The sequence below is a fragment of the Prosopis cineraria genome, unplaced genomic scaffold (assembly GCF_029017545.1).
Source record: "Prosopis cineraria cultivar Desert tree isolate PC_DT_omini unplaced genomic scaffold, ASM2901754v1 PC2, whole genome shotgun sequence".
Taxonomy (NCBI): domain Eukaryota; kingdom Viridiplantae; phylum Streptophyta; class Magnoliopsida; order Fabales; family Fabaceae; genus Prosopis; species Prosopis cineraria.
This window is the reverse complement of record NW_026555333.1, coordinates 12,748,521-12,853,366: the sequence shown is the minus strand read 5'-3', so window position 1 is coordinate 12,853,366 and position 104,846 is coordinate 12,748,521. Positions and strand designations below refer to the sequence as shown.

General features: G+C 33.1%; 10 protein-coding genes across 20 annotated transcripts; 6 read left to right on the top strand and 4 right to left on the bottom strand.

Annotated features, from left to right (window-relative positions):
• Nucleotides 1–6,495: 6,495 nt before the first annotated feature.
• On the top strand, nucleotides 6,496–8,733 carry LOC129300235 (adenine/guanine permease AZG1). Its single transcript, XM_054938784.1, has one exon. The coding sequence runs from the start codon at nucleotides 6,730–6,732 to the stop codon at nucleotides 8,497–8,499; it is 1,770 nt and encodes a 589-aa protein (XP_054794759.1). The 5' UTR covers nucleotides 6,496–6,729; the 3' UTR covers nucleotides 8,500–8,733.
• Nucleotides 8,734–17,431: 8,698 nt separating this feature from the next.
• Nucleotides 17,432–23,895, bottom strand: LOC129303021 (uncharacterized). Of its 2 annotated transcripts, XM_054942012.1 has the most exons (14): nucleotides 23,671–23,866; nucleotides 23,405–23,569; nucleotides 21,730–21,828; nucleotides 21,493–21,624; nucleotides 21,303–21,371; nucleotides 21,138–21,234; nucleotides 20,948–21,050; nucleotides 20,300–20,507; nucleotides 20,015–20,128; nucleotides 19,722–19,853; nucleotides 19,446–19,526; nucleotides 19,078–19,194; nucleotides 18,097–18,193; nucleotides 17,432–17,946 (listed from the first exon to the last, which is right to left on the bottom strand). In XM_054942012.1, exons 1-13 carry the CDS (start codon nucleotides 23,767–23,769, stop codon nucleotides 18,107–18,109), a joined length of 1,503 nt encoding a protein of 500 aa, XP_054797987.1. In that variant the 5' UTR covers nucleotides 23,770–23,866; the 3' UTR covers nucleotides 17,432–17,946; nucleotides 18,097–18,106. The 2 variants fall into 2 exon arrangements, 1 of the variants encoding a protein (XP_054797987.1); XR_008591385.1 differs by lacking the exons at nucleotides 17,432–17,946; nucleotides 18,097–18,193 and having other exon boundaries at nucleotides 19,136–19,194; nucleotides 19,722–19,858; nucleotides 20,010–20,128; nucleotides 23,671–23,895.
• A 144-nt stretch (nucleotides 23,896–24,039) lies between these two features.
• Nucleotides 24,040–26,495, top strand: LOC129303022 (uncharacterized). The gene is made up of 7 exons (XM_054942013.1): nucleotides 24,040–24,399; nucleotides 24,614–24,662; nucleotides 24,783–24,885; nucleotides 24,986–25,081; nucleotides 25,214–25,288; nucleotides 25,563–25,632; nucleotides 25,972–26,495. Exons 1-7 carry the CDS (start codon nucleotides 24,082–24,084, stop codon nucleotides 26,044–26,046), a joined length of 786 nt encoding a protein of 261 aa, XP_054797988.1. The 5' UTR covers nucleotides 24,040–24,081; the 3' UTR covers nucleotides 26,047–26,495.
• Nucleotides 26,496–28,646: 2,151 nt separating this feature from the next.
• Nucleotides 28,647–32,308, bottom strand: LOC129302078 (reticulon-like protein B16). Of its 4 annotated transcripts, none has more exons than XM_054940753.1 (5): nucleotides 32,028–32,308; nucleotides 30,738–30,918; nucleotides 30,500–30,644; nucleotides 29,609–29,678; nucleotides 28,647–29,099 (listed from the first exon to the last, which is right to left on the bottom strand). In XM_054940753.1, the coding sequence occupies exons 1-5, from the start codon at nucleotides 32,119–32,121 to the stop codon at nucleotides 28,909–28,911; spliced, it is 681 nt and encodes a 226-aa protein (XP_054796728.1). In that variant the 5' UTR covers nucleotides 32,122–32,308; the 3' UTR covers nucleotides 28,647–28,908. The 4 variants fall into 4 exon arrangements, with proteins under 4 accessions (XP_054796728.1, XP_054796730.1, XP_054796729.1 ...); XM_054940755.1 differs by having other exon boundaries at nucleotides 28,647–29,075; nucleotides 32,028–32,307; XM_054940754.1 differs by having other exon boundaries at nucleotides 30,500–30,641; nucleotides 32,028–32,307.
• Nucleotides 32,309–34,020: 1,712 nt separating this feature from the next.
• On the top strand, nucleotides 34,021–38,913 carry LOC129304125 (UDP-xylose transporter 3-like). Of its 3 annotated transcripts, XM_054943780.1 has the most exons (9): nucleotides 34,021–34,323; nucleotides 34,424–34,480; nucleotides 34,682–34,822; nucleotides 36,141–36,325; nucleotides 36,423–36,490; nucleotides 36,765–36,897; nucleotides 37,309–37,470; nucleotides 37,557–37,829; nucleotides 38,420–38,913. In XM_054943780.1, the coding sequence occupies exons 3-9, from the start codon at nucleotides 34,702–34,704 to the stop codon at nucleotides 38,522–38,524; spliced, it is 1,047 nt and encodes a 348-aa protein (XP_054799755.1). In that variant the 5' UTR covers nucleotides 34,021–34,323; nucleotides 34,424–34,480; nucleotides 34,682–34,701; the 3' UTR covers nucleotides 38,525–38,913. The 3 variants fall into 3 exon arrangements, with proteins under 3 accessions (XP_054799755.1, XP_054799754.1, XP_054799753.1); XM_054943779.1 differs by lacking the exon at nucleotides 34,424–34,480; XM_054943778.1 differs by having other exon boundaries at nucleotides 34,021–34,480.
• Nucleotides 38,914–48,612: 9,699 nt separating this feature from the next.
• Nucleotides 48,613–52,171, top strand: LOC129304196 (superoxide dismutase [Mn], mitochondrial-like). The gene is made up of 6 exons (XM_054943883.1): nucleotides 48,613–49,059; nucleotides 49,885–49,931; nucleotides 50,022–50,147; nucleotides 50,273–50,329; nucleotides 51,086–51,163; nucleotides 51,847–52,171. The coding sequence occupies exons 1-6, from the start codon at nucleotides 48,741–48,743 to the stop codon at nucleotides 51,937–51,939; spliced, it is 720 nt and encodes a 239-aa protein (XP_054799858.1). The 5' UTR covers nucleotides 48,613–48,740; the 3' UTR covers nucleotides 51,940–52,171.
• A 1,401-nt stretch (nucleotides 52,172–53,572) lies between these two features.
• On the top strand, nucleotides 53,573–55,616 carry LOC129303330 (40S ribosomal protein S26-1). The gene is made up of 5 exons (XM_054942583.1): nucleotides 53,573–53,726; nucleotides 53,810–53,902; nucleotides 54,190–54,274; nucleotides 54,360–54,493; nucleotides 55,322–55,616. Exons 1-5 carry the CDS (start codon nucleotides 53,724–53,726, stop codon nucleotides 55,391–55,393), a joined length of 387 nt encoding a protein of 128 aa, XP_054798558.1. The 5' UTR covers nucleotides 53,573–53,723; the 3' UTR covers nucleotides 55,394–55,616.
• Nucleotides 55,617–57,917: 2,301 nt separating this feature from the next.
• On the bottom strand, nucleotides 57,918–61,918 carry LOC129302068 (tRNA (guanine(26)-N(2))-dimethyltransferase). Of its 2 annotated transcripts, XM_054940740.1 has the most exons (6): nucleotides 61,272–61,918; nucleotides 60,737–60,937; nucleotides 60,551–60,650; nucleotides 59,726–59,920; nucleotides 59,549–59,611; nucleotides 57,918–58,412 (listed from the first exon to the last, which is right to left on the bottom strand). In XM_054940740.1, exons 1-6 carry the CDS (start codon nucleotides 61,880–61,882, stop codon nucleotides 58,296–58,298), a joined length of 1,287 nt encoding a protein of 428 aa, XP_054796715.1. In that variant the 5' UTR covers nucleotides 61,883–61,918; the 3' UTR covers nucleotides 57,918–58,295. The 2 variants fall into 2 exon arrangements, with proteins under 2 accessions (XP_054796715.1, XP_054796716.1); XM_054940741.1 differs by lacking the exon at nucleotides 60,737–60,937.
• A 9,740-nt stretch (nucleotides 61,919–71,658) lies between these two features.
• On the top strand, nucleotides 71,659–79,910 carry LOC129302336 (uncharacterized). 3 transcript variants are annotated; one of them, XM_054941136.1, is made up of 11 exons: nucleotides 71,738–71,752; nucleotides 71,858–71,965; nucleotides 72,828–72,904; nucleotides 75,022–75,297; nucleotides 75,673–75,849; nucleotides 76,546–76,638; nucleotides 77,117–77,299; nucleotides 77,406–77,508; nucleotides 77,602–77,784; nucleotides 78,420–78,952; nucleotides 79,096–79,910. In XM_054941136.1, the coding sequence occupies exons 4-11, from the start codon at nucleotides 75,064–75,066 to the stop codon at nucleotides 79,531–79,533; spliced, it is 1,944 nt and encodes a 647-aa protein (XP_054797111.1). In that variant the 5' UTR covers nucleotides 71,738–71,752; nucleotides 71,858–71,965; nucleotides 72,828–72,904; nucleotides 75,022–75,063; the 3' UTR covers nucleotides 79,534–79,910. The 3 variants fall into 3 exon arrangements, with proteins under 3 accessions (XP_054797113.1, XP_054797112.1, XP_054797111.1); XM_054941138.1 differs by having other exon boundaries at nucleotides 71,659–71,965; nucleotides 79,146–79,286; XM_054941137.1 differs by lacking the exon at nucleotides 72,828–72,904 and having other exon boundaries at nucleotides 71,737–71,752.
• A 1,041-nt stretch (nucleotides 79,911–80,951) lies between these two features.
• On the bottom strand, nucleotides 80,952–90,046 carry LOC129303137 (alpha-galactosidase 3). Of its 2 annotated transcripts, none has more exons than XM_054942230.1 (15): nucleotides 89,729–90,046; nucleotides 89,267–89,325; nucleotides 88,047–88,103; nucleotides 87,940–87,974; nucleotides 86,934–87,037; nucleotides 86,727–86,799; nucleotides 86,192–86,250; nucleotides 86,041–86,106; nucleotides 85,875–85,958; nucleotides 83,131–83,195; nucleotides 82,955–83,037; nucleotides 82,473–82,605; nucleotides 82,308–82,366; nucleotides 81,764–81,904; nucleotides 80,952–81,366 (listed from the first exon to the last, which is right to left on the bottom strand). In XM_054942230.1, exons 1-15 carry the CDS (start codon nucleotides 89,944–89,946, stop codon nucleotides 81,256–81,258), a joined length of 1,347 nt encoding a protein of 448 aa, XP_054798205.1. In that variant the 5' UTR covers nucleotides 89,947–90,046; the 3' UTR covers nucleotides 80,952–81,255. The 2 variants fall into 2 exon arrangements, with proteins under 2 accessions (XP_054798205.1, XP_054798207.1); XM_054942232.1 differs by having other exon boundaries at nucleotides 82,515–82,605; nucleotides 89,729–90,045.
• Between the last annotated feature and the right edge of the window lie 14,800 nt (nucleotides 90,047–104,846).

Sequence of the window (104,846 nt, the reverse complement as noted above, 5' to 3'; positions counted from 1 at the left end):
ATTAGGCGTTAGTCTTAGTAAAAAAAAATGTCTAATTTAACTATAGGGTATCAAGTTTGTGTGAATACAAAAAACATCTTCAAAAAATATTGCGGGAGATTAGAAGAAATTATTTGAATCAAAATAATCTCCAGTGCATTGCACAGAGAATATTTAAATCATTTTAAGAATAATAAACAAATAATCTTTTAATCGTGTGATACATTGACATGATATTCTATTAATGAACATGAATTGAAAGGTAAGGGAGCAGTACTTAGCCATTATGCTGATAAAATAAAATAAAGTGATAATGTTTAAGAAAACAGAGGAAGTAATGATGAGCCCACATGTCCTAAAAATGATGAGAAATACCTGGAGAATAATAAATAAATAAATGAATAAAGAAAATGTTCTCTTGTATATGCCCCCATTGAAAGAAAAATTAGAGGCAGAGAAGGAGAGATGTGATCCTTAATGGTATGATTGTATGCCACTAACCCCAGAAGCATCATGAACCGTTGGATCCATCCTCACTTGCTGAGGCTTTGAAATGACAAAGACATATCCCTTCTTCCTCCTTTTGATTTTCCAACTTGTCCCCTTTTTCCTTGGTGCTCCTTCTGTTTCCACATATATAAATGTACACTTCAACCAATAAAACCACACGTCTAAAGCAGCAAATCCATTAGTCTTGTCTTTCCCACTTGTCAATCGCCTGACTTAGACTCTGCTTTTAGTGGGAGCCGGTTTTATCGTCTCCCATTTTTTATTAATAATTAATTGACCATTTTTGCTCAAAAAAAAAATTAATTGATCATTTAAACAGATTTTTCTTGTCATGTTTTTATTATAAACATTTAAATTGAAAGGATTTTTGTCAATATAACTCATGTTATAAAATTAAATTAAATAAATAATTTAATATTTATTATATTTTATATTGTGATTAGTTTACTAGATTACTTGTGAATAATATATAATTATATATCAATGATAAAATTTTTATAAATTTTTAACGATAAACTCTTTATTTATTAATATAAATCAATTAAGCTCCCGAATTTTTTTGATATTTTTTGCATACAAGATTTTTTTTAGGCTTATAGGCCAATTTATCTTAAATTAAACCATCCTCTCAAATAAACTGCACTATTTTCATTTCAAGTATTAACATTAATTTGTGTAAATACAAAAGATATTTTTTAAAAGAGTTATCCACATTCCGGCTAAAGAATGTTAAATATGATCATAATATGATATTAATATACATTGCACTTATCTCCCCTCTAATAAAAACTTACTTAAATTAGAAATAAAATAAAGATTAAATATCCCTTGACATGAATGTGGGTTAACTGGCAAAAGATCTAAAAGTTCAAACTCGATGGGTCAAAAGGGAAGTTTTTCTATTATATTATAATCAATATATCATGCAAAATAGTTGAAGGGAAATTAAAGAAGTGAACTTTATGAAGCTTGTGTGTGATCCCTTGCCGTATTCCCTTATTGTAGGAAACAGCTCTCATTATCTTGACATTTGATAGTAACTAACTGAGTGGGGAAGAAGACAAATCAAGATGAAGAACACTACTGGCACAGCTTCATCACTGTGATAAAATCTGGGATTTTGTTTTCACACAATTGGCTACTAGCAGCCATCCATGGAATTCTAGGTGTGATATAAAGCACTCACAGGTACAAATCTAACCACTCCAAGGACAATGACCCTAAAGTCATCTCCAACTTCACATGATACACCAATTCATGTTACGTCCTGAAAGAAAGTAAGTTTGGATTTTTCAGATGGACACACACGCACACAATAGATGGATTTATAGGAGTTCAAGCCAACCTGTACTTTCAGGCCACCATCACCTTTCGCAAAGTAAAGCCAGAAATATTAGTGCCACCCAAGGCTGCTATAAAGCTTCCGTCTGATGCATGCTTTCTAAAGACGCGTGTTTGGATTTCGTTGATAAATAATTTATAAATCAGTGTCTTTATAAATATCTTCTTTGATTTGTGAAATTTGATTTTGCATGTCGTGAATTTTCTGCAACTCAATTTTTCTGAACTTTTACTTTAAAAAGTGAAGGCCAGAAAAAAAATAATTCCTTACACACTCGTTGGAAGTTTAAAATGGGATTTATTCTACCTATATTGTAACGAGTATTCTGGCCCATATTGCAAGGGTAGGAATATAACATGTGGTTTTTTTGAAATGGAAAGCTTGCGGACTCACACTTAAAAATCTAGGAAATTGATAAGTTATATAATTAAACTAAAACCTATGTAAAAGTCCCACATATATAATAAAATTGACTTTAATAATTAATATATAATAAAGAAAAGAGACTTGTGAATTTGAGTATTGGAGTTTTGGGTTAAAATATATCATTCTTCCACTGTTCTCATCCATTTGTTCTTTTTCCCCTTTCCAAGTGATGGCTCCCCACTCTTAATAGGTAGGAAACAAGACAGGAGGGAATTAAATTAGCCTCTTTTTTTTCTTGCTTCTAATCCCTTGTGGTGCTTGGATCTGCTTGAGGACCATTCAAACACGCACAACAGAAAGAAAGTGGGACACACTCATCAGAATAAACTATCATTTTTCTTGCATATTGGATTTTGATTTGAAGTGCGATCTTTTTGCTTTGTCTAAAGTTGTTGGTAGGATTCAGTGAAACTCCTCATGATTTTAGGAATAAGAAGTGTCTCGAGAAATTAAAGATCCCACTTAATCATGCTCGAATCTTTGTTTACTAATAACTATTCTTCAACAAATCTCATGGTGAATTTTCTAGGGTTATAAAATAAACGAATTATTAAAAGAGAGATGGGAAAAGAGAAAAGAAAGAAAGAAGAGATCCCACTTGATCATGCATTAAAAGCAGTCAAGTAAAGAGGGAGAAATGAATGATTAAGTTCTTAGAAAACATATGAGAAGCATGTTTACGTCCTTAAAGACATGATTATGAACTAGTATTGGCAAGAGCTAATCATTTCTCCAATTCCTGATTTTTTGTTTAATTTCCTAAAACCTTCCTTGATTCCAATACCGTTGCTTTCCAGAGATATTCAAATTCAAGTCCCAATTGTAGGTTACCGTCTTTCATATTATATTATATATATAGTCTCTAATATTTTTCAAGCGCAGGCAAATTAATGAAACCTACCATTGGAGATTATATAGCTATATAAATCATAATATGAACTCCTCATTCTAATTACAAAGAGCTTAAACTAAATGACAATTGATGATTAATTCACTTGATCCATCTTCTTAAATAAAAGTTCGGATTAGCATCAATATCTTTACATCAATTTTTTGCAGGATTGACTGATTGAAGTATAATAAATCTAATGACAATAATATTATAAATAAGTTAAATAATATATGTTTCCGCGTCTTGTTCATAAGGAACTGAAGTTATAGTCAAGCCAGAATTATATCTATATATATAGCGTTAATTAGTTGCCTAAAATAACTTATTTCTACTTTATCCCATTCAGTGACCCAAGAATGCAATTCAACAAACGTGAAAAGAAAATATAGTATCGTGCACTAGCGTATTTGAAAAACTGTGAGATTAGTTAAAAATAAATGATTTTACTTTTTGGTGAATCCCTCTATATACTGTGCCTTGTGGGTGTCATCATGATGACGGGAAGGAAAGATTTGGAGTGTTAGGGAGCTATTCATTAGGATTTGAACCATAATTAATTGGTATGATTATACGTAATATTTTGCCATAATTTGTACCCATATTGATATAATATCTGCTGCTATCAGTAAGTAATGATAGGGAAGCCAACAAACTGCCTGTGGACGACAGAAATATAATTGGATGGCTGCAACTTGAAAGTTCCAAACAAACATAAACAAACCGAGTGAGTTTTACTTTAACAACAACAACAACAATAATATATACCATTGCCTCTGCCCCAAAAAATGTTATCTACTCGTGTCCATGCGACACTTGTGATTGGCATACATCTCTTTTTCTTCCTATTGTCCAAATTAACCTTATGATGATGACTCAACTATTTTAATTTCATGACTTCTTATTATTGGAAAGAATAAGATGCATGGGCGGCAATTGTCAAAAGTAAAATTTCACTTTCTCTTTATTATTTTCTTTCACCCTTCTTTATCCAAAAGTGAAGAATGAAATTAATCATGTAATATAATTATCCAATATCCAACACTATTAAACTAGACACAGACATTATTAGACCCAATTAATAGTAAGTTTTTTTAAAATATTTAAGGTTCAAATCCTTGGCTTTATCGATCTAAAGGAAATCAAGTTCCTTGCCGTCAGTCCAACCACCGTGAATAAACCTTATATTAGATAAAAAGAAATCGTTAGACACAAAACTACGCATAGGCTTTTTCAAGTGTCTTCCTTTTCCGTGAATTAATTTTTATCAAGTCATTTTACAATAAGTTGGTACAAAAAGTTGATATAAAAATTCCTCAACCTAGGGGTAAAAAGCCTCATGGATCTAGCAGCTCAACAGCATTGTACATGGCCTGCACTACTAGGTTTTGCTCATTTATTAGGGTTGGGATCCAATGCTTCTCAGCATTTATTATGTTGGCATTCTTCTTGCTGCCGCTGCTAAGTTGATAATCTTACTTGTGCCAAATAATGATCTTAATTAGATTGATTAAACTTGATCTCCACAATTCAAGATTTATTTTAATTTGAATATAATCACTTTAATTTTTTTTTCATACGTCACTTCTAACATATTTTATTGTTATTAAAAAAAATTAAAACTCATTAGTCCTCTTTAAAAATTTGACAAATAGTTATATATGTATATATATTAATAATATGCTTTTTTTATTACATACGGGTGTCTTTCTATAGAAATAATTTTATTTTAAAATATAGTTAAGCGTTAAATATAAGCATTTTTTTATAAAATTCAAATATCAATTCATTACATTTTAAGGCACCCATCAATTTCATTAGAACCAATCATCAGTGGTTTGTAATATTTATTGGGGAGTAAAAGAGAAAACTTATCATGTCTCATAAATAGGATAAAAAAATTATTATCTCCTGAATTACAAGCAGTGACAATTGAATAGAAGAGATCAGATAACTGAATGTTGCACACTTGCATGATTTGTCCAATCTTGTTGTGTAGAGATTGTGACACATATTAGGCTAAGCCATCAAAGGAATGGATGTGTGAGGAGCATTACACAAGAAAAGCAAACAAATGGGCAGGCCAATTCTCAGGCAATGTACAAAAGTAGCTGCAGAGATTCAATTCTGAAAACTACAATGCCTGCCTCCATGGGGCACTGGTAGTTCCATCTCAATTATTGTCTCTCTCTTCATCATAAATACCCTCTCCGCCAGATAAGATCACCACCCACGCCACATACCATCTGGATTTTTTTTTTAATTTCTATTTTTCCTAAAAATAAACCAAACAAATATCTCTCCAACCCCATATGCTATGTACGGCTGCTTGCTTTCTCACGCACTATTGCTTCAATTTAAAGTTGTGCATATAGTTCATCACGTCATTCACATATTCCTCATAAACAGATCATGGGACGGTGAGAACACGGTTTCCTTTGGATTAAACAAAACTTTTCAACATGTGCTTCAGGCTTTGACCTGACAGAGGGAAATAAATAATAGTTATCATGTTTGATTAATCACGTAATGACAGAAAAGTGCCTCCTATTTTTTAATAATACCATCATTCATTCCCACCACACTCGAAACAGAAGCAGAAGCAGAAACAGAAACAGGAAGCCCTTTTTCTAGACCTTGAATTTCATGAATCTCGGATCTGTCGTCATACATGGAATACTATGCACATCGCTAGCAGCGAATCAGAACAAAGTTTGTGTGTGCATCAGCCAAAACCCACGACCAACAAATATATGTATTGAAGAAACAAAACAAAGTCAACTCGACACGTTGCTCTGAATTGTCCCCATCCCTCTCTCTCAGAACCCCCTTACAGACATAGCCAATGTGCATGGATTGTCCACGTTTTCGTCCTTTGAAGTTTACACCCGAAACAAAACATTGTATTATTATCGTTCCCATTAATTTTTCTTCACATAGAAAATTAAAATAAAAATATGAATGAATGAATAACACGCGAGAAAAGGAAATTCAAAGTCAAAATGCATGAAACCTAACCCAACCCAACAAGGAAGTAGGAAGCAAGCCACAGCCCGGCTGGTATAAACAGTATCTCCACTGTGGTCCACTCTTGAACCATCGCACTATTCATCCAACGGTTAATAATAGATAATGCAAAAACCAAAACAACGAGGATAAAGAAGAATAAAAAAATCGATACGTCAAATTCAGGAACGTCCATCTCTGTTCACACACGTAGCTGAGTGATGCGTGTGTATATATGTATATCGTTCTAAATTGAAAAAAAAAAAAAACAATCAGATAATTAAGAAACGGAATAAAATAAAAACTATAGGACTCTTTGCTTGAGAAGATACCTCTCCATATTGAAAAAGATCCCCTTGCCCCGGAATCTATCCCCCCTAAAGAAAAATAATTTCACAGTCCAAAACTTGCCATTTCTCTCTGTCTCTGCAAATCCACTCTGTTTCTTAGTTTATAGTAATCCCACTATCCATGATCCAATATAATCACAAACTTTCGTGAAATATATATATATATATATATATAAATACAAAGCCTGGAAAATCAATTCGTGCTCCAGGATTTGGATTTCACAGAGATGGAGGCGTCACCACCACTCCCAGTGGACTCTCGTCCCAAGCCTGTGTCTCGCCTCAACTCTTACGTGGCGAATAGCAGAATAGGCAAACGGTTCAGGCTCTCCGAGCGCAACACCACCTTCACCACTGAGCTGCGGGCCGGCACCGCCACCTTCCTTACCATGGCTTACATCTTAGCCGTCAACGCTTCCATCCTTACCGACTCTGGCGGTACTTGCTCTGTTTCCGATTGCGTCCCTCTCTGTTCGGACCCCACCATCTCTGTTTCGAACTGCACTGGGTCGTCTCTCCGCGTCATTCAGCCTGATAGTTCCTGTAAATTTGACCCGGTGAATCCGGGTTACGCCGCCTGCCTTGAGAAAACTCGCAAAGACTTGATCGTCGCCACCGCCGCTTCCTCCTTCATTGGCTGCATCATAATGGGTGCTTTCGCTAACCTTCCTTTGGGTCTCGCACCAGGTATGGGCACCAACGCTTATTTCGCATATACCGTGGTTGGCTTTCACGGGTCGGGTAATATCTCCTACCAGAGTGCCCTCGCCGCCGTCTTCATCGAAGGCTTGATCTTCTTGCTCATCTCCGCAGTCGGGTTGCGTGCCAGACTCGCTAAACTCGTGCCCAAACCCGTCCGGATCAGCTCCTCCGCCGGAATCGGACTCTTCCTCGCATTCATCGGGTTTCAGAACAATCAAGGAATCGGCTTAATCGGGTACAGCCCGTCTACCCTTCTCACCCTCGGTGGCTGCCCCGATTCCTCCCGGGCTTCCCTCGCACCGGTCATAACCGCCGGTAATGGCACCATTAGCTTGCTCCCGGGTGGGACCGTCTCTGGCGATATCCTATGCCTGCGAGATAGAATGGAAAGCCCGACATTATGGCTCGGTGTGGTGGGCTTCATTATCATCGCTTACTGTCTGGTGAAAAACATCAAGGGCGCAATGATCTACGGCATCTTGTTCGTCACCGCCGTGTCGTGGTTCCGCAACACAAAAGTCACGGCGTTCCCGAACACTGTCTCCGGCAACTCGGCCCACGAGTATTTCAAGAAAGTGGTGGACGTGCACACTATAAAGAGCACAGCCGGTGCGTTGAGCTTCAAGGATATAGGCAAAGGGTATTTCTGGGAAGCTCTAGTGACCTTCCTCTACGTAGATATTCTCGACACGACGGGCACGCTGTATTCCATGGCCCGATTCGCCGGCTTCTCGGACGAGAAAGGGGGCTTCGAGGGTCAGTACTTCGCCTTCATGTCGGACGCCACGTCGATCGTGGTGGGGTCCCTGCTGGGCACGTCACCAGTAACGGCGTTCATAGAGTCGTCAACGGGGATACGCGAAGGAGGCAGGACGGGGATAACAGCCCTGACAGTGGCGGCGTATTTCTTCATGGCCCTGTTCTTCACACCGTTGCTAGCGTCGATACCGGCGTGGGCGGTGGGGCCGCCGCTGATCCTGGTGGGGGTGCTGATGATGAGGTCGGTGGTGGAGATCAAATGGGACGACATGAAGCAGGCGATACCAGCGTTCATGACGTTGATTCTGATGCCGCTGACGTATTCAATAGCCTATGGACTGATCGGAGGGATTGGGACGTTCATGGTGCTGAACCTGTGGGACTGGGGAGAAGAAGTTTTGAGGAAGATGGGCGTCCTGAAAAGTAGGGAAGCCTCCTCTGCTTCTGGGGTCGTAGCCACCAATGGGCTTCATCAACATAGTCATCATCTTCCTCATAATGATGCTGTCCCAAAGGCATTACAGGTACAGGTTTAGGGCAGTGCCCTACGACGACGACGACAACATTGTGTACCTTTTTCTTTCTTTGTTTCTTAAATTGTTGGCTCATGCATAAATTTCACCCACATTTTATTTTGATTTTCTTTTTCTTTTTCTTTTTCTTGCCCCCTTTGGTTAGGAGTGTAAGTAAATATGGATACTTCTTTTTTTGGGCCAAAAACTGTTCATCAAGTTCTAGCTGGCAAAAGATGGGGAAAATTAATATATACATTTCAAACTCTATAGAAGTCAAAATTACGTTGTTTTTTTCATATGATTAGGCCTTGCTGTTTGAATTATCTATTCATAACTACTTACTACACCAACTTTGAATAGAAAATTACCTTAGGAAACTAGGTAGTAGGTAGGGTTTAGGCCAGATTGACATTACTTTTTTTTTAATTTACTTTCCGCTCCCCATTTTAATGATTAGATCATATTTTGAATGGTAAAAATTTAATGTCTTAGAAATTATTATTAAAATATACAATTGTGAAAATAAATAATTTTAAGCTACTAAAACTGGATACGAACAACTCAAAACTAGGGTGGAAAAAGTTTTTAAAAAATTATCATGTAAAAGATTATATTTAGATTATATATTCAAGATTTGTTCTAATGGCTGTAATATATACAATGAAAAGTAAGCGGAGGGATGCCAACACGCACGTAGCTTAACTAGCTAGTAAGGATTTGCATTAGCTTAACCAGTAATTTTAAGTACTAATATGATCCTACTGTCCATAAATAATAAATAATTGTATAAAAAAAATAAGTGGAGGGACTTGTATGGAAAGAACCTGACTTCAATTTTTTTTTTTTTAATAAAAACCTGACTCCAAAATTTTACTTGTGGAAGACCTTCGCAATCTTCCTTCTTACTTTGTAAAGTAGTTGTTTTCTTACTTTCTTCGTTTATTAAAAAAGGATAGAATTCAACAAAATAGCTATGCTATTTCATCCGAGCGGTACGGTTGTCTATAGATTTGATATTTGGTATTGATATGATTCAATCTTTATATTCAATCAGATTTTAAATATATAAATTATACATTTTACGAAGTATATTATTACCATAAAAAATTATATAGCTTTTTCAAAAATCTAAATTAGAAAAGTCGGATGGCTACAAATAAATTTGTGATATCAGTAGTTCAGATCTAGAACATTCAAAATTTTAAAAGTTGTACCTCAAGGCATATATTCTTTCTTAAAATATTTTTTTAAAAAAATTTACATTTTAAGGCTCGTTTATATTTAAATAATTTCAGAAGTAATTTTTTTAATAAAAATTCCCTTGAAATCTATTAATAACTTTAACTCTGAAAATAATTATAAATGTTAATATTTTTTTAATCTAGGTTTTCTAAAATTTTGACATGTTAGATAATTTTATGCTTTGAATTTGCATGGAAGCCTTGCGTCAAGGACTCACCTAAATTACTTCATAAGTATGCTTATATTCAAAGTTGTCGCCATCATCATATTGGCTTAGAAAATGTGCCAACTTGTTCACAAGTTTTGAGCCTCCATCATCGTTTTCCATAAATTACTCAAAACAACTTATTGGGATATTTATTTGGAGTTGGTTTCTTTCCTCTTATTTTATACATTTGATCAACTTCTGCGGCATCATTGCCTCTCAAGATCATAAAATCCGGATTTATAAATTAAATAAAAATTCTAGTGTCCATCGCTTCAGAAGAGAAACACAAGGACCTATAACTTTTAAATGCCTCAGGTCAGGAAAAATATTATTAAATGAAGGGATTAAGGTCATTTTTATCTTTAAATTATACATAAAAGGTCATAAATGCTTACAAATTCAATTGTAAGTCAATTTTATTTCTTAATTTTAAAGCTTTCGTTTTTTATTACCTTGCTATTTTCTCACTGTTAACTAACTATTAGTGAGCTCTACATTATAATTTTTAATATAAAATATTTGAGTTGGGAGGCAACAATAACCATTAACCTAATAAAAAAATATTAAAAAATAGTCTGACTCACTTATGATTAATGAATGTTAAGTGTTTTTAATGTTAGGGTGATGACAAAAAAAATAAAATAAAATTAAGAGACAGAATAGATCCATGATCGAGTTTATGAGCATTTATGATTTTTCATGTGCAGTTAAAAAATAAAAATAACTCTTAACGTAGATGTAATAGTTAATAATTTCTCAACTTCTATCAAAGCCTTGGAATTCTCCGAAGATGACATCAAAGGAAAATGACATTTAGAAGCAATTAATTATTCAAAGCCCTCCATTTTTCTTCAATTATTTTGACGTCGATCGCGACATGCATAGGGATGGTTATGTTAACGCCAAAAAACAAGAAGAAGAAGGAGAATGGTTATATCCCGACGTTATTTGAATCTCGCAACTAATGCAATTTCCAACATGACGTGTGAATCAATCTTAATCACACTAAAACAAACAAACACGCGTGTTGGTGTGTGTCCACATTTTATCATATAGCTAAGCAGATGAGAACATTACTAGGAATTATCGGAATAATTATTATTCATAATAGTCTAATTTGATAGAATTTGTATATTAATATTCTATATTAATTTTTTAAAATTATATATATGGCTGGTATTTATATGATGTATGAATAAATATAGGATAAATGGGCAAATATTTGGCTAGCATATATTTGACAAGGGTCAGATAGTACTGTTTTTAAAAATTAAAAAAATAACTTGTATAATAAATTAGTTTAAAGTTTATAGTGTCACTAAACTTAAAGAAGGTAATTTGCTCATTTACTTATAAATATAAAGACCTTTAAATTTACCAGAATTATAGCCTTCACTTTGACGTAATTTTTAACTTTCGTTGAATATTCTATTAAAGATTTTATAATTTCTTTTATTAATAAAACTTTACATTAAAATAATTTAACATTCCAAAATCCTTAAAAACACATCCTTAACAAGTTTTTTTTTAAACAATGCGAGCAAATAATTTATAGCTAAGAGGCTATACTAGTTTAACTAATAATCTTAGTTTAAAACACTGGCTTCAGTATAATTTTTCGGATATATAATGACTAATAGCTCGCGCATAACAAAAGAAAATTTCAAAAAAGTAAACCTCAACCTTAAGGAGGGATTAATCACAAGTAATAATATTAATTATTCACATGTTAATAAATGTAATATCGATTCACTTTATTTGGCCAAAATAAAAGAAATATACTCCATCCGTTCAAAAATATAAAGCATTATTTGAAGAGTTAGATGTTCAAAAATATAAGGTATTTTTAGTCTTTCAAGGTGTAATCATTCCCTTCTTTTAATAGTGCCTTATTGACAATGACCTTATATTTATTGTAAAGTATTTAATAGAGGTGAATATAAAAAACTAATACTAGTTTGAAAGTAGATAACTACTTTATTAGAGGGTGAGATTCGATTAAAAATGCCTTACATTTTTTAACGGAGGGAATATTATTTTTTCCTCATTTTATTATTTTATATAAAATATAAAATTTTATTTCTTTTATAAAAAAACAAACTTTGCATGAATTTACAGATATCAATTTTAGAGAATTTAAATTCATATTTTTTTATATATGCAAATATTTTTGTGGAGGTGGGAGACTAGATGGAAGGGAAAAAGTTATAGTTCAGTTTATTTTAACCGTGGAGACGATTGGGTAAAAATTAAACGAATAACTCACTCAGACCAAGCTAGTGAGATCAAATGTAATGATAGACTGTTAGATTAAAATTAATGATTTAAATTGAATAATTTTTAAAGATACAGATTAGGTTGCAATGTAAAAACTCTACCCAAACAGTAAATTATTATAGTAAAAGTGATGAAAAGTAACAGAGGGCAAACAAACCGAAGCCCTTCTCTGTCAGTCCACTAAAATTCTGTGTGTCGTCATTCAAGTGAAGCTGCCTGCTGCTTCTTTTCCGGAGGTAAAACCATGACTTCATTTAGAAAGCCTTCAAATTGATTGAAATACTAATCTTATCAAGATTAATTTATATACTGATTTTATGAAAGCTCTCTCTTTTGTTCAACATAACTTTTCCAAAAGCCATCTTCTAATAGCAACTATCAAGAAAATAAGGGAGCTTACTATGAGAAATTAGACGGTTATTTTTTATCATATTTTCAAATAGGCAAACAAATGTGTTGATTTGCTCGCACAAGAAACTTCGCATGATAAATATGATCTTTCTATTTATAACGTTTGCCTATGAGATGTAGGAACATATTGAACTCTGATGTGTCTTGACTTTTGTAACCCTAACACGGTCTTGACCATGTCTTTTCATTCAAAAAAAAAAAACCATGACTTACCGAAAAACTCATTTACAATAAAGTTTATATAAATTTCAAGCTTCTAAACTTAAATGTAGAAAATAGTTAAAGCCCTTGTTTTAATTTGGTCTTACATGTAGGACTTCAGTTTTTCCCATTCTTCCAAATTTATACTCTTTTTGCTGAGTATCATAACTCATAAAACATTTTTTAAAAGTATCATATTCAAAATTTAGGTATTCTAATTATATGTAATTAATAATTTTTTTGCAAAATTACTCATCTAATCTTATTTGTAAGTTACTTTCAACATGTTTCATCAGAAAAAAAATTTAAAACTTAGTAATTTTATCTTAAAATTTAATAAAATCTCATTTTTACTCCTATTAAATATGCATACTTTAACAATAAATTTATTCTCTCCAACATTCAATGGAGAGTAAAAGAGAAAACTTGTGTTGAAAATTTAATAAGGTGCCCTATAAATGGAACTAAAAAATTTTTCTCACTTTATCCTATAAATAGGACTAGAGGGAGTATTCATTAATCAGAGAGCATAATTAATAAGGTTTTTCAATTGACTAATTTTTTGAAAGCATAATTTGATAAGAAAAAATGTCTGATAATATTGAACAGAGTAATTTTTTCTCAATGATTTTTCTTGATTGCACATATTAAAATGAGGATTTCATGAGAGGAGTAGCTTTCAAAGTTAATGATGAACATTTTAGTAAAACTAACGCACTCAACTCAAATCCAATCAAATTAGACTATACTCTTCCTCCTCTCTGTGTGTGTGTGTAAATTTTTAAATGTATATATGGTATATAAGATTCAAGTCAAAATGGGAGAATCACACTTTGGAATATTAAGGATATTAATATGGAAATGGCTGACTTTCATACGGCAAAAACCAAAACTTCAACTAAATTCAATCGAAAACGATGCTTCATTGTAACCAGTCTCCTTGCAAATTTTCTTGTCCAAAAAGAAAAATCCCCTTACAAATTTTCAATTATAATTCTCCCAATCAAAGAAGAAAGGCGTTTTTGCCCCTTCCTAACATCAATATACCACTATTATAAACCATATCTAATTATCTCACTGTAATTAATAAAAGATGATTAAGTCATTAATTTTGTCTGAAAATAAAAAAATATTTCACATGTATTTAAATGAAAATTTTGATATTTACATTCCATTATTTTCCATAGTTAATAACTTTAAATAAAGATAATATTAAAAAATTTAATTAATATCTCATCAAGTAACTTATAAATTATAATAAGGATTATAAAATAGATAAAAAATTATACTTTTCACAAAACATATTGTAATATAATTGCATCAATTATTATTATTTTTTTGTTGAAACGGATCTATTATTACTATCATTTTTATTATATTCTAACCTTGTAAATTGTCGATTCTCAAAGTTTGCTCTTTAGATGACAAATTCTATGTGGTTACTTTATATTGTTCATGTATTCAATAATATATGTTGTTTACATATTTTTCAATTTTTACTATACCAATTTGATATTTGTAAATATCTTGGAAACTAAAAAGTTAAGCATTATTAGATGGTTTTATTTATCTTCTAAATGTTAGAACATATAAATATGAAGTGATATATAAGCTCAACATTCTGCCATATCATTCGAGTATTGCATATTTTTACATGCATGTTTATCATCAGCCCTGAAATCAAAAAATTTATTTTCTATAAGAAGAAATTTAAATTTTAGTAATTATGGGATCTCTGGTTGAATTGGGTAACTAACACCTCAGCTTTAGGTGAACTACGCATATCATGATTAAAACTAATACCAGAAGTCAGAGAGTCCACATGACCACTCTCATCTCATGAAATGAGAATTGACATTTTTGGCATCATAATATCTTCAATTTAAACCACTTAATTATAGCAAATCTGAACTTCATTTCAAAGATGTGACTAGCTAAATTTTAGCTCACTTGATGATTAATTAAGATAATGACGGTGTGAAGGGTAGACTATCATAATCCACGATCGATTAACTTGTGGCCCCTATAAATTAATTCTAGGACAATAATGAAAATTAAAAATATTATGATTATGATTATTATTAATTAATTCATGGAGAATGATATATATATCTTTTCCAATTATGCGGGGGGACCCTGGGAAGTCAGAGCTTGTCAAGTTCCTTCTCTATCAAATGACACTCAGGAGCACCCTTACAAGTGGAAGAAAACGAAAATGTGAACAGAATGTGGAATATATAAAAAAATATCTAGACTTAACTAGAAACCAAAAATGACAACATAAACGAATAAACAATGATGGGATATTTGACTCAATAATAAAAATAAAAACTTGTTAAATTATAACAGAATCATAACAAATATTATTATATAAACTGGATTCATTTATTAGGTTGAACGGAATGAATTTGATTTTCCTACTATATTTTCTTCTTGTTTTTTTAGTCTGAGTGTTTAAACCAATTCTAATAATCTATATTTATTTATTTTAAATTTTAACAAATCAATAACATATTTATAAAGCATTAATATCTAAATCATCACACATATATACACATATGAGTTTGTGAAGACTGAAAGAGGAGAGGAAACCAAAGCACTTGGAGGGAAAATGAAGGCGTGCACTAGAAACTCACAAAATGAAGGCGTGCAGCATGAGAAGCAATTCTTTTGGACCAAATAATTGGGCACTGATATAACGCCGATATCTTTGCCTTCCCCTGAAAACATTCACATGATAACTCTCGTGCAGTGTGACGCCGGTTAAAAAAAAAAAAAAGATGAAAAGACAGACTTTAGTGGGGGCCAATAAATTAATTTAAGCACAAAAAAAAAAAAAAGAGCTAAGCAATAAAGACCATCCATGCAGGTGAGGTGAATGGGATTCTGTGACCAAAGAAAAACACAAAGAGGCTTGACATTAGGCAACACAAATGATAAGAAAGAAAGAAAGAAAGAAAAGGGTGAGAGCATAATTCTCGTTGTCATGAGGCTGATTATTGATGTTTTGGAACTGATTTAGTGTTTTAGGCTCATCAAATTGTCGCTCACTGTCTGTGTGTGACTGACATTAGCAGAGCCTGAACGCAGAAGGAAAGGAAATTAACAATTAAAATCATAAAAAGGGAGGAATTTGGAGGGAACATATTCGACGTTGGTTAGTTGGTGATGTCAAATGCAAATGAGGGATTTGCATGAGGAGTATGTGTGTGCACGCGTCGCTTCCTCATTCAACCACGAAAGCCCCACTTTGTACGCACAGTTGGGTGTTTTAGGGGATGGCTTCTTTGTTGCTTTGAGCGACACCTCCTGCGATTCTTTATCTGAAATGACACCACCACTTCTTACACACGCCATGCTTCTTATTATTTACAACACAACATGTTGGGATCATAAGTAACACGGACTGATTTAGTAAAAGAGATCATTTTCTTACAACATAATGAATCAATGTTTAAATTTCAGTTGGGCCGGCTATATCTCGAATTGAATTATATCCAATAAACTGACACCTGAACAGGATTTTTTTTTTTTAAAAAAAAAACATGCTAGATCATGTCACTTTTTAAATTTGACAATAATCCTTTTTCTTCTCAGCAAGTCTTTCTAGCTTAGGGACAATAACATTATATTAGTAATACATTTCAAATGTTAAACACGACTAGAGTGAAAATAGGAGTTAGAAGCAGCAGAAATGTGGGTTTCTTTTCATATCTTTTGCTACATGAACTTCCATGTCAGTGTTATCTAGTAGGTGATAACGATAAAGAAAGTAGCTTCAGAGTCACTTTAAAATGTGGCAATTCTTTCTGCTGAGTGCTTCGACGTAGACCTTCTTCTTCAAGTGCTATGCATAATTGCTCTTTCCTTTTCTCTTTCCCTCGCCTTTTTTAATGGATAAACTATCATTCGCCCGGTAACAAGTAAGATTGAAAAGGATGTTTAGTAACAAATATGATGACGACCTGAGGAAGAACAGAGGCATTACCGCTGGCACCAAGTAGCCCGCGCCTTTTAGTAGCACAATGGTACAAATTTCAATTCAAGAGTGGGGCAAGGTACAAAGCTTTTCGAGGCTCTTAATGCTTGCTTACCTGTCACTATATCCATGAGAGAGACAGACAGTGGGATTAGGAATCCTATCCCCCTCCATATACATTACACACGTTCATATCATGGATTCCTCTGTTTGCTTTCATTCCTCACAAATATCTTACTCAAACAGTAGGAGATAGTTTATTCATTCAGCTCTTGGGTGCCAACACAAACTAACTACAGATAAAGAAAGAATTGTTGTAATGTAGTCTTGACAGTCCCCAGAAAGAAGGACCTGCTTGACAAAACAAAGTCTACTTGTTCTTGGGGAAAAAATTTATCTTAATAATGTTCCGCTGTAACCTAAACGACATTATAGAGAACACTCTAGCTTAGAATGCTCTCAACTCCCAATTTCTTTTTTTTACCAGAAGGTCTATAGTAAACTAAAGGGACAAAAAGCCATAGCTTGATCTATCAGCACAAATTATATCAGTGTCACTAAAAGTTTTGATAATAATTTGCTTTTTTATGCCAAATCAATAATAACAATGTGATTCAATAATTGCCATGCTGCAATTGTAGGATCTTCGCTAATCATTAATCAGTTAAAATTGTACATGATTGACAAGCTACAGGCTTCTCTATATGTCAAGAGTCAATGACAGAATAGCAGGGAGATTCTTTGATCAAGTTCCGAAGCCAATATCAATTTTTGACGTATGAATAAAAAATCGGAAATATATTAGATTTCTTTTGTCCATTACTCCTCATACTTCTGGACTCCTTCGGATACCAACACCTGGCCTGCAGTGAGATGCCTTGAAGCTGAAGTGCTTTTATTAATTAATAGGACATTCGAAAATATATCCGCCTTGGAAAGGATGTTAAATCAATAATTATATTTACGGTACACTCAATCTAACCCAAAATCTGCCCTGGTTTCCTGGTGGAGATCCTTCTCAATTGAAAAGGCAAAAACTCAAAAGTGCGTACATGAAAAAGCCAATCTTAATCACATGGAGGGCGAGATACTTGCAGGGATACCAAGCACTTCCTTTTGCAGCCATAGTCAACTTTCACATTTTATACATCTGTAACAATCAAGGATCAAAGAGTATGCACAAATTAACTTTGATAGCAAGACTTTTCAACTATCTAAACAATCATCACATGCATCATGATTAAAGTATTGCACATAGAATTCAATGGTTATGAATATAGCAGCAACTGTAGATGTAAACCTCAAGAATTCTATGAAGTGGAGGAAATCTGGGGCTTTGCAAGCTGTTCTTGCCGACGACCCAGATAAAATGCTGTGACTATCCACAATGAACACAACTGGAGACCAAGTGAGGAAAAAGAGAATCAGGAATAAGCTATTGAAAATTAAAAAGTCATGGGTGTTTACAACTTGAGAGCATTCACATAACAAAGAAAGCCAAATCAATCAGGAAACCTGAAAATCAAGTTAATTATCGCTATAAAAAATAATCAAAAAGAAAGGAAGTCTTACGTTGTGTTGATCCACACAATCCCAGGTAAGTAGATCAAGTTAAACAAATGTAAACAAGTTAGAGCAAAGCCAAAATCCGATGTTATCAACCTTGGCTCATTTGACAAACAAGTTGTTTTGAGCTTGGATTGGGAAATTAAACAAGCTAAAAAATGTGATCAAGTTAGGCTAGCTCTGTCAAATGAGAACTCAGACTTGACTCCCATAAGCATGCTTAAAGATTATACATAAATGAACCGTATGAACTTGTACATTTTCATGATACTTTAAAAAAATTTATATTTATGATTTATAAAACATAGAATATTTATGACATATATAAATATATAATATTGGAATTATTATATTATTTTATTTTTAACCAACTATATGTGAAATAAATGATCCATGCATCAAAATTTCAAGCTCAAACTATTTAATTTGACAAGCTTAATATTGTGCTCAATTTCATTCATTTAATAAAAGAACTTCACTGAAACACAATTTTTGTACAAGCCGAGCCTGAACAATTCACGTATAGCTCAATTCATTTTTAGCTCTACGTCAAGCCTAGATGTAAACATGTCAAGAACGAGTTTCAGCGGCATATTTAAATGTCTCTCCATTGACGTGATCTATTTTTTTCCCACTTTTTTTGGCAGACCAATTCTATCTATAATCATGTCAAGTATTAGAGAGAAGGCATACAGAAGGATAAGATTACACATACAGGCAGGGCATAAAGGGAAATGGCCGATGTTTTCCCTTCAACAGTTCCAAGAATCAGCTTGTATATTCCAGCTGCTGCAGCATCTCCAAGTCTTTGAACAACCACATCTATGCATACCTGCACCAGCGTGTACTCATTGAAGTGCTTCCTTGACAAACTTGGCCATTGAATTCTTCATTCATGCCACATAAATTTAAGCATGCAATGGAAAAAAAAATTGTCCCAGCAATAGCCATTTTTTGGCTTTTAAAAGAATTAAAATATAATAAATAACAGGTCCTACAAGCTGAGAACATGTCCACCCAAGATACCCACTTTATACTGCTGTGGGAGGGAAAACAAGATGGAAAGAGAAGAGAAAGTTATACTTTTGCTTTGTATTTCTCATCCTGTGAAACTACAGTAAATAGAAGTTCTCTAGCAGGCCTCGTCACAACATATGAAACAACCTGCAAAATTATAGATACATGAATATTTAACCAGATAAACACAAGTTGGACAGATGATCAGTTTATCTAACGAATGGCCAGTTTCCAACACGTAATATTAGTCACTAAATATCCTGAAGATGAATGAAATGTGTAACACATCACAATATCATCAACAAACATAAAAAAATGGAAAGAAGAAATGTCCGGCAGTACCTTTCTAAGTGTCTCACAAATAGCAACAATTACCCAAGTTGGCCAGACAACTAGAGCAACCAGGTTTAAAAAACCGACAGAAGGAGCAGAACAAATAGCTATAGTCACCCCAGCAACAGTTAGAATGCGTCCCTGTACTAGATAAAGGGAAACATACATAGAGTCAAGTAAGAAATGATTAATGAAGCAAATAAAAATGCAACAATTCTTTCTGTTTGAAAAATGGTAAGATCTGAACTCCACTCTAAAAGGATATTTGACGCCAAGCAAAAGTCATTTTCAGAATACCTTACCGTTAATGTTAATTGTCCAACAAGGATAAAAACAGCAATAAAGCTATTTATTTGGGCAAACAATCTTCTTCTCCCAATAGAGGTGGTAACTGTTGCAGCAATCACTGTCACTTTCTGTAATTGCAGAGAAGGGAAAAGTTCAGCAGAGACGTGATATGAAGCGTGTGTGGCCTAATAAAAAACTCAATGGCAGTCCACAAAATACATTTGCTCTTCTATCATACAGCTTAACCCAAATGAGGATCATGAAAACCAAAGCTGAGATAACATGGCAGACTATCTTACCTGAAAATAGAAAAATGAAGAGATAACTGCACTCAGCCAGAGGAATAAAGACACATGCAACAGATAAGTTGATGACAGTATAAGCCAGAGGCCATCCAAGAGGGCCCAAATTTGTAGCTTCACTACAGAAGTAGATGACTTAGGGGAACTTCTGGTTGCATGTTCACTCTTCTCATGAGCCTCATTTTTCTGGTCAGGATCAGCTTCTCTAAATCAAAATAATTATTAAATTACAATCACAATCCTATAGTTTTGATACATTATATTTGTGATAAAATGACATTATGCCTTAGAATTAAATCTAAATATGTTAAGTGGCATAAACAATCAATTACATTTGGAAATAGAATTCTCTTGGAAGAACATAAAAAAATATTAGCAGCCAAATAATATGTAACAAAAGCTTACAATTTGATAGGTTTACAATTGACCAAGACACTGCATAGTTCCAGTAAAAGTAATTTCCAAACTTCACTCCATTTTGATTGTTAGAAACCCAGAGAAATTATTATACAGGAAAACTTCTCATTCAGATTCAGATAGTAACCAGCTCAGGATATAGTTATATAATATACCAGAGGAACCCCAAAACTTGAATATTATGTCCGGTATTCAATAGAGCAGAACATAAAAAGATTTTATAATGACCTGATGGGAGTTACTTCTTCCTGGAGATGGAACATGTGCAGATTTATCCCTTTCGATGACTGTGCCGCAAATTCCATTAACAAAGCAGCAAACAAAAGCAGAACTGCAGTAGACAAATTCTTAATTTAAAGCCTACAAGGGGCACTGGATAAAAGCAGAAGACAGTCCATATAGGGAAATGCAAACCTACATGGGCCCAACCAAGCCATTCCTGTAGCAAACAATGACCCAAAAAGTTGGCCAAGTGTGGCACCAGCACCAATAAACCCAAATAATCTTGAACCTGACTGAACACAAAACAAGGTAAAATGGGAACCTAAAAACCGCATACAATATCAAATGGTGTTGTACAAACCTCACTGTCCATCACATCAATTACCCTAGCCCATGTTGAAGAAATTGTAATTAGATTAAGCAATGCAACCTTCATAAAAGCAGAAAACTGCATCAACGAAATGTCTTTACAAGTATTTAGCAACAGGGTGTAGGAAAACTATAAGTTAAAACTAAAAACTCGAAAATAATAAAATATTACACATCATTACCCAAAGGAACAATCCTATTCGAACAGTAATATAGAACCATCCATGGTTTCCCCAGCCTATTGAAGATGAAAGGGTGCCTTGGTCATCAACCTTCTCTTCAGGCTTTGAGGATGAAGTCAAAGTTGTGGACTCCTGGTGACAGAAAGAGAAACTTAACAACGGACCAAACGGTCAATCAATCTTGCATGAGCAATAAAAAATATAATAAATTATCTTTCAGAGAGATTCTTGACCTACCATCAATTTGGATGCTGAAGATCCAGCTGATGAGGATCGCCATAGGAAAAAAAACAGTACAAGTGATACACCAAAAAACCTGTGTATCATAACCAAAGCCTGGAATTTCGACAAGCACGGCTTCTTAGAACATGGCATGTGAATGACAGAAACTAAAAGACCTATATATTTCTATTCTTTTTCAGAAAATGCTTCTTCATTGACAAACTGCTACAGAAACAACTTAATATGAAATGCATGCTACAAAATGTCAATAATTTTCCATTATATTATGGGCCCTTTTGTTTTAGCTTATTTCATGAAAAAATCACTTATCCTTTGAAAAAAAAAATATTTTTTGAGTTTTTATGATATCTGTTTAAATATTTGAAAATAATCAGAATCCAAAAAAAAGTAAATTTCTGATTATTTTAAGAAATTACTTTGAGTAGCTTTTGAAAATAATTTAATGCAATGGATGAGAGATTGTGTTTTAAAGAGGCAAGATACGTAAAGATATCATAAAATTTAAAAATAATATAATAATAAATCATTTTAATAAAACAAAAATCAATGAAGATATCATAAAATTTAAAAATAACTAACTAATAATCACTTTTTTATTATTATAACAAAACATAAAATAATGTCTGCTTTTTATAAAATCTCTATAAAATAAATCACTTTATAAAATCTTCAAACTACATAAAAATCACTTATTTTTTAATCTTACACAAACGGGCCCTATATTTTGTTACTTTCTGTTGCACTTTTCCAGTAGACATTTCTTGAGTTGACAACTTGTAGTGATGCTCTTCAAGTCTTCATTTTCCAGAGGCAAACGAGTTATGACATAACAATCACTAGCTTAGCCTATCAAACATAGCTTATGAAGTGACTCATCTTCATTGACCTTTCGTCCTGATACAAATTTATAATTTTCCCCCCACTCAATCACAAACTCCTTCATGATAGCACTTAGCATACCGTGTTAACTTATTTGATTAAGTTTTTACCACTTTAATGACTCATTATTCATACCATAACATAAATGATGCTATATTTTTCTTCACCAGTCTACAGCTAGTTTCAAATAATTGGTCTCGTTTATTCTGATCTTCCTCAGGACACACAGCCAATTTATCCTGACGTTTCAGGAGTTTCCACTCCAAGATTAGTCTCTCAAGTGCTTTTGTCTGCTCATTGGCCTCTGGCCCCTTTCACTAACCCAAAAAAAAAAAAAAAAGAAAGAAAGAATGGCGTACAAACACCTCTAAATAAGACTCACTATCCGTTTACTACAAATATGTCCTCTACTGTGTTTCTTAGGCAGTGATTTTTGTTTCTTCCTATTGTATGCCTCTGTGTGTGTGTGTGCGTAACTCCGTGGCATTTGGTAGCAGCAAGACTATAACACTATTAAGCATTTATAAAGGGTCCCGAATAGATAACAAGAAGCCCTCCATCATCGTTTTTAATAAAGGGTCCCTACACAATTTGTTTCAATTTAAATCGACAGCCAGCCTATGATAAACTTGCTCTCCACATAATGTAACACCGTTTCTCCTCTATTTAGTTTCTGTTTCAGTCATCACTGTAAGAAAAATGCTTTGAATTGCTCAAAAAAATAAGCGGAGATAAGTTCACTTCAATCTATATAAGCGGCAACGAGGAATCATCTTAAGTATGTTCATACCTTGTTTCTGGAAAGATTGGGTAGGGAAAATATGAGGGTTGAAACAGGTGCCGCTGTCAGAGTGAGCAGTAAAGACCCCACAAATAGACCAGGCAAATTCGATAGCCCCAGAGAGATGGCCCCCTCATCCCGCAACGGAAGAACTACAAAATAGGCGCTCAAAATCTGCAGTTAAAATCAACAATTGTGAAACAATGAGAAAAATACAAATACAGATTAAGAACGAGAAAAATTCTCATTGAAAAAGAAACCGAGGCAAGGCTCACAAAGAAGAAGCAGAAGAAGGAGTGAAGCAGAGCCGACGTCTCGTGCGGGTGCACCGTAACGAACACGGTGATGAGCGCATCTAATCGAGATCGTCCCATTTTCGTTACCCTGAAAGAGGATTATTGGAAGGGAAGGTCTCAGTTCTTACTACCGTAGTCGGAACTGCGAAGAGGAATTTGTGGTCAAAGTCTTCACTCCACGTGGCATTATATTAGTGGATAACATTTGTCACAACCAAATGTCCCCGCATGGTATCTCCCCAACTCTTCAACGAAATCAACAAATCGCATCTCTCCACGTAGAGATCGCATGCTACTCCGTCACACCGTAATATTCTCACTCGCCATGCTCCCCCGGAACACTGCTACACGTCTAGACCTCGCACTACAAAAGGAGCCCAGCCAAGCCAAATGGCGACCATTTCCTGTAGAGCACTCCGTGTTGGGGCAGCTCTAGGTTCTAGACTTCTTGAAAATAACCGAACTTATTCAAATAGAAACGCTAGCCCGAGAAATTTCCGGACCCATTTTGGATTTTCACGCAACCCATTATCTCTATCGAAATCGTCGTCGACTGTACTCAATAGAATGGACGATACAGCTAGGGTTTCCACTCTGTCCAGTGGAGGGGACGATGTCCTTCGCTTCCCGTTGTCTCCATCGAATGCTTTGGTCATTCAGAAAGGAGACATCACAAAGTGGTCCATCAATGGCTCCTCCGACGCAATAGTATATTTTCCCCCTGTACTCTAACTTGGCGAATATGATAAATTATAGTGGCGCTATATGAGCTTTAGGATCTGTTTGATTAGTAAGAAATTTGTGTCTATTATGTATGCTTTGATATCTAATTATCTAATAAGTTAAGTGGTGGTCCGAAGTATTTGTTATTGTGCGAATTGAATTAGTTAAAATAAATCGGAAAAACGTTGTATCTGTGTAGGTGAATCCAGCAAATGAGAGAATGCTTGGAGGTGGTGGTGCAGATGGAGGTGATTAATTTATAAATGCTTCATTTTGTATAGTAGTTTTTCAAGGAAAAACAGAAACTAGAAAGGCAAATTAATATGAAACCGAACTGAAATAATTAACACTCTTCACCCTTCCTTCAGCCATACACAGAGCTGCTGGGCCAGATCTTCGTCAAGCGTGCTTCAACGTTCCAGAAGTCAGACCTGGAATTCGCTGTCCAACAGGGGAAGCTAGGATCACCCGTAAGTTCTTTTATATTTACAAAATTTCTAAGTTGATATAACATCTAACGTTCCGTCACTTTCTGTCTGCCTCACATAGACCCCTGCTTATTAATATGCAGAGGTTTTAGGCTGCCTGCTTCTCATGTTATTCATACCGTTGGACCAATCTATAATTCAGATATTAATCCTGCTGCATCTCTTGCAAGTGCTTACAGGTAGCTCTATAAAGTTCGTGCAGAGTGCAGTTCTTTTCTCAAGTCAACTCTTAGTTACGTTATCAACAGTAGTTTATTTTAGTTCATATATGGTTAATGGTTAATATGTTTCATCTTCAAATTGATTTACAGGAATAGCTTGAAGGTCGCAAAAGAGAACAATATTCAGTATATAGCATTTCCTGCTATATCTTGCGGCGTCTATGGGTAAGTTCACATAAATGAATCTCTTGGCATGCCTGATTATCATCAATGATCACACTGCAGGACCGATAGGGAAGTATATAACTATATACAGTATCAGTAAGTTGGTGGCTCGGGTTGAGCTTTAATTTCATAGTCTTTCATGAGTGAATCTAAATGCATTTGGAGAGTCAAAACTTTGGAAATAAGTTTGCATTTGGAGAGTCAAAACTTTGGAAATAAGTTTTGTGGCATGTTCACAACTCCTTTAGACTCATAGACTGTTGCTTAATTTCAGATATCCTTATGATGAAGCTGCCACTGTGGCAATATCCACCATCAGAGAGTTTCGAGATGACTTTAAGGAGGTAGAATATTATATTCAATTTGCTCCATTTCTTTATCTGTGTCTCACTCTTGCGTGTGCTTGGTTTTGCAAATGTAGAACTCCTCATTCCCCAAATCCTGTATTTTTAATTGGATTGGAGGCTTTTCAAGTATCTCTATTTACAATTGAATAGGAGTACTAAGTATCCATAACTCCCATTCATGATCCACCATCTGCACCGGATTTTCAATTTTTAAAAAAATATTGGAATTCTAAACAAAATTTATATCATTATTAAAGAAATAAATCAATAATCACATCAATAAATAATTAGTAGTAAATATCTAAATGAGTCGGTATATTGATACATTGGTTTCAGGTCCACTTCGTTCTGTTCTCGCCTGATATCTATCACGTTTGGATAAACAAAGCGAGCGAGTTGCTGAAAGAGTAGCTTGATTCATCAACTATCGAGTGCCTGAATAATATGGAGGAGACCTGCAAGTTCCATTGCCAGATTTCAAAAGCTACTATTCTAGAAAATGAAATAGAAGCTTGAGGATCTTATAATTGAGAATTTGGTCTTTTTCTTTTCCGGTGACAGAATGGAGTCTTTAATTGGAGATTATTAGTTTCATGCTGGTCAGCTGTTACTTTTTTGTGCTATGGTCTGTGGTATTGTGAAGAAGTCCTGCTGGAGCCTCCCTGAACTCCTGTGTTCATGATGCTGTTATGTAAAAATTCAGCGACTTAGCATCAGTTTTCTATTTCGCGAAAATTCATGCTATTTTGTAAACTCTACATGGTTTTCTTAGTGTTTGTCATATCAATAGAAAATTTATGTCTGCTGCTAGAGAAGTAAATGGATGTTTTATTTGGGAAATGGAATGAAATGTTAAGGAATAGTGTGAAAAAGGTGATTTTTTTTTTTTTTTAATGTGGAATGCCGTTGATGTCTCTAAATAAAAAATTTAACTAGAAAATGGATGTTATTGTTTAGCGATTGTATATAATTCACGCCTCAGTTTGTGTGAAGGGATTGCCTTTTGGGAGAATGATTTCCAACGATCCTTGAAGAACATTATTTACAATTAAAGGTCTTGAAATTTTAAAATTCCAAAAATGACCATGATATTTAATTGAAATTAAAAAACTTGAGTTAATTTTGTCGGTACTCATCTTTTACATTTCTAGTACTTATTTTTAACATTTTTAATGCCTCAGTTTTTCAGTAGTTGCTTTAAACGTTTTCAATTCTCATTTTTGATATTTTCAATTGTGGAAAACGTATATAATTTACATTTAATTCTTTTAAATATTGAAATCATAAAAGATAAGTATCAAGAAATCTGAAGTGACTACCCAAAAAAAATAGCAAACTGATTATTGAAAATGTCAAAGGTTCTTCTATAAAATATGAAAGATGAGTATTGAAAAAAATTCAATTAAAATTTTTTTAATTTCAATTAAGAATCATAATCTTTTTTGAGAATTCATAATTTTAAGATTTTTTAGTTGTAATTAATATTCTTATATAGTCCTTGAATATCATTTTCCATTTTCTTTTAGTGTTAATCGAGAGTGCCCTAACCCTTAATCTTTAAACTTATGGAATGGGCTGAAGTCTTGTTGGTTTAGTGGCATCAACCTCACCCTAATAGTGACTAATAGAGGATTCAATCTCGTTGCTCTCTCGTGAGCGCTAGCGAGCCACTTAAAAAGAAAGAAAATGTAGACTTACAAAATGGAATTTTTTTTTTTAGGGGCCAGAGAAATGGATTTAAAAGTACATTTCTTTTGACCTTACTCATAGTAAAGTTATTGAAAGAGTAAACTCTATTTCTTCTTCTAGCTGTCACATCCTTCAAAAAGAACATTACAGCTTAATGGATGTTTAAGTAGGATGAAGAATTCTACCCCAAAAATTAATTGTTGAGGTAAGAGAACTAATTCACATTGAATATTCTATACTATTCAAAATGAAATTTAATATCTCATACTATTAAGTCTCTATCGATTGGCTTTCACTAAAAGCTAACATCCTAGCAGTTGTACTATGTGACTCTCAACTTGGCCTCCTTCCAAAAGAACCTTCTATGATTAGTTTTTTATAAAATTGTTGATAACCTCATTCTCATTCTGATACTAATTGATGAGAAATTTTATGCCAAAAGCTAGTTTTTTAGACTAAAAAGACAACTCACTCATTTATTTTATTAAGCATCCCATACTACTTGCCTCCTATACAAGTACAACCAAGTCTCCATTACAACCACAATAAAACAACCAACAAATACATCGTTTGTTTCATACAGCGAATAATGGAGTGAAGCCTGGAAGTGGATCGCCTGACTGCTAAACAAGTGTAGCTCGATCGAGTGCTCAATTCTCCATCATCCAGTGGCTTTCAAAAAAGCTGCCATGTTACTTTAAAATGGCGAGTCAACCCAAGGAACTGCATACGTGTCTCGATTCAAAGAACAGTCCTAGAAAACAACTAGAAGACTAGGAGTAATGAGATTCAACACTTGCTCCGGAAAATCGAACACGTGATGGATACATTAAGCTTTTTATATGAAAATCAATCATCAGTCATCAATATATACAGGGGACGGTAAGTAGACTAATGGAAGAATGGGACGACTACTTGGATATCAAACCAAGAACAAGCAGTGGGATTGAGGGTACACAGTCTGATTCTAATCTCAAATGGTAAAAACAAAGGCCAAGTAAATGCAATGCCCTCCTTTTAGTTCGACTAACAAAATGACACATTTTGAAAAGTTGGATCGTAATTCATAACGGTGTAAATTTGAGCAATTTGCCCAACTGCACCATTCAGGCTATTGAGGCGATCCACTTCGTGAAAGATCTTGGCAGCGTACCAATGAAAAGTACTGCTATTTTCGGCTCCTTATCATATTGTCACTTCATATGGGAGGACCAGCTCAGAGGCTGTATGCATTTCAAGAAAAATCTTTCTTCCCGTCTCCCACTTTTGATAGCCTACTAATTGTCTTCCGTTACCCAAAAATAGCCAAAAATAAATAAATAAATAAATAAATAAATAAAGACAAAATCTGCCCATAAACTTCTCAAGCTATGTATTATACAAGCCTATGTACATTCTGGTTCAGTCGTGGGTCCCGACAAATGAAAGCACCCCGCCTACAGGTGAATCCAGAGCTGCAGGATAGCATCTAACTACAAAAAATGATTCCTACATGTGAGGAAGAAGGTAAGAAATTGAACACCCTTAACAATATGGAGAAATAGCTAATTTCCTAACAACGAACACACAAGTAGGTGAATTGAATCATGAATCTTTTTCTCTAGGTGCATTCCGCGGGAGTCTGTTGAAGAGACTCTCATCTACTATTCTGTAATGTCTTGAAAATTGTTTGTGGATCATTCCGCAGCATTCATCTACATAGCCACCATACTTGCCGTACAATACAGGAACAGTAATTGTTGCCAGTGTTCCTACCACCATTAAAAAAGGGATAACTGTGAATAAGACGGTTAAGATAGTTTAAACAGCTTGTACATCCCTTCCTCCGCATCAAGGCACGAAAGACATACAACATAAATGCTACTCAAGAAAATCATTAAAGCAAATGACTCTCCCCAATCTTTCATATAAAATAGACCCACTAACAAATCATGATTAGTCAACTGTGACCCATAAATGCTTATGGGTGTCGAAACATCCGTTCAGCTCAATGGAAAACCATGGAAAAGGAGCAAGAGATTGAAAAAGTCTTGCATTTACTATTCCACAGCTGACCACCATCATCCCCCCTCAAAAACCAAGCAATAAGGAATTTTTTTGTTTTTTTGGTTTTTTTTTGGGGGGGGGGGGGACCTCTCGAGAGTACAAGACATCTATTTGCATTGCATTGTATGAAATTTGTAAGACATAAAAAGAAAACAGGAAAACCTATAAAATATAAAGAACTCTCAGTCAAAGACATCAGAAGCTGCCTTTAATCAACAGATTTACAGAGAAAGCATACCGATATATGCCAGGGTGAAAAACGAAACGGTGCTGCCAATGACAGACAAGAGCCACAGAAAGACCACCACCTGTCCAATGTCACGTAGAAAACAGCTCATTAATTTACCTTTGTTGATTTTTTATTTATTTGTGTCTTAAACACTAGTGATGATTACTATGATTTCATGTTTAAAAACAAAATTGCAATTATCTAAGTCACAAGATATGCAAAAACGAGACTTATCCCACTAGGCAGAGATAGGTTACATGGATCGTACAACATGCTTTATCAATAACCAAATATTTGGATATATTATTTACTAAAAGGCCTCATTCAATAATTTCATTGAATATTTTCTTTGGTCTTTCTCTACCCCTATTCACAGGATTCAAAACTACATGTTCCATCCTCATTACCGGCACCTCCAATGGCCCTCTTTGTGCATGTTTGAACCTCCAAATTTCTTGATTTTCTTTTCCTATTCTTTGCAATCTTGTAAATCTTTCATTCCACATTCTTTGTCCCTAACACTTTGTAAAACTCCTCAAACACTTTACAACGTCCTACACTCAGGATTATATAAAATGACTAATGTAGGCACGTAGCATAATTGTGCCCCGACACCGTTGAGAAGAAAATGGAAAATTAACACAACCCACTTCATCAGTGGAGGCTCTGGGAAAGTAATCACAGCTCAGATGTCCCATGACAGTGACAAAAAATATTATTTATTGTTCTCGAAGGGGACTTGGGCATTATCACACTCAACCTAGCTTTCTTATCTATGAAAACAAAAATGCATCTTTAGAAAAAGAACCACTAATTGCCTAGACCACATTATCCAGGTCATAATGCCTAAAATATAGAACTCTAAGCTTTCCAGCATGCTGAAAGGATTAAAAAACTAACCTTGAAAAATACTCTAAAATCTTTGCCCAAAGTGATGTCATGAGCCATAAGGAGCACATTGTTGATTTTAACCCGAAGGGAAGCTGCTGCATTGTTAACCATCTCCTCTGATACTACTAACTCAGGTAATGCCGGTGGTTGTCTGCTAGATAAGGAAAAAGGTGCCCATTAACATTGTTAACGCCAACAATCATAACCAAGAAACATATATAACTCCTTAAAGGGAATTTGGCCATACTTGTTTCTAAGGGCAGCATAGTTTGCGTGGAGAAACAATAGTACGATCAAAATCAGCAAGACATCTGAACAAATTGTTAAAAATGGTAAACCGGTCCACTCAAGTAGGACCCATGCAACTGTTGCAATGACAATGACACCAAAGGAAATGTGCCACCTCTTCCACAATAGAATATCAGCAACTAGAGATTAAAAAAGAAAAGAGAAAGCATGAGTCAAATTTTCATATCCCCATTGAATTGCAAGCAAACAAGAATGCTCTTCCAACAAAATTTTCCAAGTTTGATTAGATAACTTATTTCTTTTATAAGGGGAGAAAAGGAATAAATGTTTGATCCAATACTGTGTGAGCAAATTAAATCCTTAACTCAATATTTCAAATCCAAAATCCTGGCCAGAGATTAGAGCATAAAATGCAACATATACATATGAAAAGAAAGAAAGATAAATTAAACATGAATGACTATAGCTAGATAACGAAGCAGGGAGATCATTTTAACTAGAATTGCGGAAGATTCAAAATCAACCACTTGTAAAGTACATTAACATGAACGACTGCCTCTGCAATGTTAGCATTAACAACGTAGCATAAACGAGGGTGGTTGATGCGTGTGAATAAGCATAGAAACAAGCATTAACAATTATAAGCTAAATTTTCATTTTCCCGTGCCCTTTCTTCCTGTTTTTAAAATGGATGAAAATTATGCATAGAAATTTTCTGGCTTCTTCATTTTTTACGTTACAAAAAATGCTTATCACGTCCCTACAAAAATGCTCATTCAATCTGCTTCGCTTGCTACATGTGACTACAAATATCACAATTACTGCATCTTACCTTCTCGTCACTTGCTTTCTTAGTTTCATCTTTTGCTTCACTTTCAAATTCAAACTATGAATCTGTAGTATTGGCATAGTAAATTGGGTCTCCCTACATAGAATTTGTCTTAGAAAGCAAAGTGAGCGGGCTAAACAGATTAGCAGCCCACTAGGACAGTTGAAAGACGGACCTAAATCAAACGTAACCTGCCTTGGCCAGTTAAGAAGGTTTGGTTCATTTGTCACTGACAGCTGGAGAAGTGTTAGATATGACAGCATGGGGAAATTCTTTCAAAGAAAAGAAAGCCATCAACTTTGGAATCTTTAACGAAGAAACAGTAAAGAATTGAACTACAACCTTGGAACGTCAAACCCAAACAGAATTCAATAATGAAGAGACCCAGTAGGAAATCAATTAAACTAATTTGACATAAAAATGGGCAAATAAAAGCTAGGTCAACAGATAGCAGCTTACCTGATCCCGCGGAGCTGCAAGGCAATGAAGTTGCGGAGGACTTCCTTCCGTCCCCATCGCCCTCGATGTTGTTCAAGTCTTGTGAGCTCTCCATGAATCGTAGCACAAGCGCAAGAGCAATTGTTGGTGTTGCCCTCGCTATTTCAGAATGATTTCAGAGTTGTGATCAACAATTCGCCAGAAAAAATGTTGAAATAGAAGAAACTGTCACAAGAGTCCTCGCTCTTCGTCTTCGAGGTACCCCCGGATGCAACAAAACTTTGCAATACGACGACGGCATCGAATAACATAGGATTTTCAACATGAGAAGGGCCCAGAGAAAACGACAACTATAAACGTGATTCGTTAGGCACCCACTATTTTAATTAAGGCAAAGATTAATTGACCACCTTTTTTAATAATTTTTAATTTTTAATTTTTAATACAGCTGTATAAAATATTAAAATGTATTATCTTTTTTTTTGGGATAAACAAAATGTATTATCTTTTATCATTTAGTTTTTTTACATAGAGATCAAATTCCATCATAAAGATCAAAGGGGCACATATAAAAGTCCAACTAACGATAACTAATGTTAAGTGGGCAAAAAAAAACAACGCGTCCGCAATCGGCACCGCGTGGTCATTACGGCTAGAAATAATATTGACCCTCTAATTCTACACGGCAATGATGAAATAGTCATGCATTCTTGTCCTTGGGCAAAAGAAAAAATTACTATTAAAAAAGAGAAAAATAATCTGTTGATGTTTATAATTTTAATTGGATTATAATTTAGTTTTTAAATTTTAACTCAATATAATTCAATTTTTATAGTTTTGAATCAGTACATCTTAATTTTTAAAATTAAACTCATTGTCAATTCCTTATAATTTTTGCTAAAATATTATTCCTTAAATTTTAAAAAATAATGTTAGTCAATCAATAAGATTTGGATCTAATGAAAGGGGTCATTTTATCATGATGAATCAAAAATTGAATTACTGCTAAATTAAGTATTTATATTTAATATTCGACCGTAATTGAATATGTTTATCTCTAATATGATATGATGATGCCTGTGCACGATAAAAAAATGAATAACACCAATTCTCATATTTTATTTTTAAAATACATGAATTAATATTTTAAATGGTCAAAAAGATAGAGACTAATTTATAATCAAAATTAAAATTTTGAAAATTTAGTTACAACAATTTAAAATTCAAGAATTGAGTTTTAAATAAGTCAAAATTATTATAAAATATTCAGATACCACCCATTCAAATCATTGTACCAAAAAAAAAATGATAAAATCAAAAGATATGAAAAATATCAATATTGGATACCATAAAATAATCAATTCTGAAGATAGAAATCCCGTTCTTGTGAAAAATATATCAAAGCATATCTATTATATGTTAAAATCAACTATAAATCTGAAATCATGATTTTGTTTATGAGTATCCAAACATTCTTATTATATTCTAAAATCAATCATCAACATAAAAAAATAGGTTTTGTGAAAAAAATTCAAACATATCCATATATATAATAAAATTAATGATGAACTCAAAATCATGATTTATAAAATAAAATTTACATGTTTTTTTGGATAAAATTTTGGGGCAATACAATTGAAAAAATAAATTGGAAAACAAGCAATATCAATTTATGACAAAACCATGATTTTAAATTTAAAATTAAGTTTGACATGTATAGATAAGTTGATATAATTCCATTGCCAGTTAAATAAAGTGTCTGGTGTTGCACAAGTAGAGTTTTTACTTGAGAGGATTTTTTAGGTCTTGTTAAAGTTTTTTTTTTTAAGGAGGACCTGAAAGAGGCTTATGGTGCGTACTTGAGAAAAAAGCTGGTTCGGAATTTACCTTGGTGCGTGCTTTCTTTTTCCCCCGGAGGTGGTAAAAAGGCTAAAGGCTATTTCATGACGGAGATACAAGGTTTCGATATTTATTATGATGGCTTTAATTTGTACCTATGCTTTGCTTCCACTTTCCAGTCTCTACTTTTGTCGCTTCCCTCTGTAAGGGCGTGCCCAAATGATTTGCATTGATAATATGCCTCAATTTATTATGATATACTAAATTTCGCCTGAAAACGAAAAACAAAACCCACTCTTCCAAACGCGTTCCCGGAATTTGGAGCAAGACAAGAAGAAAACGCAATCACCGCCAGCTTCCTCCAATTTCCCTTTTCCGATAAATCGTTAGGTTCAGCTTCAATTTCCACGAACCCTGTTTGGTCTCAGCTTCTCTGGTTGGCACAGTGATCAGTGACAACCTTCCTACCTAAACTCATGTAACCCAAAACTATAGATCACCCATCGTTTCATTCAAGCCAATGATCATTTTTTCTCTATAATTCTTGGATCTTATCTTACGGGTTTTATTGCTGCTAGTGTGATAAATATTACGTCAAGCCCCCTTTTAGTATCGCTGCTTAACATATCTCGTCTGTAAGTTTAGCTATCTGCGTTATGGATAAAGTCGTCGTTTTGTTTTCTGGGGTTGGCTGATTCTGCCACTGCTGACCGACATCTTTATGTTGTTTGCTTGACTTTCTTGTTCTTTTAATTTGTCTGGTTATCTGTTTTTTTTTTTTTTAACATGTTGAACTAGGAGTTTTATTCGGGCTCCTTTTTTATCTTTTGTATCAGTTATTGGAACAAAGTCGAAGATGGTGGAAGGAGAGAAATTTCAGCTGGGGACTATCGGGGCGTTAACTCTATCTGTGGTGTCGTCGGTATCGATTGTAATTTGCAATAAAGCACTAATGAGCACGTTGCATTTTATTTTCGGTAAGTTCACACTGTGACACTGATATGATTGTTTAATTATTTTCACTTCGTCGCTCTTAGCGTATTTCTCCTTCATGATTATAGTCTATTTGCTGAAATGATTTGTGTTCCTTCCATATATAACTTCTAATTTACCTTAACGAGAGTTAACAAGGGTCAATTCACCTAATTAGTAACTGTAGAAGCAGTTAACAGTCTATCAAACATCTGAGTTGTTGCCAATGCAAGTTGGCGTAAGTGGTTGCAAGGATCCGGATAAGACTTCCACCTCTCTTCAGGTGTATCATCGAATCCCTCTATAGCTACTCAAGTCTTGTATCGGTAGCAACTTTACTTGTCGCTCAAGGGCTGTTGCGTCTTTGAGTGACTCGGGCACATCTTGTACCTTTTGCATAGGTGTCAAGTCCTTTGTGGCAGTCTATATGGTGGGGTGGATTCCCCGTCTTTGGCATTGCCAGTGGTATGGGAGTGCCGTCCCTAATTGATAATTTTCTCATCAGGAACAAAGTAAATCAGAGTTGTTAGATTGGACATCAACTTTGTGTTTTGATTTTAGTTGACTAGAAACTAGAAGGGAGAATGACAAAGAGGTTTCAAATTAGGTCTCAAATGCCAAGCTCTAGGAATTTGTAAGTTTCGACTCTCAATTTTGCAATTTCATTATGATGAATTTGCTACTTGTATTATAAATTTTAATAGGGAAAACAAATTTATTTATTCTTGAATTATGTTAAAATTTGAAAGATAAGTTGCAAATTCCTTACAACAAAGTTGCAAAATTGAGAAACGAATTTGTAAATTCCTCAAGTTTGGCACTTGAGATCTAATTTGAATTAATTGGTCTCAACATCTGTCAATCTCCCAAACTAGAAGTCAGCCTTAAGAATGTGAGACAGCCTGTCACTAGCCTCCACTTGTTGTAAATTGAAGATGGAGAAAATGGCCCTTCAATAGTATAGGTAAAAATTACATTTCCTCCCTAGTTAAGGATTTTAGCTGCTTGTTTCCTCGGTGGCTTGCTGGTATGGAGAAATTTTATCAGCCGTAATCTTACCTGTTTGGGACACAGCACCTGAGACAGGGTTAAGGATTTTATCTTCCGAAGAAACATCAATTCCAAAATCTATTAGGATATGAATACATGTGAGCCTCCAACTAATAACTCATACCAATAGACATTTTACTAAATTTTTTTATCAATTTTCTGCAATGAAGGAAAAATTATCACCTCACAGATGATGTGCCTAATAGTATTGATTACTTTTCATTATATGAAATTTTGAACTGGGCTTTTACATGCCCTTTGATATGCATGCAGCTACTACCTTGACAAGTTGGCATCTTCTTGTCACATTCTGTTCTCTTCACGTGGCATTGAAATTGAAATTCTTTGAGCACAAACCTTTTGAGCAGAAAGCTGTAATGGGATTTGGGATTCTAAATGGAATCTCAATCGGGCTTTTAAATTTGAGTTTGGGCTTCAATTCTGTTGGCTTCTATCAGGTACAATTTTGTGTTGTTTCTGTCTTTATTGTGCACTAGCGGCTTTTATTTAGGCGGGTTCTTTAGCCTGTTCTGAGCTACTTATATTTGCTTACAGATGACTAAGCTGGCTATCATTCCATGTACTGTTTTGTTGGAGACCCTTTTTCTGGGAAAGAAATTCAGGTGCAACTTTCCCCCTCTGTCTCCTTCTATTGTTCCTCTTAAATGGTTAAATCTGCTTTGTGACATCTCACGGAGTTCTCAAGTTCTCATGATATTGTTCTATATGTTAGATCTGTAACATCCTTTGGTCTTTGGCACGTTGTTTGGACCCAAAGATCGTTTTCAAATGATTCATATCCTGCATATTTTGTCCGCCTCATTGAAATATCCTTCAATTTTATTTTCATCAATTTTGTAGACTGTATTAACTGTTTTCTTTTCTCTGTCATTGCAGTAAAAGCATCCAACTTTCCCTTACTATCCTCCTTGTGGGTGTTGGGATAGCGACAGTCACTGATTTACAGCTCAACGCTTTGGGTTCTTTCTTATCTCTTCTTGCAGTTATCACAACATGTGTCGCTCAGATTGTATCCTCAAGGAATTTTTCCGTTAAATTTTACCAATAGTGTGATATATTTGTTCATATTTTCCCTACTTATGTTATGGTGTTGTATTTGCACTATTTTTAACCTTAAAAACTGTTTCTCTCAATAATTTTGCTGCTTTCTAAAAGGGAAAGATACGTCATGTAATGTTCTTAGGTTTTCTTATATAGAATGTGCAAGTCTTTACTTGCATGCTCTACATAAAGGCCGGAAGCATCTATCTTTCTCTCTATTTGCTTGCCTTATCCTCGTATTAGTCTCTCCCTGTCTGGGCAAGAACCTATCATTCATGTCCTTCGAAAATGTTAGGAGTTAATATTATTCAGTCACACATAAGTAGACCTTTTCTCTGCATATGCATGTCTTGTTAAGATCTTAACCAGCCCATTTCAGATGACAAATACTATTCAGAAGAAGTTTAAGGTTTCTTCCACTCAGCTTCTGTACCAGTCATGCCCTTACCAAGCGGGAACCTTGTTAATCTCTGGTCCATTTCTGGATAAACTCTTGACCAACAATAATGTATTTTCTTTCAATTATACAACACTGGTGGTGGTAAGATAAGACTTAATGAACTTAGATTGGCACGGTAACTCTTTTCTTTTTAAATGTATTCTCAATCGTTACTTTCTGTGTTACAGGCGTTCATTGTTCTTTCTTGCCTTATCTCAATATCTGTAAACTTTAGTACATTTCTTGTCATTGGAAAGACATCTCCCGTCACCTATCAGGTCCTTGGACACCTGAAGACATGCCTTGTACTAGCATTTGGTTATGTTTTACTCCATGATCCATTCAGCTGGAGGAACATCATGGGGATTTTGATGGCCCTGATTGGGATGATTCTGTATTCTTACTTTTGCACTGTGGAGAATCAACAAAAGGCTTCTGAAGCAACAGCATTAGCATCTCAGGTTTGTCTTACATGCGTGTTGCAAGTCTCATGGTAATAAGAATTGGGTCGAACTGTTCTGTTTAATTGAAAATTGGTGAATCTGTGTCTAGTTTTAATTTGTTCAGTTTGACGGCTAGTAATTTATTCTAAAAGCTTAGAAACTTTAAAGGCTAGTAATTTTATATTCACTTGATTGTTTTATGGTGTGTTTGCGATGGCGTTAGCCAACCCAAAAACTATTTTTCACCATGCGAAAATGTGGATTTTGGGGTCGTGCTGCACTCTTTGGCATTATTTGTTTCTGCATTTTTAACTAAAACTACAAAATGACCTTTAAAATTGTTTTTCATATTTGTCAATATATTTTTATTATATAAGGTTTCTCTCACATGCACACATCTTTTTTTTTTTTTGGGATAACAAACACACTCGCATCTTTAATTACCAACAGCATGACTAGATCAGATTAATGAAACTATCAATCAGTTTTTCCGACCAGATGACCTATTCCATTTTACAAACTTTGGCACGTCTTGAGTTTTCCTGTTGAGTTTGACTCTTGAGTTTGCTCTGTGATCTGATTCCCTTTTTTCTCCTAAACCTCTACAGTCAAAAGAAAGTGCAGCTGAGCCTCTGGTTAATGTGGAAAATAGAGGAGCATTGGCTGAAACTGTTGGACAGAAAATTCCTGTGTGGATCAAGGAGAAAGACTAGTATGTATGCTTGATGAACCTATAGGTAGGCCTTATAGAGGATTAATAATATCGTTATTCTCACACTTTATAATATTTAGTTTACAAGTATGAATTGCGTCTCTGGGTAGTATACTATTGAGTTTAGCACTATATGAGTTGATAGCTAGCCAGCAGCATTACCGAGGAAAAGTCTCAATTCTAGGGGCTAACAAATATGACTTATTTACGCGAAGTGGCCAACCTTTCCTGGGGTAGTTTTCAGGGTATTCTCTGTGTGTGTGTGTGTGTGCACATGCAAATTTTGTTTCTTCCTTCAATAGCATATGGACGTTTTTCTTTTTGTTTGATTTTCTGTTTATGATTTTGATGTATATTAATTTTATTCCCATTTGAAGAGGTTGCTTTTGAGTTTTGGGCAAATTGCTTTATTATTTGTTTCCTTTGGTAAACAATTACTCGATAATATCCTCCTAGTTGAACCGGTCGACATTTGAAACTCATATGGGAGCTTTATGACTTGTAGCATTAATTAGAAGGCTATCATGGTCTACAAAGCCACATAAATGTGGCTCCCTTTTTTTTAATTGTTTTTTCGTTCATAATCACAATTGTGAACCGTTGGATTGAATTTAATAATTTAAATCTGATAGTATTTTAAAAAATAAATTAATTTGTACTGTTAATATATGATGAGAACAGAACATTGAAAGTGTCAAGAGGAAGAGGATTATTAAAATATTGCCACTATTACTCGTGATTGAGTAAAATATTAAAATTCAACTAATGAAAATGTCTAAGCTGACAAATAATATTTGAAAACGGTTGGAATTATAACCATAATTATTGGTTTGAGGATAACTGTCAAGGAAATGGTTGTTTAGTGAAGTATTATATTATAATTATCGTCATTTTATAACAAGAGGTTGAACACAAAATTGACCTATCAGTCAAGATGTGATGTTTAAAATGAGTATAATCAACGGACATACTGTGTAAAAATTGAAATGCAATGGTGTTATTTTAATTGAGCGTGTTTTTTTATTTTTATTTAAGGGACCTGATGGCTGAATTCAATTGATTTGTCCTTCAAGGAAATCCCATGAGATTGTAAGGAGGGATTTTTTTTTTTTTTTTTTTTTTTGGGGGGGGGGGGGTTGCCAAAAGCTGACTTCATGTGCTTGAAGACGTAGTTGGATGTTTGCTGATAAAATGTTTGAAAGATGTAAAATATATAAATATAATTCTAGAAAGAAAAAGGGACACTTGAAATTAAATTGTGATGATTTAGCCTATGATCTACAAGTCATAAGCTTATAGGTTCAAATTCTACTATCATTGTAATGATTTTGTTGGTAAGCAACTTATAAGTACATGTATGTATGTGCCTTTTGATTTGAAAAATTATTCAATATGTTAATTCTTAATAGATCCCGTTGTTACTTGAAATTAAATTATGATGATTTGGTCTATAATGCATATTTTGTAAGATTGTAAGTTCAAATCTCATTGATATTGTGACAACCATGTTAGCAATTTGTAAATACATACATGTGCTCAAGTTTGGAGATATGTCTAATGTGTTAATTTTTAATGGATCTTATTATTTAGAATTAAACTGAGGATTTTGCCTATACAAGCCATAAAGTCGTAAGTTTAAATTTACTATTGTTATGACTATTTTGTCAATGAATGATTTATAAATATTTGTAAATGCTTTTTAGATGTGGGAATATGCTGCCCTGTTAATTCTTAAAAGGGAAAATTGCTAAAAAAAAAAACTCTACTAAAAATCTAATTGCTAAGAAGGATTTGGGAATATTTTGAAAATAAGGTATTTTGATAATTGATGAAGGTTAAATAACATGAATGCCTTAAAAGATTAAGGAATTTAGCAAGGTCATTCGCTTACCTTGCTATCATAATCAAACAAATCTCTTACTTGAACAAAAAAGCTTTTAAAATAATCAAGCAAATTTTCTACCTAGCACCTAATATAGTTATATCAAAAGTCCCTATATATATATATAATCTTTCACTTAAACTACAAAATACTCTGAGTATGTATAAGCTTCTGAGTAAAACATAAAGACCATATATTTTAATCAATCAAAAGTGAAATTACAAGCTGAATCACCCATTGCAACTTTTTTCCATTGATTTATTTTTTTTTTTTACATAACTTAACTAGATAAGCAAAAAGTATGCATTCAAATACCACATAAAACTCAAATTCAACTCTATTAAGTCATATACTTGATAAAAATCAATATAATCATAAAATAAAAATTAATTACCGGGATGTTTGTAATCCTTCAAAGAACTTTTAGAAACCATATCAAGGCACAAACTCAAACAAAAGCCATAGTCCTATAGATCTCAGGGCTCGAAAAAGTATGGGTAATATAAGAACATTATGGAAGCAACCTTGAAGAAGGATGGTATGGGTAGTGATGGAGTTTGATCGCAAGTGTCTTTCTTCACTAAATATGCAATTGCAAGGTTAGTGATCATGATAGAGTTTGATCACTTTGCTGCTCTTTTGCTGTTTAATAGTTTTCTTACCTTTCATGAGCAACAATGAAAACACAGCAATAGCAATAATGGCACAATTCACACACCAAAATAACACTTACAGACATATATTTGCTCTCCTCAGCAACTACTAGGAGATGCCATCAAGGCAAATACTTATCAGGGATTGGAGAAGCTCTCATGAGAAGAGAGAATTTTCAAGGGGAGTGAGATTTGGTTTGGGACAATATAGTTATTTTCTCCACCAAATTAATGCTAGCAAAAGACCTCGGTATTGAATCTCTTCCAAGTCTTTCTTAATAAAATGAAATTTGATGATGTCTTTTTTTAACAATTTTCTCTCCTTAAAATTCTAACCCTTCTAAAGTTTTGTTAAATAAAAAAAAAACTCAAAATAGTGCCAACACATAGTTAGAAGTGTTTAGGGTTTGTCATGCCACCACTCTACCATTATTCATTACTATCACGTCTTGTAAATGAGCTATCTATAAAATATAAACACCTATAAACACTCTTTAAATTGGAGATATGTTCACCTGTTAATTTTTAAAATTCAAACTCATCTAAATTTTTGAAAAAAAAAAGATGAAAATGTCACACATATTGAGAAGCTATAATGCACGAATATAGATACGGCTATCATATATGATACATATCTAATACATTGATATTTACATTTTTAAAAATATAGCATACGATATATTTCTAATACGTGTATATATTAATAAAAATCATAAAAATATTAAAAATATAATTTTAATTTAAAAAATATCCAAACTAGCACACATTTATAGTCTTTTACAGCAATATCAATTCCTTTCTAATAGGTATAGTATCAATATTTTCTCTTTCTCAACCATCATCTACAAAAAGCATAGCTTTTATATATGGTTTATTAAAAGATAAATTTGCCACTCCCAAAATTCCAACATGATCGAAATCATCCCATTTATCTCTACTAATGTCCCAACAGAAATATTGGTAATAAAAATTTTAATATCATAATCTTTAAAAAATTTAATTTTTTAAAAATTTTCTAGAAGCATCGACTAATAATTTAGAGATATCAAATATGTATAAAAAATTAAAATATTATGATACTTTATAGATGTGTATAAAAAAAGTATCAATAAGTATCAGTGTTAAATATGAATATGTGAGGCAATTTAAAGTATAAAGAAAAAATGTCTGGGCTAGCCACGCTGCCATTGCCCCTAAAAATTATGACTGGAATGTGCCTAGCTTTGCTTGCCTCAGCCCTTCTAGTAAGTGCAATTGATAAAATTCCCTGGTTGTCACCTTAGCAGTCTCTTCATCAGGGTTCATGTGTCCCTAGTTAAATATAAAAACATTTGAAACTATTTTTTAATAGGAAAACTACTATAAAAAACCTCACCACCAAATTAATTGCTGAAAAGGAGTTGGAAACTTTTGGAGAATGAGGTCCTTTACTGGGATTAATAGCTAAGGATTAAATGACATAAATGCCCTTCTTGTAAAAAAAAAGAAAAAGTGGAAAAAGATCCTTCGCTGTCAATGTTTCACATAAAGTCCTTCGTTGTCAATATGTCACAAGGTCCTTTGCTGTTAATAATTTCATATCAATCCTTAATACAAGGTCTTATAGTGTCAATATGCCAAAAAAAAGTCATATGTAGCGGTTTTCAACCATATGCAATGATTCTTCCATTATAAGTATTTGAACTTTCATTATATGCAATAAAACTTCTATTTATTCAAATAATATCTTTTGATATTTCAAAAAAATTTTAATTTAGAAACATTTTGAAATACTAGAAGCAGAATTTTCAGTCATATGTAACGACTCTTCCACTATATATATTTGAATTTCAATTATATGCAAAAAAAAACTTTCATTTATTTAAATAACACGTTTGCATATTCGAATATCACTCATTAATTTCCTTTATAGACATTTTTGGAAGCATATGCAATCTTTCTTCCTCAATTTGCGACTAATCTTTAATGAAATGTAAATTTCTTCCACAGATTTGAATAACAGCTTTAGATATTAGAATATCACTCATTAATTTTTTTTATGGATATTTTTGGAAGCATATGCAATCTGTCTTCCTCAATACGTGATTGGTCTTTACTGAAATGTAAATTTTTTCACATATTCAAATAATACTTTTGCATATTCGAATATTATTCATTAATTTCTCTTATGGATACTTTTGAAATCAGATGTAATTTTTCTTCCTCAATATGTGGCTAATCTTCAACAAAATATAAATTTCTTCAATATATTTAAACAATACTTCTGCATATTTGAATATCATCCATTAATTTTTGCTATGGATACTTTTAAAATCATATGCAATCTTTCTTCCTCGATATGCGATTGATCTTCAATGAAATGCAAATTTCTTCCACATAATCCAACAACATTTATGCACTTTCAAATGTCATTCATTAATTTTTCTTATGAATACTTTTGGAATCATATGCAATTTTTCTTTTTTGATATGCGGTTGATCTTTAATAAAATGCAAATTTCTTCCATATATTCGAATAACACTTTTGCATATTCGAATAAATGGAAGGCTATTTGCAATTTCTTGAAGTGATATTTGAATATTCAAAATGATTATTCGAATAAATGAAAAAAAATTACATTTTCAAGATATTTAAAATGCATATTTAAATATAGCTTTGAACTTAAGGTTTGAATATTACATTAATGTTGTGTTTTCATCATATTCTGAAAACACAAATGGATATTCTGAAAATGCAAATTGATATTCTAAAAATGCATATGAATATTCTGAAAATACAAATTGATATTCTGAATTTTTTTTCATGAAAACACCAAATAATATTGTGAAAAGGCAAATGCATATTTTGAAAAATATGTTCATTTTTCATGAAAATTTATTTTGATATTATGAAAACTAAGAGGTAGAAATGAAAGAAAATCTTTGAACAACTGATACACTGAACAACTTTATATCTTTACATTGATATAATGCATGGTTTATGTTTTTCACTTTACATTGAGTTTAAAATAAATTTATTTTACATTCCATATAGCAAAATAATTGAACATCGAGAAAGATTCACTTACAAGCAAAACAACACCTAAAGCAAGAAATTGAATATGCAAACAAATAAGAGTTACAAAAGGTAAATTTATATCCTTAAATGTGCATACACATAATCATGTATGCTTTACAAATGAAAACAATTTCATGGACATGAACATTTGCAAAAAGCCTATCCCAACAATACTCTTAATCTATTCATCCTAGCCTCCTTCTTCTCCTCCTTCTTCTCCAGTATTGTTGTAACACACCAAATTTTTTTTTTAATAATTTAACTCAATCATAGTTGGGTTACAGCCACCCAACACATTTTTATATCAATAATTTCAATATAAAATATTTTATAATTGACTTCAACTCACACACTATAACATTTCAGATAAATTTTTACCTCCCACATGCCATTAGGCTAAATCACATTTGTCCATCCTTATACTCCCAACAAGTAAACTAAATTACATTTGTCCATCCTTATACTCCCAACAAGTAAAATAAGCAATTTAGTTGATTTTCAACACAAGCCAGTTATTTGGCCTTATAATCATGCCATTTTAACCAATCCAAAGTAAACCAAATATTAAAATTACAGTCATCCAAATTGTACCAAAAATAGAAATAGTTTGAAAGGCATGATTACATTTATATATTCATATAATTGACAATAAACAAAAAAGTCCTAATATTGGCAATATGACACATTATAAATCATAAATTAAATACCCAAAAGAGACAGTGGATTTATACCACTAAACCTCTGGGACTCCTCTACGTGTCACTCGTGGCTCTTCTCCTGAAAATTGTTAACCACATAATGAGACTCAAAAGTCCCAGTAACCAAATTCAATTTATGATGTGTATACAAACAGTTAAGTGTGTGCTTACTAAGTGAGAATTAAAAATAATATAATTCCAACAAATATATGAAATATTACAATACACACAAACAACCATCCTTATATCCCTCCATTAACCTCGAGCCGTAGCTCTCACTCGGTGCTAAATTACCCGGCCAAAAGTAGATTAGCCCGAGCCCTTACAAGCCACCTATTGAGCTCTAATATGGACGTACCACGTGGCACATAAATACAACAATAATAGCAAGTCTCCCAACACCTCCCACAATAATTAAACAAATTCATAATAATATTGCACAATTATACAATATTACAAAATTCATAATTTTCTCAATAATCACCCAATTAACATGAAGTAACACTAATCACAAATTTAAAACATGGTTACCTTGTGGCTTTTTCAATAAATTATTCCTTAAAATTTCTCTCTCACCACAATCTTCACCAGTAATACAATATACAAATAACATATTATTTATAAATATTAGTTTCAATTTTTGAAACTAATAAAATAATTCTAATAATAGAATTAAAAATATAGTTAATACTATTAAGTAAAATTTTTAACTGCTCTTTTAATTATCAATAAATATTAATAATCTAAAAAAATTAGCTTCTAAACTAATTTCTATTATCAACATTTTTTTTTATTTCATAAATTCGTACCTAAAATACCTAAAAATTAAAAATTGAGTCTCTAGCTTAGAATCATAATCCTATAACCATAATAATTCATTTCTCATCCCAATTAATCATCTAAACTTCAATAAATCAACATATATTTTCAGATCTAGTTTAGAATTTGATCCATAAGCCATAAATTCAAAGATCATCAACAAATTTATACTCTAGAACATTTATTATACTACTGACAACCTCAAAAACTATATTTATTCAACATAAATTCATCCCTCTTCCAGATCTTAAATTTTTTACCACCACAAAATCAGAAACCAAAGAGGAAGGATGACTAAGAAAATTTTTTAGAACACTTACTTAGTCTTGAAAAGCTTAAAATCACACCCTAAATATCCTATTAAAAAATCTTACCTTAAAAACTCAGATCTCCCACACCGGCGACTCACGCTCACTCTGCCTCAGCTCGCGCACGAAGGAAAGAATGAAGAAATGAAAGGAAACGGGTGAGTTTTATAAAAATTCAGTGGGTCCCACATCTTTTTTTTATTATTTCCTCTCTCTTCTTTTTTTATTACTATATAAATATAATCATTGCACCGGGGAAGAGCACCGAAAGCCGTCTTGTTCTCTTCTTTCTTTCCTTCTTTCTCATATTTTTTATTATTATAATAATAATAATATTTTAATAATAATATTTTTTATTATTATTATTTTTTTAATTATTTTTTTTATTTTTTTAAATTTAGAATTATATCCTAAGTTAGATTTAATAATCATCTCCTACTAATTTGCTTACCTCTAAATATTTTTTTAAAAATTTCTATTTGCCAAAAATTAACTATTAAAATTTAAATTGGAATGTTACAATTGTCATTTTCTTCTACCACTTTATCCTTACCTCTCGATTCTTTGAAATTCACAATGCTTCTATCTTCTCCAAGTCTTGTCATGCCAAGTGCATTGGAAACATTATAAATTTTCAACAAAAATTTTACTTTAAAGAGCATATTTGATATAAATTGTCATATTGATGTTGCCATCTAATACAAGCTATTACAATTATAAAGCAATAAATCATCTCTTGTAGAACATGAAATTCAAACCTGGGAGCACTAGAACATGAAATCAAAATACTATAAAAGGGAAATCAATTGAAAAAAGGAGAAGAGAAAGGTGTGGAACTGTGGAACTATGATCAACATTGCTAGAATTTATTAAATGCTAAAGGTTTTTATAGGCATAATATATTTTTAACAGTCATAACAATTTTAAAAAGCAATCACTAAAGTCTCAGAAACTTTTGAGCTTTTTGCCATAAAAAACTATTGTAGGAAGAATAAAAAGAATTGGCCATTTTATTTTAGCATGTCTAAAATGTATCAAAAGCTGTTTATAGGAATAACAGTTGAAAAGTAACATTAAGATTAAAAAAAATTGTAGATTAGTGTAAGATCGAAAGAAGTTAGAAGGTATCGTGGATCAAAGAGCAACTTATAGTAAAAACAAGGGCATTTAACAGAGTTGGGATACAACTTCTTCAAGAATCTGTAGGTATAATATACCACCAAAGGCATAAATCAATGAGTTTGACAGGATGCAGGTCTTACTTTTTTCAAATACCTAGCAAAATAACTATCTTCACATATTTTCTAATAAAATATCACCCTTGACATCAAAAAAACTATATCCCCAACTTGTAGAGTTGTAGTTAATTCATCACTTATCTCTAAAGCAAATGCAAGAGGGTGGTTTACAGTACCTTAACATTAATTATAGATCATTGCCATTAATAGGATTTTAGTTCATTATTCATAAAATCTAGAAATTTTTAATAAATGAAGTGTGATTGTTGAATGTAACAAAGAAAATAATTTCTTTTACACAATGATGACTAATCATACCCTAGATGAATGACACAACACATTTAGATAAAGGAAAACAATGGTTGCTATTACATAATGATGATTAATATGCAATTAGCACCCAATTACATAGGGGTGCAAGATTACATCCTTTCTTAATTAGAATAGATAAGGAATATTCTCAATTAGTGATGAAGCAGAACAACTACTCCCATCAATCAAATAATAGGAAAATATACTTTAAGGACGGCTCAAATAATGACAAAGTTGATTCAATAAATAAACCAACAAATCTATTTTCTATAATGTTTTTTCTTAAAAGAAAGCTAAAGAGGTGATGGATGTGTTCATTTAGAGTTGAAATGTTTGCCAATTCACAGCCCTTAGAATTCTTGCACTATTTAACACATAAAGATATATAATGAGAAGATGCCTTCAATGGGAGGAAATTGTTTATAAAGGAAAATATCTAGATTTGAGATAGCCACATTCAATAAAATTTGCAAGAACAACATAATAAATCTTGGTAGAAACTCATACTGTGAAATGAAACTCTTGCCAAGATCTCACCTCACTTTGCTTTGTTGACATTATTGTCAGGATCACGACAATTTATCATCATCGTCAAAAACAAAGAGCCTGTCATCATCGTCGATCACTCCTCCGATGCCTTGGAACTCTTGGAATTCTTGCCTTTTGTTTTAAGAAAACCCTAGAAATTATTAGTATGACTTTTTTGCTCTTAGCTTTGTCTACACAAATTCAAAGAGGAGGAGGAAGGGGAGGAAAGAGGTAAGGACGGAGAAAAATAATTAGGTATGAATGTGGAGATGAAGGATAAGGAGTTAGGGGAGGAAGTCACTACCAGAACATGATGAGTGTGGAAAGCAAAGGCTAAGAGAGGAGAGAATTTAGTGAGGACATTTTGATCATTTAAAACTTTGAATTAATATCAACGAAGGACTATTTTTCCCAAGTCCTTCTAGCAAACTTAATTTGGTCATGTCCTTTTTGGCAATTCTTCTTTTTTTTTTAATTATTATGAGAATTGATATTTTATAAAAGATATTTTAAAAATAAAAAAAAAACATGAGTTTCTTTTTATTTGGTATTTTAATAGTTTCAAAGTGATTTGATTTTTTTTTCCAAAACACTTTTTGAACGCATTACCAAGCAAGCCCATGGTTTCTCTAATGTTGTTCATTTCGGCTGTTTCTGCAGATAGACTTCCCAAATCCTGAGTATCCGACTTCTCCACCCAATCTCCATTCTTCGTCCTCGCCATGGCAATGAGATCCTTGCTGTCCAGGAAACCCCTCGCTTCTGCGCTTCTCAGTGGCCCCAAATCAATGGGATTAGGGTTGACTGCAGCTCAACCTCATCGCGGCTTGCAAACCTTCACTCTACCCGACCTTGCTTACGACTATGGTGCACTTGAGCCTGCCATCAGCGGCGAAATTATGCAGCTTCATCACCAGAAGCACCATCAGACTTACATCACTAACTATAACAAAGCCCTCGAACAGCTTCATGATGCTCTGGAAAAGGGTGATGCCTCTGCTATCGTTAAATTGCAGAGTGCCATCAAGTTCAACGGCGGAGGTTCGATGTTATCTTTTTTTTTTTCCCCTTTCTTTCTTCGTTCCTCTTGCTGGGATGGGGTTCGAAATATGGCGCTATCATGAAGTGAAATAGAGTATTCGGCTCCACTGTGACTGTCCACTTGATTGTGTTACTAAATCATGTTTTATTGAACATAAGGCTATCATGAAGCGTGAGCTGATGGATATTTTGATACTTATTGATTCAGCTTACTGACGATAGTTGTACAAAGTAATTGAGTTGACCTTGTTTATAATAACTCTTATACTACATCAAAAGGAAGTGAACGACGATTTGGATTTTATTTTTTTTATGCGATGTGGTCAAAACAACAAAGGATTGTATCATTAAGTGCATACTTTTTTTCCTGTGATAATGTTAAGGTAGTTAGAACTCACATACTGAGCGTTTATAGAACATTAAAATTGATTAGCTTATAAATTCTGGCAAGTCCATGATCCATTTACGCGAGTGATTTTGTTATCAAATAGATTGGAATTAATTGATCAATAAAAAGCTTCAGTTTAGTTAAGGACTCAGGGTTAATTCAGACGAAAGCTTTGTTGACAAATGAAGTCTATGATCCATATTCTGTGTTCTTCTTTGGGTTTCAAGACTGTAATGTAGGCCTTATTCACTGGAACTTGAGGATTTATTTGATACCATTGCTATAGTTTCCTTTTTAATTTTTTTAAGGAAAAGTTAGTTATGGTTTCAAAAATGAGCCAAACATTTCTTAAAGAGGGATCCGAGACCTTTTGTCTGTTCTTTTCCTTTTCTTCCCTTAACTAGTTCAATGGCACCATGCTAACCGTCCATGAACAGGTCATATCAATCATTCTATTTTCTGGAAAAATCTGACTCCAATTCGTGTAAGTGTGCAATTATCATTATCATTATTATTGTTATTATGGTTACTTTTGTTTTCAGTAGTTCATTCATCCTAATACTCTGCCTTCCAGGAAGGAGGTGGTGAACCTCCAAAAGGTTCCCTAGGATGGGCTATTGACACTCATCTTGGTTCTTTGGAAGCATTGATACATAAAATGAATGCAGAAGGTGCAGCCTTGCAGGGGTCTGGATGGGTGGTAAGTTTTGCAGATTATAAATTATAAAATATTCATAAATCTTGTGTCCTTGCATGTGGTTATTTTTCCTAGTTATTCTAAGAATTGGTTTGTTCACTTATTGTCACATTGTACTGCTCTTACAGTGGCTTGGTCTAGACAAAGAATTGAAGAGGCTTGTTGTTGAAACCACTGCAAATCAGGTAAACTGCCCTTCCCTTCTCAAAAATTTGGCTTCGGCCAGGAATGCCCCTCCCTTCCATGCCATACAATGCCAAGAGTCAACACAGATTAGTTCTAGGAAAAATAACAATAGTTTCTGTCAAATTGGTTTTACTGCCAACTTTGGCCTTGATTATTGCTGATAAACTTTATAATTTTTATTTTCATTCATTCATTTATTTATTTTTTGTGATCTGACTTTATAGTCTGGGACTAACTTTTAACTCTTTTCTCATGATTCACAATATTCATGTGTGACACATATGATGATTTTTTCTTGATTCTGGTGGAGTTTGCAAATGTTTGCTAAGTGGAAGTATACAAAGCTTGCTATGGTGAATACTAGAGAAGATATTTGTTCATATATTTTTCTTAGGTTTTTTAAGCTTATATTTTAAGAGAAAATTACACTGATCCTCCTTTCTCTTTGCCTTTGCTTTTTTAATATTCACAAATCTCCCCCGAGTCCCTTTATCTTCAAAACCAAAACCTACAAGAACAGTCCTTCAACTCTAGAAACATCACATTGAAGTCCAATTAATTGACGGAGATGTTTTTGGTTCCGTACCAATAAAATTAGATGTAATGATTTTAAAGTTCAAGGTTGGGTTGTGTGAGTTGCGAAAATGGAGGGGAAATTGGAGTCATTTTCTCTATGTGTAATATTGTCCTCAATGTATATGGATTTCTCTGGACATTTTACCTCCATATGTTAAGCATGAACATCTTTGTTGCAGGATCCACTGGTAACCAAGGGACCAAGTCTAGTTCCATTGCTTGGTATAGATGTTTGGGAGCATGCATACTACTTACAGGTAAAAATTTGGAGTTCTTTGTTGGTTACATAAAACCCTCTATTGCAGGATATTTGAGGACTTTTCATTTATTTATTCTTGAATGTTGTTAATCACAAGGTACATAAAGAAGTATCTTGTGTCGACAAATTTATCAAATTTTGGAAGTTTTGCTACCTTTGATTCCATCCATGTGAGAACAAACCATTAATTGTATTGTTCCTGATGCAGTAAATAACTCCAAACCATTTCCAATTGAGAAGAGTTGAATCCTCTGTAATTTGTACGACCTTGAAAAAAATTAAGAAAAAAAAATATATAAATGCATTCTGGGGTGTAAGCATGAGACTTCACATTGTAGGGTTAATAAAGAATTGTTCTCCGAGCAGGGTTTATAAGGAACATTTTGATGCTCTTAAACCAACCCTAATGTCGCTCTGAGCACGTGCTCATGCGATGTGCCTGTTCTCCCCATCATTGTAAAACTCTTATGAGGGCAAAAGTGAGGATGAGAGACCTCGCAGCCAGCATGTTTTCCAGTTTGAAAGAGTACTTATTTTTGGACTTGAATGTTTCTCTCTACACCATCTGTATCAATGTTATTTTGCATTCATTCGCATGATTTGAAAGAACCGAAAGGGCTTCCTAGATCTACATCTTTTTTCATAAGGTTTCCTAAATGCTGCTTTTTGTTCTCGTTGCAGTACAAGAATGTCAGACCGGACTATTTGAAGAACATATGGAAAGTTATTAATTGGAAATATGCCAGTGAAGTGTACGAGAAAGAGAGTTCTTAAAGTAAAGCTCTGGTTGGACAGTGCCCGACATTGCATCTTCGTGGCATCGTTCTGAGATGGAATAAAACGTACCGACAGATGATATGCCATCATTGTCATATCATTTAGGTTGTTTTCCAAGTGAGATGTTTGGTGTATTATATATAACTTCAGAAGAACGAGTAATACACCAGCTGTTCCCTGTGTCTTATGTGATGGTTTGCTCTTTTCTTAAATGGATTTTCCGAGCTCATCTCCGGAATCCGGATATTATTATTCCATTTCTAGTCATGTTTATAAGTGTAGGTATAGGTATGAAAGCTGGCATGGCAGTTGGCATCGTGTTACAAGAAGGCCAATTAGATATGTGAATGAATCCTGAGATGTAGAGAGCCTAGCTGGGAAGAATGAGGGAAGGCTGTCCACAAGGAAAATCAAAGCTCTGGCAAATTAACAACGTAACAAAGAAATTTTAGTATTGATGCTTAGTCTATGGGCATCTTTAGGTAAATTGGGTTTAAAAAAAAAAAAGCACTGTTCACTTTATCATTAACTTTGATTGATGTGGGAGTTTCATTTGATGCAGAGTTTCAAAATATAGTTCAGGAAAGAGACGTAAGAAAGTAATATCGATTGTAAAAGTAGAATTAAATGGAAAATTTACTTTTAAATTCTAGGGCTAGGAGCATTTAGAATTTAAAATTTATTTTTTAGTGTAATGTTCTTTTTTAATTTTTAAAAATAATGTACTATTGTTCCAAACTTTCATCATTAACAAGTGTTAATTTGATTGTTAGCTAAAATTATAAAAAATGATCAAGGTAATATTTTATAATTTTTAAGCCTTTGTCTGTAATTATAAATCTTTTTAATAATTTTTTTGTAACTTTTAAAGTTTTTTTTAATTTTCTAATCAGCTAATTATAAAAGTTAATTTTGTAATTGTAAAAGTAATATGTACTGTTTTTTAAGAAGGCTATTGCAAGTTTAAATTATCATATGCTCTTTCTAGATATATAATTTAAAAATAAAATTATCCTCACACCACAAAAGTAATCATTGAATTCATTTTAAAAAAGGTTAAAAAAAAAATCCTGCCTCTGTCAATATATATTGATAAGTAGTTCTAGTTCTTCTGCCTAGGGGTAAAATAAGCGCAATCTGAAAATATTGACATTTAAATTAAAAATAAAATAAAGTCGATATTTTTGAATTGTGAATAAAATATATTAATTAATAATTGGAATTAATTTATTCAAAAAATAATCACATCTGGATGATAATGTCTATATTTATATCTTTGCATCAGAAATGGAAAATGTCAATTCAATTATATTTTTTTATTTTTTAACATGACTAATGTATATTGAATTATTCTCAATTTCTAATGATTTACTTATCAGCAAATCAATTTTAAAAAATTCTCTTAGATTGTATATCAGACGCACTAATCGGAGAATTTGCACATCAGGTTTCACATTAATTTTAACGAAATTGCCAAAATTATTTTTTTCCGTAATAAATGGCTAAAATTCTATATACATTAATCTTTGCATATTAGCAAGAAATTTTTTAATTTTTATCTATTGATTTTATTTACCTGGATTAAACATATAAATGCCTGGATCTCAGAAAGCGTCATTCAGGCCAGACAAATGATGTGCAAATACACCCGACCCGATTGGTGATGGCACCATATATAATGTTTGCCCCTTTCAAACCCTAATCTGCTATCTTGCGGGCAGCACTTCAGAAGCCCTAGATAGAGACGACCTGCCTGTGAGCTTCAGATCTCTACTGTAACCATGGTAAACTCTTAGCTTTCTCTTCATCTTGGTCTGGTCCACCTTCTTTCTCATTTGCATTCACTTTCTCCTAAATCCTCTTACAGACATTCAAGAGAAGGAACGGCGGACGCAATAAGCATGGGCGTGGACATGTTAAATTCATTCGATGCTCCAACTGTGGTAAATGCTGTCCCAAGGTATTCGGCATTTAATCGCAGTAAATTGTTTCTGGTTTCCTTTGAATTATTTATAACCTCTTCTGCATTCAATTGTTCCTAGCAGAACGATTTTCATTAAACACACTTCACATATCGCTCATGCATTGTGCTGGCTCATGTTTGACTTCCTGTTTCCTGGCTATTAGATCTTTACTTTCGTTGAATTTATTAAGGCCGCGATTGAATGTTCGCTATCTTTAAGTATTTGTGAATCTGTGAAGTTGTGGTTTTTGACATCTGCTTTTTCTGATTTTCGTGGCAAACAGGACAAGGCAATCAAGAGGTTCCTTGTGAGGAACATTGTTGAGCAAGCCGCTGTTAGGGATGTTCAGGAAGCTTGTGTCTATGAACGTAATGATCTTTTCCTTTCTTTCTGGTTTTTTGTTCTTACGTGTATCTTATCTTCTACTTTTACTGATTATTTATCATTCTGTAGAATACACGCTCCCCAAGCTGTATGTTAAGATGCAATATTGTGTTTCCTGTGCTATTCATTCGCATGTTGTGAGAGTTCGCTCTCGCACTGATAGGAGGAACCGTGAGCCTCCACAGCGCTTCATCAGGCGCAGGGTATGTTAATTTTCTGTCGCATCCGTCAGATTTGTTGATTAAGTTTAGGTATTATTGTTTTAATCCTAGGTCACTGACGTTATTATAATGGTCAAAATGACATAATTCTTGGATTGCTAAAGTCTGTTGTTTACATGTTACCTTCAAAAGCCTCTTCTCCTCCCTTCTCCCTGAACGAGCATTTGACTGCAAAGGCTAATTTGAGATTGATTACTAAATTTTGCGAGTGATAATTAATACGCTAAATCTCAATAAGTTGCCCTTGACCTCCTTCTAAGTATCAATGCATGATTGAAAGCTGAGCAATACATTTGAAACCCGCAACTAAATCTATTTGGCACATAGATATCTTTTCTTTGTCTATTTGGTTCATGATATCAATGAGCAACCCCGTTGGAGCTCCCTAATTTCCCCATCAATAAGGAAACCTCATTCGTTCTCTCACCTCTGGTCTGCGATTATTGCCCTGTTTATTGGTTAATTTTGCGTTTCTTATAGTGAACTGTAATTTTTATTTAATATTATACTCTTTAAGAGTTTTCAGCTATTTCTTAACTTGTTTCGTTGTTTCATTGATTTTTAGTAGTAGGGTTTATTTACTTGTGGATCCTTATCGGGTTATGAGCCTAGGAAGTTGTCTTTTGATGCTTGCATATTAGAATTATTTGGTTGATAATTTTACATCGGGGATTTGTGTTATATTACAATGCATGTATGTGAAATTGTAATTTATTTCTAAGTGATACTATCCTCCCTTTGTTGTCATTTATAGTGTTGATAATTGACATGCTGCTGATTTTTGATGAAATTTATTGTTTTCGTTTGAAGGATGATGCACCAAGACCTGGTCAACCTGGTCAAGCACCTCGTCCTGCTGGAGTAGCTGCTGCTCGCACTTGAAAGCAGTTCTAGAATTTTAGTTTTGTTGAACGCCATGTGAGAAACTTATTTCTGTATGTTTTGATTCTGGAAATTTCAGTTTTGCTTGTTGAGGATGCTTTGTTTTTTTAAAATTGTCTGGCTTACTACGCTTGAAGATACTTGTCCGACCCATAATTTGATCTTGATGAGAATGGACCTAGAGAAATCATATAAATTATCTCAAGTGTTATGAGTCATATAACCAGTGGCTTCAACATTTGGCCCTCTTGCGACGAAATGGCAGCTAGGAAAGTTGTTCGTCTCTTTAGGCTGTTATTTCTTACCCTGAATCAAATAAATAGTTCTCCTAAAAATGATGATATACTGTTTTTGCACTCGGCCTCTTTTTATGTGATCTTGATATTGTTTTTTGGTGGAAGAAAATTTCGAGGATTCTAATGTATACAAGCAACAAGAACGGCGATTTGTGCTGTGTATGACAGTAAAATATCTTGTTCTGGTTGCATTGAATGCTTCGGGAGATTTAGGAGGCTTTGACATGGTTTATTTTCTTAAATTTTGATGTACCAGTGGATCTCTTCGGGTACCTATTCACTGTAAACCACTAGCTGGATAGTAACCGTGAGTTGGTTACATGATACAAAACAAAATATGCCGGGGAGATCATGAATAATCATATAATGCGTACGGAGACGGAAGGCTGCTTGTGTTCAAATTAATTACCTGGCATCCAATATGCTGTTCTTGAATTTGGTATTGGCCGTCATTTTCAAAAAAAAAAAAGAAAAGAAAAAATCATTACTGAGCACTCACCATGGATTTCGACCAAGAATTCAATTTAAAAATCTTTTAGATTTCTTTTTTTAAGTTCATAATGTATTTTTATAACGCAAGTCAGGCGTTATTTGAGGAAAAAAGTTTATTTAATGTAATCATGTTTTTAATTCTTTACACGATGATAAAAATTTAAATTGCATGATCAATTTTTTTTTTATTTTGCATTTTTTTTGTTTGTCCCAAGAATTAGGATTTCAACTTTAGTTGTTATGATTTATGTTATGTTTAAATTTATTAATTATATATATAAGAATACTTCTATAAAAAAATTTAAATGAGTTTTCCAGCCTGGCCTTAAACCTTGATTATTAGTCTTGTATTGAAAATTGCTTGATTCGAGAGAAGCGAGACTTTAGGATTCAAGTCATTTCCCAACTCATTTCCCGACTCTACTAGTTGAAATGACTTGTTACCCAAAAGCTCTTTTATTAGACTTAAATAGTGAAGTCATTCAAGGCTAGTTCGGGTAATAAAAATGGGGTTTGAGACGCGGGTTAAAAATAATAAGTGTTCAAACTAGCATATAAAGAGAAAAGCAGGTTCCTCTAAACAAACGTTGTTTTGTTAATGCCATCTTAGTCAATCTCAGCCACAGCATCAAATGATCCTTCGTTCCTCAATATAACGTTGCCTCTGGCTCTCTCGTGTTATTTCCTCATTGCCCATGACACTAATCAGTAATCCCCGAAACTGGCCATTATGAAGCTAGTTTAGATACGGCGACAACACATCAACACATACATTGGGGGGGGGGGGGGGGGGGGGTGGTGAATGAGCCACTTGTTTTAAGTATGCAGTCAACTTCGACATATATATATATATATTACATATATATTTCATTCAAAAATCACAACTAAATTTCTAACACTTGAGTGCAATTTAAAATTAAGATAAAAAAATAATAATATCCATATTAAATATATATATTATACCAGTCAAATAATTTATGATTACTTCTTCGATCCTATATATTAGTTACCTTCTAAAAATATAATATCATTCACTTTATAAGTTACTAATTGATATGATCGTTTTGTTTAAAATTGAAATTTCTAAATTATCCTTAAAAATTAAAAGAGAAAAAGATAAAAAATATTATATTATTTATTTACTTTTTACTTTACTTGACGGTTATATTTAAAATTTTACTTACTTTTATTCTTTATACTTTTGTTATATTAGTATTATTGATGCTGATAAAAATGACTAGAATTAGAGGAGTACTTCATTGATATTTTACAATTATAACTTTAATATTTTACAATTGTAACTTCATATATTCAATAATTAATTTAATTATTGAATATATGAAATTATAATTATAAAAAGTTAAAGTTATAGTTATAAATTATGATAAAATAATTGTTAACAATTAATATTAAACTATATTAATAAAACATAATTGTCTAACTATTGAATGAAAAATTGCAATTATAAAAAGTTAAAATTATAGTTGTAAATTATTAATAAAATAATTGTAAATTATTTGATTCATATAATATATGTTTAATAAAGATATTATTTTTTCTACTTAATTTCAAATTACACTTAAATTTTAAGAGATTTGATTGTGATTTTTGAATTTTATAAAACTTTTTGATAAATAGGTCTGCACCACAGGACCTACATGTGCTTTTCCCATAAATATTTTTGACACCTCAACATTCGTGAAACTTCCCCCAAAAAAAGAAAAGGTTAAAATATCTTTAGTACTGTAACATCTGACTCTTCTTCTTCTTCTTCTTTTAACTGGTAAATTAAATAAAAACTTGATCTTACTTGGCAGTAACAAGAAGAAAGCAAAGGTAAGAGCATGTATCTCACCTACAAATCTAAAAGAAGATATTTCAGAGACGAACAAAACACGTCATCAATGCAGACAAACCTAGTCCTTTACTCGAAGTCCGTCAATTCTTTCAATCCAATATTGAGTCTCCAGTTTGCAACAACAGTGTGATCGGCCTACTTCGTTCACCGAGCGCCTGACCATTTAGCTCGTTTTCAGTCAGGCATCAACCAGTGCATGCAGCGATAACATTAAGCACTCTTCAACAACCACTGACCGGTAACTTGGGCCCTTAAATCATTCAGCAGTTCGAACCAATAGTAGTTCCTTGGCAATACTGATGCACTCAGTCATGGGACAATTCGTCTTGATAGCATTGCTGGCTATGTGAGACCTGCTGGCAGCAAACCCCTTCTGCAATTAAACCAACAACAGAAGAAATTAGTTTCGGATCTCTGAAGCTTGCATATAAAGCCAACATGAATCACACTTGACCACATTTTCACGTCAAAATAAACCAGAGTAACAATGACAAAATGAAATATCGTTTCTTCTCATTTTCATGAGAAGATATTATATTTCGTTCTAGTTTTACAACTTCTCTTCCTCACTCTCATTATTCTTTTTCCAAATAAAAATATCAACAGCTACTTCCATAGGCCTAAGAAGTCATGAACGAAAACTATCACAAACTTTTCTCAGTGGAAATCAGCTCAAGACAAGTTCCAGAACCTCAAAAATAAATTAACTTGAGAATACTTCAAATCTTTAATGGACTATTATTATCATTATTGTTTTGTATTCATATGAAACTCCTCGTGTTTGATGCATTGGACAACAACTTTATGCAGAGAAATGAATTATATGTTACATACAAGGGCATATCTTATACATCAAGTTTCATTAAGTGGTTCTTTAAGTCAAGCAACACAAGAATGCAGCTCGAGACAGTATAAAGTTTCAATTGATACATCAATTTCTTGAACCATCCATCTGATAACCTGTCTGTTGTTGTCATGCAAGGCATTCTGAGGTTTTTTTTATAGTTTTGATGAGCTATACTTGCTAGCAAGTTAAACATACTCCAGCTAGTGCATTTTGGTTACTGACTGGATGAGGTCAGTGCTATTTATACTTTCAAACAAGCTCATAGAAATCTACTAACAAACTCTTTTCACAAGCTTGTTGGAATTTTGCATAGCGAGGCATCCTTATTCTTGAGCGAGAGTTGTTATCTAAACTAAGCGGTAATCCAAGACCAATTTCTATTCATTAGAAAATATAACCAAACAAAATTGGTTTGAGCTTTGATCTAAATATCTCCTTTTTCTATTTTTCTCATATTTCTTTTTACTCAAGAGGGATGGGAATTGTTTTGAATGTTCCATTTCTTTAATCACTTCTTTTGTAATGCAACAAGTCCAGTTTTCTATAGTTATTTCATCATAAACTTACACTTAGTATGAGGAAGAGGTTATCAAAGACGATATATGATTTTAGACAACAAAACAACGCGTTAAACAAAGATAAATGGGATAGCAGAAGAGAACCTTATGGATGGCACTCATCAAGGTCCTCAGAGGAGGAGAATTCATTTTTGCACGACTTGCCATCTGGACGTATGGAAGAGAAACCACCATAACAAGTCATTGTACAAAACAGGATCAATAAAATTAATTTACTATGCCACAGAGAGGACACTTCAACAAAATCATTAAAAAAAGGACCTCATCCAACTTGATGTATCCAAATGGCAACTTGGGGTCACTTTCATCCATCATCAGTTTAATAAGTTTTCCGAGATTGTCCATGCCGTCAACCCATCCCCACTGCTGGGCAAGATATAACATGTCCATAAGATATGCGGCATCATGAAGAGGTCCTGTCCATAGTGGTCCTGAAACCACCAGGGAGGTAGAAACCTGAAAAGAGAAAAGAAATTGAAAGCACCTTATGCATCCTGACATCCGAAATGACATTTATTAATTAACTAATGTAAAAATGAGCATATGAACAGACTCTGTCTTTCTGTAAGTCAAATATGGTAACCTAGATAGCATTCTATATGATCCTTCATAATCTTCCTGTTTCTATTATGCATGACATTCATTATAATTGGTTTGTGGCCTGTCAGGCCCAGGAAAGAATCTTTGCTCCTTATCCAATTAAACCACATGCTCTGACAATTCCATAAGCCCCCACTTCAAGATGAGGAAAAAGTACTTTCGATAATACAAATCCACTGAAGATGTATTTCATATTGTAATTGTATTATAGTATTGCTAGCAAGTAACAGCAGATTCAGAAAAGAAGAGTAATGAATGGACTTGGGAAAATTTAAGTCATTCACATGTTGCAATACCTTTCTCATCATGATTCAAACAAAATAAACATACATGTTATCCGAAGTCAGAATAATAACTTGAGAAATAATTGGCAAACAACATTCCATGATAATAAAATTAAATGTTACAAGATAGCACGCCAACTTAAAAAGTATAAACTTTGGAATAGCCTCTAAAGAGTTAGTTTCAAGAAAAAGCAGACCTTACCTTTGAATTACTGCAGGAGCAACTGAGCTGGCCAAGTTCATCCCATGAAAATTCTTTGGAATTTCCGCACTGGTGGCAATAGCCAATAAAGCCATAATGTCTACAGTAATAAAGATAGTTATAAATAAGAGATGGAACGCAAAAATGAAATAATAAGATGTAACACGCACACTGTCATAAAAGCACCTATTGTTATGAAGCTTCCCACGATTTAATCTCAGCAAGACTCGGAAAACAGGTCCATGATAAGCATAGTACGAAAATAAAGGTGTAATATGATAACCCAACACCGCAGCCTCTCTTGCAGCCCCACCTATAAGCATGCGTAAACCAACCTCATTCGAATATGGCATAGGGCGCACATAAGCTCCATATGCAGCTAAAGAACTAGCGAGAAAAATAAAATGTTATGGACTACAAACTGATGGCACAAGGTTAATACAACAGAACATGTGACAGCCGATAAAACATGCTTGGCACAAAGAAGTTGCCCCACAAGCACCATTCAATCACCATAATTGTCAAATGTCCACAAATAAACATTCACGAGAACATGGTTCAAGCACACGCACCAAAGCAAAGAGTGATCGAAATAATCACATTATGTAATCAGAAACGTTCGACAACAGATAATTAAGAAAAAGAGTTTCAATAAGGATATAAATGACTACAATTGCATTATGAACAACACTACAACCAAAATAGAAGATACAAATCTTACTGATGAGGACGGTGGCCACCAGACGAATAGCCATCGGTTGAAGTAACATAGAGCAACCCGCCCAATTTCAAAGAGATAATAGCAGACCGCAAGAAAGAAGAATCGCTGCCAAATGAATCGATGTCAATGAAGTCAAAGAAATTCTTCTGCAAATAGTAATCTGTCATGACACGATTAGCTTCTAAATGAGTAATTTCCCATCTCCGTTCATTCTCTGAACAGTTATTTGCCCTTGACAAGTTCTCCACTATAGTGCTTCTATAACTGTCATTCCCATCGTTTGCCACAACAAAATCCGCACCGGCTTCTTCGAGGTACCGAAGCGACCGTATTCCACAGCCACACAATGCGTCAAGAACACGCAAGCTCCCATTTGACTTCTTGTGGAGAGCGGCGGCGAGCACGCCGAGGTCTCGGCCGGTAGCGCTTTCGCTCCGGAAAAAGGCCTCGCCTGTCTCAAATTGCAGGCCCCTTTCAGTTTGATACTCACATTTGCATTTTCTGTTAAATTTGAGCTTGAAGGAGAAGTTAGAATCATGGAATAAAGCTTGAGCGATGGGGTTCAAAGAAAATGGGGAAGCAGATAGGGTTTTAGGAGCGAGAGTCAGCATGGCGGGAAATGGGCTGGTGATTGGGCAAAGGTAACCGTTTATCGGATTTGTGCAGGTGATGCTGAACACGTAATCTGGGACCCACATGGGATAATGGAAATCAAGGGGCGTCCAGTCCTCTGCGCCAGGATCCACAAGCCCACCAATGATTAAACGACGTCGTTTCCGCGTGATTCCTCCCAATGCCAATCTGCATCCTTTCCAGCTCATTTGAAAACGATATATTGAATAACTTGTCATTAAAAAAATTAATTTAAATTATTAATTTATTTAAGATTGTAGAAAATTATTTTAAAAATTATAGAAAATTATCTATAAAATTACATATAAGTATTTTGTAAGAAAATTAATACTTTTTTATTAAAAAATATAAAATATTTTTAATCATTTCACATCCTAATAAAATAGTTACTCGTTTTCAAATTAATTTTATATTTTAATATTTATTTCTATTTTATTAGGTATTTGGCCTTAAAATAAATATAAAGTGATTTATTTAATAAAAATATTTTTTAAAAAAGAAATGATTATATCTTGAAAAATTAAAAATATTTTAAATTTTTTAATATCCAACCTTTCATTTTTTAACAGAGAGAGCACATTTAATTTCACTGAAATACATATGAATAATATGATATAAATGCTATTTCTTACCTAAGTAAAAAGCTAAAATATAATTTTGACCAACTATTATTTTAAAAACTTAGTTGATATTAATTTTCTCATATGATATACTTATTTGCAATTTTATAGGTTATTTTCTGTAATTTTTTAAAATAAATTATAATTTTTCAATCAACTAACAATAAAAGCCAATGTTTTTAATGACTAGATGCCCATTGCATTATTTTTAAATATTGAAAGAAAAAATTACACCACATATAAGTTTATGATACTCGACACTCTTGAACAAATAATTGAGGAGAAAAAAATACCCTTTAACCATATGTTTATTATCATTGATTAAATATTTTTATAAATAGTTCATAATTTTTTGTGGTAGTTATTAAATAAATAATATATTCAATTTAATGTTATAATCCTTAGATCAAATAAACAATTAAATGGACAAGTAAAATTAAATACAGGGAGACTGTGGGGAGATGTAAATCCCGCCAACGAGCTTTGGTTTGGATGAGGCTACTTCCTGGCAGAAGCATACTTCACATTTGAACCATTTTCCCGTCACTATTTGCCCTTTCGGTGAAACCAATTTCGATAAAGAAGCTCTTGTCCTTGTTCTCCTAAATTGCATTCTCCGTTTGATTCATGTAATGCATGGGAAGCATTATAAAAAAAAGATATCATTTTCCTTCAAGTTTAATTCATTTTACATCGCGAACTAACAATAGCATTAATTGATTAGCTTGACATGTCTTGTACATAAAATAGGAATTGAGTGAACTATAATATCTTGATTTCTTGATTATGAAACTTATTGTTAATTAAGAAAAAAATTAGTAATTAGTGAGTGATTATGATTTTTGAAATATTTGATATTTAAACTTTTTGGAATATTAGATGAGCAAATGTCGATGAAAGAATCAAGTTGTGAAGTGAAACGGATTTACATAGTGAGGATTTTTTTCGTTATGCCACTCGTCACGGCTAATGCCGCTTGCGCTGTGGTACACGACACTAAAAGTTGCTTTAAATGACGTGAGAAGATCATGACTTTTAGAGATGAAACTAGACAATTTCTTGTATGTTGCACGGGTTGAATTTAAAGAATTTAAAACAAACGCCTTGAATACTGTTTATATTGGCATATCTAAGAATATTTTTGAAAGGTTTTCTATTTAATTATTTTTCTTCTTCTTAAATATTTTGTTCACATACATCATGTCTTTATTTTTCAAGCCTATAGTAAATTATAAATATAGTTTGAAAATTGAATTTTTGATGATTCCATCATATATGATTATGGCGCGAAAGCTTCTGAAAAGGTATCCTTTCATAATATGTACTTCTTTATATTTGAAATATATAAAATATAATTATATTTCTTATTTTGATTTCATGTTTATCGCTTATTGTCAGAAAAATTACAACACAAATGTTTTTTTTATTGAAATTGTATATAATTTTATGTCTAATAACTTAAAAGTGTGAGAATTAATCTTTGTAAATTGCTAAGGTTTTATACAATAAAATTATAAATAATAATATAGATATACCTAAGTAATATAGATAAACACTCATCAACAATATGAAAAAGTTATACAAATCGATACATTTTTATTCCATTTTGTGATAGTGGAGTACAAGATAATTTTCTACCATCAAGTACAAGTGACAACAAAGATGCTCGCCAAAAGGTACAACAAACTTTCTCAGATACTCAAACCCATGTCATTAGCACTTCATGAAAAATTTGAGACAGATAGAGTTACTACTCTCATAAAACTTGAATTTTATATTTAAAATTTATAATGAGATACATGAATTTCTAAAGAAAGAGATTGGAGAATATTAAGAAATGCAAAATAAATGGAAAAGCTAGGACAGATAAAGTTGCTGCTCCCATAAAACTTGAATTTTATATTTAAAATTTAACAATGAGATACATAAATTCTTAAAGATAGAGATTGAAGAATATTAAGAGATGTGAGATAAATGAAAAAGATGAGATGAATGGAGTTACTGCTCCCACAAAACTTAAATTTTATATTTAAAATTTAATAATGAGATACATGAATTTTTAAAGATAAAGACTGAAGAATATTGAGAAATGGGAGATAAATGAAAAGGATGAGACGGATAGAGTTACTGCTCCCATAAAACTTGAATTTTATATTTAAATTTAATAATGAGATATATGAGTTATTAAAGATAGAGATTGAAGAATAGTGAGAGACGTGAGATAAATAAAAAAGCTGAGATGGACAGAGTTATTGCTCCCGTAAAATTTGAATTTTATATTAAAATTTAATAATGAGATGCATGACAAATAAAATAAACCAATGAGTGAAAAGAATTAAAATTTAACTAAAGTTAATTAACTAATAACATCAAAAAATTCTAACCAATCAATAACCTTCTGTGTGTGTGTGTGTGTGTGTGTGTGTGTGTGTGTGTGTGTGTGTGTGTGTGTGTGTGTGTGTGTGTGTGTGTGTGTGTGTGTGTGTGTGTGTGTGTGTGTGTGTGTGTGTGTGTGTGTGTGTGTGTGTGTGAAGGAAAACACAAAAAGAGAGGTTAAAGAGCCCAAGTTCTGCTAAGGCATCAAGCATTGGAACATTGCGAGAAGTTTTCAACTTATAGTTTATCAGGTAAATTTCGTATCATCTTTAACTTCAATTCTACTATAATTTTTCTTTGTATAAGTTTTAGAAAAATTGAATTAGGAAATTTTAAAGAGTTTTGTCTTACTTTTTTTTAATGAAAAGGTTCTTCAAAATCAAACTAAGATTTTGCAACTAGTTCAAAGTTAAGCAACAAAGCTTAAATCTATTTGCTTAAATTAACCTCAAGCATGAAGAAAAAGGAGTGGAAATTTGAGTAGAAATGTAATATGATATATAGAAGTGATAGAAATGAGTGATTGGGAGATAATGAGTGTAAATTGGCTAAGTGAAATGAAAGAAATAGTTAAATGTGGTTTTTAGTGGTAATTAGTGCTTGTGATCAATTGGGTTAATTGACTAATAATGCTAATTATGTGTAGATTTTCTTATTGTTAAAAAATCCACAGGTAACTTATTTTATGATAGAAGGGTTAAGATAACTGAATAATTTATTTTATTTAACAGTCTAATGTAACTATTTAAAAGTATTGTAACTATCACATGAAATTCTTTTTTTTTAGCAAACACATGAAATTCTTTTAAATTATGCATAATTTAAGACAATGCATGATTGTTGCATGAAAAATGAATTCAATTAAATAAATGTGTGGAATATATATATATATATATATATATTATGACAAACAAGTGGCTTGGATGATAGCATAATCATAAGGGTAGGAGTTTATCCGTAGGGAGAGTAATGAGAAGTTCATATGGCATTACTCTCCTTAGTGCTCTATAAGATATAGTGTTGGAAAATTTCATCTCCTTAGTGCCTGTTAGGATGCGATGTCGGAGATTATCTTCTTCGTGCCCATGTTGGATGTGGTGTTAGAGATTAGAGCTCCTTAGTATCTATATGATATAGTGTTGAACAACGATGCCTCGATTATTGAGTATGATAGGGGAAAACTATAATTTGAAAGTAAGACAGAATACTTTTTGGCCGGATGATTCCACCACTGAAAGTGTGTTTAAATCAATAAGTGTGTATTGACCTAATAAGAGTATATGATTTTAGTTAGGGTGATACAGAGATTTGGATAATAGTCGATTATACTAATAGTGGTGAATTGTTGTGAAAAGTGATTTTATGAAATGATATTATATTCTATATTTTATTTGACTATATGTGTGTGTGTGTGTGTGTTATACTTGCTTATAGTTACATGTGATAGTAGTAGTACGTTATTTTGTTATTGAAATTATTATCTCACTATATTATTACATTTTACAAGTCAAAGTAATGAGCTAGGAAAAGGAAAGGATGTTGGACTGGCATAGTAGAGGTATCGCTATGAGATCTTGAAGTTTATGTAATAAACTTAATATGTTATACATTTGTATATGAGTAAGTTGCTATAAGATGCCATATGCATATTTGGAACTGTGACTTGTAGTGATTTTGAGAATCTTAACCTAATGTGTGTGAAAATACGATTGATGTAGGGAATCGTGTGATATAGGCTAAGATTTGATTGAAATTATATGGTGAAAGTATAAAAGGTGATTTTTAGGGTTAGTTTTTGTGAAATTTGATCATGGGTTGAGATAGCTTTTTGTGTATATTTAAATATGTTGACAGTGGTGAACTTGTGTAGAAGTTATGAATAAAATGGCTAAGAACATATTGTTGTGTTCAATTGTAAGAATAGTTTTTGATGTAAAAAGGGGCGAATGAATGGCCAAATCTTAATTTATACGTACGTATGTTGTGATTATTGTTCAATCAGGTGTGTTAGGTCCTTTTGGACTTGGTTCTAAGGCCAAATCGACTTAATGAGACAAAGTATGCGATTTGAACACTTTGGTAGCTTTTGGAAAAGAATGACTTCTTGCACCCTGAGTATTCAAATTAGATCGGACCGGTAGATTATTTCTAAGTTTGTCTCATTAGTTAACCTATGAAATAAGCTTCATGTGAACATTTGAATCACTTCAATTTGATGGCATATATGAAAATGGAGCACACCGAAAATTCATCTCAATAAACTATCATATGACAATGAAATTTTATCATGTGCGCCACAGTGCACGACACAGAATGGGAAGCTGTGGCTCTGTGTCACATGCCACACTGTATGTGATGCATGCCGTGGCTTACTGCCCAATTTATAGCCTTATTTTCTCTTGTGTTAATGCATGTATTTGGTGTGATGAATGCTGCTAGTTATCTTTTATTGTGTAATGTATAATATTTTTCGATTTCAAATGATTTTAACAAAGAAGTCTTAGGTTCTCAAATGCTTTCAAGTAAATTTACTTGATTTCACTTTGGTATAGTGATGTGGAAATTAAGTTAATCTCTCTTTATACCATATATATGATGAGACTATAGTCTGATATGGGAAAATGTTACATGAACAACTCTAACATTTATGCACTAATGATAATCAAGATGGAAATGAGTGTAGTGCCAAACAAAGCCTTACATACTATCAAGCTACAAAGGAATGCCTTATGATTGATTTAAATAATTAAATATCTCTCTATACACAATGTTTAAAGTTGTTTTCATTGACAAGTTATCTATGTCGTGTATAAGAATCTTCAATCTATCAATGCTTCAAACTCTATAAAGACCAACATATAATTGACCATATGTGAAGAATAGTTCAGGAAAGTATAAACTAATATGTTATAAAGATTGTCATTAACTCTTGTTGATTATCATAGTAAACAAAAGAGTGACAGGAAACTATCTTATCTACATTTATAATGGTCATCTACTTTCTAAATGATTTATATGCATCATATAGACAAGCATTTCTCATTTGGCTTTGACTTAGTTAACGCTATGGCTTTAGTAACACTTGTTCTAAGCTTAGTTATTCTTAATTTGATACCACTACATAAACCTAAAACTCAGTCAATGTTCTTAAGAATTATTACTGGTAAACCAACCTTTAAGCTTAGCTTGCCATGAGGTAACCCTGAGCTTGAAATTAAATTTAGAAATTTTGTCAAATATAAGTGATCAAAGCTATCTTGATCTTGCATTGATTTGCAAATTGTGCCACAACTCAAGAATTCATTGGGTTTTCCTGACAACAAAAACACAAATAGTCATTTACATTATTAACTGTCTCAATTATAGGCACAAGTATTATTTTGTTATCAAAATACTTATTGTTTGATAAGTTATCTAGTATTTGAATAAGTTGCATTAACAATGCCTTACAATGAATATTTGTCATTTGTTATTAATAGCTTATGTGGAATATTAATTTCAACTGTGCCATCATAGGTAAGCCTAAATTTCCATCACTAACGTCTAATACTCACTTAGAAAAATTTCTTACCTTAATGTCACCTACATGCAAAGAATCTGAATGCAATCTCAATGTTTTAGTGAGATAAAATATTTCGCAATAGCATCACAAATGAGAAGAACTAATGCAAGCATTTACAACACTCGCTCATGTATCTTTTGTTATAATAAGTAGTATTTGCATGAAGTCACCACCTATTAATAAGCATTTCCTTCCAAAGACATTGCTGCATTGCATTATGTCTCGATGTATGATTGAAAGTTTTAATACAGTATCTCTAAACTATAGGAGCTTCATCCCAAATAATAATTCAAGTGGTTTGCAATAAATATGACAACATAAGAGTTATGTGAGATATTGTAGACTAAATTTTCTGTAATTTGAAGTGGTAAAGCAAACTTTGAGTGTGTTGTTCTTCCAGATGATATGACAAATAAGCTCTCATCTTTATTCCCCTTAATTGCATTCTCTATTTGATTCAATTTATGTCTCTTGACATTTTCGAGTTGTGTTCATTCACACACACTCTGGTTTTGATTCCAAAATGAATTAGAAAAAGAATCAAATTACGTCCAATTTGGTATTTTTCCATTTTGCATGCCTAGTCTAGGAAGGGGTGGTGGCAAGTATAACTCATTTGTACTTGACAATGTGAGGTACTTCTATGTTGACATTTTTTTTGTCCAATTAGCAAATCTACATGGTTTCCTTGATCAAGTTTTTGTTGCTTGTTGATATGTTATCTGTGCCAAACAAGTATCTTTTTTCCACCAAAGAGCATGTATTAACAAACTAACAAAGCATTTACAAGCAAAAGCTAAGATCAAAACTACACTCAAACCCTTGATCAAACTCCACCTCTTATAATCAAGAATGGATGGGGGTTGCTTAAAAGTGTAAAAATCATCGCTAGGATCTAAGGTTAATTTAGAAAATGTATCAGTATTAAGGTTGCATTCTTTAAACAGATATTTTCAAAGGGTTATGAAACTCCTTCAGAAGATTGTTGAATAAATGTAAATTTTAAAATTGGTCTTGATCAAAACTAGGTTTAGTTGATCATGATTTTTGTTTAATTTAAAAAATGTTAAAATTAAATAATAAATATGCACCCATTACACACAAATACATATAGCATTTTTTGTTTTGCGTGAAATAACTAACATCTTAAAACGTGGTTATGTTTTTAAAATCTGAACTAGAGACTTTATGAAACTTTCTTTTCAATTTAATTTAAGGTCCCATTGGCAAGGTTGTTAAATTTGTGATTTTGAATAAACTTATAATAGTGATGTAAACTCAAAACATAAACTTAGATTATAAACTCACAAGACTTTACTTTTATTGCAATTTTTAAAAATATATGATTAAATAATTAAAATATAAAATATGATCATAATTTAATTTAAATTTAAATTATTAAAATTAAATCTATATATATTCATAAATTATTATATTTGACAAAAAAATTGAAAATAAGGCAACTTTTTTTTGGTTTTTTTAATATTATTTTTTTAAGTTTTATTTTTTATTGAACTAAAGCCTATTACCACTTTTGTGAACTAAATTTTATATAGTATATACATATCTTGCCCAACAAATTCATAAGTGAATTTGCACGATTTTATAAGTCAGAAATATAAAAACGATAAACTTAAAAAATCAATTCATGAGTTTATCCAATTTTATCTAGTCTGAATTTAGAAGCAAATTAACATATTTTTGTAAACTAAAAATATAAAAATCATAAATAGAATTAACTTAAGAGTTTAAGAACAATGCTTTGTTGGTGCTTGATTGTATATTATTGTATTGATGTAAGGGTTAAAGATTATTTTTATCCCTAAACTGTACATGAAAGCTTAGAAATGACCTTAAAGGTTAATTTTATCCTTCGACCTCAAAATTTGGCTTCCTTCATGCCTCTAGTGTTAATTATCCATTAGCGAGGCTCACATGATTTTTTTAAATATTTTTAATAATAAAATATAATAGTGGGACTTACTTAATATTTTTTATTATATTTTTTTGGTTAAAGGTCAAAATATCCTTCAACTAAGCGAAAAGAGTTAAGGTCACCCTTAAAGTCAAGAAAGGGTCATTTATATCTCTTAACCGCTAAGATTTAATTTTGAATATTTTTTATAGTTTTAAAAAATACCCTTCTCTCTTCTCCCCATTCTCCTTCTCTCCTCTCTCTACCCCCTCATTCCTCTCTCGTTTGCTCATTCTTGGATTGAAGCAAGCAGGGTACCAACAACAAAGCACCCAACATGCTGATTGTAATCTTATTATCATTGTGAATGGTCAGGCTAAAGAGTAAATTAGAAGCATGTTCCTATAATGGTTGGTGGAGTTTTGGCATCATTTAGTAATGGCAAATTTAAAAGCTAGGTTAGGAATTACGGTAGAAAAATTGAGCTTGGAGCCATTGGAGAGCAGTGACATGAAGTTTAATTTTTACAAGCTTAAATAGAGACGTGCTCGAAGATGTGGCTTGAGCCCTTAAGAGACCTACTAAAATTATTAAAAAAATGGAGAGACCCACTAAAAAGATAAAAAAATTAAATGTAGGCTCTACTAAAGTGAAAGTTGACAAAATAGATGGTAGGGTGATAAAATAAAAAATATTAGCAACTGATGGATATAAATGACTTTTTCCTGACTTCAAGGGTGATTTTAACTATTTTCACTTAGTGGAGGGACATTTTAAACCCTTAACTCCATAAAAAAAATGATAGGACCTATTAAAAATTCACAATACGGATCTCACTAAAGATAAAATTTGATGAAATAAATGATAAGGTAATAGAATTAAAAAATTTAGTGGTTGAGAGATATAAATAATTTTTTTTTTTTTAACTTTAGGGGATCCTGACATTTTCTGAGTGGTATGTTAAACCGTTGACCCTTGATAGGATGGTGCCTGTCCATTTCCTTTGGCCAAGGACCAGAATGTTCAGACAATAGATAGATAACCCCTGTGTCGGAAAAGCAAATGGAAGCTCATCCCAGAGTTGCGCGACGACCTCATGACCCCCATCACGGGCCAGCACCACCATTGCACTGAAATTGGAGAGATCAATGTTCAGCCACTCAACCTTTCCCTATTCGAGCTTCAGACTAGAAGCTGGTGATCTAACTGATGAGGCTTGTCAAACGACGTCGTTTTTGTCATTTGTTGCTGGGGTCTTATATTAGCCGTTAGTAGAGGATTAGGACGCCCATGAAAGGATCTTGACAGTTGACACCTCAGAATCTGAGCTCCCAAGGTCCAAACTTGCGGGTTGCGGGGGCCACCCGCATCAATGGTTTTGAAGAAATTTCTTCATTGTCGGGGATTGAGGATTAGGGTTTTAACTTTTGAGAAAATCTACTGCTTCGCCATTGATGACAAGGATGTTCTTCTATTGTAGTTTTTCTGAGCGCGGATGCGCAGAACTTTCAACGGAATTGGCTTCAGAGACGCAACCAGGTGGGACAAGCAGAAGGAAAAAGCGAGCAAATTGTTCCCTTTATTGAAGGTATGCCCCCCCCCCCACTCCAAACTGACTTCTGTGGCCTGACCTCCATTAATGTAAGTCAGTCGAGACAAGGAACTTAATGGGGCTTCATGTTAGAAAATTACTACCCCCCGCCTTTCCGCTTGGTATATATCCCAGGTCTTTTCTATTTCAAATCCATTGTAATTGATATTCAATCAATGCATTTTGATTCTCCTCATGAACCCTAGGGTTGAGTCGGGGTGGGTTTTCAGGCATTGCTAGCCGCAGAACTAATCTTGAGTTCTGGGAATCACTTTCGTGGAATTCAGTAAGTGGCGTCATTTTTAATCTGACATTCCTTGATAAGCTGAAGTGCTGAATTTAAATTCACGTGAATCCTGATATCTTCTTTGTATTAGCGTCAGTCGTATTAGTAATCTGCTGGGGCTTTTGGAAGCCGCAGCGATAATCACTTTTCACTCTATTGATTTGGCCCCGGGGTCCATTCTCTAATTTTGTACTCCTATTCCTAATTCAAGAGGAGGACAGCTATCTTCGTTTTGCAAATTTGCATGCTGTTCAATGTGATACACATTACTATTCAAATTACGCGTTTTCATCTACCGCCTTGTTCTAGAGGTTGAATGTGAGGAATGAGGATTTCTGGCTTAGCCAGATCAAGAACCATTTTGTGACTCTGCTTGAGTGAAATCCAGATTTCCTTGACAAGTTGAAGAGCTGAATTTAAATTCATGCAAAACTAAATATCTAGACAGTCATAAAGATCACTCGTCTTAGTGATCTGGCACAGCATCTGAAGCTTTAACAAGGAACTATTCGCACCTATTCTTGATTTCTCCAGTGGATCACGTGTTGCTTATTTTCTTTACATTCTGTACAGGATATGTAGCAGCAACATGCCTTGTAAAATTCCTTGACTTTTAGGTGCTGAAACCTCTGATGCGAACAAGCTGTCAGGTTTGCTAAATTTTGGTCTAAAACATTGACCGTAGAATTTCATAGCACCACCATAAGATAAAAAGTATATGTATGCAGTAAGACTGATGACTTGTGAATTAGCTAGACAAGTACTTAGATCTTTGTGCAATCAGGCTTCTTAAGTCGTAAACCTTGATCACTAACAGTTTATAATTCTACTTTAGGTTACTGCGTGCATGGCATAGGGAAATGTTACAATCTAATAACTTAACTATTGAGACTGCCATTTATAGACTTCTTATACTGTATCGACAAATAGCCCTTATTCAATTCTGTAATGTCTTGCTAGAGAAGAAGAATTCACTTTGTAATAGCATAGAACAAAACGGTTCAATTTTGTCGTATATCATGAGCAACATCGTTATTCCCTTGCTTTGTTTTGTTGATGTTTTTCGTTATTTATGTCTTCTTTGTCGTATTCTGTCGCTCCTTTCCATCTATAATTCTCTCTGCTTTGAATAAGCCAAGACATGTCTATTCCTAATCATTCATGGTTATACTAAACAATTGAATCTCTTACTTGTAGTCTCCTTGTATGTGACATACAAAATACAAATGGTCCTTATTCTGTTCTTTGTTGTCTCATGGGGAAGATTTTACTTTGTTGTAACATGAAATAAAAGGAACTTTTCAATTAGATTGTAAGTTGTGATTGACACCTTTTTCCCTGTTTTCTGTATTATTAATTTTTTCATAAGTTATGTCTTATTCATCATATCCTGTCGCTCCTTTTCATGGATATTTGTCTTTATATAAATGGGACAAGTTGTGTGTATACCTAATCAATCTTGTTTATTATATAATTGAGCCTCCACTTTGTTGTCTCATTGTACTGTATAGACAAATTGCCCTTATTCACTAGGGTAGAAGAATTACTTTGCAATAACATCAAAAATGGTTTTCAATTAGATAATCAGTTGTGATTGGCATCTTTCTCCTCTTGCTTCAAATGGGCTAAAATGTGTGTATCCCTACTCATTCATGCTTATAATATATAATGAGTCTGCAAAGTCTCCTTATATAGAAACAAATGGCCTCTATTCTTCATTGTCTCACTGGGGAAGAACAATCCTCTCTGTTATTATGGCATAATATAAAGAGAAATTGTCGATTAGATAGTCCAAATTGACACCTTTCTCACTTGCTCTGTTTTTTAATTTTTTCTGGTTATTCGTGTCTTATTTTTCATATTATATCTTACCTTTTCATGCATACTTGTCTTTGCTGGAATGAGCCAGCATGTATTGTTATATCTTTAATGCCCATCTTTTCCTCAGACAATAACTTCACTTTTGGGTCTCCCCGCTGTTCCATCTCCCTCTTAGTAAATATATATATCAAGTTCATGAAGTTGATAACTTCATAGTGCATGAGAATAACAAAATGGCCAAGGAGCATAGTTGCATTGATCAAGGTGATCTGTGCAAATTAATAACTCCAACAGTTGGCACTGCTTTGGAAGGAACTGATGGAGCCTATAAGAGCAGTGGGGCTAAACAGGCCCTGTACAAGGGCCCAGGTTTGTGTGATTGGAGGGCGTGTGGATCCTAATACAGTTTTTCAGGTAGGGTTGTGTGATGAAGGAGGAAGGCAATGAAGATGGTGATTTTGTTAGGGAGGGTGCCTGGTCTGTTGAGTGCCAGATTGAGTTGGAGGAAGGAGGCTTCATCATTATCTTTTCTGTTTGAGTGTGTTCAGTTATTAGTGAGTTTAAGTGTGTTGAGCATTTTTCTTTTCTTTCCAGTTGCTTGTTTCCATTTTGTGTGAGAAATTTCTACTGTAATTTCTCTTCCCACTGAAGGGGAGATTATTTCTAGTATTAATATAGTATCAGTATTTTCATAGATTAATCATTAGATTTATTTTTTGTCAATTTCATATTTGGTTTCTTGGGTTCCATCAGGAACCTTCTATTGTCAACTATTTTTTATGTAAATGAATTTAACTACATAGAAGTGTGCCTTTTTTTCTAACGCCTATTCTTGACTATCCCATCTGTAATTTTGGCTATTTTATTTCTGCTGAATTTAAATGTGTTGTGCTTTTCGGTGTACAATGGATGGAATATCATTGGGACATCTTGTGTGTGGTTCTAGGCTTTTTTCAGGCAAGAGATATAAGTTCCAGTATCTGTGGCAATGGAAGATCACCAAGGAAATTTGTCACCTTCATCCTCTTCCTCCTCCTCTTCATCTTCTTCCTCCTCACCCAACCGACAGCCTATGTCAATTGATGAGGAGCTCTGGCAGATGGCTGAAGAAAGGGCCCAGGAGATACTGTATATAATTCAGCCAAATATAGTTTCCGAGATGAACAGAAAGGAAGTTGCTGAGTATGTTCAGAGTCTGATTAGAGGTTGCTACGGTGCAGAGGTTTGAATTTCTTTTAGTGTATTTGTTAATATATTTTTGGAGTATATTTCCCTAATTTTGTTATTTTATTATCTCCTTTTAATAACACTGCTGTCTTGGCCTCATAATTTATTGGGTGTTTTCCTAGTGGTTGCTGTTCTAAATGATTTGGATGTATGAACTATGACATTTCTGTCTTTTTCTCATAACTTGTTTTCCTAAAGGTCACCGCTCTATATGATTTGGATGTGCAAATCTATTTTATCATATGCAATGAATGTTCCTTGATTTTCAGTTACGGAGGTGATTGAAGTTCTTGTCTTTTTGGTTTCATTGTATCTTCCTTTCCTTTTCAGTGCAGTTAGATTCTGATATGATTTCATCATGGTTATGCAGGTCTTCCCATTTGGCTCAGTCCCACTAAAAACCTATCTTCCTGATGGGGATATTGACTTGACTACTCTCTGTCAAGAGAACGAAGAGGAGGATTTAGCTAAAGCTGTATGCAATATACTTGAAAGTTTAGAGGACTCTGAATACCAAGTAAAAGACATACAATATATACGTGCACAGGTTTAAAGTCAAATTGTCTAACTCAAATATCAAAATCACCTTTCCATTTTTGTCTTGATTTTTTGAAATATTTTTTTATCCTAGCTCGTGTGGTTTATCATGGGGCAGAGGCTCAAATGGATATTGTTTCCAGTAGAACATCAGTGAGAGAAGATTCTTATGTTAATCTAGAATACATAGTATCACCATAGTTCATGCTGTTGCTGAGTTTGAATGGATAGCCTGTAGAAATGCTGTCAGGACAAAGAAGTATTTGAAAACCACTGTGACCTTACAAGATGTCTCGGACTTAAATTTCTTCCAAGGCATTTTCCTAGCTATGATGTTAGTGGAGTCCTGTTAAAGACTGAAGTTGCTGCTACCATATTGAGTATTGAATGACGAGGAATCTGACAATAGTGACTTCTCATGAATGAAAAGTTCAAATAACAAAGGGCTTAGGCCTGTTGGATAAGTCCCTTATAGTTTCTCATTTGGTATTGATTACCTTTGCATACCATTGCTACTGAACCTTTTTCTCAAATTTGTTTTTATATTACATCCTGCATGAAAGAGTTTCTCCCTTGCCATTGTTGCTTCTTTTTTTGAAACCAAAATACTTGCCACTCTCTTTGTTTTCCATGAAAAAGAATTTCTAATGTTTGTCCCTCAACTTTATCACATTTCACTTATTGATTTTTGGGTGATGTATTCCAGGTCCAAGTCGTGAAATGCACTGTGAAAAATATAGCTGTTGACATCTCATTTAATCAGATTGCAGGGCTTAGCACTCTCTGTTTTCTGGAGCAGGTATAATCTTATCAATCACAGTGAACTCTTACAACCAATACTTGTTCTGTTTGTTGTAGACGTAAATTTCTAGTATTTCTTGGATCTGTACGCTTGAATTTCATTCATATGCAGTGCTACAAACCCTAAAAACATATAGCGTGTATGTAGAAAGATGCAGGGTACCTTTCCCATATTTGTGAAATGAATATGAAATTTAACGCCATATAAGAATTTGACTTGTATTAAGCTTCTGTATTTGTCTTGCTTTCCCTCCCATTCTGTATCAATTCAAATTGCTATTTTGGCCTTTGTTGCCTCCTGCGGAGAATTACATAAAATAACTACTTTTATTTTCATTTTCTTGGGTCGTTTTCTTTGCCCAATGTTGTGTTTGCCCCATCCCTTGGCTTTATAAATGAGTGAAGCTTTTAGTTCTCTCTGTCCAATACATTTGATCAATATTATCTAATGCTGCCCTTTGAAACAAAAAATTCAGGTTGATGAACTTGTTGGGAGAAACCATCTTTTCAAACGTGGCATTATTTTGATCAAAGCCTGGTGCTATTATGAGAGCCGAATTCTTGGAGCACACCATGGCCTGATGTCAACATATGCAGTTGAAACATTAGTCTTGTATATTATGAATCTTTTTCATTTATCTGTTCGTGGTCCTTTAGAGGTGAGCCTTTCTCTGATTTTCTATGCATCATTTTTCCAATATGCTTCCAAATTTGCATGTTGTTCACATCTACAAGAGGAAACCACTGAAGTGCTATTACTAGCAGGTCCTGTATAAATTCTTGGACTACTATAGCTCATTTGATTGGGACAGCTATTGTCTGAGTATAAATGGTCCAGTAACCATATCTTCGCTTCCAGAAATTGTTGGTGAGTGTTTTTCAATTGCATGATTTTATTGGAATGCTTATTTACAATTCAGTGCCTCATAGAAGATAAGCCGTTCTCCTTTGTCTGCTGCAGAGACACCAGATTGTGATTGGGATGACCTGCTGCTCAGTAAGGAGTTTCTGCAAAATTGCAGAGATATATTCTCTGTTCCAGCAAGGGCGTGTGAAACTGCAGCTCCGGAATTTCCGATTAAGCATTTGAACATTATAGATCCTCTAAGAAGCAACAACAATCTGGGGCGTAGCGTCAGCAGAGGTAATCGTACCAACTAAAGGAGAAATTAATGAAAATTATTCATTCAGTTGGAAAGTATAGCTAATATTAGAAAGTAATATTAGAAAGTATCAGGAAGTTCATTCCAATATTGAACGTTTTGAACTGTAGCAGCATATTACTACAGAATTGTTGCAACCCCTCCCCCCTTTTTCTTTATTAAATGCATGGTCTAGTGATGACCGTAGGTTTATATGTATTGGCATATTTACATGATTACATTAAGGCTAGTTATCTGAGACTGACTAGTTATTTCCAACCTTTAGAGTTTACTCTCTCCGTTTCTACATATAAAGGGAAAAAAAAAAAAACTGTATCACATAATTTGAGAAAGTCAATTAACTATAATAATTATGTCTAAAAATAAAAAAATTGGACTAAAATTTCCTGTGTTAATCATCATAAATATGCATGAATTATTTATTGTTAATGTCAACTATGAGGGGTGATTTAAGAAATGTGTAATAAATGCTTATTAAAATAGGTGATTTTGCTTATAAAAAAATACAAGTGAAAAGTGGTGGTTTTTCTAACAATAAAAAATGGAGGGAGTGTACCTGTTGAGGCTATAAAAATTCCCTCCGCCTAGTTGCTTATTGTTAACTTGTTGCTGGCAGGAAATTTCCATCGAATAAGGTTTGCTCTTTCCTTTGGTGCTCGAAAGCTTAGGGAAATCCTTACACTTCCTGGAGAAAGCTTGGGTGCAGCTCTTGAGAAGTTTTTCATGAACACTCTAGATAGAAATGGGAAAGGACAAAGACCAGATGTTCCTGTTCCTGTTCCTGCATTTGGAACTGGGAGATCTGAAGAGTCCGTCCTCGGTGGAGATTATCGCAGTTACTATGGTTGCCTACAATATAGTCAATTATATCACAATTATAGCATTCCATTTGCTGCCCATCAAATTTTACCATCATCACCTTCTCAAGTTGATGTTGCCCATCAAATTTTTCCATCTTCACCCTCTCAAGTTGATGTCCATGCATTGTCAAGCCAGCCGAGTTGGAGTCTGATTTACCAATTGGGTAACGATTTATACGTACCCATGCAGACATTCTACCATCCAAATGCTTCACAACAATTTGAAGCAACTTTCGGTGTTGAAGAGAAGGGGAAGTCTCGAGGAACAGGCACATACATACCTGACATGGTATTTTTTTTTTTTTTTCTTCTTCTTTCCGTTTTGGTATTTATTCTCTTCGCTTGGCTTTACCTATAATGTGGCCATGTTATCCAAAAAAAAAAAAGGGTTAGATCTTGCAGACTTATATACATTTTTTTTTTTTTAAATAGCTGCATACATATAATTCCTACTACAAGGATAAGCATATGAAAGTGTTCAGGCATAGAGGATCTGCTTCAGTGGATGCTAATATGCTGCCAAAATCGCATCAGAAGGAGGAACTATTGCAGATTCAGTCCGAGACAGAAATGGATCGCGATTCAAGGCCCTTCAAAGTCAAAACTGAAGAATTCCCTCTTCTTTCGGGCTTTCAAATGACCAGCTCCCCATCTGAAGCCCAAGGCTCTGTTCAGTTAAATCCTGACTGCGAGCAGCCCAGAAGTTCCTCTTCCTCACTGAATATTGAATTCGGAAAATACAGGTCTGCCAAACCACTGACAAAACGACCTTTGCCTGCAAAACAAGATAAGCCAGAATCTTCAGTTTCCAAAACTCTGGGCTCTTTGCTTGGTGTCCCAAAGATGGACATGAAGAAAGAGAATTCCTGAGGATATGAGTTGACAATCTCTAACCTGCAACTACAGTCATTTTGTAAGATTCTAGGATAACACCAAACAATAGCGAGTCCTAATGCGTTGCTTGTAATTCCGTATACTGTCTTCCAAACCAAACCTTGTTAGAATTGGAAGATGCTAGTGTTAGGTACTGAGAGTGTATTAGTCACATACATGTCAGCTGAGGAACCATCCTCTTGGATTGTTGAGATAGCCAATATATGCACATCTCCTCTCCGGTGGGAGAAGACAGGACTATTTCACTCGGGACCGTTTCGCATTTCTTTTCTTCTCAGAGTCCAAAGAAATTTGTACATGATTTCAACATATATAATAGCCAATCACCTAGAGTATATTGGGTTCCATGATTCCATCTTGTATGGTAGCCTATGTTGACAGCTAGTGGTTCATTTTTTCAATTTGCGTTGCAGCTGACTATTAGATGGAGAGGCTTCTTGGCTTATTGGTTTCCTTTTCTGCCATCCACTGTTGCCGACTCGTGTTTCTATTCGAACAGCCGAGACGGGTTTCAAAACATCTGTTCACTTTTCTTTCCTTGTTTTATAATACGTTTCATGTCGTTATTATTATTCGAATCTTTTATTTATTATTTTTAAACATATGAAGATAATGATATCTTCATTGTTAAAACTACAACTTTTTTAAAAAAAAATATTCTATATGGCGGCCAGAGGTGTGCAAAGAATTAGTACAATCGGGAAACGTTGAAAACTGGAACAGTGAAACACAGTAAACGAGTAACTGAAGATATAAAAATTGAACCAAACCAAATAAATCAAAATAATTTAAAAATTTAACCATAGCAAGCTGAAAAATCAAGAAAGCCCCATAACAATCAATCTATTACGACAGGTTTGCAGTTGAGAGGCTTGAAGGTTATCTTACATCACGAAAATTTCTTGCATTTAGTCTCACCATGAAGAGAACGTTATTCTACCAGACATTCGTCATTTTCATCATATACTCGATTCTTTCGGCTCAATATCGGTGGAACAAATTAGTGAATATGGTACTCCTATGTTTTCTTTTTCTCTCTTTTCTTTTCCTTTATTAATTTATGAATTGTAACTCCTATTAGCTTTAATTGATCAATTTGATCGTTTTATCCCAAAAAAAACAAAAACGACGACAACCCCAACTTGTCAACCAAATTCAATTCGATTTAGTTTCGCAACACGATGCCAAATTTGTACGAGGTTTGGCTATATAATCAAATCAACGTGTTCAACTGACAACTATTTATCTATCCAAGTATATTTATGTTTTTTAATTGTCTACCAAATCTGAGGCCAAAAAAAAAAAAGAATGAAAGTCAGATAATATGCTAGAACATTCCAATCTACCGTGACCACGGACCCAAAATAAATAGATAAATATGTAAGAGCTAGAAATAACATATATCAAGCCAACGATGATATTTTATCTCAGCGTTATGATCTAAGCATGGCCTTATTCGAGTATTTAAATATAGTGGCAACAGTTCCACTTGAAAAAGTATGTACATCGGACCAAGATATCACACAAGGATGACCCCACATCCAGGAACCAAAAACAAAAGCAATGAACACTCAGAGAAGTAGAGAATCCTTAATGGGTAAGACATGGTCGTCTTCTTCGATATCATCCAACTTTTTTGCGTTAAGTTGAACCAGCCAGACCCATGCATCCAAATTCCTAGGGTGGGTGAAGAATGAGCTATTCTTCGGAGTGAGACACAGTCAACGGAGTGAAAATGTACACGTGACAATCATGAATACCAACTCGAGCACTGAATGATGACACTGCATCCCTGGCTATTAACTTGTGCTGAAAGATAGTAAAGATGCCAAATAAAACTATTAAACTTAGTTGTACGGTGGTTTTGCAATGAATAATGAAAATCTCATTAATCAACCATTGGAATTTTGGATTGATCCGTTTTACTTTTACAAAAGTTCTGCAGAGCTTAGAAGCTTATCAAAATGCCAAAGATATCCCACAACTATAGAAAAATAAGAGTGGAGAAGAAAGGATGCGTGACATGCTGATTTTACCAGATATAAGCAATATTAAAAACAATAAGACATTGGTTAGCTTCTTTAAGTGTATAGTGAAAGCGTTGTAAGATAACATGAATCAATAGAAGCTCCTTGAGGCCAAGGATGCAAAAACAAGGTATAGAAAGACTACCTAGGGGCAATTATACGAAGCTAAGCTTGCTTACCTGCCACAAATCTCTGATAGAAACATGAATAGAATAATCAAGCCCAAGTAAATCCCATGAGGCTGTGATAGTGGAAACTTCTGAGCACCTATTCCAGAGAGCAACAACCAATCGGTTTCCAGACAGAGGGCCTGCCCAAACCTGCACGGAACATGTCTAGATAAAGAGCCAGTATAGCATATGCTAGCAGCTTTTTTAACTCCTACCTCCTTATAGCAGTCATCGAACATTTTACGTTAACTAGCATATAGGCACATGCCATAATACAGATATTCCCGGCCTAAAAATCAAACATCAAACTGGTCCATCACAGTTATCTAGGAATTCTCAATCCATCCATTTTAAGGGAGCGTCTGAGAAGCTTCATAGTCTAATCATTAGTTAACTGAAATCCATATTAATCCACCTACAAGATGTGAACTCCTTGATCCAGATGGACACCATTTGAACAATTAATTATCGTGATCACAATAAGAAGAAATGAGGATAAAATACCCCAGGCGTCATCATATAAATGCAATAAGAAATGGTGCAAAGAGACGACCTGACTGCAACCATCAATTCCAGCAACATGAACTTTCCTTCCCTGGACTCCAAGTGGATCTGCATAGAGACATAATACCAATACCTATTACAAATTTCTGAATTAGATAAAGGATAAAAATGTAAAGAAACAATATAACCAGCAAAAAAGATTAAGAAGCATTACATAAAATGTGATAGCTCAGAGAGGGGAAGGAATTGTTGCTACCTTGGTTTATGGCAATAACTTCTTTATTGCTCAAAATCTCAAATGTTTCAGCAGTCATATTTCTTACATCACAGCCAATTAACAAGGGAGCCTGCATGCACAAGTTCAACATTTTGACTTACTGAAAGAAATAGCTATAGCTTTTGACGATTGCAAGTGTCTTGATGACAAGTGATGGCCACAAATAACAAAGGTAACGGATTACCTTCATGTCACAGATAAACTAATTTATATATTCAAACAGGTCAGATCATAACGAAAATGTTACCCAGCAGTAAACTTTCCCACCCACGCTGACATGCAACATCACTAGCTAATTAGCAGGCACCAAGTGGAGAATAAAAAGCCATTTGGTCATACATACCAGTCCACATAAAAAGCAATTGAAGAAAAGATGGGGAGGGGGAAGGAAAAAGAACACTAGGACTTAAAAGCAAGACCTTCATTAGTGCCCAGATGCTAAAATGACCACGATATTCTGGGTAAGTCATGCCACCATTGCCAACTTCCAGCATATCTGGGTCTGTCCAAGAAATATAACAAGCAGAATAAACAAGAATGGTTCAGGTATCTACTGGTTCACGGAAACTAATATAGAAAAATACAAAAATTTTACCATTCCACCCTCCGGGACCAGCATAAGCCGCCCACTTGTTATTTAGATCAGCAATAGTTGTCATGCTGAACAAGAAAACCGACATTTATCAGTATACAGCCACCTTTTCAGAAAATTTTGATCTTGAGCTATAGTTTTCTATGTTTGGAACATGAATAATAACAGCTTATATGTTAAGTCCAAAGACAATGCTCCTTATTGATATAAGATTGAGATATAAAATTGGCATGCATGTGCCCCAATCCCAGAATAAAGAAGAAAAAGTATCATTTATCAAATAAATACAGCCTTTTAATGTGAAAGCAACAAACATTTATATTGGTCAACCTGAGCTTTGTTGATAGATTTAGCAAAATACTGTATTCCACATTAAACAAAAAATGCAACACCAGCTCAATGGTAGTGCTTTGCCATCACTTAACACAACCCTCACAACTGATCAATATTCTCCCTGGCTTTCTCAAGGCCCTATTCCATCCCTCTAACACAATCTTGACTGCATGTGTCCATAATCCTCTCAGATCAATTGGCTCTCATTCCAAGACTCTAGGCACGACAAAGACTCTCGAGGGAAATCTTTATTGCATAAGAAATGATTCAATAAAGTGCATTTAACTTCCGCTAATATACACACCAGTTAGAGTAAGCAGAACTGTAATTAAAACCTAATATATCAACCTCCTTGTTCCCTCTCTTATTCCCTCTACTAACAGACGTCACTGACTCTTTTTATCTCCACCTTATTACAGGTATCACTACTCAATAAATGAAAATCCGAACAATCTTTTTCACATGGATAGCAAACCTTACTGCACATGGCATTAAATCATTATTTGGAATTCGTAAAATTCATACTCCAGAAAACGCAGAATCCCAAATTACTACTCATATTTTGATCATACAGCCAAAGTGATTAAAATAAGATGTATGAAAATGAAAGAAGAACTATTCCCATGATAATTTAAAATTAGATTAAAGAGTATTTCCATCCCTAAACCATTTCGCAAGGAGCACTATCCTAAACTAATTATTGAGCAATGTTGCCCCTCAAATGTCAAAATCATTGCAATATTTCCACTTGACTAGCGAAACATCGTTAACTGCTAAATTCAATTGAATTTACATTAAAGAGCATTTTTCCCCCTAATGTGGAGCAATTGGTACCTTTGTTTTAGGGAAAACACAACTATTAGTCCCTATAGTTTTATGATGTTTTACTTTTTTTTTTTTTTTTGGCTCCAAGTCTCTATAGTTTTTCTAATCTACAATGTTAGTCCCTCTATTTTCAAATATGCTCAAAGGGATGATGATGTGACACTAACAATGTTAAATTATCTTATGTGTAACAAATGTTGTTAAATCTTGTGCTGAATGTTAAAATAAGAAAGAAAAAGATAAAGCAATCACAAAATATAGAGTAACAAAGATCAACTGGAAGAATAGAAGACTATACCTGACTACATGAAGACAAAATAAACTCCAATATCAGCATTTAAAAAAAAAACAAAAACAAAACAACCAATGACTTCAAAATCAGGAAGAAAAAATGGACGAGTTCAAAGTCTATAAAAAACAAATAAAATAAAATCTAACCTTTATTTGACACGCAGTAAAATGATGTTAGTTATATGTCAGATAATTTGACACCATTAATGCTATATCATCATCCCTCTGAACATATTTGAAAATAGAGGGACTAACATTATATAGGCAGGAAAAACTATAAGGACTAGGAGCAATGAAAAAAAGTACAAGGACCAATAACAAAACACGATAAAATTATATGGATCAATAATTATATTTTTCCAAAAAAACCTATGATAATGTGGACAGATATAACTATGAAATTGTCAATTGACTGGTGATTATACGCCTATCATAACTAGCTATAGGATTAGCAAACTTTTTTTAGCAATGAACATCTATATAACTTATAATAGTGTAGATAGATATAACTTGTTTCATTACAATTAGTTGATCATCAATACATAAAGACCTTTTCACCAATGAATTCTTAGCTAACAAACCATGTGACACCCTAAAAATGATGAGGAATGTTTTGATTGAAGAAATGGGGATGCCAATTGCTCCACATAATTGAATGTGAAGGTGCCAATTACTCCTCATGAATATTTTAGAAGCAAAAATTCTCTTTAACCCCAAGTCAACATGAAGTTAACAGTCAACACCAATATCCTTTAGTCCAGGGACAGCATTGCAACAATTTTGACTCTTAAAAGGTGACATTAATCCCATAAATAATTTAGGATATGCAATGCTCCTCGTGAAATAGCCCAAGGGCAAAAATGCTTGTAACCCAAAAGGCCAAAATTCAGTATTACATGGGAATAATAGCTAGGAAGGGGAGGTTAGTTTACGTGATATTAGTACATACAGAACTCTCTCCTATTAGTATAAATAGATAGGTACGGTATTGTAATAGGTGGCTGATGATTGAACACACTTGTTTTATGTTCAAATGTACCGCCTAGTAATTCCAATATCACATTTTCCCCATGTATTTCATTGGCATACTACTAGATCGCCATTTGATAAAAATCAATCCCAATAATATGATTTAAAAGACAGCAAACAAGAGAATCCAGCTAACAACCAAGATAATTTGTTAAACGCAATTATTTAAACTTCTAAAGTGTCTTTAGTCGAAACTAAATTTCTTGAAGTAACTGGCCAGCCCATAATGTTTATTGCATCACCTATTAGTCAAAATCCTGAATTTTCACCTGACCCATGAATCACTGATGTCATCAGTTGTGCGCCAACTGTTCCCAACCTTGCCTGCCCATAAAGCAGGGTCATCAACGCCCCTGTAAAACATAAAAATGATGCATGAAAAATCATCTGTCAAACCAACAAATCTCAAACAATAGAACAGACAAAAATGAATACCATTCACAGATTGAATAGAAAATTGTACGTCCAGATGCATTCAGAGCATCACACATCAGTGGGTATCTGGAAACATATTACAATATTGTATCAGTTCACATGTACTAGGCATCACTGCAGCGGCAACAACCTCAGATCATAGATAAGATACCGTTTTTCTGGCGGGATACCCAGATTGTAGCAGTTGTCATACTTCAAATAATCTATATCCTGATAAAACAAGTGAACAAAGTAAATCAATGACGCAATGGTGGAAAATATAGCCAGAAGAGTGGCTCCAAAAGCACCTTAAGATATGTTCTCAAGATTAGTCTGTCTTTATAGCGTTAAACAACCCTTTATGAACATCAAGTGGTTACAATAATTTTGAGGAATGATTTGGTTACTTGTTTATGACATTCTAAAGCAACGCTGTGATTCTGATTGTGTCACCTAATGTAAGTACATGTATGTATAGGACAACACAAAACCAACCTCTGGATGCATGACACCCAAACCTGAAATGGTCCAAATTTGGGCCTCATGATGATTCTGATCACAGTTTCAAAGTTCAAACTCAACCACCAACTATTGGTTTTCTTTCACACACACACACACGATTCCCTAAAAGTTATGTGATGATGTAAAACTAACTTATTTATATAGGTTGTAATTTGCTATTATAAAATGAGATAATGGTAACTAACCCAAGAGGCAAACGTGTCTGCATCATCAACTTCATGGAAAAGTGATCCTGGTCGGACTTGACATGTAAATACCCTAACATCAAGAATAAAAAAATTGAGGGACTAGGAGTCAGTTTAACACATTCAATATGTTCAATACAAGCATGTTTAATTCTGGAATGGATTTTTCAAACTTCCGGCTTGATGTCACCATATCATTCATCATACCCTGCATCAGAATATATACCAAGCTTGAGCCCCCTTTTATGTACATAATCTGCAAGGGCTTTGATTCCTGATGGAAAAGTCTTAGGATCAGCAACCAGTTGACCCTGCAGAACCAAACAAAACAAAGTAAGAAGTATACAAATGCTGGCTGAGACCAGCTTTATCACTGTAGAGCCAAGTAATCTGATGGGCCCATGGCTGGGGACCCAACTAACTCACACTTGTGGTATTCTGAAATATTCCTAGAAGGGAAAGGGATGAGGTGGTGGGAAGGGAAAATCATGGAATGAACATCATCAACTAGCCCAGTCAAGCTGTTTGAAAGGTGATGACTGGTGACGTAGAAGAGAGGGTAAGAGTTTGTTGGAGGAAATATTATGGTGTTCTAAGGCTGGAGACGGAGAGTGAAGAGTCATAGAACCATTGCTTGAAGATATCCTAACCTCTCGAGCAAGGGAAACCTATATATACAACTCCATCTGTTTCTTTCGCACTTTTCTCTGTAAACAGTACTTTTATGATTCATTTCTGCCGTGTTCCACAGCTCTACCTATTTCACTGAAACAATAGAGAAGTTTTGCTGTTTTTTTTACTTAAATAATATCGAAATTATCCAAACGTTCTATCAGAATCTTTCATTTACATGGAAGATGGACAACTTGTATACTTGCTTTGCTGCCTTATTATCCATCAAGAACTACCACTACATATGCAAGAGTATAATGAAATATCCCCTGCTCCCATCTTCCAAGGCCTAGGGACTCCTATAAGTGTTTAAAAAATGTAAAGAAAGTACAACCTCCTAAAGATAAACAAATACTACAATTCAATAGTTATATCAATTCTGATGTTCATCACATTATCAAGATGTATTAAATGCCAAATGGTATAATTATTTAAACACTAAATTGAAAGAAAAACATTATATCATAAAAATAAGGATGATGGTCCAAAAGATTGTTCCTGCTGATTTAATGTAAAGTGAAAGCAACATGATTCAGCTGACCTTTGAATTTCTTGTTGCAGAAGACCAACAATCATCTGCAATTAACAATATTAAAATTAGTCCAACATCAACAAATAATGTTTCATTAAGGGAAGCTAGAAGAGTACCTATGTTGACGTAGACATAACCTAAATCAGCCAAACCCGTTGATACAAGTGCATCAGCTGGATGGAAAATATGCATATCAGTAAAGTTGGATGTGAACTGGTGAGGGTAAAAACAAAATTATACCATCACTCCATCAGTGAGATAAAATATCACACATCATCTTACTCAATAACACCACTGAATTGTTTGATAAAAGGATGGTTTATTAAAACAGAGCTTTTATTTGCGAGTGTTTCTAGGTTTTCAAAAAATGCAAATAAATTGAAATAAATAAGCACCTCTTTAGTCAGCAATGCCATTGGAAACTGTAGGAGATCCCACGGAAACATTCTCACAAAATATGTGAATCACAAGATTTATGCTTTAATTGAACAGTCCAAGCAAAGATAGGGGCACGTAAAAGGGGAGAAAGAAAGCCGGCAGGCCCTATTCAGATCTGATAAGAAATTTATGACTCAATGAGTGCAGTGCACGAATGTTTGTGCACATAATATGTAATTTTAGATATCATGTACAACCATGATATGTACGCGCGATGTGTAAATAAACTAGCAACAGTTAGCATACTAAATACATCTTGAAGATCTAGTAAACTTCAAATTGCAAATAACCCAATGCATAGCAATACAACTCAGACAGGAAGAAATCAACAGTTTCCAAAAATGACACGAACTAATGAATTTCAGATCTCGAATGAAAGCACTATATGAAATTTTCACCCACTGGCATGCAAAAATCACAATGAAAGTTGATGAGATTAACGAAAAAAATTTTCATAAGTAATCACTGTTTACATCACTTTATGAAAAATAATCAGATTTTTCCAGTATATTGAACAATATTTTTTAATTTAGATTCCTGAAGACCAAGCACTAATATATTTTATGATTCACTAATATCTGTAACTTTTCCTTGATTTTGAACAGCTAAGTGGATCCATTTGTAATTGGTTACACACACACATGGATTTTAACAGAATCAAATATGGTTTAGACTTGAGTCCACGAACTGCCGCGTCTATATATGCATATATATTAGTCCCAGGCTCATTACTGCAACTTTACAGCCATCGTGTTTCCTTCAAGTTTTGAATCAGCTCAAAAGATTTCGACTGCTTGTGAAACACCAAAATCCCTCATGTATACAGAAAATTCATCAAGGAAATGGAAACAATGTCTCCATAACCTGTTGCATGGAGGCAAAAAAAAATAAAAAATACCCGTTTCCCTGATGACTGTTTCATTGATATTGCAAGCGAAGAAGTTCCAGCTATTCCATCTACAAAAGAAAAAATCACGTCACATAAGTCATCAATCATCATAACAGACCCGTATTGACATTTCTCCAACTAAAACAAAAAACTATATTACAACTTACAAGAAACATCAGTCTACAACCTCATTTCTACAACTTAAGGCCACAACACATGCATCAATTCCAACGGCCACAGCCTCTTAACAAATTCGTAGTCATACACCACAACGAATGCCTACTTACTATATGCATGCGGGTCTTTGCTCATTGGTTTGTTACAACCATGAAAATGCCAAAAAGAATGAGAAAAAGGAAAGAAAACCTAATCAATATTTTCAATTAATGGCAATGATCCAGAGAAAACCTTCGAGACTTCGACTTGAGAATAGAAAGCACAGGGAAGAAGGAGAAAGAGTGAGAAACGAACCCCATCTGAGGCGTCCGACCCAAACCGTTGTTAAGCTGAAGTATACCATACTTGGAAGAGTCGTAAATGGAGTGAAAGTCAGAGCTGAAGATAGATTTCTCCTGGGTCTGCAAGAGAGGAGCCACACGCGCAGCAATTGAAACAGAGGAAGCACAGGGGAAGAAGAAGAAAATAAGCAGACGCGCACAAACAGAGTAGCTCTGCTTCTGCTTCGCCATGGATGAAATTCACCTAACCTTCTCTATCCACTCTTCAGACAAGCATTGAGATCAAAGAAGTGTCAAGTATGCATAAACGTGTTGGAAGCAAGAAGCAAGCGAGGACCGAATCCAGATAAAATATTATAATATCCCTGATGATCCTTTTCTCTCGTGACAGGTCATCTGCATCTTCCTTTTCAGTGGGAGAATCGCACTGCAGGTTGACAAAAAATTGCAGTTTGGACCCAAAAAAATTTGATAATGCACATCCAACTCAAAAGCCTTTGCTATAATTTTTTTTAAAAATGAAAGTATAATTTTTTTTTTTGTATGATTTGAAAACTTAAGACATATGTAAAACCCTCATCCACAAAACATAACATGATATTCATGAATTATTAACATAATTTTCATACATGTCTAATTAATTTATAGTTAAAACATACAAGTCACATGTTGATATAAAATTCATAGGTCCACAACATGATATTTATAAATTCTCAATTTAATGTCTATATGTGTCTAATTGATTTAATTAAAATATACAAGTCAAGCAAGGTATGCATAGCACAATTTACATTGAATCACAATACAATATTTCTAAATTTTTAACATAATATTCATGCTTATCTACATATAAACATTCAATTGAAAATGCATGAATATCATATTAGACATTCATGGACATTATATTATATATTATCCGCATCACTTGTACATTTTATTAAACATACTTATTAACAAGATATAAATGGATATTATATTAAAAATTTATAAACATTATGTTATGCACTTATAGATATTTTACTATACATATTCTGAGTTTTTAAATTATATAAGGGTAAAATTATACTTTTATTCTTAAGAAAAGTTATAACAAAAACACTTAAGTATATAGTGCATTATCAAAATTTTTTAAACTTATAGTGCAATTTTATTTTATTTTTTTAACTCCTGCAGTGCGATTTTCCCTTTATTCATGGGATGGATGTGGATGACAATAACCAAAAAAATACTTCAAAATATTGAAATAATAATTAAGTATTGCTTATCGGAAATGTAAATTCTTTCTAAACCTTTATGAACTGGCCTTTTTGTGAAATGACTATTTTACTCCTCTAAACAAATTTTCCAAAGCCCAATCATCCGAGCACAAAAATTGAGGCCATGTTTGATATATTAAAATTGTGAAAAGAGAAATAGAATTGGACATGAAATTTTTTGGTTGGCTTATTTGATATATCAGAATTACTTTTTTGAAGAAATCTGATTCCATCAAAATTGATAAAATCTAATTTCATTGTAAAGACCATGAAATCCACCAACTCAACATAAAAATGACTTATATGTCATTAAAAAAATAAAATAAAAAATATTTTAAACTTTTAAAAGTACATTTTTTATTTGTTGATTGTTAAGTTTTTCATTAAAAAATTAAAATAAAGAGTATTTTAATTTTTTATATTTTAAATATATATACTTATTAAAATTATATCATAATTCCATCTTCATACTAAACACACTTTTAAAATTCAATTCAATTTCGATTTTGATTTCAATTCTATTAAAAACACTCCGAGGCCAGAAGAAAAGAACCAAAACGGAAAATCAGATAACCAACATCCTCACGTTCAGCAATGATTTCATAGCGCATCTCAACACTGATTCATTTTTGTAAGAAAAACAAGGAGCTCATCTTGAAAGCAAAAGAGGAGATCTTGTTTTCATCATGATATCCAAATTCGCTCCATCCTCTTCCATTTTCCCATTTCGTAATGTCCGTCTTACGAAATCGTACTCCTCGATTCCAATTTCCCATTCTTCTCCTTTAAAGCATCATTACCATCATCTCTATGCAATGGAAACTAGAACGGCGTAGCCCTCCCCATACCAATAAACCCTAACTCAATATATTTTCAAACCAAAACCGTTACTCTCTGTGTGAAAGGAAATACGGAACAGAACTTTCATGAATATGGAGGAATTCATAAGATGGACGGGCCTCATCCTGATGAGAAGGTGATTGAGAATCCTGTCGGCGTTTCCAAAGGTATACCGGAATCAATGCTTCCATGAGAAGCATCGAAAGAATAGCAGGCAGTAATTCTTCTCTGCTGCCGTCGAAGACCATAGCCGTAGCCGTAGCCGTTCCTTTCTGCTTGCTGTTGTATTTCTTCTCGCCTTTCGTGCCTGTCGTTCTGCTCGCCCTCGATCTACTCTGTGTTCATGTTGGGCGCCGTTCGTTGCTCCGTTGAAGTCATTCACCGTCGCCGCCGTTCGCATCGTTGGAAGTTGATCTGCTGCTCGCTATTCCCACTCATCTTCGGTGACTTCTTTACTCTGATGCCGCATTGAATTACCTGATTCACTTTTGACTGGAGGAACAGCCGGCTGGTAGGAGTAAGAGTTTCATCAGGGGGTCGACCTCATGAGAGAAGCAACAGTACTTTGTAACTCAGATGAACAGTTCAGACCTGCAAATAGTCTCAAGAGATAAATGGATGAGGGAGAAATAGTCTTTTTATATTAAAATTAATTGGCAAATAAGTCTCGAGAGATTAGAAAATAATTATTATATTTCACTGTGCCTAATTATTATTTGGATATTTCGGGAAAATTTTCTGTCATTCTCTCTAGTACATAAATGTTTCTTGAAAAGAAATTAATTCTAAATAACTATTGCTTACGTATTTTTCCTTCAATCCGGTGAATTAATCAATGCATGATCGTGGCGAAGCACTACCAGTGCACAAAAGTTACTGCATTGATTCGTTTGCAGATGTAATTGATGCGAGCAAATTCTGGAACAGGCAAAAGAACAAGCAAAGAAGGAGAGAAGAGGAGATGAAGAGGAAGAAGAGAGAAGAGCTGGAACAAGAAATGTCAATCACAACATCGATATATGTCCTGGACTACAGCAAGCAAAAATACAAAGTGTATGGGGTGATACAAGTAAAAGACTAAATAACCCCTACTAAACTGAACATAAGGACATAACTACCCTTAGGGAAAATATGCTAACCCTTATCAGTAATGGTCGTCGCATTTTATTTCTTGGTTGCTATTATCATCCTCTTGTCTGTTACGAGTATTTTTAACATTGGAACTTTTGCTCCTCTTGTCATTTGAAAGTGGGAAAAATTGTTTATGCATGGGCTAAGTCATTGTCAAGAGTCCCACTAAAGATAAATGTATTTTGGTAGAAGAACATTATAAAGTTTCAAGATGATGAATTTAGGTCAGTTAAGTTCCTAACATTTTTTTAAAATAATTAAATGTAAATATTGTTTTAAATAATTATAAAATTTTAGGAATTCTAATTATATAAAACATCTAAATTTTAAATATAATCTTCAATTTGCAATTAGAATTTTTATTTACAACTATTTGAATTAATATTTATAATTTTTAAAAAAATTTGTTAAGATCTAAATGTCATAAATTTTTGTTATGAGACTTTATTATCATTCTTTCATATTTTAGATTTTCTCGTGCATGTCTTATTACTTATTAGTCAACTTATTTCTAAATGTAATGAATTAAGTGATCATGTGCACTGTGGATTGTTTTCGTTGGAGAGGAGAGAATCCTCCGCGCGGTGCATGATAGGGACCAGATTTAATATTTTTTTATTGTATATTTTTAAAATAAAAAATTATATCAATGGTAAAAAAATTAATAAATATGTTCACCTATTTAAAACAAGTCAAATTTAATGTGATGATTCACATTTAATATTAATTCTTTTATAAATTAATTATTTACATATATTCTAGATAGTGTAGATTTAATATTAAAAAATTTTATAATATTTATAAATTTGTAGTATTAGATGTGAACCATTTATATTAAATCTGTACAATCTAAACTAATGAACATATTTATTAAAAAAAATTACAATTTATACAATTTTTTTTGGAAAAAACATAAAATAAAAATTAAAAAACATTAAATTTGATGTGCCCCTCCTCAGCAGAGGTGTGGAGAAGGCTTCCCTGAAGGAGGGAAGTCAACTTATTTTCGTTGTGATGATTGGACATGATTTAACTAGATTTTTTTTTCTCAATAACAAAAATTAAGGTCATGATTTAACTAGACTTTTTCTTTCTCAATAACAAAAATTAACGTGGGTTGGACATAAAATTGAAACGCATAATCGTGAGAGCAACTTTTTTTTTATGTGATTTGAATATACAGTTACTATTTACATTCCAAATTACTGATTGTAAAAAGGTTATAGTTTAACTTTACCAAAAAAGACGTAATAGTTTAAAAATTTGGACCGTAAAACATTGATTATATAATTAAAATTCTAACGTGTAATTTGTTTAAGCGTTACATTTTTTTGACTTGGCTGTTATATCATTTATGTTTATATGTCGACCTTAACAATAAAGACAAAAACAAGTACGTGATTAGAGGGATTGCGATCGCGAGGGCTGGGAGCCTGAGAGTTGAGAGAGAGACAAAGTGGTGTCGGCTTGTATGAGCCCGACAGATCGTGCCAAGTTATAAGAAACTTCATTAGACTTTATTAGAAAACCTGAAGAAGAAACTTGAAACTTAAATCAGTTTCAGTCAAATGTGTCGTTTTATTACATTTCGTACCTATTTTTTGCATAAGACATGCCCCCAATAAGTGTTAAAAAGATTCTTTGATATGGAAGATTACATACCACCCCCAATAAATGTTAAAAAGTGTATCTGCAAAGTAATCAATAATCACAATCAGTTTTTGCTAAAATCACACCCTCTAGTATTGTTGAGATCTTTGGAATTATGAGAAGCCGTTTGGTTGCTGGAAACTAATCGAATGGAATAGATTAAAAAAAATAAAAGTAAAAATAAATTAAATTATCTCATCCCTCCTAATAAGAATAATAAAATTCAATAACACGTATTATAAATATGAGAATTATCACACTCATAATAAATTTCATGAATCATGACTCACAATTTTATAAATTAAATTATCATCTCCACTCTTGAATATAGTTGATCTATCTTCTTTATATATTTTAATTATTTTATTTTTATTTTAACTTTTTTAATTTATTCCATTTCTTTTTATTCCAGCAAGTAGATGGGCTTAAAAGGGTTTGGAACTGTACTACCATAAAGGATTGAAAAACAATGAAGTTGATTGTGATTGCCTGGAGGCAATTAATCTCATCACAACATTTCATAATCAACGACGCCCTTCTGAAGAAATCATCCATGCCATTGTTGGTCTTTTAAATAGGGATTGGAATGTTTTGATTAAATTTATGTGCAAGGCGTCTAATTATTTTGGTCATAGTTTAGCAGTTTATGGTCACAATATCACTGGTTATTTTTGTATCTTTGATAAATCATCTTTCTTGGAAGATGAAGTATGATGAGAGTTTGGTCTTTATGTTTCGATGTTTTCGTTATATTTTTCATGGAATAGAAGTATCTAGTTTTCATTCGAAACAACTAGTTTTCATTCGAAACAAAATAAATAAATAAAATTGGCATCTCCACGAGGATTGGATGTGGAAAAAAGAAACGAAAAGATAAAAATGCATCACCTTGACAAATAATGGAGATTGAAATTAAAAGAAAAACACGAAGGGACAAGCCGAAGAAAAACACCTTTTCCATTTCTTTTGTGCTTCATGTGGAGAGAGTCTCACTCTATAATTATAATTTAAGGATAATAAAATTTTGGTTAACATAGGGTAATATTAGATTTTTTAATAATATATATTATTCTATATAACTATAGTTAGGGTGGTTATAATTATTTTATTTTCTGTTATTATTTTATCATTTGATAAATCTTTGTTTTATTTTCTGATAGATCTTTTTCCTTTGTATAAATATATCTCATATTAAAATTAATAAGATAAGTTACTATTTTTAAAAATTATATTATGGTACCAGAGCCAGTGAAATTTCCTTTCCATTGTTTCCCTCTTTACTTTATTTGGTGCTTCTGGAACCTTATGCCACCCAAACCTATCATTCTACCTTCCACCATTACACCTACTCTGGATGCTTTTATACTTGTTGATGGAACTGCTCAATCTTCATCTTCTTCTATCTCTCTGCCGTTCACTTAGGATCAATATAATAGGCTTCTTGCTCTTGTGCAAACCCCTGCACTTGGCACTTCATCAATTCCTTTGAGACAAGTTAATCTTATGACTGCCTCTCCTTCTACTCCTCTCAATGCATCTTTAATACTATGTATATTTCACTTACTTTCCTCTAAACGCCTTTCATCTGCCTAGATTATTGACAGTGGCGCGATTGATCATGTATGTTCTTCTATTGATCGCTTCTCCGAATTAGTTTCTATTTCTCCTATTTTTTGCTCAGTTACCTAATGATTTTGTTACTCAAGCTCGTCATTTTGGAACCATTTATCTTTCCTCTGATTTTTATCTTACTAATGCTTTGTTTATTCCTCAAATTGATTATCATTTGATTTTTATTTCTAAACTTAGTTTTCACCTTCAACGTTTCTTAATCCCCAATGCCACTCATTGTTTCATTCAGGCCCTCCACTTTTGGAAGACAATTGGCATGGTTGAGGTTCAGAATGGTCTCTACATTCTTCAAGATCATACAAGTAGGTTCTCACCTTCTTCAATTTTTCCTATTACTCTACATTCTAAACTTGTACCTTTTTCTAATTCGTGGCATCTTAGTTTAGGACATGCCTCCTCTGCTGCTATCAATATTCTAGGTCAAAAATCATCTTCAATCACTTATAAACCTACCTTAAATAAAAGTTGCAATGTTTGTCATTTTGCAAAACAAAGAAAATTACCATTTCCTGCTAGTATTTCTCGCACTACTCATCCTCTTGAACTTTTACATATTGATATGTGGGGTCCATTTAATACTGCTTCTGTTCAAGGCCATCATTATTTTTTAATTGTTATTGATGATTACGCTTGCTTTATTTGAGTCATTTTGATAAAATTAAAATTTGAAACTAAAACTCATTTAGAGCGCCTCATTCTATTTATGAAAAATCAATTTTCGTTTGCTGTAAAAATCATCCTCTTAGACAATGGTCATAAATTCCTCATACATTCTTTCTTTGATTCAAAAGGCATTTTTTATCAAATAACTTGTGTTGAAACACTTGAACAAAATAGTGTTGTTGAATAGAAACACCTGCATATTCTTAATATTACTCGAGCTTTATTGTTTCAAAGTCATTTACCTTTATTTTATTGGTCTTATACTATTTTACATGTTGTTCACATCATAATTATCATCCCACCCCTGTTTTGCAATAGCAAACACCTTACAAGCTTCTTCATAACACGATTCCCTGACTTTTCTAATTTTCATGCCTTTAGTTCTCCTTGTTTTGATTTCACTTCTGTTTCTCATTACACTAAATTTGATAATCAAACTAGGAAATGTGTTTTTCTTGGTTTTCACCTTGGCACTAAAGGTTTTGTATGTCTTGATTTCCATTCTCGTGAAATTTTCATTTGTCAACATGTCATTTTCTAAGAAGTTGAATTTCCTTTTTCTCCATTCCCACTTCTTCTTTTGCTGACTTTCCTTTGCCATAATCTGCACCTCCCTTTGATTATCTCGATCCTTGTAGCATACAATCCTTCTCTACTTTTGATGTTTCTACTACTCCAAATTCTTCACTCTCGTTTCCCTACCTCTTCAAATCATTCTTTTGTCAGTGTCCCTTTTTTATTGTCCTTATGTCGCTCTTCTTAGTCCCATGATCCTCCTCCTTACTTGCATGATTATCATTGCTCACTCCTTGCCTCAGCACCATCTTCTTCTTTCAATCCAAGTGTCAATTATCCCTTATATTCTATCATTTTTTATAATCATCTTTATCCTTCCTACAAACACTTTGTTCTCTTTGTTTCTACTTTCCTTGAGCCTAAAACATATAATCAGGAAGTGAAATATCCTGAATGGAGAAAGCTATAGAGGTTGAAATTTCTGCTCTCAAGCAAAATAATACATAGATCTTGACTGAACTCCTTACAAGTAAACATCCTATTAGTTGTAAATGGATGTTTAAAAATAAGTTTAAGGTTGATGGTTCTCTTTAACGGGTATGAAGCCCCTTTGGTCACTAAAGATTATTCACAAAGTGAGGGAATTTATCACTTTGATATTTTTCACCTGTAACTAAAGTAACTATAGTTTGTTTAGTTTTGGCATTGGTAGCTACTAGCTCTTAGCTCTTGGAGTGGTTAGATGTCAATAATGCCTTTCTTTGTGGTGATTTGGATTAGGAGGTTTATATAACTCTTCCTCCTGGTTTTATTTCTTCATCACCCAATATTGTTTGCAAACTTCAGAAGTCTCTTTATAGTTTAAAGCAGGCTAGCCGCTAGTGGTTTGCTAAGCTTACAACTACTCTCACTTCATTTTGTTATCTCTAGTCTAAAGTTGATTATTCTTTATTTGTTAAGAAGACTTATTCTTCATTTACAGTGTTATTGGTTTATATTAATGACATTATCTTGGCTGGTAATAATTCTGTTGAAATTGCCAATATTGAAAGTCTTTTTGATCAATCTTTTTAGAATCAAGGATTTGGGTCAGCCCCGCTATTTTCTTGATTTGAAAATAGCCCAAACATCTTCTGGTATACTTGTTTGCTAGCAAAAATTTACTTTAGACATTATTTCTGATTGTGGTTATCTTACTTGCAAGCTAGCTTCTACCTTTGTGGACAAGTCTGCTAATTTTTTAAAGATGATGGTACTCCTATTGCTTATCCATCTACTTATTGGTGTCTTATTAGTCATCTCGTCTATTTGACAACAACTCGCTTCGACATTGCTTTTACTGTCTAATAGCTATCTCAATTTATGTCTGATCCGCATAGTACTCGTCTACAAGCTGCTTATCATGTTCTTTGTTGTCTTAAATCCTCTCCAGGCAAGGGCTTATTTTTTTTATTGACTCTAATCTCCAATTGAAGGCTTTCTTGACTCTAATTAGGCTGATTATGTTGATTCTCACCAATCCATTACTGGCTTTTGTGTTTTTTCTTGACAAAGCTTTGGTTTCTTGGTGCTTGAAGAAATAGTCCATTATTTATTGTTCATTTTCTAAAGCTGAATATTGAATTCTTGGTTTTGTGATTTGTAAGTTACAGTGGTTGCCATTTTTGTTGCAAGATCTTCGTATCTCTCATCTTTCTCCTACACTAGTATTTTATGATAATCAATTTTCTCTTCATAATAACTCTAATGCTATTTTTCATGAGCGCACTAAGTATATTGAGTTGGATTGTCATTGTGTTCATGATAAGCTTCAAGCTGGCATCATCCATTTGCTTCCTATTTGCTCAAAGGAAATTGTTGATATCTACACCAAGCCTCTTAGAGCTGATTCCTTCAATAATCTCTTGTCTAAGCCGAGTATGTGTGACATATATTCTCCAATTTATGGGGGGTAACATAGGGCAATATTAGATTTTTGATAATATATGTTATTCTGTATCACTATGGTTATAACTATTTTTTATTATTATTTTATTCTTTAATGTATCTTTATTTTATTTTTTGATAGATCTTTTTTCCTTGTATAAACATATCTCATATTAAAATTAATAAGATAAGTCACTATTATTACTGGTTTATTAAATCTTGATCAATTTAAGGTTAATTTTTTATTTAATCTTTTAAATTTTTGTTAGTTATCAATTTAGTCTTTATTATTTAAATATGAGGTAACACTATTAAAATTAGATATGGATAACAAAATATTGATAGTAACAATATAAATCAATGAAAAAAGTGTTATTATCAAAATAGAAAAAAATAGAATCATTTTTTTAAATAAAAAAACACAACATGAGAGACCATATTGATAAAAATTAAAATGAATTGAGGGTTAATTTGTTTATATATAAGGTATATATAACATGCGAGATCATCAATAGGTTTTACACATTGAATTAATTTGTGTTTTGAAACTTAAAAAGCTAACATGAGGTTTAAGAAAACACAATAACCAAATTGATAATTAAAACAAAGTTGAAAGGCTAAAAATTTCACTTTCCATGTATATAGCCCAAAACATCCCCTTTCTTGTTTTAGGACAAAATGGAAAAATTGTACTTAAACTAAGTTCAATTTGGAACTTTAAAATTATTTTTAGTATAATGTTTCCCTTCAACTTTTAAAAACAATACAATTTGATCTCTACTATTAACAAAAGCTAACGTTAACTATTAATTGACTAAAAAATAATAGAAAATGACTAAACAAATTACATAAAAGGATCGATAAATTTTTTTTGATAATTTTCTGAAATTTGATGGGTCTTTATCTATAATTTTTAACTATTTTACTGTATATTTTTATCCTTTTATATAATTTTTATATCTTTTTGTTTTTTTTGGTATATTAATGATGGAAGTTAACCTTTATAAATAGTAAAAGTTATATTGCACCATTTTTATAATTTAAAAATATTATATAAAAAATAAATATAAAGTTTCAAATGCTTTTAAACCTATAATTAAAGAGTTAATTATTCCATCACCTTTTGTTTTATTTCATTCACTATTCAAGTTGACCACCTAGCACTGTTTTATTTCATATTGTCCGGCTTGAGTGATTGCCTATGTCATTTCATATAGAATATAAATTTTAAAAAATGACAATTAGGGAACTCAAAAAAATATTAATAATAATTATAAATTTTGAATTATTAAAATCTCAATAATAAACTATAGTCCTTGTTTGCATTTTAAAAAATGTCAATAGTCAATTAAAAAATTTATTAAATACATTTGATATTATTTAAATGTCAATTTGAAAATTATGAGAATCATTTGTGAATTACAAACCAATCAATTGTGATTTTTTTTGTCAATATATAGATAAATTATTTTAAAAATCTACTAAATATATTTAAAATTATTTTTAATGTTATTTGAGAATTTATGAGAGTCAACTGTAAATAAAAAATTAATTACTTGTATTTTTTACTATCTTTTAAAAATAAACAAAAGATGATATATGGGAATTTTATAAATTTTTCTGTGCATCTTAAACTAATCAACAAAGTATAATTTATTGCAAGTAAAGACCACAATCTATTATTAAAATTTCAATAATTTAAAGTTTTTAATCATTATTAATATTTTTATGAGATCTTTAATTGTTATTTTTCTTAAATTTTGACCATAAGACATTTTTAAAAGCCTTATGTGAAAAAAGGATTCTCATATTTTAAAAAATCTCCTTCTCTCCCCCGCTCTCCATACATACATACGTATGCGTGCGTGGGCTTTCCTTCGAGCCTGTAGTTACAAGTAGCCCCGAAGGAATTGACGCTCTGGATTGGAAAAACATATGGTAATTGTGCTGATACAATAACGAAGAATGGATTCAATGAATCATGAATTTATGACATGACCCCAACCTTCATAAGGGCCTTGATTCATTATGATATTTTGGGATTAAATTATCACTACTGTGATTTCGTTTGTAATTTTGGGCTAGTTCCCTCTTTTTATATCCAAAAAAAAGAGGTACTATATTCCCCACGGTCCATGGGCTTGAAACTCATATTACTTGTCCAATAAGGAAGGGGGAAAAAAAGTAAACAGATACAAATGCCCTTAATTTGATTAGGCTCAACGTTTCATGATTGCATCTAATAAAAAAAATTAATTCTTTATAACATAATAAATTTAAATTTAAATTTTTATTAAAAAAGTATTCACATTGAGATATCTGAACATATTCAAATATAATTATTTTTAATAGAATGATATCTACAAGTAATAAAAAAATAGGCTAAAATTCACTTAGTGTTAAAGGTGACTATATTTAATACTAATAATATTTCAAATAAAATTTCTTTTAACATAAAGATACATGTGCACAATAAAAAAAATTTAATAGATTTAATTGTTTCAAAGAAAGAATAAAATCTTACCATCAAAAATTAAGTTTAACATGAGGTACTAATATGTCTTACAATGTGATAAATTAAAAATTAAATTTTTGTTGGGAGTAGTGCTTGCCAAATGTGCCTTAGCAAGCCTAATCTATCATTTTTAATAATCTTTTTGGGGCCAATTCATTTCTGATAATCTTAAATATTCATTATCATGCGATTAAAATTCAACAAAACGTATTAACTGTCAATGACTACTGCCAACTATTGCTGATTCCAGCTATACATATTCCACTGTCCACCGACGTTCTCAAATTCTCACGAGACATCTTTAAATTAATTTTTCCCAAACATTAATACAATTCTCAAAGAAACTTATTGAATCTTCTTTTCATTTCTTGTCCCAAGACCTATTATGGAAAATAGTTTTACAAAAAATAAAAAATTATATACTTAATCTTATATATTTAATATACTTTTATTCAATCAAATCAAGATGTGTAAATTTTAATACCTTAATATTTTCAATTACAATAATTTGTTATGAATTAAATAATTTATAAAAGATATACATATCTTGATTTAATTAAAAATAAATATTTTAAATTTATAAAACTAAGTATATAAGTTATCCCCTTTACAAAAGTCTTTTTAGAATATGAAAACAAAATTAAATCAGCCTTCTTTTTTTGGGGTGTTTAGTTGGAAACAGTTATTATAATCTGATGGGGGAAGGGAAGAAGTGAAAAATCATTACACCATTCTTCTATTAAAAATAATTATATTTAAAATATGATTGGATAATAAATATAAACATGCTTCTCGTAAAAAATAATGTTTAAAAAACTAAATAGAATCATAAAATGAAAAGGTGAAACCAATGATATAATTTTATATACATATATATATATATATACGGATCAAAACGATTCAATTATTTTGGTTTTCAGTTTTTGTTCCTGAGTTTTTTAAAACTATTCGAGTCAAAACGGACGACCCTAAATAAATCATCAGAACATGTCAAGTGACTGAATCAGTCTATTTTTTTTATTTGGGTGATAATCCCGCCGGTTCGAACACTTGGGCCTAAACTTAACGGCCAAAAGTTTTAGCTAGACAGGGGAGTGCGATATAGCCGAAACGTCAAACTAGCAAGTCAAGCGACAAGACCGAAATGCTTCGGCCTTTTGAGGACTTCGTCATTGACTGTTCTTCTTTCAAACACGTAACAAAGACAGATGAGAAGAATAGAGAGTCAATAAAACAATGCTTCTGGTCGTACTAGGCGGCTCAAATATATGTATATAGAACAATCCCCATAGAAAATCCATCATGAAAAACAACACATCTACTGCGTGGTAAGAGCTAGAATCCGAAGTTATAACGGACATTAATTCCAAGCTAAGTATAAATTAGGCCAAAATATAATGTTTATTTCATTATTTGCTTGGGAGCCGGTAATTAATTATAATTGTGGCCGAGGGATACTCTCTGTGCCTATGGTTTTTCAGCATTTAGCCGAGTTTAAAATAACGAGAGTCCCGTGAAGAATGGTTAATTTGTGGACGAGGCAGACTAGCTCTAGGTTGTTTGTCCCTTGTAAGCAATAACTAATTAGAAGTAGAATTCAAAGCAAAAAAAATTCATGTTCTCATTTTAATAACAATATATTTATATTAATTCTTATATGTGAATGTTTTTTATCCAGTTTTTCGTTGATTCTCTCATAATAAAATACAGGGTGGGGGGGAACAAGAACAGATTAAAAATCAACTATAAGAAAATAGACTGGATGCATATACAACGTGCATTCAGATTCAATTTGAATTATTTAACTTATATTTTATTTTTATCAGGTTTTATTTTTATCTCAAATTTAATTTTCAATCTATGAAACTGCAGTTTTAATATTGATTTGGGTGATTTTAATACAATCGAAAAATTTCAGAGAGTACTGTTTTCCTTTCCTCCTTTCCCGTGAAAAAGTCGGTCGACATGTGCAACTGGTGTTAAAACAAAAAACAAAAAAGAAAAGCTAATAAGGATTCTATATTCTGCTCTATTTTAATTTTAAATGTATGATCTTCTGATATGTATTACTTCCTCCAACTTTAAACAAGCTAGCTAGTTGAAGAGTTTAATTTGCTATGATAATGAATACATAAGATCTCAGTATCATTTGCCTCCTAAATTTATTATTTTCTCCCAAACTACGCATATTTTGATTGCACAGATATTGGAGGGATATTTAAAAGAAAAACTAACCCACACACACGCGCGCATTTTTACAAATAATTAACTTGACTAGTTTTCTTAATCTATGTGAATTAGTTGTGTAGCCCTTAAAATTATACGAAGAGAGTATTTTCTCCAAACTATCCCTTAATGTATGTAATTAATAGAGATAGCTTTCAATGTAAATGATTTTAAAATAGGGTATTTTAGGAACATTAACACATTTTTATAAATAACTAAATTAACTAAATTTCTTAATTTGTATAAATTAGTTATTCTCCTGAATTTATGATAGCAGGAATTATTTTATAGCATGCAACAACATTAGTATCACTAGTTCAAACTAATCAACAACTACGATAATTTTAACTTTGAGTATTAAATATTTAATGCTAGACTTTTTTAGGAAACACTTCATACTAAATTTAAGAGTTGCTTTATAACGTATTATTGTTAATCATGTTCTCCGCTATCACTTCATAATTATTTCGTACGAGACTCCTGACTCCACGCACACGATCTCGGCCTCGGATCTCTGTGTGTGTGTGTGTGTGTGTGTTGGGGATCGCCGAACCGATTTGAAAAAGTCTTAAAGCATGCCAAGCAAAATCAAGCACATTCTAAAAAAATGGCAATCAGCACTGAACATAAGCTTTTGGCCAAAAGAGATTATAATTAAAGATAATAAAACAGATAGTAAAATGGGTAGTTTGGAATGACCTATTAAGGCTAATTGTTGGCAAGAAAAAACTTCTTAAGGCTAATTAATATTTTCTCATTTTAGATAATCATAATAA

Bases quoted from the DNA above. Each gene is read 5' to 3' on its own strand.
- LOC129302336 (XM_054941137.1), top strand. From the start codon at position 75,064: ATGGAAGATCACCAAGGAAATTTGTCACCTTCATCCTCTTCCTCCTCC. The intron at 75,298-75,672 runs GTTTGAATTTCT...ATGGTTATGCAG, and splicing joins GAGGTTGCTACGGTGCAGAG to GTCTTCCCATTTGGCTCAGT. The intron at 78,953-79,095 runs GTATTTTTTTTT...TTTTTTAAATAG, and splicing joins GCACATACATACCTGACATG to CTGCATACATATAATTCCTA.
- LOC129303021 (XM_054942012.1), bottom strand. From the start codon at position 23,769: ATGGGACGATCTCGATTAGATGCGCTCATCACCGTGTTCGTTACGGTG. The intron at 23,570-23,670 runs GTGAGCCTTGCC...TTTTAACTGCAG, and splicing joins CCTTCTTCTGCTTCTTCTTT to ATTTTGAGCGCCTATTTTGT. The intron at 20,508-20,947 runs GTCATTATAAAA...ATTTTGATTTAG, and splicing joins GAAGAAGTAACTCCCATCAG to AGAAGCTGATCCTGACCAGA.
- LOC129303137 (XM_054942230.1), bottom strand. From the start codon at position 89,946: ATGGCGAAGCAGAAGCAGAGCTACTCTGTTTGTGCGCGTCTGCTTATT. The intron at 87,038-87,939 runs GTCAGCTGAATC...TTGGTTCTGCAG, and splicing joins CTGCAACAAGAAATTCAAAG to GGTCAACTGGTTGCTGATCC. The intron at 82,606-82,954 runs GTCTTGCTTTTA...TTGTGCATGCAG, and splicing joins GCATCTGGGCACTAATGAAG to GCTCCCTTGTTAATTGGCTG.
- LOC129302068 (XM_054940740.1), bottom strand. From the start codon at position 61,882: ATGCTGACTCTCGCTCCTAAAACCCTATCTGCTTCCCCATTTTCTTTG. The intron at 60,938-61,271 runs GTAAGATTTGTA...TTTTCTCGCTAG, and splicing joins GGTGGCCACCGTCCTCATCA to TTCTTTAGCTGCATATGGAG. The intron at 59,612-59,725 runs GTCCTTTTTTTA...CCATACGTCCAG, and splicing joins GATACATCAAGTTGGATGAG to ATGGCAAGTCGTGCAAAAAT.
- LOC129302078 (XM_054940753.1), bottom strand. From the start codon at position 32,121: ATGGAGAGCTCACAAGACTTGAACAACATCGAGGGCGATGGGGACGGA. The intron at 30,919-32,027 runs GTAAGCTGCTAT...TTTAATCTCTAG, and splicing joins TTGCAGCTCCGCGGGATCAG to TTGCTGATATTCTATTGTGG. The intron at 30,645-30,737 runs GTATGGCCAAAT...TTCCTTATCTAG, and splicing joins TATGCTGCCCTTAGAAACAA to CAGACAACCACCGGCATTAC.
- LOC129304125 (XM_054943779.1), top strand. From the start codon at position 34,702: ATGGTGGAAGGAGAGAAATTTCAGCTGGGGACTATCGGGGCGTTAACT. The intron at 36,326-36,422 runs GTACAATTTTGT...ATTTGCTTACAG, and splicing joins ATTCTGTTGGCTTCTATCAG to ATGACTAAGCTGGCTATCAT. The intron at 36,898-37,308 runs GTATCCTCAAGG...AGCCCATTTCAG, and splicing joins CAACATGTGTCGCTCAGATT to ATGACAAATACTATTCAGAA.
- LOC129300235 (XM_054938784.1), top strand. From the start codon at position 6,730: ATGGAGGCGTCACCACCACTCCCAGTGGACTCTCGTCCCAAGCCTGTG.
- LOC129303022 (XM_054942013.1), top strand. From the start codon at position 24,082: ATGGCGACCATTTCCTGTAGAGCACTCCGTGTTGGGGCAGCTCTAGGT. The intron at 24,663-24,782 runs GTGATTAATTTA...CCCTTCCTTCAG, and splicing joins AGGTGGTGGTGCAGATGGAG to CCATACACAGAGCTGCTGGG. The intron at 25,082-25,213 runs GTAGCTCTATAA...ATTGATTTACAG, and splicing joins TCTCTTGCAAGTGCTTACAG to GAATAGCTTGAAGGTCGCAA.
- LOC129304196 (XM_054943883.1), top strand. From the start codon at position 48,741: ATGGCAATGAGATCCTTGCTGTCCAGGAAACCCCTCGCTTCTGCGCTT. The intron at 49,932-50,021 runs GTAAGTGTGCAA...TCTGCCTTCCAG, and splicing joins AAAATCTGACTCCAATTCGT to GAAGGAGGTGGTGAACCTCC. The intron at 50,330-51,085 runs GTAAACTGCCCT...TCTTTGTTGCAG, and splicing joins TTGAAACCACTGCAAATCAG to GATCCACTGGTAACCAAGGG.
- LOC129303330 (XM_054942583.1), top strand. The intron at 54,275-54,359 runs GTAATGATCTTT...ATCATTCTGTAG, and splicing joins GGAAGCTTGTGTCTATGAAC to AATACACGCTCCCCAAGCTG. The intron at 54,494-55,321 runs GTATGTTAATTT...TTTCGTTTGAAG, and splicing joins AGCGCTTCATCAGGCGCAGG to GATGATGCACCAAGACCTGG.